The 120035-nt window shown below is 40.5% G+C and overlaps 1 protein-coding gene across 4 annotated transcripts; it reads left to right on the top strand.

Moving 5' to 3' along the window:
• Positions 1–29414: 29414 nt before the first annotated feature.
• ENAH (ENAH actin regulator) lies at positions 29415–119179 on the top strand. Of its 4 annotated transcripts, XM_063391121.1 has the most exons (15): positions 29415–29765; positions 73605–73770; positions 75184–75361; positions 86421–86505; positions 100537–100856; positions 102761–102871; positions 104655–104962; positions 105209–105345; positions 105729–105783; positions 106080–106128; positions 108232–108298; positions 110696–110758; positions 114084–114162; positions 115369–115426; positions 116162–119179. In XM_063391121.1, exons 1-15 carry the CDS (start codon positions 29761–29763, stop codon positions 116197–116199), a joined length of 1719 nt encoding a protein of 572 aa, XP_063247191.1. In that variant the 5' UTR covers positions 29415–29760; the 3' UTR covers positions 116200–119179. The 4 variants fall into 4 exon arrangements, with proteins under 4 accessions (XP_063247191.1, XP_063247193.1, XP_063247192.1 ...); XM_063391123.1 differs by lacking the exon at positions 102761–102871; XM_063391122.1 differs by lacking the exon at positions 110696–110758.
• The last annotated feature ends 856 nt before the right edge of the window (positions 119180–120035 follow it).

Here is a 120035-nt window from a genome sequence, read left to right as displayed (position 1 = left end):
TTTTGCTAGGTTGAGCCATACACAGTTAATTACATCAATGCCGGGTTTCTATTCTTTTGGACACAAGCATCTTACGGAGTGATTCAGACTTATATTGTCCTAACAGGAAAAAATATTGGTGACACTTTGTTGTTAAAAGACGGTTCATGGCAGTGAAAGCTGTATGTGGGCAGCAGGATTCCAGAGCCCTGTCCTGGTGCCTGTCACAGCTGAGTCACAGCTTCAGGCAGGGTGAAACCCGGATGCCTGTTACTGTCCTCGTTCCTTTTCCTCAGTGCCCCTGCTCCTGTGAAAGGAGCACACTCCAAACACGTCCCTGATTCAGGGCACACCGTGATCTGCACTTGCCAGACATTGGAGTGATGATCTTGCCCAAGGCAGCATTGTTTCCTAGTTTGCTTTAGCCATCAGGAAAGACAATGTCATTTAATGTAGTCTCATCTCACTTTGTTGGGAGTGTATGTATGTGGATGGCAGTAGCCATTACTCTGGCAGGAGAGTCGTGCCTGCCTATGGCCATGTTCTATCCTGAGCAGAAACTGCCCTTTCATTTTTGGATGCTGTTCTGACAGTGTTCTTGTTAAGCTGCTCAGTTTTGATAGCTGGAAAGATTCATCGCTTCCTGTTAAGTGGTCACTTCAGTTCCTTCAGCATAACAAGGTATTCAAATGAATGTGCTGTCATGCAGGAGACATATGTTAGAGAGCAGCCTCTCTGCTGTCACCACGCTGGCTGTTGAGATTTGAGAATGAAATAGCAGTCCTCGTGATGGCCTTCAGGGAAAAGAGGAGCACATCTGGTAGCCAGCTCATGAACCGGCATGTGGAGCACTCTGGAAGCAGACAGACACTCTTAGCATTAACTGCTCATAGATTTTGTATCACCATTACGTGAAGTTTCTGAGCCTGCTTAAGATGGGCTTAGATCATCTGCTGGCACACGCTGCAAGCACATTGATTTCTTACATTAATCTTTAAGCAGCAAAGCTTTTTATTTGATAGGCATGACTTAAGGCTGGTTTACCTGTGCTGTTCATGCTGCCGTGGCTGACGTAATTGAGGAGTACAAAGCACCAGAAGAGGCAAGAGAGATTAGATGCTTACAGTGATACCTTACCAAGTCCTCTGGAGCTGTGTAATTGCAGCTGGGATAGAAGGGCTTTCCGAATTTTTAACTTAAGTTTCCTTCTAATTCTGAACTACATGTCTGAGCCAGGACCAGATGGAAATTGCCTCCTCCTCAGTTCAGCCTACAGAAAGGGAGACAGAGCAGCTGAAATGCTAAGGCCTGAACTTTCCTGGCAGGTGAACCCTACTGACTTCTTGCTCAAGTGAGAGTAACAGGCTTCCCCTTCCCCCTGTGCTGTTGTGAGAGCAACAACCTGCAGCTGATGGGAAATAATAGCTTTCACTGTTTGCAAAGAATATTCATGCCTGTCCCTGAATCCACATAGCCTCATTTGAGTGGACTCTTGATTTAGCTGTGGCAGTACAAGAGCTGCTAGTCACAGCTACTTGTCATTGCCTTTTCCCAGGAATTAATGCCCTTTCAGGATGTGTTTGCAGAAATGCATGTGTAAGTACCCCTCAACCCACTTCAATCAAACTGGGCTAGCAAAAACCTCCTACTTAATCCATTTAAGTCTGGCCCAGGTTGACCGAGGTAGCTGAGGGGGTGTCCACACAAGCCTACTCTGCAGGCAGATCTCAAGAGGTGGTAATTTCCACAAGAAGTAGGACGGGCTGAGCAGGGGGAGTGGATCTGAATCAGCAGCTTCTCCCATCCCCTGGGCTGCAGGCAGACGAGGACTCCAGTGCATGGGCCTGCTGGGCAGCCTGGCTGGCACAGCTTGGGAAGCTGCCATGGAGCAGCTCTTTCCCCATAAACCCCTTCCCAGAGTTGCAGCAGGAGAAGAACTTTGTGCCAAGCAGCGGTGGCCAAGAATGCACAACAGAATAAAGACCCTGCAAGATCCTCAAGCTCCCCTGTTCAAGTCTTTGTCCTTGGTCGAGTGCTGGTGAGGGTAGAGGTCCAAATTATGGTCAAATTAGCATCAAAATGGATGCTTGACATTTGTGTTGCCAGTTCCTGGAACAACTGCGAGCACACACATTCCTTGGATGTCTGCAGTATGGCAGCTTCCTCTAAGAGGTGTCTGATCCATAGCTTGTGTAGTCCTTGGCTCACAGACCCACATAAAGCATACACAAGAGCTGGGATCAGTGCTGGGAAGGGCTTCCTTACTTCTAACGTAGTGCTGCAGTTAAGACCCTTGTCATGGAGGTTGCAAGGATTTACCTGTCCCTGTAGCTGGCTCAGGTCTGCAGAGAAATTTGAACCTCAAATCTCTTAAGGTTAGTGTTTTCATAAGATTTGGATTAGATTAAAACTATGAAAGAAGACCTAGGTGGTGTTTAGGAGGGGGGCAGGGAGAATATCTGCATAAATTCCACACCATGGCTGTAACTTTATGTTGAAGGGATAGCTCCTAACAAGATTTACAGTGTGCCCTAATGGGTGCATTGGTGCTGGGGTGTTTTTCTCTCTCCATTAGCAACTTTTACTGATCTCATTTTTTTTAATGAGGAGTAAGTCAAAGGTTGAAGTGATCTTCCTCCTTCAGGAATTACTGACAAAGTTCCCCTTTCTTTTAGATGAGGCAGAAGTTTAGAGGTCGCACAGATAACAGAAACACTTATGCAAGGGATGTGAAATGAGGAAGAAATACTCACTCCTCTCACTCTTTTAGGGCTTAGAGAAAGATGACAAGCCTTCAGGCAATTCCCAGCCTGCTACTGATCCTCCTGCTTTGTCTCCCTGTCTCTTACCCACTTCTGGCTGGGAGGGACAGGAACTGGGAATGGTAGCTGCATACTTTTGGATGAATCTCTGGCCAGATCTCTCTGTGTAAAAGATTCAGCCACTCTGTGTCCCCTTTGTGCAGCACAAAGAGATGAGGCAGGGCAGTGCAGTTGCTCATACATATTTCAAATATTTTCTTTTTTTTTTCCTTAGGGCTGTTTTCACTTCTAGTTTAAAACAGGGTAAAACTGGCTGCCCTAAAGCTAGCTCCTCTTCTATATAGTTTATTCTTATTGATTTAAAAACAAGAATCACGAGAAAGATTTGCCAGTGTAACACTTGCTATGCAACATTTACATGCAGCTGCTTTGAACTAAATTCCCAGCAGAAGTGAAAGGATTTTGAGTCTTCCAGATCTTAGCAGACTACTGTTTTTTTGCAGACAGAAATCTGTATCATATGTACTTCTCCAGAGATCCCTCCCAGCCAGCTAGGACTGTACTATCCTTCTCCTACCCCACTGAGACATATTACCAGCTTTTGGGAGTGGATCCTTCTGGACCTAGAAAGTTAATTAGCTTTGCTTGCAAATGTCTGCCACTGAAGTGACTGACTACCCTTTGGAGGGAAGGAAAACCCTAGTATCTAGAGTTGAAAACAGCAAAAGCTTGCAAATTTGTATATATTTGGTGCTTATTTCTCTTTGGGCAACACTCCTCTCCGTGTGTGGGGAAAATTTTTCAACTGTTCTATTTCAGTTCTGGAATTGGAGGTTGAATGATAAATCTAATCTTACCTAACAAGAATATGATCAGGAGTATTTGAACGTCATTTGCAAATCAAATGTTGGTAATTTCAGGTAAGATAGTCTTGCCCTACTTGCCTCCAGCCTGGCCAGTTTCACAGAAGCTGAGAATCTGTTGACTCTGATGGGTTTTTTTAGGCAGTGAAACCATGATCTAATCCAGGGCCAGAGTGGTAAACAAGTGGTTTGCTGTTTGGACATGTAGGGTAACTAACTCAATTAAGGGAATGCAGGTTGCCCTAAGGTGAGGTGACAATGCCTCCTGTGTCCACTCAGGAACCTCCTCACTCCTTGGTGGCAATGACAACTTCAGCAAGAGGATGCTTTTCTCCTTAGGAGCAGGATCAGTTTGATGTCCCATAAATCTTATTAGGTATTCTGTTCATTCTTCAGAGAAGTATCATGAGGGTTAATTATTTCTCTGCTCTGACTCAGAAAGTGATTTTGTGCCAGAGGATTCTGGCAGTAAGTATAATCCTAGTGATACCCTCAGTGAGGAAACCATTGTTAGCGATGTTGATGAGGAAGCGCTAATGGAAGCTGAACCAGAGCCTGATATAGAAACTGAGAGACCTAAGGCAAACAAAGGAAAGGGGTTGGAAACCTGGCTGTGTTCAGCCTTCCACAGCAGATCTGACAAAAAATAACTCATTGTCTTCTTTCCCCTTGCACCTCCCCATCCAAACTCAGGCTGCAGAATGGCTCTCCTGGGGCTGAGCTGTGCTTGAGGGAGGGAGGAGCTGTGCTGCTCAAGTCCTGGTGCCGACTGGCATTCCCTTGGGAAGATGTGCAGCAAGGAGCAGGTTTCGAACAGAGTGTCTCCTCTGTAAAACTGGGTTGCCAGATGGGGGCTGAGGGCCTCGCTCTGCCCAGGCTCCAGCAAGGCATTGCTCCAGAGCCAGTTGGCACCGTGAATTATAAATACATTGGCCATGTTACTCTGTTTAGGACCTGTGCTCTGGAGTTAGATGAATGCATGAATAAAACATATTTTCCGCACTGCTTTTCTCTCTCTCACTATTTTATAAACTCATGATAAAGACTGGGGATATTTACCTGCTTGTAACTGTGCTGAGGAGGGCAGAAGGGCTCCCTGCACCAGCACACAGACCTAAGCACAACTTAGTCCTTTAAAATTTTCCCTTGTCCCAGAGAGATTATTTTCCTCTCCCGGTCTCGTGTGGTTTCCAAGGCCCATAGAATGTTTAAACACATACAATGACATAGGATAGATAGCTATTTTCCATACATGGCCTTGTATGGTTGTTCAGCAGGAAGCATTCATTGCTTTAAGACAGTACTGAAAGGGGTTCTGTTCTGCTCTCCAAAAGAGAAGCAGGCAGGATTATCTTGGGCCACATCTTCCTTCTATTTGACAAATGGTGAAACCAGACATCTGAGTTGTTTCAGTCTGTGACCTTACCCTGTGCTTCCTGAGGGGTCTCCAATCTCTCAGCTTTCAGTTGTCCCTAGTTTATATGCAGGATTCTTCAGTCCCCCTGGCAATCTGCATTCTTTCTCGAGCTTTTTCCTGGTATCTTGGGCCCTTGGGAGATCACAGCCTTGCCTTGGTTTCCATGTGGCCACTCCAGTAATTCACTGCCTTAGTCTGGATCCCTCTGCTGAACAGGCTTAAAGGTGTTCTTGTTCTTCTCTGATGTTTCTTGATGCTATCCAACCTGTACAGTGTTTTTTCAACTTGCATCCTTCCTGGATGCCTCCAGAAGCGGTAAAGCAGGCTCCAACATTTCCTGACACTGCGGCCCCTTATAGCAACCAGCAGCTTACACATTTGTCATTCAGCTCACAATCTGCTTCACTGTTTCTGGCACCTTACAGTTGCTCTCTCATTCTCTAACATGCTATAGCCTTCTTCAGGCTCAGCAGCTGCTCCAAGAAGGTTCCCAAGGCTGGGGAGCTTTTTTCTGAAAGCATTTTCCAGATTCTCCCTTATGCTCTCTAGCAATGATTTTTTTTTCCTATTTCGTGATATGATGTGTTTTTCCTATTCATATTTCTAATTGATTCTTCATTTACCTTTATTTGGTCCCTGATGTCCAGCATCATGTGTTATTCACCATAAAATAGGGACAATCTGACTTTGTTATTTCAAACATCCTTGTAGCTCTACCCAGCAGTTGTAGCCATCCTAGATGTGATTGCATTCAGTAACATTCCCTCGTGTTAGCTGACTGTTTTTTGTGTCTCCAGCAATTCTCAGCCTTCTCTGGTTTTCCTCATCATCCTGAGGCTTGCATCTCACACCACTGTGAGGCCTTCTCAGACAGCTCTGCCACGATGATGTGTCCTCTGGTTTTCTGTATCACCCTGGGATGTTTCTTGACATACATATCTTATTCAGCTTCCCTTATATCCCACAGCACTGCACAGGCTTTTGCTACCTCCTCAGCAACTTTCATGGTACTCTGATGTCCCCTGGCTGTTATCTGGCTCTCTTTGATCTTTCCCAGCTGAATCGCAGCACTCTCTTAATATCCCTCGATATATCCTCTATGATCTTCACAGACACCTCTGGCTTGCTTATGGTTATTTCCACGTTCTTTTTTAAGTTTGACTCAAAACAGTTTTACTCATCTACAAACGTTTGCAATCATACAGCCAAAAAGGGCTTTCTGGTAAAGCAGTAGTTCAAGCGTTTGTTTTGTTTCTCTGTCAACATTTTCTTTAGGAGAATACTTAGCTGTCCTAATGTATTTTGGGAACAGGGGATTGTCACTGCATTTGCAGAAATGTACAGGAGCAGTCTGAGGCTCTTTTACTAAAGGACTAAAGTAAGGTGAGGATTTATACCATGGCGAGCTTGCCCTGTGTGTAAAGACCCTGCAGCGAATAAGACAGGCAGTGCTCTTGAAAATTTCATCCATAGCTTCCATCAAGAGAAGCAGAGCCCTTGCTTCTCTTAATAAAATCCATGTCACTGTTCAATGCAAATTTCAAACCTGGTAATATTAGCAATGTACTTGAAACATTTGGGTTCTGTGGAACATTAAACTGTTGCTATTCTTACATTAGACATCTTTACTCATAATGACTAACAAGAAAATCCTGAGTTGGACATGAGGAAGCAATTTTTACTTGTCTGCTTGCAGGTCTCAAAACCTGCTTGATGTTTAAAGTTTTCAAACAGAAAAAAGAAACAGATGCTGAAGTTTATGAAGCTGTAGAATTTGCTTTATTCTTGTATCACATCTTGAAAATAAACAAGCATGAAATAATATAGATTACATTGCTCATTAGCTATTTATGTTGCACCATCATCAATCATCTGGTATAATGTAAGACAACAGCATCCATTCTACATGGATACCAGTATAGAGTGAATATTTCTTTCTCCTTCATAAAAATTCCAGTGCTCAGGTATGTTTGTATACTTTCACTCTTTCCTTGTCCCCAGTGCTTTGATTGCAGTAAGAATCCTAAAATACGTTTGTTCCTGTTGTCTTGTGCAAACATGTCCTTCACCCAGTCCTGGTTTCCACTTACAAAAATTACAGAAAACCCATGTGATATAAATCATAAAGTAGTGCCTTACAGTTTTATTTAGTTTCTTAGTCAACCATGCTTTTAGTTATCCCCAGCACTAGATGCCATGTTTAACAGTGCAAGGGCTAAATGCTTATGTGCTTACTTTATTTCCTTTACTGCCCAAGTTCTAAAGCAGTCAGCGGCACTTTAAATATGGATTTATGACTACTCACGTACCCCTGAACTGCAGGGGAGGGAGGATAAAAATGTTACTGAGTACAGTGGAGTCAATTTCTTTTTGCATGAAAGGGCTGTTTAACAGAGGGGGAGGAAGGTGAACCTGATGCCAGCTATTTTTGCACTGGCCAAGTCTTGCCATCAAAACTGCACAGGGGTTGTGCTAACTTAACTCTGCAGCAGGGTCAGGTTAGACTTCCAGATGTACCTTCTACAGACCCCTGCTCCTTCCCTTCCCCTCTGTTCGCTTCTGGGACAAGTGCAGAAACCATCTCAGCAGGCTGGACATCGTCACGTGAAGGCTGTGATGGTTGGGACTGCTCTGGAAAACCTAATTCAGCAACTGAGCCAAGTTCAGTCATGGCCTCACTGGGTATAAATGGTATTTTTTAACATGAAAACTGAGCTGGACCTGGCAGTTTTTAAAACTTGTAGATTTTGGGGGAAATAAACATATATTGAATGTAGTCTATATTACTTTTGCATCTGGTGGATGTTTCTTTTATTGTTTTTCCTTAGTAGGAATTTCTGTGGTGTAAAGGATTTCCCTGTGCGTGCAGAGTGGGCATGAAGGGTCCTCTGGAGGTAATTTGATCCAATCTCCATTCCAAGTGAGGCCACGTAGATGAGGCTGTTCTCTGATGATTCTTCCCTGAGAGATGGCCCATGGTGAAAGTAAAACCTTCAAGTTTAGACTAGGAAAGCATTTCTTAAGGTTCTTGTGAGCACAGATTGACCTCTCCTGAATCATTTGTCTTCCCAAAATTTTTCTGAGTGCAGCAGTTCTGCCCAGACTAGGGAACAGCTTAAAATTCTGCTGATAGCAACAACTCAAATTCCTCCAAGGTGAGGGAGTGAGAATTGATCAAAGTTTACTTGTTTGATGTGTGAAGATCCTTTTCTTTGCCTTGGAAGAGCTGCACTGCAGTGAGCAGTTACATGAGCTTGCATAAGTACTTGCAGCCAGTTCTCATGCAGGAAAGGAGCAGTGTCTAGTAAGTAGATCAATTACAACTCTTTATCTTGTTTTTTATTATGTATCTCTTTTCCTTTCTGAAATTTGCCTGACTTCATGGTTCATGCTTCTTAGTTAAGAGGGAAAATATTTTTTCTCTCTTACATATTTTAGAATCCTGGTGATTCTATATGAATCCTTTTCCTTGAAAAGGATGCCCTGAACTGTCTTTGGCCTAGCACTGGATAAATAACAAAAAGAGAGAACTGCTGGATTGAACAGAGGCATTGCAAAATTAAGTTTCTTACTGCCTTTGCTTTGTATTTTTGTCTCCTGGTTGATGCAACAGCATTACCTCTAGCAGTACTTGTTCTCTCTTTAGCCTCTGTATTGATATTTCTCCCAATAAGTGAGGAATCTATTTTTGTGAGCATCTTGTGACAACCGGCTCAAGTGACATAAGCCACTGAACAGCTATTGAACAAATTCAGGCTAGATTCAGAATAGGAAATTAGAGGGTGAAGTCTCCACATCCAAATAGCAACAACAGATTCATCTGGACCAAATTTTTGTCCTTGAGCTTCTGCTTGGTGTGACAACTGCCCACTTAAAATAGCATTGAAATGAAAAAGAAAGGAAGCTGTGTCAGTACTTTCAGTCCTGCTGCGGAAGGTGTTGGTTTGCCCCTAATGCATAATGCACAGCCTCTCCAAAATACACATCCCATCAGTTCCCAAGATCTGCAATGTTATAAAGCAGCTTGGAAAAGAAATGGAAGAATAACTTCTCCAAAGGCAGCTAGAGAGGGAAGTCTGAGAGAACCCTGGATGTAATTACCTGAGCTGGAGCGCAGCCAGAATGCTGAGCTAAGGAACAGTAAAGTCCTGACTCTGCACAAGGGATCCAGACGAATTTAAAAGAAACTGCAATAACAGAAGTGGGATTTGAGCATCTGGGAAGACGTTTGAGAGAGTGAATGAATACAAACTAAGGCCTCTGGGGAGTCTGATAGGAAACAAAAGGAGCAAAATGAAATACAGTGTATAATGATAATATATGTGACGCTGACTGTCTTACACTCAGGGCTACCGGATAAAACTCTTTCTTCTGCATGATCTAAGAGATCTCACTCTCTGAGTTCATTTACCTCTCTATACTAGCCAGACTACGAGAACATGGATGGAAATGAGACACGGTTTTGTTCTTAAATTGTGATGAATAAGAACTGAGTCAGACCTGACAAATATGTTAAAATTTTAACCAAGTACCAGGTTAATTAGCCACCATTATCGGAAAGTTTGTGCAGGAAGAAGGATTTCTCTCTGTTGGGCTGCTTCCCAGCTAAGGAGACCTGGTCTCTGGCCAGAAGTATTTTACCTTTAATCCCCAATTTCTTAGAGGATAGTTATTCTAACACTTTCCCACTCTTTCTTGAAGGAATGTTATCATATAAACATTTCAATTTTCCTTCACTTTTTCCTCATTTATAAACTTTCCTCTTCTACAAAGTCTTCACAACTCCACAATGAGGAAACTAATATACCTGACAGAAGGATGATAAGGGTCTGCTATTAACTGCCTTTCATTTTAAGATCCTATTCTTGGGGTGGTTGTTTTTGTATTTGTTGGGAGCTCAAAGCATACCCAGGCAGCTACCATTGCTCAGACTATGCCCAAAGCTTTTTGGTCCTTCCAAACTGTTCTCATTCAGGCACTCCAAAGGGTTTATAATGTTTGTTAAGGAGATGTGGCTTAAAAAGGAATGCAAATGCAAAACTGGAGAGCTGATGGATGCGAGCAGGGAAGGTGGTCCAGAAGGCAACAGTAAAAAAGGAAAAAGAATAAAAATAAAAAAGGAAGGGCTGGAGGGAAGGTGGAACATGAGGAAATCCAAGTGGGGTGGTGTCTGGAATCTGAAACTGCATTCTTCCACTGGCAGGTTTTTTCTTACTTTCCCTAAGCTGTTCCCTTTTTCTCATTTCTTTTTACCCCTGGCTCATTTGTTTTATGCCAAGAGGCTTATTTGTCTTTCCTGGCTTATTTGTAGTGCATCTGGGTTTAGGCACTCTGATAAATCAGTTCCTCTGAAGACTGTGATCTAAAAATGAATGTTGAGTTGGATTTTGAGCTAATTTAAACTGATATACATCTGATGAAGGGAAGTTTAGCCATGTAAAATTCCACTGCTTGAGCAAATGCATAAACAATGAACATTATTCCCCTTCAGTGTGTCAGAAAAAGATACTGTCTGCTCCTTCCCAAAAGATTATTTTACATTTGAGACACGTACCTATAAATGTCAGTATTTTGCAGTTTTTAAAATCTAAGCGTGGAAATGTATTATGTTAAGACATTCCACATGCTTCGAGAGATTGTCTTCTACTGAGCACATTATTTTTGAGAAGAGCTAAACCTTTCATTAGTTTTATCTGCCTGAATGTATTGGCTTAATTGTGTGTTTTGTTTGCTCTATAATATCATGTGTGCTTACTGTGCTTCAGCTGACAAACATAAGCTGGGGTCAGAGTGCAAGCTCAGACAACAGTCTGCAATTTTCAGTACCCTGCAGGATTTGGGATTTCATTGGCAATTTTTGCTTTTATTTTATTATTAAACATGGAATGACAGCACCGGGGAACTGATTCATCTTAGTCACTGTACTTATATGACTGGCTTGGAGTTGAAAAAAATATATTTTAGTGTCAACTTTGCTTCTGATCTTAGGGAAAGCCCTGATGGGAATTAGTTAACTGCTGTGACTTTTAAAAAAGGCACATAATTAGAATTCAAATTTTAATCTTGCGGCCTTTGAAAGTGAAACAAAGTCAGTAACAGTCTAAAATCATGTCCCTTGCTACTTTTCCCTTCAGTCAGAGGAAGCCTGATTCCTGCTAAAGCCAAGAACATTACTCCATGTTGAGAGATGAGCTCTGGTGAATTTTGCTACAGCAGTTACAGAAATGGCTGTCTTGGCTTCCCAGCTGCTGCTTTGCTGGAGGTTATTGCCCCCCAGGCACCCTTGGGTGTAAAGAGTGTGTCACACCTCAGTTTCCTCATGGAAAGCCTGATTGTCTACTTACATTCACCTTGGCGGAATTCTTGACTGGATTTTGACTGGGTTTGCCCTGATGTCTCTGCAGGGGTAGGAGCAAAGGCTTCCTGCTGCATCAGGTGGAAACCTGCTTCAGAGGGACAGCTTAGCTGAGGGTGGCATCTCTTGGCTGTACCACAGTAGTGCTCATCTGGCAGAGTCAGCTCGTGGTGTGTGACAACTGTGTGTCAACAGCAATTAGACAAAAAAACAAAAACAAAAACAAAAACAAACAAACAAACAAAAAAACCCCAAAAAAACAAAAACAAAACAAAACAAACCCCAAAAAAACAACAAAAAAAAAGGATTAGGGACTTCAATAGCAAAATAAACAAAAATATACCTCCATGAAAATAAAAGAAAGACAAAATGCTTTAAGGTCCAAACAAGATACATGTGGTGAGTAAAATGACATCTTCCTTTTCCAGCAGATATTTTGTTGTCATATGCACGAGGGCCAAGTGGCACCACACCAGTGGTGCTTAGGCCTTTGGTTATCTCTGAAGATACGAAAATTACACTTGGAATGAAAGTGCAAGAACACTGTGGCCTCCACTGGATCTACCACCTGCCATCAGAGAAGAGAGCTACCAGCAACTTTCAACATTTGGAGTGGCATCCAGGCATGCCAGCCCTAACTAACTGTTCTTGCTCTGTAGACTTACTGGAGACATGTTTGGACATCTAATTTCCTAATTAATTATTCACCTAAGCCCTGACCAGAAGCAAAACACATTTGTCCAGCAAACTGCAATCACTCTGGGAACTGCTGAGCTCCTGCCTTTTGGTGTGCTGTTGAAAATCAAATTATATAGCTTGAGCAACAGAACTGTAATTAGGGTCAGTAGAAAACTGTGGGTAGGATAATATTGTGGGTTCTGCAATTTTTTGTCATGTTGCTCTGTAATATGCCAGAAACCAGTTTTATTACTCGACAGTGCATTAACACTGTCAGTGAAACATCCTCTGCTTCCTGATGTGGAACTGGCCCTTCTGTGAGCCTGTTGCCAAGGCTGGCCTCAATTTACAATAATTCACAACTGTGCTCCTCCTGGAGTTGATGGCAAAGCTCTTGTTTAACTCCTGTAGGAGCTGGACACGTCTAGGCAGGGAAAATAGGGATGGATAAGGAAGATGATAGAGCAGAGCTGAGGACACAAGAAAGCAGGCTGTGGTGTTTCATTATAATCTCCCCAGTTATCACTGGCTCTCATACTGATACCACCAGGAGGCTTTTCCATGGATTAAAATTACGTTGTAACTAAAAGTTAATCAGTTCTTATTTTCCTGTTCTCCATCACACTCAGAAAATCTCTGCTTTAGGCTACTAGAGCCCTCTGCTTCTGGGCTCTTAAGCTCCTCCTTATTCTCCTTGGATTTTCTTTTCCTAACTCCTCATCCTTCCTGCACATCTTTATTCCAGCTGTTTCCAGATCTTGCCTCTTGGAGGGCTCCATTCTCTCCACTTGCACCATTCCAACCCCTGAAATAACCAGCTGTGGGTAGGCTAAAGACTGACTGTGACGTGTCATTGCTGGCCCTCTCAGCCAGGAGAATACACCTCTTGAGATCATTCTTTCAGCATGTCAGCAAATTCAGGCAAACGTTACAAGACTGATATCATAATTGGAAGGCTGCCTAGGATCAGTTTTTATAGAAAAAAAATTTAAAAGAAGATGTTTTAACTCTTGACTATAGTGGTGGTCTGAAGACGTAATACAGGTTCAAATAATTATTAAGGTAATCCAGGATCCAGGCTCAAGCTTCATTCTTTGTGACAGGAGAGGGAAATAAAAATTAAGAAGAAAAAAAAAAGAGCTAATTGTGGAAAAGAAGCACAGAAACCGAAGAGGTGGAAAGGAAAATGCGATGAAGAAACATAGAATGCTTTCATTTTTTGTTGAAAAAGTGTGAAAAAAAAACCCAAACCCAAGAAGCGAGGATAAAATAAAAGGAGGAAGAGTAGGAAGAACAGCGAGATAAGCTGAGGGTTGGTTGGATTCTATTTGAGCACTGCAGTGAAAAGTTCCAGCTATGGAATTACAGTCCAGATTCTTTAGATTATGAAGTTGTCCATGAAGAGACTGGATCTCTGACTTAGGGACTACCACTACCCAAACACTTCCCAAGAATAAAAGGCTGAAGTAACCGTGGCGTACCAGGGGACTTGGAGGAACCTCTGCACGAGGTGTAAGAAATAGACTGGATAAAAATGGAAGTGCTCAGAGCAGATGAGCAATGGTTGAGCTCCAATTGTATTCCTGTACTTCCTGCTTTCTGCAGGCAGTGACATTACAAATTCCCTTCACACTACTTTATGTATGTGTGTATATATACACACAAACATATGCATATCGAAGAATCTCTTAGCTTTTTAAGGAAGGAAAGTGGATTTCCTTTCACATGTTACTGCATTCAGTTCCATTTGTTTTATTGGAAGGAATTCCAGATCCAGAGATTGAAGCAGAGGTTCACAGACAATTCTCACCATGCAGTAGTGTTTCATCCCTGTGCAGGCTGCAAGGAGAAAAGGCGTCCGCTCTTTTTAGTAGATCTTAGTAGGAAAAATAGAAAAACATGCAAGTCAGAAATTTTGGGTTCTATTCCAGATTCTGGCACACTGTCAGCTCTTAACACAACTCTGAAGTGTTGAGCTCCTAGTTACTGTTGCTTTTCCTTCTTACACTCTCAATTTAGCCCTTTAGCCTTACATCTCCTTGTCTCCATCCCTGTTTCTCAGTCTCCTTTCAGCTTCTGGTTTTAGTCCCCACCATTGCCATATTCCAGCTGCCAGGAGCTCCTTCTTCTAGTCCTCATCCTACACTCCCTTGCTTCCAAGTTCTGTGGTACTCCAGGTACCCCAAATATCTTGTCACAGGGCTCTCCCCCTGCATTTCCACCCTGCTCTCTGTCACAGCACACAAGTTTAATCCAGGCCTGCTCCTTCTTTACTGAATGACTGACAAGCAATTGTCAGAGGTTTGGTCAAACTGAGAGGCTTGTGAAAGGAGCAGCAAAAGTTGCCTCCTTGATACCAGCATTTGTGGTCTGTCCCTCCTTCAGGGTAAGGATTGGCTAGGATTACTACAGGAAAGGATGTGAATGTTTTTAAGGCAATACAGTATCCTTCATTTTTGGTTGGGTTACTTGGGCTAGAATTATCCCAAAGTATTGAGATGAGGTGAATGCCCAACAGTGTAACTTTCAGCTGTCATCATTAGTACTTGCTAATGTTGGAATACTGTAATTCAGGAAGCAAACAGTGAATTAAATGGGGAATGTAAAAATCTCAGCTACAGGAAGTCTTATCTTTATTATCCATAATGTCACAATCTCCTTTACAAAATAGCTACATCTGCTTTGAAAATTGCAACCGAAGACTTCAGTTCACATTAAACACATTTACAGGCTCTCAGACTTCCTAGGATGGGAAAATTATCACCATGAAGGCAGAAATGGAGACACAGAGGCATCTCAGGGTGGTTTCAGAGTGCCACAGGGGACAGGAGGGCGAAACAGATCCCACATTACCTTCAATTCCTTTGTATCCTAAATATCATAATTCTTTCCCCATGATGTCAATGGATGCAAGGAATTTACAGTGACTCAAGCATAATGAGTGCACTCCAGGTGTGCCAGGAAAGGCAGGAATCAGCGAGACGGTCTCGTGCTGTATGCCAGAGAGACACAAGCAGTTCTTTTCCCAAAGAAGTTCCTTATCTAGGAAGATGTTTGCTGTTGTATCAGTTACGCCAACATTTAATTCATGGCAGGGCTCAACCTACTCAATGACTTGCAGGATCATGGATTGAGAAATGATGTTAAAAATTAAAGCATGGAAGCTTTTTGCTGACTCCACCATGCCAGCTTATTTATCATTTAGCACATGACCACGGCTGTCACTGATTTACATATGAAACATGAGAGGTTTTTCTCCTCAGATCCTGATGTCCCAAGGCTATGCATGTGTACATAAACCACATGTAAAAGAGAGGAGCTCTGTTTTCCAAGTGTGAGAAGGAAATTGTTCTGCTGTGAGACATACGTCATCCCATTGCCTTTTTTCCCAAACATGGTAAAGAGCAATAAAGCTGTTTGTGGACTATAGTGTGACGTCGAGTAAGAACTCACAGTTTCCATTTTTTTATGCCTGTATGTATATAACAATGTCAGTGTGGGCATCCAAAGAATGAATGGTTATGAAATACTGCGCAGCAGCAATGTATAAAAGGTAAATGACACACAGCAAAGGAATCTCCCTTCAAATCACATAGCACATGAAACCATTTTGGTCTGTGACAACTACATCACTAGATTTTTTCCATGTTTATCCAAAGTAGCTTAGTAAGCATAACATGCATGCCATTCACGAAGTCTGTGCACCAAAATACAGAGTATGATGACCCCAAGCAATGTCTCCAGTGCTTGTAAGCCTGTCAGAAAGATGAACTGGCTGCTGCTGTCTCTGTAAAGTATCTATTTCAATTAATTTTTGTGAGAGAAGTGACAAAAATAGCTCTCATTCTACTACAGCTATTCAGCTGTTATTTTGGTGGAATTACACCTGTGTGAATTTCTTAGAGGTAGGAGTTGTGCACATGTTCTGTGAGCTAATGAGACTTCAGAAAAGGTTGTCAAGAATGGCACAAGACATATCTATTATTTTTGATCCAGAACGAACCCATTTATCTTTCCTCTTTGCTAAAAAGGGCAATTTCAGGGTTTTTCTGGTGACTGAAAGAAAAAAGTAATGCTAGATGCAGGCTTCCTTCTGTCCCATATGTCTTAAGTGTACAAAGCTTTTTTTAGAGAATAGCTTTCTTTCAGGGCAAACCAGTTCTTACTAAAAATAATTCTTATGAGATCAGATAAAATGAGAGGAATGTTGTTGGCAGATCCTGACGCCTTATTTACAAAAAAAAAAAAGAAAAAAAAGAAAAAAAAAGAAAAAAAAGAAAAAAAAGGGCTAAATCAGCCTAATCCAGGCCTGTAATACAAGGAGAGAGATGAAGAACCTTCCCTGTTCCCCAGGGCTGTGGTTGACAGCTCAAGAGCTATTTTGGTGGCCGTGGTCAGAAGATGCAAAGTGCCTGAACAATCGTGTCCATCAGTCTGTCTTAACCCCTAGGAATGGAGCCACAAATGGCCACATGCTGGGGCTTTGGAAAGGCACAAGGACAAGCTCCATGCCCAGCTGGAGACCTGCAAATACGGAGCACAACAGCAAGTCTCAGACTGGTCACACCTTCCTAGAAATGCATCTGTTTCTTGATGTTAAACATTCAGGTCTAGCTGTGACCTCGAAATAAGAGCTCGAATTACAGCAAGGACTGGCTACCTGGTGATTCTCCCTCCAGCAGGTATTGAGATCACACCCAGTATGAAAGTAAAACTTAGATGGCTTTTTGGAGTTAATGTGCTCTTGGCTTTGAACTTCACAGTTTTGTCTCCTCTTCCCTCATACCAACATCTTCTCTCAAGCCTTTAGTACTGAGCAGTGCCAGATCCCTGCTAATTTCTGGTATTGTGTATAATTTTCCATCTTTTTAGCCCATTTTTGAGGTAGACAGTAAGCCCCTGAGGCAGGGACTTGCGTCATCTATTAAAAAAAAAGGTTCAGTAATTATTTATGATTCGTTTGTTGCAGCATTTGTGTACATTATTTAATAACAGATATGGACCACAAGTGTTGAGCACACAAAAAGAGTCACATTGTCAGGCAGACTGAAAGTGATTTTGCAGACTTCACGTGTTGTCAAATACCTACATCAGTGGACAAATGTCCTGCACATCTAAATTCAAATCAAGCAAAGCAAACCAGTTGCCTTTTTGTTTCGTAAATATTTGTTCACACAAAGCATTGTGACTTGGTTATCCACAGTTACTTGAACTGCATCAGACAAGCTGACGTGGAACTGTTTGGCCTGGTTTTACATCCAACTATCTTTACTCTTTGTTTAAGAGCAAAATGGAAAGGTCTGAGATGGGTTGGGTCTTTTTCCTTCAAATAAAGCATTTCCTTATTAAGAATTCATTGGCTGAATGTGTTAAAAAAAGTGTCCCTCAAACAGGTTAATTTTATTTTTGAACTAGCAGAAGAATGCCAGGATCCAGTTGTTCATTTATAATTCAGTACTAAGCTAAAGAAACAAGAGCAGAAAATGCACAGTTGTAAATCACGCTTGCAGCCACAGAACAATATAATGCCGAGCAGCCATTTTAGGGTTTTGGTTGCTTTGTACCCTTTCCACATAATGAAGCCTGTTAAATGAATCCTTATGGGAATTGTTCCCAAGGTTTGTGTTTTGTACATGGAATTCCAAGAACAAGAGTTTCATTTTGTGAAGTAAATGGTCTGTATTCTGTAAAAATTAGTTCAAGGTACTCTTTTTTAGAAAGGCTTCTTGCTTTCTAGGTATAACAACATGTTTTATCCTTTTAATAAAATGTAAACCCGATGTCTCAAGAAAAAAAATCAGTGGAATTATTTCTGTCAGAGGGAATAAAGGTGGCAACTGCAAATCCTGGTGTATTTCACTCAGAAGAATTCCTAGATAGTCTATATCTAAATACATGGACTAGTTCCTCCCTTCTTCTTTATTATGCAAATCTCAGAAAGAAACAAACTGTTGCTGTTTCACTTCAGTCCTAAGTGAAGCCCTAACAGTGGATGGAGGCTCTACTCAGAAAATGTGTGTAATTCTAACCCTGTATTTTTCTTTCTTTTCTTTCTTAATGCTTTTTTCATGGAATTATCACACTCTCTCTTCCCAGAATTTGCTTGTGGATAGATGTATTATTTTTCTCAGTGAGAAATAATCCAGGTGTCCAATCAACCCAAAGGTTGTACATTCATTATTTCTATTTAAGTCAATTAGAGTAGTGCAGATGTCTCTTTTATTTGATGATTTGCTTCCAGAGAAAGACTGGAGAATTAATTAAAATATGCAATCTAATTGCAAGGAAAATCATAAGGCTTTGTTTCTAGGAAAAAAACTTGTGAGTACAGGGTATCTAAAGGTGTTTATTTATATCTAAGTAGAGAACATATCATCTCAAGGCACTCCACCAAAATTTGAGTCTGAGGTCAGTTTTCAGACTGCGAGTCTAATTTAGGTTCAGAATGGAGCTTAAGGTTCCCAACATCCAGAGACCTGGGTGGGGGCATATGGGGGGAAAACATGTGATTTTGGTTTCAGTTAATTTCACATTTATTTCTGTTTATGAGATCAGTTTTGTCTTTCTAAAAGTGTTTTCATTTTGGCAGACTCCTCAAATGAAAGGCTTATTTCGAGACGTTTCCTGTTGAGTAACTGCTGCTGCTGCTGAGAGGTAAAGGGAGACATACACAATGCTGAAGGGAACGTATGGTAGTGTCATGGCAATGACAGGCATGAAGCCAGGGGCTGCCATTATCTTTCCTTCCAACCCAGAGGAGCCAAACAGGCAGTGCAGAAGGAGAACACGCAATATAGCAATAGCACATCCATCGTCCAGCCTTTCGGGTGCTGCCAGCCAGGTGTGCTGAACATGGACCATGATTTGTGTTTCATGTGCTCATAGCTTCCAACCCTTCCCTTCTCTTGCACAAGGATTCCCAGTAAGCTTTGGAAATGGTCTATTTTTGATGAGCATGGGGATTCTTCACCATTAATTTCCACTGTGCTACAGACACCAGAAATCAGTAAAACAGAATTCTCTACAATACTCCCATTTGGACAAACCAATTGTAAAGTGAAATAGCAGCAAAGAATCTGTCTTTTGAAGTGAATATTCTGCAATCTTGACATTTTGATGAATTTTGGAAGATCACTATTTCCAACAAAGCATTCCTTTCTGTCTTTCCCTTACTAATGACCACCCTTTTGCAATTACTCCAGAGTTTCTATACCCTTCTGTCACAGCCATAATAATGAATTTAACATTAAACAAAAATTTTCTTTACATAATAACAGGAGAAGAGACAAGGAAGGTAAAATCCTGGACGCTTGAGACAATTTTTTTTAATTGCCTTGTGGATTAAGAGGATTGTCTCTGCTGTTACATTTAAGTCCCCTGAATACACTTGGACAAGCCTTTCTCTGGTACTATTCCTTTGTGCAGTTGCTGTAAGAATGCAGTAGCTGAGAGAAATCATTAAACAAGTGAGGTCAGCATCTCAGGACAGTCTGTCTGCAGAACTTTGTAGGTAAAACCTCGCCTATGGAAAATTCTCAGCTTTTGAGGAAATCCTGTTGTGAAGGATTTAGCAAAGGTACACACAGCAGGATATAGGAAGAGAAACACATTTTTGCTGCTTGAAAGCCCTCACAGAAATCAGTAAGATGTCCAAAACGTCTAAGAATTTGAGGGAGAAATGCTTATGAAGCTGAGCAATTTTGTGAATTGCAGCTGGCTTCACAGAATTCTTAGATGAGGAACAAAAAATGCAAGGCAGTCTCTTGTGTGCTTATTTAATGTAATTAATTAATGCATTTTGAACCACTTTTTTTGGTGCAAAGGGATCTTAATTATAGCATAAAATTCAGATGTAATTGATGTAAAAGATCTTCATGTAAATGAAAAGATGAGCTGCTGTGTTTGAAACTGAGGGGAAGAAGAAATGCCCTGTTGTAAGGTCACAGTTTATGTGGGTCGGAGTCTCAGCTGATTTGTGTTAAAGGTTAACTCACACAGAGAGAACATGCTCTGGTACTTGTGTAGCACAGGAACCAGCACTGCTGTCCTGGATGAGGCTGTAATGCAGTGATAATGAGGGTAACTCACTTATTTCTGTGACTGAAAAGATCCATTCCAAAAATTGCCTGAAAATGCTACAAATGAAGAGCTTTGTAGAGAAAGGTAATGGATTTAGCTGTGCTCAAGCAGACCTCCTGTGTCCAAGACCTTTCTGCAGCCTATACCAGGCTGTTCTTCCCAAAAAAGTCAACAGCTTTGGGCTTTCCTCAGTGATCTGAGTGTAAGTGGAGGCAAGAGCACCTCTTTCTTAGTTAACATATGAATGCAACCAGAATTTGTTTACTAGGCCAAAATTTCCTACATCTCTGTACACGTCACAGACCAGGATTCCAAAGCCATGCTTTTAGTCCCATTTTGTTCAGGTTTGAAGGCATCACTTCTTGTGGTGTGCTTTGACCTAACATGATCTGATTGATGCATGAAATCCCCCGGTAATTCCCTGGGCCAGTTCACCTTCTGAGCTTTGCCTAACTCCTCTCCCTTCCCAAGCAAAGCCTGCAGCAGCTTCCATCCTGCTCTGAGTTACCACAAGTGTGGTCAGCCCGAAAGGACCATTAGGCAGGAATCCATGAGGCAGGAATCCCTATGCTGTGGTGGGATAGGAGGCACATATCTGCTTTCAGCTCTTCTCTGGACACTCCATCTGTTCCAGATGACGGAAAACGTGAAGTTAATGATGGTTTTGGTCAAATGAATCTTGTAATGTGTCTGTTTTAAAACTCCTTTGGAGTTTTCATGATGAAGTTAAGAGATGGAAGGGCAATGCACAGCAGCTTTATTAGAATAAGTAACTGGCCTCCTTTGATTTTAAAGCCAAAATTAAACTGCAAAGCCCACCTCTACAATGGCAGACTGACTTTGGTATTATATTTTCTCGGGATTTGGTTTAGAATAATGGTCTGTGAAACATTATTATATGGTAATTCCTTTTAAAAAATACTTCCCTGCCTTTGTAGATCAGTGACTTGCTCTTTTCTCAGGAAAAATGCTTATGAATTCATAGAGGGTTTTATCAATTTTTTAGCATTATAACCTCACCACCTTCTTGCTAAAGCCCCATTTCTTTTCCTGCTCTTGTTCTCAGCCATTGCTCCAAAGGAGCACACAAGGATTGCCCTTGCTGCTGGGTTATAGGAGCAGGCTTGCAACCTTGCATAGATTCTCATTCAGTTGTGCATTTTTCACCTTATCCGTCACCTCCTGCAGGAAGAGATGGGTGTCTTATCTTCCTAGCATTTTTTATCTGAACATGTTTTTACCAATACATCAGCTCATATTTGTAGAATCACAGAATCCTAGGATGGTTTGGGTTGGAAGGGACCTTAAAGACCATCTAGTTCCAACCCCCTGCCTTAGGCAGGGACACCTTCCACTACAGCAGGTTGCTCAAAGGCCCACCTAAACTGACCTTGAACACTTCCAGGGATGGATGCCAAGATCCAGGTGCAGGACCTTACACTTGGCCTTGTTGAGCTTTGTAAGGTGCACGTGGGCCCAAGCCTCTCGAGGTCCCTGTGGTGTCCCTTCCCTGCAGCACGCTGACAGCACCACTCATCTCGTGTGCCAGCAAACGTGCTGAGGGTGCACTCCATCCACAGTCCCTGTCACTGATGGAGGTGTCAGACAGCATCAGTCCCCAAACTGACCCCTGAGGAGCACCAGTCATCGCTGGTTTCCACTGGGACATTGAACTGCTGACCACAACTCTTGGAAAGTGACCATCCAGCCAATTCTTTATCCACCAACTGCAAACTTCACCAGACTGCCACGATGTCTCACATATGATGGATAGTGGCTTAGCTGCTTCATCCACTGGTGCCCTCAGGATGCATCTCATCATGATGCCATGGATTTGTACCTTCACATTCCTTAGACGTTCTGGTACCTGTTCTTCCCTTACACTGTGTGGTTCCCCCATCACCACCTTTGCCTTCTGTGACTTGCTTGGTGTGGCTGGAGTCCCTGCTGGTGAAAATGGAGGCAAAAACATCGTTGAGACTTCACCCTTCTCCATGTCCCACCCAGGTAACCAGGTCTTCCATTCCCTTCTGGAGATGGCCCATATTTTCCTTGGTTTTTCTTTTATCAGCAGTGTATCTATAGAAGCTTTTTTGTTCTCATTGATGTCCCTGGCTGGGTTTAATTCCATCAGGGTTTTTGGCTTCCATAATCTGATCCCTGGCTACAATTTTGTCTATATTCCTCCCAGGCTACCTGTTCCTGCTTCCACCCTCCTTCCTTTTTCTGTTTTGTTTGTCCAGGAGTTTGTCCAGGAGCTCCTGGAGGGTTTTACTGATGTTTTTATGAATAGACCAGCCCTATCAGATGCTAATGGTTATGGCTGCTACCAGTTTAGGATGATTCTAAACCATGAACAGGTAAGCAATGGAAGGGTTTTATTTCTTTGCAGATGTGCCAATACCCTAGTACAGTTGTTTTAATAATAATAATAATTTAAAATATTGCAAAGCTGGCATTTCCCCTTTACCCACTGGTGTAGTCACAGCAGAATGAATGGATCATTGTTAGAAGAGTCATTTCCATGCACAAAGCAACCCCTATTCTCAATGAAAAATTTTGCTTATTGACAGAGAGCAGTTGATATTTTTGGGATAGTAGATGTCTGAAGAAGCCTGTGATAAAATTTACAGCTATTTAGAAGAGAAAAAACCCCAGAGAAGATAGAATTTATCTAGACACAGTAAGCCTAAGAGAAACAAGGAAAGTTTTACAAAGAAGCACTTCTGACAGTAAAATGTATTCCAGATAGTAGAAGGTTGTTTTTTGAAAACCCTGGGAAAAGCATGGTGGGGAATTTTTATTAGTCTTTTCCTACCTCTAGTTATTTACACTCTCCAGAAGATGAACCCTTTCTTATTAACCAGTCAGAAAGCCCAGTATTCAGCAAGGATTTGAATGTAGAGTCTCCAGCAGTACTTTTTAAGGGGTGGTATTCTTGGAAAGCAGTTTGTTGACCATAGTAGCTGAATTCCTGACTGCAGCACACCAGTCAGTGTCAAACACTCAGGATGAGTTGTTTAGAAATAAACTTGTGACAGAGGAAATAGGGTACGAGGTGGTTCTGTGCTGTGTGAGGGTGGAAGGAGCTGGAGAAAATCCATCACTGTTTATGTGGTTGTTTTTGTGACACATGGGAGCTGAACTAACAGAGGAAGTGGAGAATAAATAAATACTCAGCAGAGAGAGTGATTATGGTGAAGATACAGATCCCTAGTCCTAGAAGCATGACTTAGGGCCAGTTGCAAGGAATTCCTTCTCATTGATTTTATAGAGTACATCTACATTCTGAAATAGTTTCTAACTACTTATAGTAATAATAATGGCATGTGTTAGTGTTGTAATCTCTTAAGAGTTCATTTCTTCACATGTCTTTTTATAGAAACATTAATTCTTTTAGCCAAAAAAAATTTCTGATGTTCTTTCTAAAAGACTGAGGAAGAATATTTTTGCAACTGCTGCTTTGTATATTTCGGGTCTCATGCATGATTTATCACTTACTAAATTTGAAATCCAAATTATGGAACTGGCTATAGCTATTGCCAGAAAGCAGAATCTGCAGTGCTGGAAAAGGACAAAAAAGGTTATCATCTGACTAAGCTGCAACCTTTCTTGGAACAATATTTGTATTGTAGGTTACTAACAGCTTTGCAATCCACAGGTGCTCACTTACAATAGCAAAAGTGTTGTAATTCGTCTATAATCGGGCCATTATTTTTACTGCAAGTTATTCTGACTTTGCAGTCAATGGAAACTAACCAGCTATAGTAGAAATGTTGTCATTCATCTATAACTGGGACAGTACTTCCACTGTAAGTTATTCCAACTTTGTAGTGAATGAAACTTACCAGCAATAGTAAGTGTGTTGTCATTCATCTAAAACAGAAGGGAGGAGAAAGGAGAAAGATGGACAAAATAGAGAGCATGTTTGCAATGGACTCTGAGTAAAATAACCCCAGGGTAGTGCAAGGTAACATTAAGTTGGTGAAACTCAGTACAGGCTTCCAGCTGAAAGGCTACACCATTTCCTTTGGCATCTGCCTAATCTCAGACAGGATGAAGGGGTGCGTGCAGTGCAGTGAACGTGCTCTGGTGAAGTCAAACCTCTGCTGGGGTTGTGGAAGCTGCTTGCAGAGCCCAGTGCACTTTTAGGTAGAGTGCACTGGGCACCAGATAAGTAATAGCTGAGTATTTTAAAGCTGGCTTAGACATGGGAGACTGCAGTGCAGACATCCCATACATAGCTCTTCTAGGCAAGAGGCCTGCCCTTTTTTGTGCTACAAGAGCACTGTAGGCACTTAACTATTATTAATAATAACTAATTAATAATGGCCCAAATCCTTGGCTGTGATTGAGGACCTCAGAGAATAACTCATCTAGAGTTGTAAGAAAAGATGGCTCAAAACAATCTTAACCAAATCCTGGGCCAGCTTTGTGCCTGGACTTTGCTCCAGCAAAAGATAAAGCATCAGAGTACAATTTGTTCTAAGACATTAGCAAGGAAGAGAGAAGGACACAATGAATACATTTTATTGGTAATGCATAAGAAGAATGCAGAGTGGTGGCAAATAAGACTATTAGAGGATAAGAGTATAAAATCAGATGAAAAGAAGAGAAGAGATTGGTTAATTGCACTGGTCCTAAATCAACATTTCATCTCAGAAACCACAAAGCTCAGCAGCTGAGTGGAGGTGAATGAAAGACAAGGGTCAAAACAACAATCATAGTTTATCTGAGTGTCAGAAAAGCACTTTTACACTAAGTACACAACATATTGATTTATACTTGATAGACGGTACTTACACAAAAAGAGACTTCAACCCTCACTGAGTAGCCTGCAGCACAATACAAATTCTTTTCATGATAAACCTAGGCGGGAAAAAACAATCCCTTTTTATACAGGGAATTTTCATTTAAATATTTGAATCTACTGGGAACAGCCTGAAAGACACATACAATACTCCCGACTCACATCTACAGAGGCTTGTGGTTTGATGTACTGGTGCTATTGCCAGTGTGGGGGGCACTTTGAGGAACCTGGGTGGAAAGAAGCAGAGCGGAAAACTTCAGCTGCTGTTTTCATTCCTCTTTGGAGGTGCCTGGTGGAACATCTAGGAGTTGTTTACTTTACAACAAGGAGCAGAGTATGCTGGTAGGAAGACCAAGTTTCACCTTTAGGAGTCAAAGGACTGTGTTTGTTAGCAAAACATTTGCTTCCTTTGCTGATGATGTTGTTTTGCCTTTTTTACAACAGAATAAAAATATCATTCCTTTGAGAAAGACCTTTTCGGCTATTGCTGTTGTTATCTGCTGAGTCATGCCAATTATTGTTTATTTTAGCATTCCTAGGGAATTTTAGAGATAGTTTACTCCCCCCTCCCTAGAAGGCAGTTAGGAAAAACTGTGTAATTTCATAAATAAAGTAAAACTAAGGAGTTTTTAGTTGAAAGCATTTCCTTTAAAGGTCTGCTATGCAACACTTCAGCAGTCAGCTGACTCATGGCAACCTGAAATTGAAAATGACTTGGGGTTGAGGGAAAGCAAGAAGAGGACAGGAAGAATTATACTAGCCAGTATACTTTAACTATCTATATAATAGTTGGATCTTCATTTTGTTCAACTAACCATGACCTCACAGAGTTGGTTCAGACATCAGCTCTGTGTCTGGTCCAGAGCAAAAGATGTATTTATAAATTAGATTAACATAATCACTGATGAGAATAATATGTTCAATTACTTAATTCACTTCTGTTTTGATAATCTTCAATGCTACCAGAAGGACACTGTCAGAGCTATTTTCTTTTAGTCCACCATTTTTGGAAAGCCCTTCATTATCTGGAGAGAAAGCTCATGCTTTGTTGTTGCAACTCTCTCACTTGCTATTATATAGTAAATATAATTACAATTTGCTATTATATAGCAAATTGTGTTTTCTTTCTATACTAGTTCTATAGAAAATAATCCAAACAAGTGAAATAAAATATCTTTTTTTTTCGTAATCAAGACCCAAACTCTGGATGTGTTAAATGAAAGGAACAATAACCCTCAAAAAGCCAAAACCACCAGAAAAAAAACCACTTTCCCCTGCTCCAGAAACTTCTTTGACTGTATCCTGCATTCTGTTATTTAGTCATTGAAGAAGGCCAAAGTAGCCTTGCATATGAGCTGCTGTCCTGGGTCACTGACTTTTGTAACACATATGAAGATCTCAGCAACTTTTTCCTTTCTAAAGAAACAAATACTGGAAAGTGGGAGATTGTTTCAGAGAAGACAGGGGAAATCTCACTGTGAGATAAAGGATTACTCTGCTTTTTGAAGCTTTTGGATTCCCTGAATATCTCCAGGACATTGGAACATCATGCATCCTCCTCATGACCCTGTATCAAGGGTGATCCATACTGATGAGATGCGACGGGATCTGCTGGGTTTATTCAGGAGTAGCCTGCCAAGCCTGCTGCATTTGGCTGATACATTTGGAGCACATTCTCTTCTGTTTATGCCTGGGTGAGCCATTTCTGTAGCATTCAGAAAGCCTTCATTAGTCAGGTTCTTTGGAGAGGAAGCACACAACACTGCTCAACCTGAGCTGGCTTAGCTTTTGGAAGCATCTGAATTCCAACCCTTGGTTGCAGCTGAGCAGCAGAAAATGCAAGAGGGAAGAATGCAAAGTGGTTTTGGGGTATTTTGAGCTGCTTGGATCCAGAGGAAGAAGGGCATGAACACAATCCTTGGACTGATTAGAAGAACCATTACGTGTCTCTCCTCATAGATTGTCACGGGCCTCGGGTTATTAGTGTGACACCACCGGCTAGGAAGGCTTTCTTCCACGTTGGTTTTGTCATTGCCAGAAGAAGGGAAAGCAGTGGGAGAGGATGCAGAGGGCACTGACACCCATGATGTGCTGCTGGAGGATCCTATCAGCAAGAAACGTGACAGCAGGGTCACACCAAATGACTTGGACACAGACACACGGAGCTATTATAGCTTGGGAGTCCTCTGCAAGAGTGGGCAGATTTCTCAATGCATACTTCAGTACCATAAACATGTACACGACACTAACTCATTCTTCTGCTAGACTACTTTAATTTCTCGACAATAACCTCACTAAATTGACCTGGAAAGAAAGAGGCATTCAATGTTTATAATTTGATTTCTGCCCTATATAATTTTGGCTCTCCTCCTTCTCATGTAGCTGCTAATATGAGTTACTGCAGATTTAGTATTTTGTTACAGATTAATTCAATGGGATTTTTGACTAAGCTAGCGTCCAAAATGACTTTGCACTTGGTGACATCTGCGATGCCAGCATGCAAAATGATTCTTCTGGCATTTTTACAAATTCTATTGTACCACTGAGTAGGTCTTGAGAAATCCAGCTAGGACCATATCTGATTTGGCTAAGAACACCAAGTAATACAACACAAATAGCGATAATAGTTATTTTGCAGGAGTAACAGCTTCTGGCTATTTTCATTCCCTCTCAGGCAGACCTGGAGCCCAGGCATACTGTCTTTTATATACCTGTCACAGTCAGAATTCTCTTAGGTTTGACTAATAAGACCAGACAGTTGCATCAGGACAGTCACATTATGATCCTGATTTTTTCTGTTGTAGAACAACTGGTATCTTTGAACAAAATCCTCCTTGTTCCAACTGTCTCTGCCATTCCTTCTACTGATGTACCTGCTGAAGCCCATTAGACACACATCTTAGATGTACCTATATAGACACAGAGATACATCAGATACAGATTTTAAAATTTCTGCTTGGCTGCCTTCAAGAGACTTTTCACTGCCAGAATAGCTTTCTTTCCAAACCTTTTGTTCGGAGGATGTTCTGGTGATAGGAAGCCCAGATCTTAGAAAATTCATTATGCCTTAAGAACTGATGTCCACTGCCAGTCATTAGAGTCCTCAGCATTTGCTGAAAGCAATTAAGGTAATTTTATTTACCAGATCCAATTGTGTCCCTTTTTCAGACTGACTTTACATTATTGACAAAGGTACACAGTTTTTAAGATCACGCTGTTGCTTTTCTTCTGATTACTCATCTACATTCTGTGATTCACCTCTACTGCAACATTTTCATTGACATCATCCCTATGCCAGTAAAAACATGTTTTCTTACTAAACTATTCTTCATTAGCTTCTGTTTCAGAGCCTGTCCTTGTTCCTGAGTTAGTGTTTTCTAACAATTGGCCATTTTTTTTTCATTGATTAGTTCATCTCTTACTGTGTTCCTTAGACCATTGACAGTGAGTGACTCCTCCTCACTGATCAAGGAAGAGGTGGTGTCAAATAGCTGAGATTCATGGTAAAATCCCCTTAAATGTGTGCAACCTACATCAGAAATACATATATATTTTTAAAGTTCTTCACTTTTTATGTCTAAAAGTCTAGACACTTATAAAGGAGATGCTTACACATTTGTTTCTCATGCACATTTTTACTACTAGACCCTATAAAACACTAGTATTCATTAGGGAAAAATTAAATTGGAGGTGCAAAAGCACCAAGATGGCTTAACGGCGTTGGGAATTGCAGAGACACTTGCTCATCGCTTTTTTTAACCGAGACGAAAGACAACGGGGGTTCACTCGCCAGCTGACAGAAGGGAGCCGAACACGAGCTGGGTTAAAGTTACTTGTACGGTGTGCGGGGTCCGCTGCGGGTACCGAGAGCAGAACGTAAATCGGCACTTAGGGCAGGCGCGGAGCTGCCGAAAGATGCAGAAATAACATTCCCGTATTTCTGAAAAAGGCTTAGGCCACTGGCTTCTGGGGGCACGGAGGGGCCACTGCCCGCGGTGCTGTCGCCTGTCGGTACCTGCCGAGCTCGGGCAGGGGGCTCGGGGGCTGCGGCCCCGGGCGGGGATTCCCGGCCGGCCAGAGCCCGGCGCGGGCAGCGTGGGGCCGGGCGGGGAGGGGTCTGCGGATGGGTGGAATGCTCACACGCCGGGCGGCGCTGGGCTCCGCCGGCCGGCACGCGGCTCTCCGGGAACCCATCCCGCCCCTCCGCTCCGGGGCGACTCCCGAGGCCGCCGGGAAAGAAGCTGCCGCGGGCGGGCGGTTCTCCCGGGGAGGAGCCACGGCCTCACCTGCGGCCGCCCCGTCCCTCCTGTCCCTCCACCCCCGCCACCCCGCTCCGGAGCCGCCGAGCCCCAGCGAGCCGCCCGGGCACAGCGCGGCGGTGGGCGCGGCCTCCGCCGCCCGCCCCTTCCTCCCTCCCTCCCTCCTTCCTCCTCCTCCCCCCGCCCGCCGCTCCCGCGCCCCCCGCCCGCCGCCGCTCCCGCGGCCCCGCCGGTGTCTCCGGCCGCCCCCGCGCTGCCCCCGCCCGCTCCCGTCCTCCTCCTCCTCCTCCTTTCCCCCCGCCCTTCCCGCGCGGTGGTTCGCTCCTCCCCGCCCCTTTCCCCCACCTCTCGCGTCCCCTCCCACCCCCGGCTCCCCGCGGTGGTCTGGCCCGGCCCGGCGGCGGAGGGAGCGGCGGAGCGGGCGGCGCTGCCGGGCGGGGGTCTCGCTCTCCGGGTCTCGCTCTGCGGGGACGCGGCGAGCGGCGGAGCGGAGCGGGCCGGGGGAGACAGCGCAGCGAGCGAGGCAGCGGGAGCGGCTCCCCGACCGCGGGCAGCACCATGAGGTGAGCGGCCGGCTCCGGGGCGGGCGGCGGGCGCGGGGCGGGGGGCGATGCTCCGCGGCCCCCGGCTCGGGCGGCGCACGGCCGGGAACGGGAATGGGAGCCGGGGGGATCGGCCGGCGGCGGGGGAGGGGGCCGAGCCGAGGGGAGCCCCGCGGTGGGGGAAGGGCCCATTGTTAGTGGCGGCGGGGGAAGGGCGGCCCGCCGTCCCCGTCCCCCCGCGGCGGCGGCGAAGTTGCGGTCGGGGGGCGGCGGCGGGGCCCGGGCCGGGGCGGGGGCGGCCCCGCTCCGGCGCCTCCTCCGGGCCGGGCACGGCGTGAGCCCCGGGCGCCCGGCTCCTTTCTTTCTCTGCCGGTGGTGATTTTTCCCCCCCTTCCCCTCCGCCTTACCCGGCGCGTGTTGCATTGCAGCAGCAGCTGGGCTTTTCCCTCGGTAATCAATAAAGAGGCGCCGGGGGGGAAGGAGGGAGGGGGGATCCCCCTCTCGGCAGCCGGGAAAGTGTCGCGTTTGGAGGTTTGGGATGTAAACACAGAGGTGGCCGCGGCTGGGGGCGGCAGGGAGGGAGGTGGGTGCCTGCCGCCTTCCCGCCGGGAACTCCCGCTCCCCGCCGGCTCATTCATTTGAAGGCGATTTTCTGCCTTCCCGGCCCGTCCCCCCTTCCCCCCGCCATCCTCCCCCCAGCTCGCTTTTAGCGCCTGTTCTGTTTCCATAATCTCCTTTCTGGATTGGTGCAGGACCCGGTGAGAATTGCGGCTCGGTGGCCGAGCGCTGGTCTGGCTGCTCGGGGACGCCGTGCTCCCTGGAGGCCTGTCCCTCACTCAGACAGCTGGGGAAACGAGTTACTCATGCCTCCCTTTTTTGTTCGCCTGGAAGTTATTGTCTGCCTTACAGTTGGATATGAACCTTCTTTGTCTTAAAGACGCGACTGTAAGTCCTCAGGTCCTTTGGAGCAGAGGTCCGGCAAGATTTGCCTGATCAAAGTCGGCAAATTCCTCTGCCGCGTAAAACTGATGAGCCATTAGAATTCCCTGTAAATTACAGGAAAATCCTGAAAAAAATTTTTGTGCGATGAGGACTCTTTCAGGGTACCTTCAAATGGAAAAGGTAGCGTTGCGGTGGGAAGCATGGGAGCAATCTCCCTGCTGTTTTGTTTAGAATTGTGTTCCTGTATTTCCCTCTAGTTTTCTTTGTTAACTGCAGGTATTTATGTCCTACGTTATTTTAAGCTTTGTTTTGTCTTGTGATAATTTATTTTCAGTTATTCATGTTGCTCATATAGAAGTCGGATACCCTGCAAATGAAAAGTTACAGCTTGGAAAACCTACAGTTTGTATCCAGATCTTTTAAGCAGAGGTGTTCTTTTTAATTATCTTGACAGCCTTTAGCACAATGAGTGCTGCTAATCGAGCGAGACTTGGCATAAATACCTTGGGAAGCCCCGTGTAAGTTTGAGTTTCGTGCTGGCCAGAAGTGCTTGGATTGTGCGGGTGATGCTGAGAGAAGTGAGCTATAGCAGCAAGAGTGCTCACTGCTCACTGGTGTAACTGTGTGTGTGCTAGGACCGGTGCCAGCTTGGAGAGAGCACAAGTATTTCTCTTAACCAGCACAACAGGAAAGTGTCTAGGCTGAACCTACCCTTAGGTTGCTTATTTAGGTGTTTGATTAGTTGACTTGCAGCAGTGAGTAAATGTGGGTAAATGAATATATTACTGGCCCTGAAGCTTTCTACCCGCTCGTGCCTGCAGAGCATCAAGCCGGTAAGGGGGAGATGCAGTTGTGATTTGGAGGGTTGCTCTGATGAGTGGTCATGGGGTGTTGCAAGGGAAACTGACTCCAGAATGCTTGGTTCCAGCCCTCTGGAAAAAAAAGACTCAAGCTGTACCCATTAAACTGCACAGGCTAAAAAAATGATGTGGTTAAAGAAGTATTTTCTCTCTATAGAGGCACTCTTAAATTCACTCAGTTTCGTTTAATTGGTCCGACTCCAATACAATGGCAAGCTTTCACTGCACGCTCTCTCTTTGGACTTGTTTAGACTATGGTTGATGGTATATTTCTGAGACATGTTTAAACAATATCTTCATGCTGTATTTTGTTCAGGCAATGACTTTTAATGTACATTTGCTGGTCAAGGCAAGGTCTGATGGGTGAGGAGTGACAGGGTAGATGGGACAAGCAACCAGCGTTTCATATATAGCTCTGTTTGCAGGTGCTGTGAAATCTTAACAGTTTTTACTAAAAATATACTTTTGGCACAATACTGGTGGTCTTATGGAATGAGTAAACTGCATTCTGTCTTTGCTGTTGGGCAGGTAAGTATGCAGCTGGTGCTCCAAAGAATAAAAGAATAGAGGAACTGGGACAGGGAGGGGGAAAGCACCCTCACTTTCTTGCCTGTGCTTTGGCTGTTCTTCTACCATCATGAACCCGAACTAATTCTGATGATTTTGTGTTAAGATCTTGCATTTTGTCTAGGTGATTAGCTGGTCAATTACCAAAAAGCAAACTGGTTTTCCTTCAGTCAGATAATACTAAACATCGTTGTGAAGAGCATCTTTGAATGTTAAAATAATCAGCAGTTGTGTAAGACACAAACACCGACACGACACAAGAATTAATTCTTGCAGAAGTCTGCTTTGTATTCAAATTGAAATGATATGCTATTTGAATAACATCTGTTAGGGGTTTTAGGTTGCAGAGGAACTCTGAATATTAAATATCCCAGTTAAATGCTCTAGCCTGAGTATGAAGTTACTTGGTTCAGGAGCCAGCTGAATAGGGCTGTGTGTATCTGTGTCTCCTGCCCTAGGTAAACAGCTGATCCCCACGAACACCTGTTGTTCTCTTTGTACTCTGGTTAGCTGACAAAAGTGCTGCCCAAATACAGTTTCCTGAATGCACTTACATTATGATAGGTATCCAGGATTGGGCATATTCAGAGAGGTTTCCATTCACCAGCTGACTGGAACGTGGTGGGGGAAGAGGTGAAGATGTAGGTAACAGCAGAGTTTGGTGCCCCTGTTCTAGTAGTAGCATGATTTCCCATCGTATTTGTACAAGAAGAACGTGTGTGAACAGACTTTTATTGTAGCATATGTTGAAGTCTGTATTACGGGAGCTGGTAAACACAACTCTGCTGCTAGAGCTGGGATTCTGCATTGAAGGTTAACTGAATTACCTTTTTTTTTTTTTCCCCTTTTGGTATCAGGCTCATTTTGAGTGTTAAATCCAATAAAAATAAATGAGCTTTACGAGATACCGACTTTTTAAAAATCAAACTGTACAGCCTTCTCTTGGGATTACTACATCCATTTCTTTTGTGTGGGAAAGAATTGTTTTTCATTAGTGTGCTGGTCAGAAAGTGGGCTGCTTAGTCGGATTTCATTACCCAAGTTCCCAAGAACTGGGAAAGAAACAGTATTTTTAAGAAATTTCAAATTTGAGTATTTCCAAAACCCAGTATAATAACTTGGATTTATGATGGGTTACTACACATATCATATATATGTGAATTTAATTCCATGTTTAGATAAGGCAAACAGCTAAATTATTATAGATTTTGCCTTTTCTGAAAAGTCATGTCGTATTCTTGCTTGTGTATTCGCTCGTATTCAATCTAAAAGGGTCGCTAAATTTGTGGTCTCTAAGCCACACCAATATTTCTATGTGCTTACAATTAGCAGCTTTTCTGTTCAAATATGTTGCTACAGAATGCACTTCACGTTATTATTTAAAAGTCAGCATATTTTATGCCTGGGTTGGTAAGCCTTCATTATCTTTTAAGTGTTGTGCTAAGAAAACTAGTACCATACTCACTGTTTACTGAGTGAAAGCCCACAGCTGAAGTAACAAAACATGTACCTTCATTAGGACTAGGAATTCTTGAAGGAACCCACACGTGTTTCCTGGGGCTTCCAGGAAAGTGGAAAGTGTTATTAGTGACAATAGTAGAGTTCAGTCTGCTGCAATAACTGCAGTTATTTAAGGTGGTGAATAGCACAGCAGCAAGGCCATCAGTTTGATGGTGACATTATTGTTGGATACATAAGGTAACTATTTGGAATTGTGCCTTTCATTTTTTATACTTGCCTGAATGGTGTATTTGAAATAAGAAGCTTAATTTAGTTGAGAAATATTTGACAAAATGTTGGAAGTGCAAGCAGGCAGTTAAATTAGACTGGATATGCATAACTGCAAGCAATACAGTTCCTAAAATTGCTTGTATCTCAAGAGAAAAATTGGTGGTGTGGGCAGATTTTTTTTTTCAGGTGGATCCAAGAATTCAGGTTACTTTCCTTGTTCTTAAGTAAACTAACAGATGGACTGAGTCATCTGTCTGATAGAAGCGTGGTCTTTAGCTTGCACTTTATTTGTGACAGTTGCAAGTAATTTTTGGACGGGCTGTTTCTGCCCACTTGATATGCAATTTGACAGCTGTTTTGCCCCCAAGGCCTCTGGATAGTTTAGTGAATTACTTTGATAGTAAAACTATAAATCTTAAAAAAATTGCCGTGTGAATGGAGAGTGCAGGGATGAGAATACAGTTTTTTTAGACAAAGCTATTTATGACCCTCTTAGCGATTATGCTGTCAGCCTCTAAAAATTAGAAACAGTCTGGGAGTGTGTATAATTCAGGAATGCTCTCTGGAAGGGCATGTACAAGTTTTTTCTTGACTCTGATTCAGGGTTTCATGTTTTCTGTTGGAGGTCAGAAAACAAGAACAAGTTAGTTGGCATCCTGCTTCAGGCCACTATAGCCTAAAAGCCTTTTTTCTCCACTTCCATAAAAAGCAGAAACATTTTTCTCCCAGCACCTGTTTCAGTGGATGCTTTGCCCTAAGTGACGTCTCTCGGCGCTGCCTCAGGCATGTGATTGGAAAGACTTTGTAATGAGGGCTGCTTCTTGCCATGCCAGGGCAGCTCATGTGGAACTATTATAGAAGTGGGTTATTGAACCACTGGATAGAGTCATTTGCTTTCATTACTAGAGAGAGCAAATGTATTTTGTGAAACAGGTATTATTCCCTTCTTTGCTTTGACCTTTCATCTAGAATTGCTTTTGACAGTTCATGCCTGCTTCCACTCAGCAGTGGAGAAATACATGTGCCAGCTCTTTAAACATGCAGGCATGTTTAGGTTTTAAGAGTGCTGTAGTGGTGAGAGAGAGCAGAAGATATGTGCTTTTTGTGTTCAATTAAAAAAAAAAAAGACTTCTAGTAGTAGCTTGAATTAAATGTAGCAGAGACTGAAGTCACATCAGCTTTGCTGACCTATCAGCTGTGATATTTGTTGGTGCCTACCTCACCCTTCCATCCCACCTTGCCCTGCCAGTCCTTGGAAATTCAATACAACTACTTTGTGTTCTTGGCCTGTTAGAATGTCCCTTGGGATTAATGTGGGAGTGAAGCTGCTTTTGTATCTGCCTGTATTTAAACCTGCCAGGTGAGGAGCTGCTGTGTGTCCCTGCTGTGCCTCTCCTGCCCTGACTTCTCATGGGTTCTCACAGACCTGGAAAAGAACATGGTTTGTATGGAGCTTTTTTGGTTGAATAATAGACAGAAACTTTTTCCCCTTTTAGAAATAGCTGCACCACCTTATTTTAACTTTCAAATTTTCTAGCATGAGAAATGAAAACTCTAAGTTTCTAATATCCAAGTAATTGAGTCTGATTTGAACATACCCCGTACCAATACTGGTTGTAGAGGAAAATGTTGAATTTTACTTCAAATACTCCTAATAAATTGTTCTCCTAATTGCTAAACCTCTCCCCTGCTCTCATGTATTACAAGTCTCCTTCAGTGTAGCTGTTTCATGACTAATGTTAAAAATGTTCCAGAAGAGAATGTGAATGTTGTGCTTACCAGCCTCTGATGGTGTTATGTGGTGGTGTGTGCTGCTCCTAATGTTATGGTTCTGTAGGCACTTATGGGAGGCTTATGGAACTGCTGCTGGGGAGGTGATGTGACATCCTTCTGGGTCTCCTGTCCAAATGCTGGTGACAGCCTGGTGGAGAGAACGGGACTGTTCAGTGGGATGTGAGATGATGTGTCAATCCGCTTGGGATTAGTCTTTCCAGTTGAACTGCTTGTAATAAGCGCGTGTTTTGGGAATCAATGCACAAGTTAATGTGAGGAATTGAAGTACGACTCTTGTCTCTGTGGGTAATCTTTAGGCAAGGCTCATTAAAAGAAAACACCCTCAATATCCAGGCAAAATAAAAAATCTACTCTTAGTTTCACATATTGAAAATTCTCCAGGCAAAGCTGTTTTATGTAAAAGAAGAATAGTAAAAATGCTTTCAGTTTAGTCCAGAATTGGTCTGCTTCTTTGTGAAGTGTGTGGGTTGGTGTTGTGGGTTTTTTCTTTTTCTTTTTTGTTTTTTAAAATTATGGTAAAGAAAGGTGCTGACACCAGGTGAAGTATGGGAGAAAGAGGTGGAAAGTGATTGCACTCCAGAGGGTGATACAAAAATGCTACTTTACTGGATTGGTGTGCTGCCAGAAATAGCTCTAAACTTCTCATTTGCAGCAGAAATGCAATTGGAAGGGTTTTGTTTGAAATTGTTCTTCATTGTCTTTTCTTCACAAATTTGAAATTCCTGTTTCCTGAACTGGATTACAAAGCAATCTATACTTACTGCAAACTCCATACAGAAGGTGAGGTGAGGTTGCTGTTTGCTCTAGTGTATTTGCCACCTAGTTCAAAACAGAAGAGCTTAAAAAACCTGGAGTTAAAGAGCAAGAGTAATCATTGGTATAGCTAAATCCTGTATTATGCATTAGTTGCAGTTTTATAGCAACCAAAGAAATATTTAAACTTTCTTTTTAGAGGAAATCAATTTCTATGTATGTCCTTAAAGCAATTTCTTAAAATGTAGTTTAATGCCTAAATTTTTTTTAGGCCACTGACTGCTGTCAGTTTGTTGCAGGTGAAATACAGTGAAAATAGCTTTTGACTGAAATGCTTTGAAGGGCATGTAGTTAAGGTAGTATTTTATTGTGGTCCCATCTGGCTCCTGGTGAACACTTCTCTATTTCAGTTGCATAAACCAGTATGTCTTCATATGTGCTCATGTCTGCTAGAAGTTTATATTTTGTGGAGATTTCCAGTGAAGTTGCATTTTTTCCTATTATATGGGATTAAAAATGGAAGTACTAAATGGAAAGATGATTTAAGATTCTGTTGTAGTTCATGTTATTTCCAACAAAACTTTCAGTGCTGCTGCATTAGTGGTATTTTTACTGGCATTGGTGGAAAGAGGAGGTTGGTAGTTTTAGGTTCTATTCAGCTTTCTGGTTGGCTTTGCGAATGTGACTTAAACATATGCTCTGAGTAAATCTGGGCATTGAACCTGGTAGTATTGCTGCCTAAAATCACTAGTTCTTCAAATAACTTATGTTGAATATGTGGCTTTTTTGAGGTTCCAAGCTTCCAGCTCCAGGCGAGCAAGAATTTTCCTTTTCTAGCTAGTCTATGTCATTCATGTCAGTAATGCATTACAATGAACACTATATACTGCTACTCATTTTGAAAACTTGTTTTCTCCCTGTATCTTCCTGTTCTATAAAAATCTCATTGCCCTTTGCTTTCTTTTAAAAGCTTGGAGTCTTCTATAAACAGTGCACAGTGATCTGTACACCTTTTATTTTATCTCCTGTGTTGAACTCTTGTTGATATTTGAGGAAAGTGTATGATCCTTTTGGCAAGCCTTAGTCCATTAAACAATGCTGACTCTTCTTTAGAGTACCCAGCCTAAGTTTAATAAAACAGATTTGTTTCAAAAAATACTTGTTGGATTTGTATTTAAAACTGTACACAGTGAAGCTTTCCTAGAAAACTTGTACTGTATTCTTGAATGCATTTGCAAAGCCCATTTTTATAAATCTGCAATTGGCTACTGTGGATGATGGTAAATGGAGTTTACAGCTTCAGGATAAACATAGTTACTTATTGTCTGAAATAGATGCTGTGGCCAGACTGACAAAACAGTGAAACCTAATCCAAATGAGCTTAATTTTGGCAGAGATAATGAATCAAAATAGTGAATGACAGCACTAGGCAAATTATCAGTATTGAGGTTTTGCATTTGTGTATGAGCATGCTACTTGAGAACAGGTATGGTTTGGTTTTGGTTACGTGCTACTCTAGCAGAAATACTGATTTATTATTTTTAAATTATGTTTAGAGGTACCTTTTTCTTAGTTCAGAATACTTGTGCTTTGAGAGGAATCTCTGAATCTAGTCAGAGATTATATTATATTTTAATTTATTGTTATACACTGATCTACTTAGTTGAATCATATTAGTGTGAGTAGAACAGGAGGATGGTGCAGGAAGATGTATGTATATGAAATATATTTGGAACACAGGACTGCTTTCCTAGTCAGATATGAAGCATCTGGGCTGAAGCTGAGTCTGGAGACAGTAGATCTGTCTCTGGTCTCCAGTAGTCAGAGCTTTTTTCCCTTGCTTAGAGCCTGCTGTTTGAGGGCTGAGGGAAGACGTGGAAGACCTTTCCACTTCAGTGTTGTTCTGACCAAGAGAAGGCTGAGGAGAGAGGTCCATTTTGGAAAACTTGCAGGGAACCTGTGTCTGGTCATGAGTGGGAGGATGAGGAGATGAATGATTAGAGCACTTGAGTAGTAAGTGTTTGAACTTAAGCACAAGCTGAATCCAGTAGTTCAGCTGCTTCTTTAGTGTTAGGTGTCTTGGAGAGTAATCGAGAATGAGGTTTTGTACCATTTCCTTGGGAATGGTTTCCTTGGGTTTTTAGCTACTGAGTGGAAAGGCAGTAGTGGCTTTTGGATGAAAATTTTTACCTTGAGATTGAGGAAGAAGACCAAAGCAGTAAAGAAATATAAGAACTCAGTCAAATAGATTTTGCATCTTAAAGATCTCATGCTGCAATCTGAAGGATTGCGGTGGGACCATTGTTCTGGTTTCCACAGTGTAGTGTGATGAGAGCAGCCGCCTTTAGTTTGGTGATCAGCTGTGTTAACTGCATTATATATGAATTATCCTCACAATGATTACTGCTGCACTTTACATCTGACCTTGCATCTGAGTTGTGAGGTGAAGAAATCCGGACTGCTGCACTCAGAGGCTTGATTTTGTATTCTGGCAGTATCTTTGAGTAGTCTGTTCATAAAGTTTGGAGGAATAGGGTGGCTTCAGGCTTCTTCTTTGGCATACTGTAAAGGTGACTTTGAAACCAAAGGATATTCCTTTTGTTTTGTGTGCCTTTCTTAGTCACTGACAGAGCAGGGTATGTTCCTGTAATTGTCACTGTTTCCAACAATAGCTAAATCCACAAATGGATGGCAGTAAGACAAACACAAAGGTTGCCTTGCAGGTTGTGAATGCTGTTGCTGTAGCTGTGTTGCTCTAAGCTGATAAACATGACAAAGGTTTTATAAGGAGAGGCAATACCTTTTATTAGATCACCTGCTGCAGTGGTGGGGAGCAGGACACGGGCAATTTCACAAATCCAAGGGCTGAGTTCCTCAGAAAGTTGCTCAATTCTTTGGAGACACCATGTGGAGATTTTGTACTGTGTGGATTGTTGCAGATACAGGTAAATGTTACTGTGTGGTTTTTTTTTTTCTTGGAAGCTCATGGTTTTAATGTCTGACCTCATAGGAATATTTGGTGTAATTCTTATTTCAGAGATAAGTCAATTGGGTGCTTGAAAACAGGTTAGCAACTATAGGACATATTTAAATTGCTATTTGTTTTTGTATTACTCTACAAAGATGATGTCTGATGTCTGCATAAAGGAAGTGATGATTGCATTGCAAAGAGCAATGTCAGGAAGTAAACCTGTGAAAATACTTTTCAAATGTTGCTCTTTCCATGTAGAGCATGAAGATATATTTTCCTTTGAAGCATCTGACTACTGGAAATCACTGGGGGAAATGGATGCTTGGAGCGTCCCTTTTAAAGAGCCCATCTCTTATTTTTGTGAAGACATAGTCTTGGTTACTAATGTGACTTTTGTATAGTAAATCTGCAAGATGCAGATAGAAGTGGATTGCATTGCAAGGGTTGCATCTTTAGACATGACTAATGCTTAATAATACTTAATAGCAGGATTTTATTTTTTGCCTGTTGAAATCCCCAGTTACCACAGGATAGAGGAGTGCACTGTTAAGCCAATTCTGAGTACACTGGATATCTTGCCTTGAATTTCCATGCCTTCTTTTCTTAGGGAAGATGCAAAGCAAGCAGCCTCTCCTCTTGCAGTGCTCCCTGCCCCAAAAGTAAAAAGAAAACCTTGATATGAAGACTGTTCATATAACAATGAGGAATGCTTGCAGGTTTGGTGATCTGTGTAGTACCAGTCTCAGCATTCAACAGATTTGGAATCCATATATTTGAAATCTCACAATTTTTCCTCCTGCACTGAACTTACCTCCCAGTCCTTGAGTATGTCTGTGCTTGGGGTGGGTGTAGGGAGTAGACTCACCCCAAAGCCCACTCCTCGGGAATTTTGGTTGTAACTCTCAGTGAGATTACCCTGGTCTTGTCTGGGAATGGGGAGAGTGTTTAAGAAAGATCTAGCAAAGAAACAAACACCTGACAGAAGATTCTCTCCAAACTGCTGGAATATATTTTTATATAACTTACCATATATCAATATATCAATTTCCCAACCACCTGAGTGATTGTAATTTTCTTGTTCTTTTGGGAACATGGGGAAATCTTACACAACTCATACTGTTGTACAAAAAACTTTCCCATGAAGAGGCACAGAGTTTAGATGTACATACATTGTTATGAAATCTGAAGATAAGCCGGTTTTAAATTCAAAGTAGTTTGGGTAGGTGCTCAGTTTTAATGTTTTGTAAGACAAAACCAATCCCCCAAACAAAGCAAAGCAAAAAACATTTAGAAATAAAGCCATAGGATTTTCTTTCAGAATTTGAGCGCCTTAATTCTTTTTACACAGTATGAGAGAAATGTAAAATGATGAAAGTGTTTCATGCTTAAGAATGGAAGTTCTGTGCATCTGAGAACTTTTTCTTGATCATTACTATAGAATTAAGATCTTGCTGGCCATTCTGCACTGCAGCAGGGAATCTTCTCTTGGCAGCACCGTACTCTCCAGCCACTTGAATGCACAGAATCATTTAAATGTGGAACAGAGTAAGTGCTGGAGATAGCATCTTTGGTGGACTGGTGACAAAGGTAATGTTTATGCTGTAGATGTGCTGTTTCTCAGGAAGACTGGGGTTAATTGTAGCTTGGCAAGTAAAAAAAAAAAAAAGTTCCATATTGTTTTTCTGCAGTAGATTCCTGTTGCTATGCAACAAACAGAATGTCACTTAGTACAGGATATATTAAATTGGTATTCCCGGCACATCTCTCTGCCCGTTCATTTTATACTTTAGCAGGAGGGTATGGTTTGGCTTCCTGTAGCACTGGAGTATGAAGTATGTATTTGAGCTGCTATTCTGGGGCTCGCTGGAGCCGCGGTGACGTCAGTGCACTCGCAGAGCCTCTCTTTGTTTTCGGATGGATGGGACACCTGTGCAGCACAATCAGCCTTCCAAGCAGGCAAAAAGGGGTGGTGGTGATCTTCCCCGAGGTGGGATGGCATTGCCAAGCAACATGTTAACACTTCAAGAGGGAGAAATTCGGTACATGGGAAAAATATTAGGCTGGGGATTGTGAAAACCTATGTACGTGATGCAGAGAAAGTTAACGCAGATGGCTCTATTGGAATCTTTAAAGCAAAATATCTGGCTAATTTTTAATTATTAGATTTAACTGTAATGTTTGAATATGTTCATACCTCCTGTGCCTACCTCCCCATTCCCCCCAGTGCTAAACCCGACCAGTCTGAGCATCTAAATTCTGTACATTTGCTCTCAGTGGATTCTGGAATAAATGTTTAGAGCTTGTTTGGGAAAATTACCCTCTGTGGCTCTGGAACCAGTAATTAAGTAATGGACAAATGACAACATCTGGTAAGGCATTATTTTGTAATCTAGTTAGTCTTCTGTAGTGAAAAACAAGGCAAAAGTAATATTTGAAATCTAGAAGGAGGTTAATTTGATCTTTGCTTCAAAGTCTGTCAAGCAATATAGATGTCTGAAACTGGAAGGCTGAGGATTTGTAATACTGCTGTGGTTTTGTAACATATGCATTGTGTCTCAGGTGGCATGATGTTTATGCTGTGTAATAATCCATTTTATTATAGTCTGTTTTCAGAATTTTTGTGTGGGTTTTGAAAGACAATTCACAAAATTTAAACTGAAATTAAGGTAGATACTTAAATTAGCAGGTCTAATACTGACACTTTCTTGCTCTTAGAACTAACGTCTCTTTAAATCTGAAGCAGATTTAAAAATAGCTTTTTTCTTAAAAAAATACTATAGTAAATGTACTTATATGTGGCTTATTAATAAAGCAGAAACCAAAATAGAGAGTTGAAGTAAAGCTAGGAAAAGATTCAAAACACCTCTCAGTACTGGTCTCTTGCTTGTTTTGCCAAGGGGGTGTCTCTAATCTATAAAGCATCATTGAGCAAGCAGCCTTTAGTAACACAAATGCCTTTCTCGTAGTCTGATGCTTAATTCAGACCTCAGTGCCAGGGAGTTGTGTGCCTGTTCTCAGGCAGGCCCAATGAAAAACCTTTGCATACACAAAGAAAACTTGATACAACCTAAAAAATTCCTGCTGCATTTGGTGAGATCAAACCTGAGCTCTGTCGCAGAAATGATTTAAATACATGGACAGGGATGCTTGGGGACTTTTTGCTTTCTGTTTTGGGAAGAGGGATCTCTGCTTCTGTTGCACAACAGTTTGGTGAGGATGAGAACACTGCTTGTGACGTTCAGTGCTATGATGGCTTGTTTCAGTTCTATCTTTTGGCACAGGAAACAGTAGGAATTTGTAAAAATGTCTCTGCTTCTTGAGAAGGGAGGGAGAATGTAATTTAATTGTGAAGATAACATTTTCATCTTTAATGAAGTGAACTTACTTTAGTGTGTAGATGGAGAAGATCTAAAATCTACCCAGGAAATTGGGAAATTTGAGGTATAAATTTAAAGTAGTGTGCTGGTAGACTGCTTAGATAAATCTTAAAGGAACTCAGAGTAGAAAGTGGATGGAAACACTAGTAGTTGCACAAAGAGTATTTAAAAGTTAAGTTCAGGTGCTGTGCTGCTATAAATATGGCTGTGACAAAACAGTCAGCTTTTCATATCCGTCATCTTTCCCCCTAAATTGAAATTAAGTTGGGGCAAATCTCAGAATTGTTACCAGTGGTCCGAAGTTCTGTTTGGCTGTTGAAAAGAAATCTATTCAATCTTTGTGTATATGTGAGCAGTGACACTACCCTGCTAGTTCTTGGTTATTAGTTAATATCTGTATGCATACACCAGATGCAGAATTATCACAAAAAGGATGTTGGAGCATGTGAATGATTTTATGCTATTTTTTCCTCCCCTGCAATAGTGCCTGGGTTCTGGTTTGCAGATAGAAATAGATGGTGGTTTGAAGCCTGCTTTTTTTTTTGGCTTGTTTAGTTTCTTTCTCCATTACATTGGTTGGAAAGTCTCTAATGAATGAGGTAGGGAGCTGCTTGAAGATAAGATTATTTCATGGACTCAGCTCAGTGTTTTCTGCAAGCACTGACTGCTTCTTATTTTTCAAAGAATTCCTGTCCTTTCGTGCTGGTTGAGAGTTGTCAGGGGTGTTCATTAGCTGTGTCCTGGCCTGTTTTCTTACTGACTAACTTAAGACTGTGGGCATGATCTGTCAAAACATTAAATTATTCAGCATCTGCCTTAGTCCCTCAAAGCAGAGAGAGTCTTAGATGGCCACTGAAGACAAAGGCCTCTAGATCATCTTGGATTAAATGAGCAACATCAGAAGACTGGGTGCACCAGTTGTTGTGCTTCAGCTCTCCCATGGAGGAGACAACTTCCCGTCTGTTTCTCCTTTAATTTCCAACTTTTGCTAATTTCTTAAAAAGAAGCTGTGCTCAAGTTTGAAGCTCTCAAATGCTATATTTTATGACACTGTGCTTAAACTGTGAATAGCTTCTGAATTTGGTATTCAGAACAAGTTTTGATTAATGTGCAAAAAACGTCACTACACATTGAATAATGAAGAAACCTACTTGCTGTTCGTTTACTCCTCAGTTCATCTATCCAAAGTCAGAGGCAGTCTGAGAAAAAAGGTGGGAGGGGTGAGAGGAGTAAGTATGTAACTAAGACTTTTTAATGGTTTTACAACTGCAAGTCACTCCTTCCTTCATATATAAGCAACCAGGACTTTGAGGTGTTCTTCACTCATGTACTTTTTTTTTTAACTTTGATTTTTTTTTTAACCAGAATACAGTGTGATTTTTCGTGTTTTTTAAAAATTGAAATAATAGCCAAACATAGTGTGTCATGATATTTGAAGGAGTCACAAATTTGGAACAGCTAGATTGTCAGCTGCATGTGCTCCCTAAAATCACTGTACTTCGTGGTAGTTCTTGTCCTGTGAATAGAGCGTGCACATGAAGGAAGCTGAAACTGTGAATGTAACAAGGTGTGCTTGCCGGGGAGGAACCCAAACTCCAGGGACCTGTGGTCTCCTTGTACTGTGCTTAATCAGAACTGCTAGCTTCAGCCAAGCTAACATCCATCAATAGATATCCATCAGCTTTTAAGACAGGACTGGAACACTTTGTTCCTTGTCCTAATGTTTTGTGTGGGTTAGACCTGGTGGCTTTCTCTGAAGGTGCTTTGGATTGGACTAAGTTGATCACTCACTCCTTTACCATACAACTGAAAGGTGGGCAGTGCTCACCTGACTGGGACAGTCCAGTTCAGTGACTCCTTTTAGATGATTGGAAGTGCACCTGTCCACAGTAAATGATGAGATGGTTCACTTTTGTGAGTTTTGAGTACATGGCAGATGTAGGCCTGGTTATTAAGGAAGAAGGTGTTGTGGTACCCTCTGAGCAGCAAAGAACAGCTTTTCAAAATAATTGTGCATGTTCTCTGCCTAAATCTTTGGATGCTCCAGAGAAAAATGATGCCAGAGGCCCTCTGGGCAGACAGATTTTTCCTGCAGGCTCTGGTCTGCATGTTGCAGTTTAGGCACCTCAGTTTAAATGTATCTTTAATCTGAGATGGTATCACCTCTATTGGGAAACTTCTTCCCATTCTGAATTATCCTTGGAGGGTTTGTCTCACTACATTATTTAAATCTTCCTTCTGTATATTATGGCTTCCATACTCACTAACCATGGACAGTACAGATCAGCTTATTCTCTCTGAAGCTACCTCTGGTGTGTGTGAGGCTTTGTATTTCTCCCGAGTTGGAAATAAATATTTTCAAGATTTAGCCCATGAATTTCATTATTTCTCATTGTGGTCTGTTTTTAAGACCTCCTGCCAGTTGTTACTCTCCACTTGGTCCTCATCATTTGGAAGCTAAGGCCGATTGTTGTCCAGTCTGTCATGTACTGATTTGCATCTGTTCAGTGGAACGTGTCTAAATGTAGACCTGAACTTGTTTTTTCTGTCACTCTTCCAGGATGCCAATATTAGGCAGAATTCTTACCCTGTTTGCATCTTCTTCTGGACTCCTGTCCTCTCTGACAGCAAGAATACTCTTCCATTTCTTTGTGGTTCTGCTGCAGCACAGGCATTGCAAAGCTGCACTTGATATATTTTCTCTGAGTGTAGCATCTGGTGTCTGAATAAGGTTTTCAGATCTCCTTTCTGCTCTCCTTACAGTAGTTTTGCCCTGTAAATGCTGTCAACAACAAAGTAATTCAACAGCATCTGCCCTCTGTGGTAATTAGTGTAGGACTCCAGAAGAACTGGAGGAGATTACACTTATTTGATATCATTAGTTCTTAAGTGGCATTAAAGATGCATGTGTTATCTTTTAGCACTGTTTTTACTAATAGTCTGTGCTGGTGATTTTCTTATGATTGAAGTTAAACATAGGTTCTTTATAGACATTACATCCTGCTTCATTCCCCTTTCAAAACCTCACATCTGCTCTGGATGTAACACTGGGCCATGGCTCCTGCAAACCTGGTTGACATCCCTCCATGGGCTGAGGCTCTGAACACCAGCTGAAATACAGTAGTTTCATGGAAAATGTTGCTGAGTTTCTCAGCTTGGAATTGTGTTGGTTCAGTGCATGCCAAGCAACTGCAGTCTCCTGAAAACTGAGGCTTGTAGCTACGACATTCAGGGTTTTCTCGTGGGGAAAAGGTACATAGTAAATGCAGATACAAAATATACTAAAAAAGTCATCAGTCATGGTTGAAGCTTGCAAATTTTTGCACGGTTGAGAAAATGAGCTTTGTAAAAAGCAGTGTGGAGCAATCTGTTGCCGGTATCACTGATAGTACTGCAGAGAAAAGTCTGAAGCATAAAGAATGGGAATGGTGTGAGCTCCCCTGGAAATGCTCAGGGATCGCTTTGCAAAGGATTGCCCTCTTGGGATCCAAGCAGGGTGGACCAGATTATGGCATAAGATGTTGGGCTACAACCTGCTGATGATAGCCTGGGAGAGGGGAGGAGGTTGGTTTTGCAGGAATAACCCTCTTTTTACCGTAAACTCTTCTTGCTGTAGTTACACAACTGCCCTGTGCTTTAAATTTCATTCCCTCACCGTGGTACCAGTGTGTTGCAGGCACCTGATTAAAATCCTTTCAGTCTGGCCCAGGCTGTTGTTAGCTGCAGTGGATTGTAGCAGAGCTCTGTACTGAATCTTAAATTTGCTCTGACTTTCAGCAGAAATTCCATGTTTTCAGCAGAATGAGGTATATTGTCATAACAGGAATCTGTATAGTTTAGAAACCTTTATGGAAGTCTAATGCATTAGAGGATGTTTTGTGATTTATAGTATGTTCTTCTACAGTTTGTAAGTCTAATCAGTTTTTAAAACAAAATGTTTTACTTGAAACTAAATCTCTGCTTGAAGAAGCTTTGTACTATGAGATATTTTTGCTGAGTAGTAATTAGCAGTACTCCTGGCTTCTGCACCTAGCAAAAATATTACCTGAAGAGACTGGTGGTTTGTCTCCTTTGTACATGCTTATTTGTGTTTCATAATTGTCTGAAAGTGTTGGAAATACTGCTAGACTGTGTTATCAAATACTAATTTTCTGTGTAGCTACTTGGTACACTTAGGGGATAAGCTTTTAAACTGGTAATCATGGATTATTTACTTCTATTTGAAACTATTTGAATTTTTATTACAAAGTGACAGTATGATCACTTATGTCTGCAAACCAGCTTGAAAACGTAAGAACCTTTGCATTTTGCTTTCCTTTTGTGTTGCAACAAGCTACTATGTGTAGTTATGGTCTTTTCATGGAATTCTTTTCATCTCCTGTACGCTGCTGAGTATCTTTAGGCTTAAGTGAGTAACTTCATGCTGATTGTCTTCCAATGGGATGTCAGGCTTAAAACGCTTCATAGACAGTACATAGTAACAGATCAAAAGAGGAATGGCAGTGGGGAGAGTGCCCAAGCTTATCCACCAAATTCCATGTACAGAGAGAGCTTAACTTACTGTTCTAAGTAAATCCAGAGGTGTGGGGTAAGTGGCCATTTTTCCTATCAGGAGCATCACGTACCTTTCAAAAAAGAGCGCTGCCTTTTGCTCCCAGCTCCCACATCTTTAATGGGGCCAGCAAAGGCACAAGTGAAATCCTGAAAGAGATACTTGCATTTTAAACTCTCTCAGTGGTATTCTTAACAGAACAAATGTTCATTTGGCAGTGAGTGTTTTTCTGTCAGCTTTCTGCCAAGGAAGCTTTCCAGGTGATTATTGTAGGATTACAGATACCTGTTGATGGGATGATCAGGAGAACATCCACAAGGCCATCTCTATAGCCCAGCAGTCATGCTACCAAAAAATGTAATAGGGTGAAGAGGGCTTAATTGCTAGTGTTTTTTTACAAGCTTGTATAATGCATATAGCCATCTTCCTTGTTTTCTGTGTTTTTACCTATGATTTAGCTCAAGGTTTTGGAATCTAATTATGCATGGCCAAAGTAGATGTTGTTATGAAGGCTTACCTGATCAGTGCTTTGTCTGAGCTTCACTAAGTGCTGATGAGTGATGTCTAGCACTTGCTAAAATTGTGTTTCATTGCAAGCTTTGTAGAATTAGAGGCAGAATTTTTGTCTGAAACTGTTATCTGCTTTTTTGCCGTTCTTTTCCTAAAGTTTTTGAAGTAAATGGAACGATTTTTCTAATGTTAATTAAAACAATTTAAAAAACATTTTATTCCTCTAGAGATCTCTAAATTTTTTTTTCAGTGATTGAGACTAATTAGACAAACTGCAGCTGAAATATCAATCCTAAATTTAGTTTGCATTTTAAAAAATCTTTTATATGCCTTGTTTGCAAAACAGGTTACTGTCTAAAAATGAGACTTTTTGTTTCCTGGCTTAAGAATGTCTTGCTCTATGGTTTAGGCAAGGCTTGGTCAGCTCAAACCACTTTAGAATCTACTTGCTTGTCTTTAGGGATAATAGCATAAAAAGCATTTTAAAAAGTGGCTGCAGGGTACAGAAGGCCCAAGACTTCCCCCAGCATTTCCACAGTTTGGGGAGAACTTCAGTGACAGCCTGTGTACTCCGTGTGACCATGGCAAAAAATGCTGGGATTATTTGCAGCTCTATTTGATCCGTGGAATGCACTGCATCTATTGTTAGCTCTCCAGCTGAAGCAAGAGCTGGAGTTGTTTTTCTCTTTTGACATTGCAGCAGGTCTGGCCAGACACTGCTGTATCAGTCTTGAGCAGTTAAAGGTGATAGGATTGGCAAACCTCCCATCCTTTTAGTAGCTGTGGGGAAGCTGAGATGTGGGAGATCATAACTTATGTAGTTGGGATTGCTTTAAAATCCTTCAGAGGACTGCAGGCAGTGTCTCCCTGCAAGCCTGTAAAGTTCACTGTGTTCAGCTTTCCTGTTGGGTTTAGTGTCTCTTGGAAGTCTAAGCGCTTTTCCTGGATAATTCCTTACCACAGAGATTAAACACAGTGTGTGATAGTAATGAGGGCAACATTGTCACATCTCGCCTGTAAACACGCCAGCCTCGCCAGCACACGCACACGTGCTCCTGTGCTGCTGAGATCATCATCTCTTTTTCTTTTATTTTCTCTTCAGCATGAAATTTGGATATTGAACTCCTCACAGTTTCTTCACAGAGCTCACAGATCTGTTAGTTGTCTCAAGTTCAGTCTTATTCTGCATTGTACTTTCTGAATTCCTTACATCTGATAGCCTGCTCTCAGAGGGGCATGGAGCAGTGCTTTTCTGGTGTTACCTGATAACCAGAGAACAGGGCTTGTAGGGACTGGATTTGGGTTGATTGGTTTGTTATGAAATATTGGATAAAAATATGTCAAGAGTAGTGTAGCAGTAGATTACTTATGAAATAATGCAAATAGGTTTGAAAACTTACGTCTAAAATTAATGTCAGATTAAAAAAAAAGCTTGCCAGCTTTTCCTAGTGGTGATCCCTGGGCAGAGTTGCTGTTTATTTAAACTGGGACTTCCTTCTGACTACTTAAAACAATAGAAAATGACTTTTTATCTAAAAGACTTTGCTTCCTATCTTAGATTTAACTGCCTTGATAACAAAATAAAGAAAACAGGATGTGTAATTTAAACAAGACAGATACCAGGGTTCTGTGATTCCCTGCCTATGGAAGGAGTTAGATTTTGTGGGAACTACAGAGATTTTAATATTAGAGTAGCATTAGAATTGGAGAAGTGCCCTGCTGGGGCAGACCACTGATCATTGTCCTGGAGAGTAGCAATAGGAGAGGCTGCTTGGAAGAAATTGCCAGCAGCCCCATAGGGATCTCTTTTCCTCTGCCTCTGCCAGAACCCTCGGATCCATTGTCTGTTTTGAGGTGTTTTGGAACATGCCTATAGATTCCTTTTATTTTTTTTTTTTAAGAACCAGTTACCCATGAATTCCTCTAATTCCTTTGTAGCTTGCTGATCTTATCTCTCTCCATAACTTCCTGTAGTAACAAAGTCCAGAAATTCACAATCTTTGTATGTAACTTTTTAACCTTTAGGGTGGTAGGGATTTATTTCCATGAAGTCAAATCAGAAGTTCAGATTTGCAACTGCTTCCCTTTGCCCTGTCACTGTGAGTTCTTCTGTTAAGAAGCCTGGTTTATGGTATGCAGTGCAGTACAGTGAATATATTTCTTTGCAAGTAAAATAAAAAGGAGGAGCAATCATGTTGCATGTGCTACCTAAGACCAAAAGGGCATTGTTAATTTTCCTTGGTGTGGATTAAGTGGATGTGCAGATAAAGGAGTTTAGAGTATCCAAACAGTACCTTTGAATTTATTCCATTTAGCAAATAAAGGTCTGCATTAGTAAGGGAAGATCTTTCTAAACATTTTGACAATTTTTTGACAGGTTACTTTGGTGATTGCTCTAGCAGTCTGTAACATTTTTATGGCACCATTTCTATAAAAGTGTTCTTTGTGTGTCTAGCACAGAGGCAGTGCATGTTGCGTAATTTCTATGGCTGGAGGGAAGAGCCTGAAACTTGCTCAGCTCCTGTGTGTGATTTACCCTGTGCAAGAACAGGGCTCTCCTGCAGCTATTCCTTGCAGCTCTTGGGTCAGGTCACTGTCCTGCTGCTGTACCTGGTTCATTACTCCGATTACAGGTCAGTTTTGTTTGTTTTTCTTTTCCCTTCTGCCCTCCTTTTCTTTAGCTATCCCTAGGTAGCTGTGTTTAGAGCAAAGCACAGAAAACAGAATAGAAATCCTGTGACACAGAGGAATATTAAACTTGCAAGCTTAGAAGCTGTAATGCAGGAATGTGAGTACTAAGTCCTTAAAATTAAAATTCACGGAGCCCTTGTATGGCAGGAGAAAAGTCAGTAGATTTTTATGGTGTAGTAGTGCCGGTTGGCTCTTGAACCTGCCTTCCCTTTATCTCCTTGGTATGAGAGTTGTAAAACTGAAGCGTGGTGACCTCAGAAGGGAGTTATATATAGCACTCTATATACTGTGACTTTGATAGAAGTGTTTTGCTTGACACTTGAGTTTTTCAGTGTAAAAGATAATATTGACTGAAAAGAACCCCAGCATCTATGATGTGGTTAAAGTCTAGTGAAATGCTTGAATTTATTCCTCTTTTGAGTTGTGTGCTGGCCATTGCATTCTTACTGCTTATGTTTGTGGTTTGGCATAGTCTGTGCATCCTTATATGTATCAAATGTTAGGATTACTCCTAACATTTTCTCAAAGCATTTCTGGATGTTTTAAGTCTTAATCTGGCACTAATGAAGGTTTTGGACTTGATTTCTCTCATATCCTTGGTTGTCATAAACAGGAGTAGGAGTAATTCTTCAGTGACAAAAGGTGGAAATTTTTTGGGCTTTGGATATTGAAGAGGTTAACAATCTAATGTTGAAGTACAGGCAAGAAACTGATGAGTTCTGATTTGTTCTGGAGAATCTGAAATGCTGTTTGAAACCTTCACAGGTACACTCAGAAGGTACAGTTAGTTACAGCAGAATTCTGAATTTTTTTTTGCCTGTTAGATGCTGGCTGTAAAGAGAGAATGTAGCTGTGTATAAGCAAATGTGGTTGTGTTCTCGTTAATACAAAATTCAATTGTGTTTCCATGTCAGGACCAAAAGCTGTCTTTATTTACGATTGTAAAGCTCCCATTGAAAGGAGTGGAGGTTATGTAATTTAAATTTAGGCCAAATTAGGTTCTTTCAGATTGTAGAATGGAACAGTGAATGATGCAGGAAAGGCCTTACTTGTCCTGTCTCTTAGAATTACAGAGGGGTAACACCTATTGAGGATACTTGCTGACAACAGTGAGATGCCTTTACAAATAACTTGAACTGAGCTCCCATTTTAAGGTGGATAGCTCTTTTAATACAGAAAACCTCTGCCTTGTGTTTCCTTGAAAATTAGTTGTGAACTTAATTCATTACCTCTCTGATCCAGTTAAGAGGCCCAACTTTGTATTTAGCTGTTTTGTTTCTCTGCAGTACTGTTGTTGATGGCTAGCTGCAAAAATCAGTGTACTTAGGTGTTTTAAACATAACTTATTTTCACATGCCTTTTTTTTTCCCTTTTTTTTTTTTTTTCTTTTTTTTTTTTTCTTTTTTTTTCTTTTTTTTTTTCTCTCCTGGGAAGTGGAACTCTGACTGAAAAGGTGTTCACTGTTTGTTTGGGGCCTTTTAATAAATGAACATTTTTTCTGCTAATTGCTTTTATAAGTGAATAATAACCTAGATTAAAATCCAAAAATACTGCAATAAATTTGGATTCCTACTCAAATTGTAGTGACAGCAAATTGATAATGAAATGCTGTCTAGAGGCACTTGCTATTATAACTGAATCACTTGGTTTAAGTTTTATCACTGGAGTACCCAGGACTGAATATTGATGAAGGGTAGACACGATTCTGGCTGTCGTTGCAGCATAAATTTTGCAAAGAACAGCATTTTTGTCTGTTGGGATTCTACTCCATGTACAGCAAAGGAACCGAAAAGTGTTAAGCAAGAAGAAAGATTTTTTTCCAATGAAAATCGAAATGGTGGCATGGGATTGTTAATTAAATGTAAGCATAGAGATTTTATGTGAGTTAAATCTAGGCTGCATCAAGTAAATTAAATTTAGACTACAATATTTAATACTACTAACGATGTATTCATTCAATGCTATAGCTTTCTCTTCAGAGGAAGGCCTGGTGGGTTGCAGTTTTCCTTTGTAAGCATGCAGCAGGCTTGTTATCAGCTGGAGAAGGATCTGGAGGGAGCTTTCTGTCCCAGTGCTGTGCCACACCCTGGTGCTCACCTGGCTGCCAGGAGAGGCCCCGGCAGGTTCTGCAGTAAGCCACAGCCTCAGCAGGCACCACCTGGAGTGTGGGGCAGTGGGAGAAGTCAGTGCTTTGCCCTCTGGTCCTGAAGACCAGAAACCAAATGAAGTCTCTTAACGTGTAGGACTTGATGGAAAGCTCTTTTAAACAGCCTCAGAATCAGGCATGTGGGGTTTGTAGCGTGGTTTTTGTTTCTTCCTAAAGTTATATTGTTTTCAAGTCTGGAGACCGTTTTAGAATCATAACTTAAGTTATGATACCAGAAGGTATTTGAAGTACTTCTAAAAGTTTGGGGAATGACTACTTTATTTAAATTACATTACAGCAATGGTCATGCAGACTCAGACAATGAATTCACTGATTCAAGCCAACAATTGGTATGTGAAAAACAGGGACCTGTTGTCTTTGGGATTGCACTTTGAGTCAAATGGCATGCACAGAGCAGGAATTTGTGTAGTCATTCTGCAAACAGACCTTGTGTACTGTCTGACAGGTTTTTTTTAAATTCAGTTTGTTAAAAATATAACCTCTCCATATATGCTGAAGTCAAAACTTTCAAAAATACAAATTTGCTGATATGTGCAAGTTTTAGCTCTGAGTTTCCATTAGCCAGTATTTCTAAAAATGTCACTTCATATATGAAAGGGGAGCATGGATAACACCAACCTAATTCTAGCAGAGAGAACATTTGTGCAAACTTTCCTATACAATTTTCTTCTCTGTTTTTTTGCAGACAGATTCAGACCAATCTGTTACAAAAAACCAGAAGAGAATGGTCAACATCTCTTCTTTATCCTTTATACATATTTATGCCCCTGGCAGGAAAGACCATTCACAGGGGCTGGACCTTTGGAGAGCACAACCTGATTTCAGAACCAACACCAAATACCACAAGCCCAGAATTCTCAAGCTCTTTTTAAAGGAAGAATGATTTAATAGTTTTTCGGCCTTCAGTGGTCAGTTGTTTGAATCTAATTATCAGAGTTGTCCCAAGGTGTTAGAATTTATCCAGACACTAGAATTACACAGGGCAGCTGATACCAGGTTTCTCAGGGACATTGGTAAGATTGACGGCTTGGGCATTTGTTGTCACTTAATGCTCTAGCAGAAGCAGGAGCAGCTGGAGGATAAACCTCTGAAGTGGTTGATAACTGAAGTTAAATTAGGCTTAAATGTGGACTGCAGCATCTGAGAAGCTGATGCATGTCTGGAGGTGGTGAGCAGACACAAACAAATTGCCACAGCTGGTATTACCAGGCATGGGCAGATGTTTGTGGTGCCTGACATCCTTGGGTTTCTGGAACAACTGTGGTGCCACAGAATGTTTTCACAGCTTGGGTCAGGTCCGAATGGACCACACTGGGTCATCTGGTCCAACCCCCTGCTCAAGCAGGGTCATCCCAGAGCACACATGGCACAGGATTGTGTCCAGATGGTTCTTGTATGTCCCCAGTCAGGGACACTTCACAACCTCTCTGGACAACCTGTTCCAGTGCTCAGTCACTGCACAGGAAGAGTTTGTCCTCGTATTCAGGTGGAATTTCCTGTGCATCAGTTTCTGCTCATTCCCTCTTGTCCTATTGCCTGGCATCACTGAGAAGAGCCTGGATCTTTCCTCTTGGCACCTTCAGATGGTGACACAAATTGATGAGGTCCCCTCTGCATTGTCTCTTCTCAAGGCTGAAGAGGCCCAGCTCCCTCAGCCTTTCCTCAGAAGGGAGATGCTCCAGACAGCAAAGTTGCCAGGGTACAGTACTTGAAGAGGAACTGTACATGCTCAGGAGTCTTTAAAAACCATCTGTCATCTAGAATTCTTAAAAGAAGCAGATAAACATCCAGACTGTTTGACCAAAACTTTTGCATATTCTTATCAGCTGGAACAAATGCCATTTGAGTAACCACAGTGGAATGAGTTTCAGCAGGCACTTTAATAATTGAAACCACTGAAACTTACATAGACTAATATTAAAACCAAAATTATCATTTTACTATATTAAAAACTGTTGGGAACTGCAACCAGGAGTCTGTTTCTAGACTGTTTGGGGATTAATTTAGTTCCATTTAGGGTTTCATTGGTTTCATTTTGTTTCATTTTAAGGAAAGTTATTGCTAAAGGCTAATGGGTTCCAGAAATGGTAAAAAAAGATAACACTTGATGTTGATTATTCAACCTTACTTTTCACAGTCCCTCATCATTTATGAGGACCAGGTTTCTGGTTCTCAGAATAATTAATGCCTTCTATGATGGTAAAGGAAGAAATTCTGGTTTGTTTCTTCCCCCTTGCCCAAAAAGTTCTCTCTGCATGTGCTGCCATGTGTAATATTTGAAACTTGGAATACTTGTCTCCTATACCTTGTCTGAAATACTTAGGAAAAATGCTGCTTTTTGAGCTTGAAAACAGACAATTTAATGTCTCTGCCAGTATATGGGAAACACTGAGTCAGAATCATTATTAATGCAATTACTGCCCTCTTTTTTTGGTGGGAAGGGGTTGGTTGTTCCTTTGTCAGCAACCTGAAAGTCTTTGGTGTATCTTGTGGAAGTCACATGTAAGAAGGCAGAACATTCTGCTCTAACCAGGAAGAGCTTGTTCTGTAATCTGTTATCCTGGGACTCTGAATTAATCAGATGCCTGCTCATAATTTACCAGGATCATTTCTAGACAGTTGAGGGACTGTTTATCCTGGGCAGATAAGTCAAAATACAAATCACTTGGAGAAGTGTGAGAAAAAACAGTAAGAACACTGCTGAGCTGTGTCGCATTTATGTTGATGAGTTATTCTGAATTCAGGGAAGACTCCTCATTTCCTAAACTATCATAAGTGAGTATTTAGGTCCTCGCTCTGTTGATTTCCTACGTGTAACTTTGTCTCTTGAGTGTTAAAGGAAGTTGGGACTCTGTAGGCATCGGGGTTTTTTTACTGCCACAGACATTGAGAGGCTCAAATGACACAGCATGGTGCTTCGGGCCACCAGCTGGTGCCGTAATTGCAAATTAGTTGAGCTGTAGCTTCAGATCCTAATAAAGTTATGCATGCTCCTTGGGTGTTTCTCAGACAGGGGAGTGGAGCCATGGGCTGCAACATCTGAGCCAGATTGATTTGGCTGATTGATTCTTACTCTGTACCTTCTGAGACAGCCTCCTGCTGCTTTGGGGCCATAAAACCAGCACCTAAGTGCTGCAATACATTGTGTAACTCTGCTGCTGGATCTTGACCTTGCTCTGCGTGGAGCCAGTGCTGGTCTCTCCTGTGACAGGGCTCACCCATGACGGATACCTGTGGAATTGCATCACTGCCTGGGGGGTTTCATGTGCTGGGGGTCTGTCCCTCCTGGCAGCCGTGTCACAAAGGGCTGCTGGCACCTTCTGCCTGCAAGTGTGCTCTGCTGGCTGTGAGGTCAAGGGCTGCCTGTGCACAGGGATGCTCCAAAAATAGCAGCTTGAGAAGAAAGAATCCAGTAAACTTGTTTTGACATGGATAACTTTTTTCAGAATCTTCCGTGAGATTTCACAGTATTTCCACATAGTCTGTTCTAGTATTTCACTGCTGTTACTCTTAGAGGAATTTTCCTGTTATTCTTGTTTATGGAGGATGGTTTTAGTACATCCTCAGGTTTTTTTTCTCGGTATGGAATGGTTTGCTCTTTTATTTTGTAACCTTGTAACTCCAATGTCTTTTTTTGATGCACTCCTGCCTTGCCAAGTGTTTTCCTAATTTGTATGTCTGCTGTACAAATTGAAGTTACTTTTTCCGTATGCTTTAGGTTTTACATTATATGGATAGATGTCAGTACCTTATACTTAGCATGCAGTGCTTCCCCCCTGCCCTAAATAAGTTGGCTAATGATGAAAGGCAGTGCCTGTCACTTCTGTGTGATCTTTTGTCCTTCCTGGTAGGAAGGTGGTACTTTGCCTGTAGCCTTGTATGTGCCCACATTACCTGAGCCAGATTATTACAAACAGTTCCCAAATGACCACTAGTAGTTACAGCTTTCCCCCCCACCCCACATACACTGTTTCATGACAAGTTACTCGTCAATGGATTTGTCACAGAAAAGGTTATAAAGTGGTAAATCTTACCTTCCACGGGTAACTGGGAATCTTAGTTTTCATGAGCATGGTTTTCACGCTTGGCAGAGGATTTGCCTCTCAACAGGAAGGCCCTGCTCTTGGCAGTAACAGTACTACTTGGGCTGTTTTGGCCAAGCCGTTGTTAATATCATTAGATCTTGCAGTGTGAATGCTGGTTACTTAATGAAGGTGAAGAAACTGTTTTACACATCTGTACTTTGTGTAATTATTTATCTTTTTTTAAAAAATTGTATAAAGGTCTTCCCTATGGCTTACACTGCTCTATAAAGGACATGCATGTTTTTTCATGAAGCTTTTCCATAAACTGAATGTCTTTACGTGATGCAACAGTACTTTTAGGTGTTTCAGGGTGCTGTTTTACCCCTTTGAAGGCTTTTCTGATCTTTAGCTGTTGAGGTGAAGGAAACAGAGGTGTTCATGGTGGGTCCCACTGTATGCTGTGTTTTGTGAGGAATCGTGACTAATATTTGTTCCGTTCCCAGACTTTCCAATATGCTTTGAATGCTCCCTTATAATGTGTTGGCTTCTTTGCTGGCCATTGTTAGGCAGGAAGAGGTAAAACTGCATGCTGGTGCTTGTAATTGTATTTTTTCATTGGAATATTTTCTTTAAAATGCTTGTGCTTTTGTGTTGGCTTTGGGTTATTTTTTTGAGAAGTCTGGCTCCTGTGGACATCTGTGTGTGTCCACTTAATTTAGCAGATATTAGCTGTGAAAAAACACTGCCTGATGTCCCAGCTGGTGGAGGGAGATGTGTTGCCATAGCTGGATTTAAATAACCTCTGTCCTGCTTTGAGTGCAAATGCTGCTGTAGGTCTGACACAGAACCATAAGGGAAACAGCTACTGACATCCAAACTACTGCTTCTAACAAGGCCTGGGTTTGATTAGACTGCCTAGGTTGCTGGCAGCCTTAGATGCCTGGAATAAAAGTTTCTAAACCAAACCAGAACTTTGGCTAATTCAGAGCATTGTGCTGGTGGGGTAGCTAACCAGTTTGCTGGGGCTTCTTTTCTTCTTTTCTCCTTTGGCCTGGAACAGCCTCTCTGCAGCTTTCTGCTTTGTTCACTCATTGCTGGCAAAAGGAACCTCGAGTCCCCCTGCTTGGTTTGCTTCCTATTTGTCTCAGTTTTGTAAAAAGCCCCGAAGCGCTTCTGAAGCAACTTGCATGAGGATGCAGAAGCAGAAGAACTCCTACATGGAGTAGCATGTGCTTCTAATAGTTTATGGTTACATTATCCTGGCTGGCATGCTGGTAGATGGATTCAGAAGTAGTGTGCAGTCTGACAAAATATGATTAGTCTGCACTTACTGGTACACGTAGTGTCTGGGAAACCCTGATGTAAGTCTTGAAAGGCTTTATCTCAACAGTCTTGCTTGATAGCCTTTGGGAGCTTTTTTCCAAAACAAGTGACTCACAGCCCTTAGGTCCTTCGTGGAGGCAGTGAATGCTGTTCTTTGTGCATGGGAGGAGAGAGAGCAGCAGTTTACCTTTTTGCTTTTAAAGATAAACTCTATAAACAAAACAACCCCCACAACTAATATGCTGATGTAGGGGAGGAAAAAGGTCACAATGGAAAAAAAGTTGAAAGTATGTAATTTTTTGCAGCCTGTGTTAAGGTTGTTAGTGTTTTCTAGAACATTACCTGTTCGTTTTGTGCGTGGAGATGTGTAAACTAAGTTCTGTTGACTTTGTGTCACATTACATTAACCAAATTTTATCGTTACATTTCATCGCCTGCTTTTTAAGAAATGAATTTGGACAATTGGATATGCAGAAGTAGAAACTGGATTGGACTGTATCAGGGACCAGCTAATTGAACTGTGGTTTTAACATATGACCACATATGGCATAAAGCTGGTAATAAAACTCCTCTTTTCCCTCTGTCTCCCGCCAAAATACCTATTTAGGGTTGGTAGCGCACTCTGTTTGCTTACCTCAGGTTAGCAGCTGATCACATAATATATTCTGGAATATGAATGCATAGCTAGTCTGAAAATGCTGTTTGGTGTTAATCTCCTTGTCTTGTGTATCACTTGCCTAAAACAGGGCTTTTATAAGGCAGGTAACAACTGAAGAGAACTAATTCTTGTTAAGTGTGTAGCTGGTGTTATCAAACTGATGTGTGTGCTACAGCATGGAAATATTCTTGAGTTCAAAAATAAAAAACCACCCATCAACACACCAGAAAAACCCAAAACAAACAAAACCAAACCAGAAAAACCCCACCCAAACTGCCTCAAAGGTCCTTGTTTGCAAGCAGACCTAAAGGGTCTGGTTAGAGAGCAGGAATCCCAGAGCTTCTGTGAAGAGGAAGATGCAGAACACTCCCTGTGCGGTTTAAAGATTAAACCTCCGAGTGTAGCTGTTCAAAGAGTGTCGTGACACTGGAAAAACCCAGCCTAGTAGTAAGGGCTGTAAATAGCACTCCAATGTTCTCTGACACGAAGCTCAAGTTATCTTAGCACTGAAATGAGTACGAGAGACGGTAACACCGTAAAACGCTGGTTAAAACGAGGCGAGGTGGCCAGGAGGAGGTGGTTTGTCAAATGGAGCTGTAGCTGGAGAGGGAAGATAATACAATGGCTGGAGTGTTGATCTAGAGCAGTGAAAGGCACGTTCCCTTTGGAGCCCGGCAACGGCCATCTTGGACAATGGGAGAGGCCCTGGGATGCCAGCTGGATTGTGCTGCCTTTATGCGTTAAAATAGCGTTTTCCGATAATTGCTGCTGGATTAGCTGAACTCGTGAAAATCCCTGGTCAGATAAAGCTTTCTGGCACTTGCAGCTAGCACAAACCTAAACAATGGATATGCTGATAAGGAGTCTTAATTTTCTAGTGTGAGCAAAATTGTTCTTCAGCTCACCTTTGCGTTGTAGTTTCTCCTCTAAATCACTTATTAGTGCAAATAATCAATGAATATATAACCTTGCTCTTAAATACTCTTTCCCCAGTTGGAGTTTGCAAGTGTTTTTTTCATTTGGAATGTATAGTGGTTACTATAGGCCTCTACCTTTTTATTCCTCTGATGTATTTTTAATACCTAAAACCACAGAATAAAAGCCTTAACTGGCTAGAGCTGCTGTTCTGTTTGGGCTGTTTGTATTCTTACTTTCTAGATTGAATTTCTAATTTCAGTTTAATGAGAATTACTTCCTTATCTGTAATGATTCACTGAATAAACTTGGGTAAGAAAGGATAAGCAGTAAAATTAAGTACAAAGTAATAGTATTTTCAGTTTAAATACTGGGCTCTCAGAGTGAGATAAGGTGTAGTCACTTATGCTCCTTGAAAAGGAGGAAATAGAACAGCTGACATCCAATTCTAACTAATATTAGAAGAAAGTGTCTAAACATATCTTCGAGTTTTGATAGTAATGTAATAAATGTACACTTGCTAGATCAGGGGTTTTTTGGATCTAATTGTTATTTTGAAAACTTTATTTTCCTGTTTTTCTAGTAAAGGAAGCCAGTAACTACTTTTGTCCTTGCCCTAAAGGAAAAAAAAATATTTTTATCAGAACTTTAAGGGACTTCCCGACCTGGTAATACCATTGGGTATAAAGGACTTGGACAGTGGAATTTTTTGTAAAATAATGCATTGTGTGTACAACATAATAGATGAAAATATAAAGGTCTGTAGACTTTTTTTCTTCTGAGTGGTGTTTTAATCAAATTTTGGCTATTTGGAATCAAGTGTTGTGCCCAAGTACAGATAGAAATTACCATGCAGAGGTTTTGGATTTGTTGAATAATTATTTGTATTTGTTCATGCAGATATACTTCAAAGTGTGATTTGTCATGTCTGGGAAAGTTTAAAATGAAAAGACCTTTGGGAAATACAATGTCCTTTTGGTATCACTGATAGATGTGATGCAATTTGTTCTAAAACTTGGGGGTAGAGGTAGGTGTTTTTAATGAAACAGAACATGGATATATCCCTGTTACTGTAGATCCTACTGTTTAACAGATTAGCATATTGTCCTGTTTCCAGCTGGGACACACATTTAAGATTAAAGCAAATGTGAAAGAGTGTTGCCTTTCGAGTCTTAAAATCGAGGTTTTGTCTCTAAACATGAGCATTTGCAAAGCGAAGAGAACAACTGGAGAGACAGCTGAACTGCTTAGGAATTGGGAGCAGGAAAGCAAGGCAAACACAGTTTCTCACTGTTTAACTTGGTAACTGTTTTTCTGGTGTGAAGGCAGATCTCAGTGACAACATTTGAGAAGCTAACAAGCAAAGCATCCTAAAATGGGGGAAACAAAGTATTGCAGTCTGAAGCAATAATTACTTTGCCAAGAGGTTTGAAATGCTAGAAGAGCTGCTTTCTAGAAGAAAAAACAGTTTGTAATTCATGATAAAGAGGTTGATCAATATAGTAACTTTATGACCTTGCATAATAACGTATTCATTTCTTCCTTGTGGGTGTTGTCTGCTCTGGAATGAGGCTTTCTTTTTTTTCACTGTGTAACCATTTTGGTAGAATTTTGATACAGACCTATTTCAGAGAGGCAAGATATGTTGAGAAATAGTTTTTGGATTTACACATTGAAATGACAGTGCAAATGCCCACTTGTGCTGGCTGCTCTGTGTGGGTAAAACCCCTCCAAACAAGTGTTTCAAGCATGCATCTGTGTTGATACACTTCTGTTCAAGGGCTGTGTGCTTACTGCCACTGCACTCTAGCTGCTTAATTTTTATTGCAAGAGATGCTTGAAATAGCTGACATTGTGGGAAAATCAAACAGCTTCTCAGTGTTTCATGGTGCATCTAGATCATCCAATTTTCTAGGACAGAATGTTAGATGTAATGAATGCACAAATGTTAATGTTAATTATTAACTAGATTGAATTAGTTACTGCAGTCGTCTGTTGGTGTTCAAAGTTAAAAGTGGGTCACTGAGTCTCAAAATACTTTTGCAATGAATTCTAACATTGATTTTCCTGTTTCTTCTTGTGCTGTTCTTTGCCTGATAGTCTGAAGAGGAAGAGTAGAGCCCTTCAAGTCTTTTGCTTGTACAAGTAACAGTGTACAAATAACCTGTCCCTTCTGTTAGAATTACAGTAGCACATACATGACAGGACAGATTATTTTTAATCTTTCTGTCTGCTCCAGAAAAAGAATTTAATTTACAAATAAATGTATAAATAGTGGTAGAACTTTTAGATTATATTACCTTTACCACCTTGTTATTACAAAGTCATTACCTGATGAAATCAAAATTCAGACTTTGGGAAATGCAGAATTTTTTATTGTTAACTGTGAAATAGCACTGTATGAAGGATATTCAGAGGAAAAGCTGATCACAGGTTTGAATGATTATAGGTTAATTTAAGCTGCATTTAATAGAAGAGTGTATGCAATTGAGATTGTACCTAAGGAACTAGATTTTAATGACAAGCCTTAGTACCTTGAGGGAAGTGCATTAGTAAGCATTGCTGGAAAAACGGAGAAATTCGAGGGGTAGTGTATGAGTTGGAATCGGGAATTTCTTCAAGTTAGAGGTAAAAATCTCAACTGACTTGCAGTCAGATTTGGAAGAAGAGCTGCTGAAGTAGCTGTGTGAGAGCCACTTCAGGAAGGATATTAGTAATATATAGGAGGAGTGAAAATATAGTAGTTTAAAAAATTATATTGAGAGATAAAATGATGTGGGAAAGAAATCGGAGTTATTCAAAATAAGACTGACTTAGCCTTGCCAAAAGTAATTTGTATCAAGGAAGAAGAAAGTGCAAGAAAAATGTGCTGTTCTGTGGGTAAATGCAGTAGTTTGGCATGAAAATTGAATTCATGTTTCAGTATAGGTGATAACTTTGCATTCAATAGCAAATGTAAATAACCCATAACTGAAGTGAAAGCAGAATGCTTCCAGATTGTGTCATCTTGATGATGGTAACCTCTCCTTGATTTGTGAAATTTGTATGTGGAAACCTGTGCTCAAAGAGGAGAGCAGAGCTCTGCTGTAGAGAGGCATTTAAGTGGAAATTTAGTATTCCTTTGTTTTTCACATTCTCATAAATGTCTCTACTGAATGCACAACATAAGAATGCTCATTAGATTTTCCTGTACAAGGAAGCAGTTGTAACTGGGGTAATTTTTACACATCAGTGTTTGCTTACTACACCGTGACAAGTCTTGAGTTGCTTAAGAATTCATTTGTTTCCAGCTTGAATAAGGCCCAGAACTTTGCCTTATCCTGGTGCCCTCGGAAATGAGGACAGAATTGTCAAGAGCTCTGTTTATATTTGAAGTATTTTGTAGTACAGACTTGTTAAGAGATGTCAGAAATTCATGAATCAGTCTTGTGTTTTGTTGGGAGGAGAGTGTGAAAGAAATAAGGCTTATTGCTTATTATTAAACATTAAGACATTTATTTGGTAGTGCACATCAGTGATATAAATACCATGTTGTTTATTTAAACCTCTTACTTTTAGACTTTGAATATTAGAACTACCAGCAGTCTTTAAAATCTTCATTTAAAGGCTACAGAAGGAGAGGCTGCTTGAAACTTCAAGTGTGAAATGCATGTTGTTATTTTTGGGAAGAGCATTCCAATAAAATGAGGTGCTAAGGCAGAAATTGTCATAAATAAGATACTTATATATCTGCAATTCAGTGGGGTGTTCTCAAAGAATTTTATTTCTTCTAGAGCCACGCACTGTCTTAGTCAAGGTGGGAGTTCTTGGGGTTCATCTGCTCCCATCACCTTGGCTGGGTTGAATTTGGAAGTCTCAGAGGATGGAGATTCCACAGCTCCCTCTGGGCAGCCTCTCCCAGTATTTCACTGATTTCTTGGTGCAACTTTTCCTTGCCTGGTTAAAAGCTCCTTTTCTTTTGAAAAAGCACTTTTTGATTATCTCTTACCTTTCGGTAGTGCCCTTCTGAGAAGATTGTGACTCTTGTTCCCTGTAATTCCCTGTTGAGTAGTTGAGAGTGGCCATTATGTTCCTGCCTTAGCTGCAGACTGAACAAGCACAGCTGTGAAGCCACTCCTGGTGCATCTTTTCCTCTAGCTCCGTTAATGGTTTTCTCTTTGATTCGCTCCAATTTGTCAAAGTCTTTCTTTCCACTGGGGAGCCCAAAACTGGGCACAATGTGCCAGATGCAGTCTGAATAGAGGGAAATAATCACTTTCTAAATCGTTGAGGTTGTTGTGTCCCAGGTGCAAGTTTTGGCCCTTGCCTCCAGATTTCTTGAGGTTTCTGTCATCTGACTTCTCCAGCCTGCTGAGAAACCTTTGAGAAGCAGCTCTGCTGTCCAGCATACCAGTCTACCCCAATTTACAGAAATGCATCCGCAGACTTGCTCAAGTTTCATTACATCCCATTTTCCTGGTGATCAGCAAGTGCATTAAACAGCATCATATTGACCCCCTGAGACATGCACCAGTAGCAGCTTACCAGCTGGATGTCAGAGTGCTCCCTGCAACCCTCTGAGCCTCTGGCTCCCCAAACCTTGGTTCTTGTTCTGCTGGAGGATGGTCATGACATTTTTTTCAGGCTGTCAGGAACTTACCTTGATCACCCCATAAAGCTGTTAGAGTGGCCTCAAGGTGTCACCACACGGTGCCTTCACCTGTGTTGTGTGCATGCTGTTTGGTTTGATGGACTCTCTGTCCAGTTCATCCAACTGGAGTCCCTAACTTTATTTCCCTCTAATGCAGTACTCATGCAGACCTGGAAACTCTGGGAACAAAGCTTGGTTTTGAGACCAAGGCAATTATATGTAGCCTTTTCTTGTGCTTTGCTGCTCACATTTTCATTGCTCACATAATCATTGCTCACATGATTAATCCATAAAACCACAGAAGACTTGGGTTAGAAGGGACCCTAAAGGTCACCCAGTTCCAACTCCTGTGCCATGGGCAGGGACACTTTCTACTTGACCAGGTTGCTCAGAGCCCCATCCAACCTGGCCTGGTTATCATTCCTGTCAATGTCAACCTGGTGTTTAAAAACAAATGTTAATTTAACAAAATATGGTGGTGTGTGGTTTTTTCATTTTGGGGTTTTTTTTTAGATGAAATTAAGATTTAGAAAGACAATTCCTTCTTGTAATGAATCTTTCTTGTAATGAACAATGAATTGCATATTCATATGTTAACACTGGGGCTAGAATGTGTCACTCAAAGGTTAGCCACCTTCCCTTTCACCCATCTCTCTACATCAGAGGCTGCCCTTGTGTTAAATAGGTAATGTAAAAACACTGCTCTCTTGCTGTTCCTGGAGGAGCTGGGCACTGGTTATCTGAAAGTAAAATGAGTTACATGATCTGTGGTGCTGGTAACGTAACGAAGGATTCTGTTGCGGCACGTTCGGGAACTCGGATTGCCTGGGGAATCTGGGCTCGGAAAGCTGTGATTTGTACCATGTGTCAAAAGCTTAGGAAATAACAGAAGAAGGTCACTTTTTGTTACAAATATGTATAGAACATAGGAAATGTATGTGTGTTAAGTGGTTTTTCACAGGAAGTCATCAGCTGTCAGTCTTGGAGATGTTGTTTTTCATGCCTGCTTAAAAAGGCTTTCCACAGTATGTTGGGCTCAGATTCATGGAATTGCAGCAAAGAAAGCAACAAGCCCTTGAAAAATAGACTATTTGTAAGAAAGAACTAATATGTCTGGCTAGCTTTTGGTCCTGGCCTTTTAAGACCTTCAGGTTAAAAGCTTTGAACTTTTCAATCTGTAATGATTGTTCCTATTGGGTGAAAGATACTGATTTTATGGTTGATAGCTTTGTTCAATTACAGGGTGCCCTGGTGCTTCCAGATTGGTTCATTCCCAGATTTTGCTGTAGAGATTTTTTTCCATTAGCTTTGACAACAAAGACAAACCAAGAAATTGATTTTTGATAAAAATCTGTCTTGAGGTAGGTGAAAGATCATGGTAGGAATCTTCTTTTGCTCTTTTACTGTTGAGTAAAATCAGTACCCAGACAGAATTGGCCTTTACTGTGGCCAAAACTTTGGCTTGTGATGCTACTGTACTGAATCTGCTTTGAGGAAATGGAATCTGCTTCAATTACTGCACGGATTCTGCACAGCCTTTTAGTGTAAGCAAAGTAGTAAATGCCCTGAAGAAATATGTTTGAAGAATCAGTGGAAAAATGGATTTGATTATAACAATGAAATATTTTCAGGAAAAAATCAGGATAAATTACCAAAGATGCCATGTCTAAGGGAACACCCCTGTATAAGAGGATAAAAGAAAACAAGAATATGGATGAGTGCAGGGAGCAAGCATAAACTGAATTATCTTATTTCATGGTTCTGTGGAGTCTAAATGCAGGACTTCATTCTACCAGTATAAAAATAATGGCTAGAAAGATTTCCCCTGTCAGTGTAAATGTGTTATAATGAAATCGTTGGCCTCTGCATAGTCCTGATTTTTTTTCAAAACATCTGTTGGAAACATTTATTGAAAAAAAAAAATCTTCATGATTCTCTGTGGGATAAAAATATCTAGAAAATAGTGGAAGAAAGTGGGAAAATGTTGCACTTGTCACTTGCAGGCCGTTTTATTGTGAATCTTACCTCCAAGCTAAACTAATGAAGGCTTCTAATAAAGTATTTCCATGAAGTTATCACTAAGTTTGCATACAAGGCAAAGACCAAATCTCTGTATAAAATCCTAGAATGTTCATGTTCTTCTCTGTCTCGAGCTTGAAATGATGGATGATGAAAGTTCAGAATTCTATACTTTTTAAAGGAGCAGGACAGCAAGTGATCGTTCCTTCTGTCTGCTGAAGGAGTTGCTAAAAAACACCTCTACTTTTGTGTATGAAAGGATTTTAGTGTCTGTTTCTCTTTAAAAAATGGTATCTGGTTCTGGATAATTACACAGTCTATTTAAATTGAGAGTTGAGAAGTGAAGTATCTTAATGTCACCTTCAGTTGGACTTCAGAGAGTATTTGTGAATTTAAGGGTAGATAAAATTAGTCACACATGTATATTTTATTAATACTACATGACATTATTGGATATACCATTTGCCACTGTTAATACAACTAGTTTCATGCTATTCAATATCCATGTTTTTCAGTCTGCTGTTCTCAATTCCTATTAATACTTCTGGGTTTTTTAAGGTTTGTCTCTGTAGTGTCAGTGTTTATTGGTTTGACTTGTATTCTCTCCTAGATGTTCCTGATTTCCTTTGACAGAATTGGTGAATTTTTATGTGAACCAGCATATAACCAACCTAGAGACGATATTGAATTGCCAACACAAAATTGCTTTGTCCATTGCCTGAAATATGAAATATGGCATGTGAAATGTTTGGGTAAAGAAAATTTCTTCGGGTTTTAAATTGAGAATTCTGTGTGAAAAGTAGGCTTTCACTTGACATCAACCTGCTTTTCTAAATAATATTTCTCTTTCTGCCTGAGTGTCCTGGTATGATTTCTTTCAGCTATTTGATATTCACCTGCTGCTATGGAACAAGCTACAAATGCAAAATCATCAAGAAACAGATTTATTGCAACATGAGAAATTTATGAGAATTTTCTGGCTCCAAGAGCAGACTTCTCCTAAATTAATGTTAAATGCTTTTATACACAAGATGAAAACCAATTTTCTTTCAGTACAAGGTGCTCTCTGAGCAAAGAAAGTTTGTCCCCAGCAAACTGTGTACCAACTAAAACTCTGGAGTGTTGCAGAATCCTCTGCCAAAAGCAAAGCACCTTTCCTTTGCCAACTATTAATCCCAGTGCTTTGGTTTCCCCTGCTTCTCAGCAGTACTAGTTTTACTTCTAGTTGGGACTTTCCCATGCAGGATTTTCTGCTGGTTTCTGATGTTGCAGCTAATCTGTATTCTGAGTAATTCATGAAAAGAAAAAGTGGGAGAGATGAATGAATCTGTTATCAGAGACGGAAAAGTGGGAGAGATGAATGAATCTCTCAGTTATCAATCAAAAGTTTTCTAGGCACAGGCAAGTACAGGAGAGCTGTTAGTGAAGCAATCTGGGATTTCTCCCTCGGCATTCACCTCCTGTTTTAACAGCCACTCTTGTTTGAGTTGGATCTTCTGGAAGGAATCAACAAGGACTCTTGCCCAGTGGGGGGGTTATAGTGTATGAAGAAGAATCCACAGGGAAACAGGTCAGATTAATCAGCTTCTCTTAACTGAATCTTATTTTTAAACCTAAATAGCAGTAAATTCTGTACTGGCTGAAGTGTTGGAGTGGGCAAGCTGCATCATATGAAGTTGGATGCAAGTGGCACAGCACAGCTTAATTCCTTCTGCTGTACCAGACATGTGATGTTCCCTTGCCAGCAGCATGTTTAACTGGCTTTTAGTCATGCAGGGAAAGTTGAGATTCTTACTTTGCATCTGAGGATGTGTTAGAGAAACTTAACTTATTGAACTAATGAACTGTTGAACTAATTGAGCAGAGTCCTAATGATTTATATTTTTCGATGATGTCCTCTTGATGGTGTGGATGTCTTGCTGACAGGAGGAGGTGGTAATTGTTACACTCAGCCTCCTCTGAGATGTCCTTCTGGCTGAAGTGCTAAAGTTCAAGAAATGAATAAAATTAAAGCAGCTGATTATGAGTTAAAACCTAAAGTAACCCAAAGTTCATCCTGTCTCCTCACTTACATCATCCCCGTCAACAAATCCAAGCTCCTTCTCCTACTCCCAAAAATAAATATTAAGCTATGTAATTGAGTTCAGTCTGGAGCATATTTGAGGGCATAGGAAACATTTCTGTGTTAACTTCAAGATGCTATAAAGTATCTTAACTGTTAAGCCAGATTACCAATTTAGAATACACAGCAACTTTGTCTACAGTGTCTGCTTTAATTAATAGAAAGTAGTGGTACAGTATCTGTGGGATTTTGTTTTGGTTTTGGTTGATTCAAATGTTTTCAGAGCAAAACAGAGAACACGTAATTTCACTGTGATGTGCCAGTTGGGGTTCAGGAACAAGCAGGAAAAATTACCTTGCAAGACACCACCACTAAGATATAGAACTTCATATCTGGACCAGCATTTAGCCGCTTTTCAAAAATGTGTGTTTTTAAGATATTAGAATTGGAAATGTTTGGTGTTTCTTTCCAGCTTTGTGCCACATGGTTTGAAAATCCTAAACAGGCGTTTGATGAATCAGTGTCTCTTTCCATTCCTTCTGTCCCGCAAAGACTGCACATTTTAAGAACATGTTGTTATGTCTCTGTAAATTGAGAACACAGCAGGAAAAAAAAGAAAAGCCTGAATCACCAGAAGCAGTGGTAATAGGATATAATTTTTCAAACCCCTCATTGTTACATTACTGACAAAAATACCAGAGGTTGAGCATCAGAGCAATCACAGCTTTTCCTTGCTTTTGTTAGTATATTTTAATGATCTTTTCTGTGGCTGCAATTGTGCTGTGTTTCATACGAGTTTGATCCTTGAAGTATGTTTATCCTTTTTAGTTCTTGAGAGAGGAAAACCAAGCATCCACTTCTTGTGGAGAGGAAAAAAAAATAAGGCTTAGGTCAGCAGACTGGATTGGTGTCACTGTGCATTGAGCTTAAGAACTTGGGATATGAAAGAATGAACACATTCCATCTGGGCAAAAGAATGATGTCTGCTAGGGTTCAGTTTGCTATGGTTTTTGAGCTTTTTGTATGATCTCATCACTGGAGGAGGAAAGTATATTCTCCCATAAGAATAATCTTATACTTATGATTCATTACTACTGTGGTTTTTTGTGTGAGCCTTTTGAGTGCCAGACCTCCCCCCACTCTTCCACCCCAAATAAAAACCAGCCACCCTGTCGTTGGCTTTATATGGTATTGCTGTAGGTGGACTCAACCAGAATAATGGCTGGCTTTAACAATCAGAGCCTTGCATCTTTGTCTGGAGAATAACTCCTCCTAACATATATTTATCCAGCTATTTGTCAAGCTTTACATTTTGGGAAGAGAGCTTTGTACACTTTGTCTCCTAAGGTTTGGTAAGCACTTTTTTGCATGAATGTTCCCTCATATGACTTATCTGTTTTCTGCAAATAATTTCATATACTAAGTTTAGTAAATTTACTTGGGAACATAGGATTTCTCAGTTTTTCTTTGTTCCTATTTCACTGTAGTTCCCCCAACGCACTGCCCTAATAATTCAGCAATCAGTTCTTGGAGCAGCTGTGCATTTTGGCAGCAGCATGTGAAGCTGGAGATGCTCAATCTCCCACATCCCCTAATCAACTCACATATTGAAAAGGTGCAGGCTAATCCAAGTCTAATGGTTTCTGGAACCATTACACCCCACCAGGAAGAGGAAAATTTGTAAATAGGCAAGTAAACCCAGTAGGATGCTTTTGAAGGCCTAATGACATGACAAAGAGATGGAGACCCTGCTTCTTTTCTCTTGCAACATGACTGGAGACAACTTGTTTGTTTGCCACCAGTGTAAGGTAATATGAAAAAAACCAGCATTTGTGATCAGACCAGAGGGATTCTGGTGCAGTGAATGAAGGAAGTCATCCTAGCACAGGTCATGCAAGGGACACGTGTCACAGCAAACCCTGGGGACTGTGAAGAGCTCATGTGTAAATACTGAGATGGGTGAAAACCTGTTCCCAAATAAAGGACAGGGAAGTGTCATAGGCATGAAAAGCAAGAAATACAATAAATGACACCATTCTGACTCATTTGGCTCTTGTTCTTTTGCACTGAAGTTTAAGTTCATATATATATATATATATATTTGTAGAATACAAAAGACTGGTTCTAGTTACAGTGTATATGTTAAAGTCAGAATTTTCCTAGAAAAAGGTGGATCTTCAGAGAGAAACCTAAACCTTATTTTTCATTAGACCTGTCAAAGATAGTCATGAGTGTGGATTTTTGATTTGGTGCAACCCTTTGAAGTTAATGGATTTCTACTATGTATTTTCTTTTTGGGGGGGTTGATACTTAAATACTTTATGATGCCTAATTATAATGTCCAATATACTATATTCAGATGCTAAACTATCAAATGGCCATTGAAGAGCACAACTATAGAGTCTTTTCACTAAAGCTCGTGCCTCCATGCTTTTCTTCAAAATGAAGTGTAATCACTTTAGAGAACTTATTACTAAGACAGAGTAAAATTGAATGAATCTCCCCTTCACCTACTATTGAACCCTGAAAATAGCCCAGCATCCTGTGATGGTTAAATTTCTTTCTCATAGGGATCTTTTCTGCCTTTCTTTCATTTTTCCATCTTACTCTTGCAATCTGATAAACAAGTTGCTGTGTGTTGGGAACTGTTGGCAGGAGGGGAGTATGTCACCTTCAAATTGATACCTGGATATGAAAATTACACACCTGGAACACTGAAATTTTAGTTATAGTATTTATATGAAATGAAGGCAGAAGGTTTATTGTGTAGTGATTGAAAAGGTCAGCTGGAAATTGTGTTTGTCATTTTCAAAAGTTTGTGAATCATCTCATATTTTTATATGAATAATTCCCTGTTATGAAAATGGTTTTATTTTAAATGGAGCATAAAGTACTTGAGATCTAGACTTGGTTAATACTTCCAGTTATAAGACATGGCCTGAGAAGTGGAACTAAAAATACTTTAGCAGTTTTTAAAGAAAAGCTAGAAATTCAATTCAAGGTCATCTTATTTGCACTTGTGAAGACTGCCACTTGAATACCAAACAGTTCTAAAATGAATAGGTTTTTCTTCTTCTTTATTTTTTTGGTATGTTAAATAAAATCATGTAAAAAGTTTTATAAACTTAGGCTGAATAAGAGCACCTGAAATTTGATGGTCTGTCCTATTAAGTCTCCTGCTCACTGTACCATTACTCAGTCACTCTCTGGTTCTACCTTTGTTATAATTGGAACATACTAGCTTAGAGTCATGATCTCAATTTTTAATAGAAACTTTTTTTTTTTTTTTTTTTAATCTGTCTGGCACATGACTGAGTAGAAGTTACTTTTTGGCAAGAACTTGGTGGACCACATGGCTCTGCTTCCAAATCAGTATCTAGGTCCTGTCGCCTATGGTTTATCGTGCTTGCAATTGATCCAAATTGAAACATAGCAAAAATTTATTATGGGTTCAGAAGTTTTCCAAGTTTACTGTCAGGCATTTTAGAAAAACCACTGGTGTTTGTCATGTACTTTGTGAACAGTACAGAATGTTTCTAGGTTTGAACTTTAGGATGTGTGCCAAAATATCTAAAAATAAAGAAATCCAGTAGGTTCTTGCACTGTCCGCTTCTCAAGTGAGGGAACTGTATTTCACTGTGACATATATTTAATGGGACTGTGAAATGCCTCAAAGTTTATTTTCCTTGCATTTAATCTTTCTTCCTGGTTCAGATTTGGTCCTTCCAGTCTAAACTATAAACTATGCTTAGAAAAGAAGCACTTTAGTTATGTATATTATGACTTTATTATCCCTAAACTGAACTAGAAAAAGGGTGGTCTAATTAGAGGTTGTAATCCCGTTCTGATCTAGTTGTTGAATAGGTGATGGGATTAGAACACGTGAATTTTTAAAATTAAGAAACTATTTCCTCATTTGATCATGAATCTCCCACGTGCATGAGACATGATCTCAGTATTGTCTTCTCCATGAGCCTTGAAAAGCATCCCAGTGTTGAGCACTTTCCTGATTGTTAGAGTGCCATGGAAAGCGTGATAGAAATTGATTCTGTTTTCTCAAATATGTCGGTCTTGAAAGTTAACAAAACAGCTGGATGCACTTCAGAATTTTCTTCTGTTGGGACATGTGAATAAGATACTGGGAAATTCGGCATAGTCTTTGGGGAAAAAAAAAAACCCAACAAACACACACACACACCCCTTCCTGAACCAACCAACCAGTACAAACCACAAAAAACCCCAAGACAAGATGGGTAGGGGTGCCATCCTTTCCCTCTTTCATCAAATGTGAAGAAATACTCCTTTGCTTTCCTGTGAAGGATGCATGTCTCTTCAGCCTTCTCAGTTTCCCAAATAGCAGGCACATTCCTTGCAAGCCAGGCATCATGTGCTTTCTATAATGTTGGATGTGCTGGACTGGTATGTTCAGAGAATCTGACTTACTGATAAGAAATCATTCCTTTCTATTTTTATTTCCTGTCTGCATCTGGCCATCTCCCACAAAGACAACCTGCATGGTATCACCCTTTCCTCTCCTAATAAATAGTCTGTTTCTGGATTGGTCTGATTTCATGTGTTATAATGATGACATTCGTGTTATGCTCCTTTTTAACTTCAGGCTGTAGCTCAGCTTCCAGATGACTGGTATAATCAGGATTAGCTGCTGATAGCAATCTTCTGATGAATTTGCACTTTTGGCGATCAGTAGAACCTTTTCTCAGGGAGAAAATGTTACATCTGGGTGTCAACTGTTGTAAAATGTGTCAAAACTAAAAAGCGTTTCATTTATGAGCTGGTGAAATTTTTGTGCTGGTCTTGATTCTGTGTGTTTGTTTTGTTCTCTGTACATTAAAAGGTGCAAGGGCTCTCCAATTCTCATCTCTTGTAGAAGTAATTTCCACTGAGAAGTGTAGATTGTATGAAGCTAGTGCAACTCCTGGTTTTTTGCTCTTTGGTCTTTGTAGAAAGCTTTGTATATGGTTATGGCATTTAATTGAAGTTCATGCTAGTGGTGAGGAAAAAGGAGGGGGAAAAAGCCTGTAAGGGGGAAAAAGTGCAAAAAGAAGTGAATACCTTCTTGGTCTCTTTTGTTAGTTGTTAGGCCTGTCTGTGTGGACCACAGCTTTTCAGAATGAACACATGTCAGCAAAATGTCAGAGTCCTGGTGGTTTTGTATTCAGGAAGGTGGGAAGTTTCAGCAAGTTGCAAGGAGTATTGCTTTAACATTTTGAATTAAAAAAAATAAGTTAACCAGAAAAGATGATGCTTTGCCACAAGTAATTTTATTTTCTCCTCCACTTTGTATCTTACCAGTGAACAGAGTATCTGCCAAGCACGAGCTGCTGTCATGGTCTACGATGATGCCAATAAGAAGTGGGTACCAGCTGGTGGATCGACCGGATTCAGCAGAGTTCACATATACCATCACACAGGCAACAACACATTCAGAGTAGTGGGCAGGAAGATCCAGGATCATCAGGTGAGGAAACCTCTGAAAATTGAGAATATTAGGTCTTCAGCAAAATTATGGAACCAATAAAAAAATCATATTTTTTCACTGAAGTAGCAGAACTTTTATTGCTTTTTCCCTGTGAACTAAGCACTTTGCATATCCCAAGGCAATAGTCCTTTTGCCATTCCTTCCTACAGATATCTATTTATAAAGGCTAGTGGTGTACACAGAAGTCATCTGGTTCTTTTTAAGGCAAAGTGGCAACCTGAAAGCTTTTCTCCCCCACTCTACCCTGTGAGCTGCAGCCTGTGTAGACACCAGAAGTTCTTTTAGCTTTTCCTATCTCACAAAAACTTGGATGCATGATGTCTCATTTCCCCAGATCATTTTGTTCAAAAAACCTTCTGATATTTGGTAATGCTGATCATCTACCACTTTAAGAAATTGTGAGAAGGGAGTAACAGGGATTACATTTTAATTTCCTTGATGAAGTTACTGGATCATGATTAAATGGCAAATTAGCAGTCTGTCTGTAAATGTGCTCTGCCATATGATACTCGGGATGGGGTTAAAAACTTGATCTTTTGTTTGAGGACAGCTTCTTATATTTGCTTCCCTCCCTCCCAGCATTTCATAGAATTCTTTTGGTGTGTTCTTGGTCATTTACCACACACCTGAAGCCTAGACTGGTAATCTCCTGTGTGATTTGTTATTAAACACTTACTCCAAGTAATAAATGGCCTCTGTGCATTCATGTGAGAGCAAACCCCCTCTGAGAGGGTTTTTTCCCTCCTATTATTCAGCAGAAAAAGGTGAGAGGATATAGTTATCCAAGTGCAGTGGGATCCTCTTAGTGGATGGCTTGTAGTAAATGGTTGCCCTAATAGCTCGAATTTATCATCCTTTGTGTGAGCCATAACAATCTTGCAAAATGATACCCTGTGATCCATGGTAAAATCCAGTAAACTGCTGCTGAAAGCCCTGCAAGCCAAGGGGTGCAACAGCCACAGGGAGAAGGTGATAACTTGGTTAAAAAAGAAACCTTACAATACCCAGTGAAATTCATGGGAAAAAGAGTTTCTGAATTTCAGATGCATATTTCACATCAAGGAATCTGCTGCTGGAAGTCAGAGCTGTTGATGTTGCTACATTGCTGTTAGGAAACATCTCTGCATCTTTTGAAGTGAGAACATTTAAGCTACAAAAGTTGATACAAAATATCTCATTAGTCCCCTTGTGTATTTCCATCACTGATTACAGACAGTGTTGGAATTAAAATGGAAATGGTTATGTGCTTTCAGCATTGTGTTTCACAGATTGGGGGTCGTGAATTAAACCATGTGGCGGAGGAATAAAATCTACACAAAGCTGAAACTTCTGATGGAACAGCAATTTTAAACATAAGTTTTTTGTTTGTTTGTTTTTTTTTAACGATTATAGGTGGTAATAAATTGTGCCATTCCAAAAGGGCTGAAGTACAATCAGGCTACACAGACCTTCCACCAGTGGCGTGATGCTAGGCAGGTGTACGGTCTGAACTTTGGCAGCAAAGAAGATGCCAATGTCTTCGCAAGTGCCATGATGCATGCCTTAGAAGTATTAAATTCACAGGAAGCTGGTAAGAGTCTCTTCGTTACTTTTGTCCCCTAAGATTGTTCAAATACAGAAAAATTCAAATGGTTATGCATAAAAGTCTATAAGTCTTGTTTCTAATCATGCTTAAGCCTCTAGGTGTTTTAATTATTAGGGTGTTTTGTCTAAGTAATTACTGCTTCTTAACAGTGCTTCTCAACTCGACTGACATCCCAGTAATTGTAATTCCTAGCAAGTAAATCAATTTTCATGTTTATATATAAGATACAGAAACTGCTGGCTTTGTCTTTTTTTAAGGAAGCAAAACAAAAAAGCCTGCCCAAGAAGCATGTACCTTGTAATGAGGACACTTTTCAGGATTTCTAGAGACATCCAGGTTCCTATTGTGCATTGGTATTTTTGCTTCTCACTGATTACGGGTTTATTATAAAAATGTGATTTTTTTTTTCCTTCAAACTTTGGAATTCAGGTAGTCTTCTCTGGCAGTTCTGACCATACAGCTCAGACCTTGAATCCAGGGTTAGCATTCACATCAGCACATGTGATTTAGACATCAGGTTGATAGTTTCCTTTGTTTGAAGACCAGGGTGACATAGGCTTTAAAAGAGTGGTGGAAAAATTCCTGGCTTCCAGTCTTCTGCTGATATCTGTAACATATTCTAGGTAGGCTCTACAGCAAATTGATCAGTATAACACTGTGACACACACAGAGGGAGTTTCTTTTAAAGGACTAAGAGTCTTTTGTGTTCTTGTAACCAAATAGAATTCTTTTGTCCTCATTAAACTTTAAAGATTGCCCGTGTAACAAGAGATAGTACTTGTGTGCCAGTTTTCTTTCTCTTGTGCAGAAGAGAGGCTGTAGATAACTATACTAGGGCTGTCTCAACTACAGCAAAAAAAAGGTGGTTTTATCAAGTTAGTTTTTATTCTGGTAGTCCCTTCAAGACTTACCTTTTGAAACTAAGGTGTCTAGATGGTGGATGATACAATCTGCAGTGCTTACATTGTTACACAACATTGGAGGCCAAAATAGAAAAGGTAGCTAGAGTTGGGAGGTTTCTCTTTGCCTGCTAAAATAACCCAGTTGAGATTCCTAGTTTCCTACCTCTCAGCTGGGTGTTTTCTCTTCAAAATCCCTCGGTTCTGCTTTCCCTAAGGGTTACTCAGCTGTAAACTTTTCAGGTATTTTGACTGTTTATCAGCTGTCTCCCAACCAACATTTGGGAACATGTGAAGTGTTGCTTTGTACTCTTGATGAAGAGGCCCTATTGATAGTAATTACCACAGCTTTGAGGGGTTTAAGTTCTTTCCCATTACCTGTACTCAAAGAATTTGTTATGTGTTTCAGTGTGTATATATGCATATATAGGTATCTTCATAATTCAGCTTAACTCCTCATAACACTAAATCTGAGCTGCTAGAGAGGCTGAAATGACACGGGTAGATATGACATTGCTATTTTTAGTTAGACAGTGTGTCCTTTTTGCATTTTGTGGCTTGTAATTTGTCTAATGACTTGTTCTCTTGCTACTTTGTGCAAAGTGTTTGTGGGTTGCAGCACTGTTATATTGTTCAGTAGCAACTTTATTAAACAGAGATGCCACTTGAGTTTGTAAAGACTTGGATAAAACTAAAATTTTGTGACTGTAAAATTTCATGACTGTGTATGACTCATCACAGCCTGGTTGCTGACTACAGTGCTGTTGTCCTCGGGTTTGTTCTCAACAATTTTGAGATGGACACGAATTAAGCTTTGTAACTATGTTTGAAAGTGATTTGGTGTAACCTTTTAAGTTTTTTCTGAATTACACAGTAGTCACATTGTTTCTCCTTCTTGTGCATTTGATTTGCTAGCAGCAGGCACAAGTCAAAATGCATTAATTAGCTGCATCACAAGCTAATGGTGAGCACAGGAGATAATTGTTCTTCCCTGGCTCCTGTCAGCCAAGGGCTGTGGTGGTTTAAGATTAGCTGTCACCTGTGTCACAGACAGACATAGGTGCTCTAGTTTCCATCAAGATGAAATAAACCCAAACCTTAGCATTTATCAGCATTGTTTCAGCAGATGAGCAGTTTTGCACTGCTGCTTTTAAAAGAATTCCTAATAAGGCACACGGAATTGCACTCGCAGCCTCATATGACTTCCAGACAATTTTCAAAGATAAATGTTCATCATGTTTCTGTGTTAGAGTACTGTCAACAAGTGTTCCTAAGTTTTATCAGCTGGGAAGTTTGTCAATGTATGATCTAGATATTACTTAATTTTTCTTACGTGTATCAGTGTAAGAAATAAAAAAGGATCAAGTGTCTTTCTGAACATGCTGCCTCAATAATGGAAATAGATTGATAAATGCCTTGCAGTTTAGAAACAAACAAATTGTGCTCCTTGCTCAAAGTTCAGTGAATTTTGTTTCTCTGTAGTTGGTATAATTTCTTAAAGTGCAGCTAGAAATGAATCCTTGGTGTTAGGGTTTTTTTCCCCCCAGCATCTGTGAAGTAGATGAATATTTACTTAGACAGGTCACTGGCTCTGAGGCTCTAATATTAGCTCTTTTAGGAGATGGATTGCAACTGCCTCCCTTTTATGAACAAATTACTCTTTCTGAAAAGGTGTTGGGAGGGTATGTGTCATAAAATAAACTTACACTGATATGTGATGATCAATACTTTATGTATGGTTAGTTTTGTTTCTTCTGATGTATCTGCTTGGCTTTTAAGAATTTCTAACACATGCAGTCCTTGTTGGTATTTTGATGATACTGCTTCAAAAATCTGTACTTGAAGATGACAAGTTGTCTCTATTAGTTTAAAAAAATTGCAGTGTTTCCTAGTGTATCCAAAATGGCATGTAGAACCTCCAACTCAAATAAAATAAAGAAATCCTACATAGATAGCTTCCCATTTATTCTAGAATTACATCCAATTAAAATGAGATTCTTGCAGTGTCCTTATTTTCTGCTGTGCTTTCTCATTTTGGCAATTTCTTTTATTAGCTTGCTTATTTTATGTTGTATTTTATTCATAAAAGGAAAGCAGTTCTAATGTTAGCTGAGCATACTATTCAGAAATTCATAAGGCTGTAGATGAATTTTACATTTTAAGCAAGGGTTCACAGAAATCTAAACGACTTCTGAGGGATATTAAAGATTAAGTTGTGTATATCCCTTTGGTTTGCAAGTCAGCTGTTGGGTATGGCTCTCTCACTCTTTTTAAAATAAAATTAAATCATGGTCTGCTTCTCTTGCATACATTTGAAAAATGTCATTGATCTTTTAGTTGGCATCCTCAGCTGTTCTGCTGGCTGCTGGCAAAATTGGAGGTTGTTTAAATTAGGATCTCCCTCTAGTGGATCTGCTGGAGCCGAGGCACCGCTGAGCTCACAGGGATGGGCTTTTTGTCCTTCTGATGAGTTCAAAATGCAGAGTGAAAATCTCTGAAGCTAAGAGTAAAGGCTTTACTGCAAGTGGCAGCTTTCTGCTGAAAAACAGTGCAGGTTTGTCTCAAAGGACTCAGAAGCAATGGCTGCCTTGTCAGTGAAACTGCTGCAAATGCTCTGCAGATTTAGGATTTTATCCTCCCCCTGAGTTACAGGACTGATCAAATGAATGTCCTAACTTCTCAAATGGTTGAACTCTGTTCATTTAAATAAATGTCAAAGTGTTTTAGCTCCATTCTGGTTTGAATGATTGCATTAGCGAGCCCTATTTTCCTGCTGGCTAGTTGGGCAGATTGTAGGCAACCTGCAAACCCAGAAGAGAGGGACAATACAGGACTGCATTTTGTCCTGTAATTTTAAAGAATTAAATACTGCTGATTCCTGCCCCACACTCTTTCAGAAATGCATTAAAAGTGAACCTAGGCTTTTTTCTGGTGCTCATTTGGGAAAATTTTGAAAGACTTACTATTTGTTACATTAACTAACTGTTTGATGTGGTCAAAAGTGACACCTTCATCAAATGACAAGTGTGTGTCATCAAGTTTAAGAGGTCAGATGAAGAGGATTTCTGGCTCTAAGGCTGTGTGCAGTGTGTTCACATATTCAGTAATTGGTCTTGTCTGGAGATGTCGGCTTGCTGCAAAGGTTTTGCATTGCATTACAAAGAAAATTTTCATATCTGCATTAAGTAGGGCTCATTGTTGCAATCAAAGTGGCTCTGGAATGAGAGAGAAGCTTCAATGAAGGGAAATTAGACGGCTGAGAATTCTGTGATGTGTGACACAATGGATTATTTCTTTGAAGGAATAAGGTCACGTAAGGGAAGCTTGTGTTGGGAGGAACAAAGGAGTATCATACTCAGTTTTGCTGCAAAAAGCACCTTCTAGTTCAGCTGGAATCGGTGTTGCTTTGTGTGGCATCTGTCTTCAACCTTAGGAAAGCCTTGCTAAGAGAATAGGAAGCTAAGTGTGAGGTTTATAGATGTGGAATTTGCATCTGAAGTCCTCGGAGTTGTTTGTTGCAGAAGATGAAAGCAGCGAAAGAACTGAAGGAAGGATGTCACAACAGTAAATAAGTCTATTTTAATTCTTTCTAATGGAATTATGTAGATGTAAGATTTGAGATGCTTTTTGTACTAATCTGTAGCAGTTATATATTCGTTCTTGAGAAGATTTTTGAATGTTCTGGATATAAAGGCAGGGTCAGGAAGGGCTTCAGTGAATCTGTTCTAGTATTGCCTTAGATCACAGTTTAATTCATAGGAAAATGGGGAGGAAGAAGAACAAACAGAGGGGGTTTTTGTTTTCAAGGTCTTGTTATTTTGTTCACCTGACCTTGGAGGGGAAAAAGCCCCTGTAGTTCTAGTTTTTTGAATTTCTCTTGAATTAGTAACTTGGAATTAAGTTGTCCAGTTATTAAATAAACCTTTATTCGCAACTGTGTTTTGGTGTGCAGTCCTTTCTCTTCCAGCTGAGACAGGTAATTAAATCCTTGCTGATAGGGGAATGCACTCAAATCATGGACTGAATAATTTAATATCTTCTGGAAATGCAAACTGAAACAAAAATTGGAGTTTCCTAATTGGAATATATTGAGAGACTACAGAAGACTGAAATAAGAAAAGTAAATGTGGAGCTTGTGGGGGGGAATCTCAGATGCTTTTCTTTGTGCTGTTTTGTTTCATGTCATGCTAAAACTTGTTTTGAGAGAAGAAAAATTCTACAGCAGTGAAGTAATTACACTGTACCTGTACTCTTAGCAAGCCTCTGGATGTCAGCACTCCCTGTCAGAACAGGAGTAACATGATGGTATTTTTATTACTGTATTGTCAAAAGTTGGATAATATCTCTGGTCTTGCTAGCAAGAATTTTCCCTTCCATTTAAATGTGGTTATTGATTAATTTTTTTTTTTTTTAGGTCATTGCTAGGTGTTTATAATAGCTAATACTGATTAGGTAATCCTAATCTAAGTGCCAACATGTTGACCCTATGGGAAGTTCTCTGTTTATTGGACAGAGTACTTCCTCTTCATTGTAATTGCACATAAGATTATTGAAAGCATCATCAGTGTTAGAGTGTTTGGAAGTGAAGGGAGGGTTGCTACGTTTTCAGAGTTATTCAAACTTTTAAGGGTTGCCCACATGGTGTTTCTAAGTTGGTGGGTTTTTTGGTGTTTTTTTTTTGGTCCTTCAGAATTAGGGATGTATCATGTGAAAGCATTAGATTTTAGGTGAACAACCTGAAGAATTTAATTAAAATATGCTAGCTAGTCTAAATTGCATGGCAAGTAGAAATAGAGGTACATTAATCTATGGATAAAGTTTTGTTTAATAAACATAGAGGAATGTCAGCATATTTTACTGTTAAAGGTTTATAGTGTTGTTTTTAAAAATATTTTCAGTAGAAGTTGTAGATAGATTAAATCTGCCTTTTGGGAGCAGGGTGTTTTCATAAAAGTCATGAAGGTAGTTGTGAAATATACCTTGGTTAGGCTCATTCATGTAGTATTATACACCAATAGTCCTCACCTATAACATTGCTATTTCAATAAATTTTGACACAGCTGAGGGTGGAGGGGGAGCTATAAATACCCCCCAGTCGATGGGATTGATGTTTTTAACTTCCCTACTTGCTCCTTTAAGTTTGTGGTGATGTAGTTCCATTAAGCAGCCGTAGTTGCCTGCTGGTGAAGCTCTGTGTCCCCGAGCATGAGGGGATGGCAGGGGGAAACTGGAACTGCTGAGGTCCCCCAGCACAGCCTGGCTCCCAGGCTATCAGTGCCTGCTTTCCAAGGCACTGCTGGCACTGATAGGGGCTTCTGCTGGCACTGATAGGAGGCTTACCTCTACTTAAATTCATGTATGTTTTAATGAATAGTTTTGTTATTCTTGTTGCCTTTTATTACCTTGATCAAGTTAAAAGAGCTTGTGGATTGAAGCGGAAAGCGTTTAGTTTCAAATTTGGAGTGATGAGTGAATTAACTCAGCTGAAGGTAACTGTGAGTGAGGAAGTAGGTGTTTGAAGGGAAGGGGAGTCTTGCCTGGAAGGTTATTCACCCAAACAGAGTACTAGAGAAAATTTTGTCACTAGTTAATGCCCTCGTTTTTGGCCATCATAGTCTTGCATATAGACCCATAACACTCGTCCAGGGCTTGAGGAGTGACGTGGTTTTGGTTCTGCTGGGGGCAGAAAAGGTTAGCAAATCAACCCAGACTTTGTTCTGGCATGGCCTAGAGCAGGACAGGCTCTGAATGGGAGAAGGAGCTGGAAACACATGAAAGGGAGATGCTTCACCATAGTTGTTGTTCTTATTGCTTCCTGCACAGATCTCTGAAAAGCCTGCTTTCCATTCATTCAGAAAACCTTTAACCATTTACTAAAACACTTTTTTTTTTTAGTAAGTTCTCATATACCCTAACAAAAATACATCTTTTTGGCTGTAGCTTTGAACTCTCGCCCAGGATGTGAGCTTTGCTTAGTAGGAGTATTCAAACTGTCCTTAAAGAAAATATTTTCCAAAGACTGTAATTAGCCAGTTCACTTATGTTTATATCATATAGATGTATAAATAAATTTGCCATCCACTTGCAGTCTTTGAAAAGACTTCTAAAACACAAGTCATACTTTACATACAGATATCAGACTGTATAATTGGAACACTGCTTCGTTTTGGCACTGACATACTGAGAAGTGAAAGAGTGGAAATTCTTTGTTACTGAGTTGTTTATATAAACTGTTTCTCTGGGGAGAAAATGGAGATCTTGACTTCAAACTAAAATTCTTACATGTGATAGTTGACCAGCTTTACTAGATTTATTCAGAAATTAGGGCTTGTCTTTTACTGCTGTACTCTGAAATGCAGTAATCACAGGTGTGAGGTTTTCTGTGTGTTTTGCCTCCTTGAATTAGGGCATGTGGGGTTCTGAGGAAGATTTCACATGATCTGACTGCCACTGGTCCCCTGCAAACCCCATTTCATCCATCCTTGTGTTACCAGCTCACAAATAAGCCTGTCCAGCCAAATGCAAGCACACACTGTAGCTCAGTGTATAACTTTGCAGGGTATTTGTTGTGCCAATCCTGAACAGCTGATGCTTGGGGATTTTCAGGGCAATAGGAATGTGATATTTTCAGTATCTGCCAGTGTCAACACTGATAGCATACAATGCAGCTGGCATTAAGAGAAGTGGGGTAGGGTGTGGTGTGACACTGCAAAACAGGCAAGGTGACTGAGAGTGAAGCACAGAGGAACAAAAGGCACTGAGGGAGGACAAACCATGTATTTCCCCAGCTTGCCAGTTATGCTTTCATTTCAGTTGTGCAGTTGAAATTGGTTTGGCGTTTAAATAGAGATACAAGGTAACCAGTCAATTAGGGATGAAAAATTCAGGAGTTTGATAAACTCTAACTCTGATTGTGGTTTAGAAGTTAATTTTGGGGATGCTTGGTTTGGTTCAAGCAGTCCCCAGTAGTCTGATGTCGATGTTCTGATGTCTGATGTTGATGCCACCATAATTGTCTGTGTGACTGCATGAAGAACCAGGTCTGGCTGTCATCTAGCTGATGGAAATATTCAATGCAGGCTTTTTTCCCTGGGATTTTTAATGTGTTAGATTTCCAGTCCATCTGTCACCATGCAGTTGCCTGAACTGTTGTAGAGGAAGGGTGATGCAAAGGTGAGAATAAGCTAAAAAACAGAAAGCACTGAAGCTGGAATGGCTGCTGAACAAATTAGTATGAAATTATATCCTCTGTCTGTCAGAATGTGCTGCAGAGTGCACCATCTGTGCTTTTTTAGAAAAAGAGAGATGTTAGGTTTTCTTTAAAACTCAGAATGAATAGACCATTCAGCCCCATCTCTCATTTGGCTTGTATTGGCTTCTGAAGATAAAGCGATTCTGTAGGAGGATCAGAGTTCTTTTCCAGGCAGTATCTGAGTATTTCTCGTGGGGGTTGTTGTTTCTGAAGTATCTTGAAGTGTTCAAAAGCCTGAGAGAGGTTTTTATTAGCTAGTTCCTTTTTATTTATTTTATTGTCCTGCTACCCAGGCAGTTGTATTTTAGCAATGAAGCGGTAGTCTTGGCTTGCTGTAATAAACCCTCTAGGATAAAAGATACTTTTCTATCTGGCATGTACCTTTAACTTTCTAATGTTCATTAGCAGGGTGGCTGCAGAGGGAAATTTCATGAGAAAACAGGACAGATGACTTGGGAGCTGAACTTTCCTCTCTTGAAAGCCTTTGGTATACTCAGATTGCTTCCTTGTGACTAAAATGTGTAAGAACTGGAACCACCAGGTTAACTGTGACTTTGTTCTGTCTCCTGTGTGCATAGCTGTGAAAGAAGCCCATCACTGGAGTAGGCTGGCCAAGTTAAAGCTGACTTGGCTTGCTCATGTTTGTCTTGTGCAGAGTTGATGGATAACGTGGTTTTCTGAAGGACAGTGCTCTGGAAGAAGGTTAGAGGCTACAGGAACAGGATTTCTCATAGCTAGGCATGTTGGAATAGCCAGTGCACATGAAGCTTGGTGTTTGCTTTCTGGAGGCGTTGGCTGAAGGAGGACTAAGGCAGAAAGGTTGGAGGGTGATGACCTGCATCCAGCTACTGCAGCATGATAATACCTTCTTCAAAAATACCTGTTAAATACTCCTAAAGATTAAATTGGTGGAAGTTTGAGCTTTTCATTTCTACTGCATTTCCAGTACAAAATAGTTCTGGTTGGTATATGGACACTTTTTTTTTGTACTTTGCTGTTAATTTTTAGGTCATTCATTCTGAGGAGTAGGACAGGAATTCCATCACACTTCTGATGCTCCCAGTGTTGCTTGCAGTTGCAGCTCAAGCTGTGAGCCCTGACACACTCCAGGCGTTGTGCTGGGCACGGCAAGCGGCAGTGGTGGTGTTCATTGCACCTTTAACTGCGGCTGCATGGTGTCTGCTTCTGAAAGCCCATGAAAGGCCTGGCAGGCAGCAGATAGCCCGGCTGCCTGGGGGCTGCAGTCACGGCTCCGTGGGCATTGAAGCTTTCCACCTGTCACTCCGGGGAGAGGAGAGGAGGATGTGAGTCTTACAGGAGGTTTAAAGTGGAAAAGTTTTCCAGATGAGCCATGTGGCAGATGTTTCTACTTAATTTAATTATTAATTTAGCGTTGCAATAAAATGTTTTGCATTTAAAATACCACAGGTTTTATGCCTCTTGATGTCTCTTGGTGATACTTGAAGCAAAAATAGTGCATCCCAAGCAATATGAAGGCATATTAGCTATAAGGGCCTAATGCTTGCTGAAACAATAACTAAGGAAGACACCACCTCTGTAGTCCACTGCCTGCTTTTATCCTCCACAGTTAAGTTCCATTACTTTTTCTAATTGTAGGGTACTTAGATAGTGTGCACTTCAATCATTTTCATGATTAAAGATCGCAGTGGACACAATATTGTGGCATTCTGAGGAAATGAACCTTTTTGTAGGGCTTTTAAACTTGTTTGCTGTGTCTCAAGCAAATTGCGTGGCCTTAATGCATCAGTGTATCACATGTGGTCTTTTTATGGATTTGGGTGACTTTCACAAGTTTAGATAGGAAAAAATTTTGCATTTTGATATTTGAGATGGGGAAGATCTCATTACAACTCTGTAACTCTAACTAGTTTGGTGGCATATCAGTGAGAAATTACTGCTCTGTTCTTTGACATTTTCAAAACTTGATGTTTTCATTGATTTTATTTCTTGTTTCTTATAAGTTCCATAATCTTGAGCATAGCTGTAGTCTAAATGATCTGGATTACTGCCTGACAGCAGCAATGCATTCATGGTCTAGTCTATTCCACTTTACACTTTGTCATTCTTCACTTCTTTTTACACAGTTTTGTGCTGTAAATACATTTGTGAATAAAATGATAAAGCTTTTTTTGTTTCTAGAATACATATCTCACGTAGACAATTACTTGAAAGTTGCGTGGTTCAGAATTTCCCATCAGTAGAGGCTGAAGGTGATTTTGCATGACCTTCCCTTTTGCATCTCTTATGCTTAGCAGAATTCACAGTTTGCACATTTGTTATATGCCCCATTCCTTTAGATACAATACTTACCTGGCAAAAAAGGTCTTTGAGCCAAGTTGATGACCTGAAATCTGAGCAAATTTTGGTGTGACCTGTAGAAACATGCTTTATTTTCCTTCTCTCAATGTGGTGATACGGTTCTGATGGTTTTTCTCCTGTTCTTTTGTTTTTTCTTTTTTCTGTTTTCATCCCCTTTTCCAGTGTTCTATTTAGGTGAGTGTTTTAATTTTTTCAGCCTCTCCTGCTCCTCTAAGAGTACTTGTTTATTGTTTTAAGAAAAATTCAGACTTGGAGTGCTTTTCAAAGCTTTTGTCGAATTCCATCATATAGAAAGTTTGGTTTGCATTTCTGTGAGGCCTTTCCATCCATCTGAAATAAATTCATTCTGCAGATTTGTGAGGTAACATTGTACATGCGTGAGGTTGCAGTTTTTATTTGCTGCATTGTGTTGTTGAGCTTGTTTGGCTTAAAAAGCAGAAGTGGGCAGTTCTTAAAATGTTGTGTGATGGCTGGCCTTTTTCCTTGATTTTGTGCTTTTTTTGTGCATGGTAAGAATTCAAACCATTAATTAATGATCTGTCTTTGCTCTTAGGTCCTACATTGCCTCGACAGAATTCACAGCTTCCCTCTCAAGTACAAAATGGTCCATCACAAGAAGAAATGGAAATCCAGAGAAGGTATGGTATTAAAAGTGAACAGCTGTTCAGTTCAAGGAAGTGATAACTCCTAATGAGGAGAAAATTAATGTCAAGGACTTCGAATGGCTCCTCCTGCATGAGGGCAGCATTTGTATGTGCACAGTTTTCATTAGTGCCACTCTGTAAAAACTTTGTTGCTGGATCCCCTGTTCGTGCTCTCCTCCCATTCAAACAATGCCTTTGGAATTGGCGTGCCAGGAAAGAGTTGAAGATCAGAGAGGAAGCCTTGGGAGATTTCACTGTTGTCATTTTAAGCCAGGCTAATTAATTTTCCAGTGACTGTTCTGTGATCAGTTTTTGACACTGAAAAAAGCAGCAAGCGAGGAAGGAAGTTTTAGAAGCAGAGAACTGAGTCATCGTGAATGACAGGGGTTTTGTCCTGAATGTGGATGTACTAGATCAGGACATTCTATTGGAAATCTTGTTTGCCTTTACACTGTATTCTTTAGCAAAAAAACTTTTCTGCTTTTAGTGTATAAATTGATGGAGCCTTTAGCAGTTTGATTTTCAACTGTAGCAGTGCTGGTTATATCTGTGCTGCCCTCAGTGACTGGTCTGTGTTCCCCTGAGCAGTTGGTGCTTCCTCCAAGCTAAGCTATTCCATTCCATTTCTATCCCTGTGGGATATTTTTTCAGACCTGTAGTATTTCGAACATACAGGGGTTTTTTTCCCATTCCTTTTAATAATCATTAAGTATTGATGAAGTGCCCAGTTTCTACAAACTCTGTGGTTGCCATATTCCCACTTTTCTTCATGGCAATACGGGGTGGTGCTGTAGGGTGTCTGGGTTATGGGTGTATGACATGGCAAAGTCTTGTAGGACCGTGCTGTCACTCTGGGCTCACTGAAAACAGTAAGACCTTGGTTTGTCCCAAGCACACTGCCTGTGGTGCAATCCTGGATTGTTTTACCATCAAAATACTCCCAGGAGATTAGCTGTTCCCTTCCTGAAGGAATGCTGGGAACGATTCAGGTCATATGCAGGACAGATACAGGAACAGGAGCCTTGAATAAATGGGAGGTGGTCCAGACTGACAGTGGAAATGCACATAATAGCTTTTTGTGGCAACTGGAAGAATGTTTAAACATGTTGGGTCTGATTAGCACTCAAGTTTTTTTCTATTCTGCTATTCAGCATTTAGTTTGTTTATGAAAAGGTGAGCAGAACCAGGTTGCTAATTTAGGAATAATTCATTTGATAAACAAGCTATATATGTTGAACAAAGGGTTGACATAAAAATTGGTCATACTTGTCTGTCTCTTTTCTTCTGTGTGTTCTTAAATCTGAGCAGGAATCACTTTATCTGAAAGTTACCTTGTTTGAAAACAAATAGCAAGAAGCTCATTACAAAATTGTCTGTTTGATGTGTTTATGTGCGAGTTTGCTGTCATGATAAAAGTCTTTTATGTCACTTCTTTTGACAGACTTTTAAAAAGCCTTTTTTCTTTTGATATATTTTTCTATCCCACATTAGTGGCTTTTAGTATTTTTATTTTCTGTCTGTTCCTTTAGAAGGCTGCATTATCCTGAAATTTATAATGCTGAAATACTTTTGAGAGAAGCATTGTAGATTGGTATGTCCTCAGAAAAAAGTGCTGCCCTATATTAAGAGCTCTGAAAGTCTCTTGAAATTTTTGGTATGTGAAGGACATCCTATCCGATGGCATTCTTATGGCTTGGCTTTTTTGATCAGTATGCTCTGCTTGTTTCCATTTAATGCAATGCCCTCTTTGAAGTCTGGTTCTGGATTTGTTCTGTTTTTCCCTGAAACAAGGATGGAGCACTGGAATGAGTGTCTGCTCATGCTGCTAGACAGATTGTCCGTGGAAAGACTATTGCTGTTGCATCATTAAGCTTAAGAAGAACATGTAATTTTGTTAAAACATTTCACAAATGCTTCTTCAGTCTCATTACTCCTGTAACTGCATGGTTATAATAAAGTTCAATTAACTCTAAGCTAGAACTTCTCTTCTGCAGTAACTGTCTTGCAGCTTTCAGACTGTAAGAACAAGAGTTACTACTATAATGTAGAGAGTAGTAAATAGTTGGGAAGAAAAGGTTTAAGTATATATTACTTTTAACAGATCTACAAGTAACATTTCCAATCTCAGTAAAGGGTAAAGGCAGTGTGGGCAGACTTGAATCCTGTGGGGAGCAGTAAGACTACAGGGAATGCAAGAAATGGGAATAAATGTTACTGCGTGGGAAGGAACATGGGGTTTGTGATGGATCAGGAGAAAGGCTTTGCCAAGTCTGTGGCTTGGGAATTTGTGTCTGTTGGGTGGGGGTTTTCCTTCAAGTGTGCCTTGGTAATAGTTGTCTTTGAGTTCTGCTCTCATATCCCTCCTCTTAGGTGTGCCTGGATTTAGTAGTATGTAACTGACTCCCATGATAAGTGCAGGAAGATGTTTTTTAAATTATTCTAAGCTGGAAAAAATAATCTGATTGCACGAAAATTAAAGTTGAAAAAGGGACCATGTGGAGGTCTAGTCCAACCCTCTGCTCAGAGAAGGACTTATTTCAAAGTTAAATTATGTGGCTTGGAGCCTCAGGGTTTTCCTAGGCAGAAATAGAAACATTTCTTCAGAAATATTTTGCCAAAGGACTGACCAGTGAAGAGTGGCATAATAAAGAGAGCTCTTCAACGGATCTGATGTTTTCCTTTGCTTTCATAACCAGTGTTCGGGAATCTTGGGAAAATTGGGAAGTGAAGAGTGAAATTAGTTCATCGCCAGCAGAAGTATATTATTTTGGTTCAGAGATTTTCCTCTATTTTAGAAAGGATTTAGATGCCCTTACATTTTGAGTAAAAGGGCAAAAGTACTAATACTACTTTGTTTATTTTTCTGCAGAGCTTTGCACTTGAATATTTGTATTGCTTACTGTGTGGTGATACAGTTTCTAAGGCTGCTGGGACCAGATGTGCCATCTGAAACACTGAGGTTTTTATGGGGCCAAGATTACACATAAGGTGTAATGAAGTAATTTTTCCTGGTGAATTGATAACTTTGTCTTTTAAGAAACCTTAACACATGGTGGATGCTTTCCTTCTCAGGGAGTACTTGAAGCTAGCTGTAATTTTCCTTAATTTGCACTCACTTAAGTATAGTAATAGCAAGCTTTAAAGCACTTCAGCTTCCATTTCTGATCCTCAAAACTGAAGGGATATTTTGTTCTGTGGGTTGTTTTTTCATTTTGTCAGATTAGGGGCCAGGCAGTGTTTATAAATTCCACTGATTGATAATGAGCCAGCTTCAGTTGACACACGTATTTGTTAATAACTTCAGACTTACCTAATGCCAAAGACCATTTTAAAATACAAGATTAGTTCATGGCATGCCTGTGTGTGCTACTCGTGCATGTAAATTTACCTTCTCTCCCAGCCCTGGTAAATACGTTGTCAGGAATATGAGTCACTGCATTGGTATCTAATATGACACTTGGGAATTTAATGAGTTAATGTTTATAAATAACTTCAAAATGGTCACAGCTTCATAAATAAAGAGACCAGGAGCTCCAGGAACAGAGGAACTGTACAGATAGTAAGGAATGATGAGGGTGTACAAGCCCCCTTCTGTCCTTCAGGGACGTCATGGACCAAAACTTGACCGAATTCTTTCGTAAGTACTAAAAAACATGACAAGTTTGCAAAACGCAACAGCAGAATATTAGGGCGGATTGTAATCATTAAATACTTTATTTACTTATAGGTTTAGTTTGGTTTGTGATGACAGTGTTAAAGAAAACGCAGGGTGTGCTTGTGCTAGAATTTAGTATTGATATGGGGTGGTTTTCATGGCATCCTGTGAAAGGATTCTCAGTTTTAGTGCAAGTTGAGAGACTGTCAAATCTAGCAGTTTCTGATTTACTGAAAGACTTCAAGGCAAGATTTTTATTTTACAGATAAAACCATTTTTTCTGAAATTTTCTAATCTTATTTAACTACATTAAAATATTTCCTCCCCTGTTGATTAGTAATTACTACATACTCTTGAGCTGTTTTGAAAATATACATAGGAATGCTAAGAGAAAAAAAACTTGTATCCTGCAATTCAGTATCAAGGTAGCTATTGTAGTTTAAAGGAATGAAAGTTTGCCCATGGCTGTGTGTCCCTGGTAGCCTTGTTTCTACTGATTTTCCACAGCCTGTGACTTTTCCCTAGTTAATGGCCAGATGTACAGCTTCCAGTTTTTCTTCCCTTCTGAAATCGTGCCATTTATCCAGCAGCTTCTTTCAAGGAAGTAGGATTTCTTTAAAAGGCAGATGGATTGATTAAGTTATAACTGAGCACACAGCTCTAATCTGAGATACACATGAATATGATGGAGTTGTTGGCTTTTTGGTTTAGGGTTTGAGAGGTCAGTGGAATCCACTCATATGATTTTATTGTTTGTAGCTGTGCACAGACATGGTTTAAATGGAATCATGCAATCAAAAGGGGTGGAGGGGGTTTTTTTAATTTCTTTTTTCTTTTTTTAACCTTATTCTCTTTCCATTTGTAGTAAAGTTTTCAGAGACTTAACCTGGCTTTATGGATAGGTGTAATGGGTGCTATGGATGCTGTGTGGTTACAGCATAATTATGGATGCTGGTAACATTGATCTATTCAGAAGACTGAGAAGACCACACTTCCCTTAAGCAGTAGTCTGATGACATCAATAGAATTGCTTTGAAATCTTTCAGTTGTGTGGGGATTTCTTCTGTTTAGTGCAGAACATGAAATTGGAGTTAGAAGTTGTTCTACATTTTTCCAGATTTTTGGTTATTGTGGTTCCCTTTGATGAAATTGTATTCCAGTTGTAGTCACCTGAATACACTACTCCTAGGGAGTCACCAATGAAAGTAGGTTTTTCAACTGCTGAAATTCTTCTTTTTTCTAAAATTCCATCAGTACAGGTGTCTTTCTGTGATCTGGCTTCTGACAGGGAAGTTCATGTTCTGTTAGTCTGAGATATTATATTGAAAAGATGGAGATGAGGAAAATTAGGCTTAATGAGGTTTGATGCAAGAGCATTAATAGATCCCTTGGTCTATTAGAATCCCTCTATCTAGTACAGTTGAGGTTTCTAGTTGTCTCTTCTTGCCTTTATCGTGGTTGCTGGCTACTAATTTTTGCTTGACTGATAAAACCTAGTTCTTATTACTTCCAGCTAATGCATTTTTAGCTTATAACATAAAAGCTTCTTCTTAAACCTTAAATCCCTTTTGATCAAGGAAATGAAAGCCTGTTAATTTGACTTTAGTAACAGGTAAAACATAGGACAGTAAACTGGACCCAGACATATTTTCTTTGGAAAAGCGGAAAGGCTGTTCCTGGGCTTTGGTAAAGCATTTGACAGATACGAAGATGGAATTTCCTAGTTAATGTGGAAGAGAGGAGGATTGCTGTGGAAATGTGAGGAGCACAAAAACAGGCATCAGTGCACCAATGGGCTCTGTAACAATTGAATTTGTTTTGGTGTTTTGCTGAACAAAGCACGTCCTTGTTCCTGATGTGAGTTGAGATATGTGGGAATGAAAGAGAACAGGAAGAGTTGGATGATATTGCAGATTTTGATGACCAGAATAGAATGAGATTTTGTAGTAGGTGTCCTGTTTTTAAAGAGGAAAACCACCAACTTGTAGACCACATTAGTTTACAGGGAAAATCAAATGGACATTGGCAGTCTTACAGGCAATGGTGACTGATCAAGAGAAAGCTGCCTGAGCTTTGGAAATAGCTGTAAGAACCTGGATTTGTGCAGTGTTTCAAAATCATGATACATGTAGTCAATCACATGCCTTTATCATTTTGCATTCTGTAAAGTGTTTGATACAAATTAAAAAAAAAAACCAAAAACAAACAAACAAACAAACCCCATAATTTGAAACATTCTTACCTCTCACTGCTGCTTAAAGAACCAAAGGTCCACAGCACTGTTCAGAGTGGCAGGAATTACCAGTTCCAGAGCATGTTCATAAGCTCACTTCACAAACCTCTGGCCTTTAACAGTCAGACTGGGCAGACCTTCTGAGTCCCTGGTTCTTGCTCATTGGACCAACCTAAGTCTTGTCTGGGTTTCTCTGACACCGTGTGCGTTATGCTCAGGTAGAAGCTGTCCTGACTGTCAAGCACTTGACAGGAAATAAAGCTGACTTGATAAGAGTTTCAGAGCAGGAGTTTAGTTTAGATAATGTGAAGTTTATGCAGCTGAGATTGCTTAGGAAGATGCAAAGGAGGTTAAATATTGATCACTTCTGCTGAGCTTATGTTATTGGTGCATCCTTGTACTTTTTATTTATGAAGATTTTCAGTCTCTGTGGAGGCTGCCTGTGTTTGATGTCAATACAGATTGCAAATTTCCAAGACGTGGACGTATTTTCTCTTTGTACATGAATTATAAAATTGGAGGGGTGGTGTGTGTTCATTCCATGGTACATAATGGGTAGGCACTGAGATATGTATTCAGTAGGTTTGCGTGACCATACAGGAGAGTGAGCTCTGTGGTAAATGCTGAATTTTGGAGTGGTGAATAAATATTTAATATTAAAGATGGAAGAGCAAGTTTAATGCTGATACTGCATTTTGATCACTCAAATAAGTTCCTGCAAATTTGAAGGGCCATAACAGACACACTTCCCTGAACTTGTGCAGAAGATGATCAGAGGATTAAACTATTAAAAATCAAGCTAGGAGCTATGTTCAAAATAACGTGTCAAAGCACTTTTTTTTTTCTTAATAGTTTCAACAGGGATAAAGTAGGTTGGCCATGTCTGTATCTACTTCTGTTGATGTCCAGAGAGCACATGCAGTTCCTGGTGATCACAAGGTGACTGCTCTTGTGTAGAGGACAACGTGCTTCAGATGGAGCTGAGGTCAGCCTGCATCTGGTGCTGGAGCCTGTGGCTCAGGCAGACATTGTGTAGCCTGTCTGCAGCCAGCTGCTCTGCTTGTTGCAGTGACTCAGTGGTGGGAGGAGGAGAACCATCATGTGAGATGTATTCTAGTAAGTAGTGACTGTTGGATTAGATAATGCTATCTGTGCCCACATGCTGGGGCTAACAGCCTTTGAGAATAAAACTCCAAACATTGCTGTCTTGTTTGTTGCTCCGCAGTTGGAGGCAGGGTTGGAGGAGCTCGGCGCAGTCCTGAAAGCCGGGCACGCTGAGACTCCAAGAGGAACAACTCAGTTGGTTTGGATTGATGAGCCCAGCTTTAATTGTAGCTGATGAGATCCGTTTACTTTTAGAGCTTTAGCATAGCAGAGTTAGTCCTAGATTTCTTGGGTTTGAAACTTAAAAAACCCCAAGTGAAGCACAGATAGATGCATACGCTGTTGAGTACTTTCTTAGAACCACATTTGGTTTCTTATGCTTAATGGTAACTTTCAGAACAAGTGCAGAATATTACTGCAATATTTGAAGCCAGCAATAGTCTGGCAACCTTCAGGCTGCCTTCTGGGTGTCATCCCTGTGTCTCTCTTCTGCCACATCTTGTCGTTTTAGAAAAAATAACAGCTCAAGCAAGAAACTATTTTTCAAAAGAAGTGAGGAAACACCATGTGGGACACAGAAAATCTCCCCTCGATTCTGTTTTTTAAGTCCATGTTGTTTTTTAATGACTCAGGTGATGGTTTTTGGTGTCTTCCTTCAATACACATTAGTGATAATTTTTTCTCCCCCATTTGCCTTGTTTTTGTATCTTTAAGCAGGCAAAACAGGGATAGTATTCGTATTGATCTTTCTGAGTGATTTGATGCCCTGCTTTGGCACACAGTTTTTCTGTCAATAAAGAATGAAATATGAAATTGGTGTGTTCATAAATGACAACTAACAGCTGTCAAATATTGTGTATTATCTGCTTGCAGCTGACTTCTTCATTCAATGCAGCAATTACTTCAGTCAGGTCTGTTCCTCAAGATACTTTGTTTTCTGCGGGCTTTGTCTTGGATCTTTGTTTTCTACAGTGAGTTTTAAAATTAAATACTTCAAACAAGTTTCTGTTCATCTTGGAATGTCTGTCAGCTCAGCGCCTGCTGAATTTGGATGTGGTACAAAGATGCTTTTGTACTGTTCATGGAAATACCTCTGTTTTTAATGTATCTGGCTTTGTAACAAGAAGCCTTCCAGGTTCGTGGCTGAACTCTGTTATTCAGGTTGATATATGGGCTGCTCAGTGCAGTTTCCTATCATCTTTTTAGGAAAAAATGTAATGGCTTGATCTCACAGCCAAGAGCAAAGCAAGCTAGTGTTAGAACGTTGAAGATTTATGTGAATGTACAGCACAACTTCCACTTGAGGAAGCAAGGTGACCTGCCAGAGCAGGCAGCTCTTTGCTTTTGCAAACTGTTTCAGCTCTGGATGCATTACTCATAGGTTTTTTCTCTTGCTATCCTTGTGACAGAAGCTCTGAGTTTTGATCTAATGGGAGTTTCTTCATGTTTCAAGGCATCCTTGCTCTGGTGGAAGGAGTCTTTCCACAAATACAGTAATTCTGTTGCAGGTGACAAAGATGCGAAGGCTTAGATATTAGAAGTGTCCCAGAAAAGAACAGTTTCCCTCTGGCTATTACATCTGCTCTGAAACAGAATGTTGTTTTACCAGTAAACACTGAAGTTTCTTAATCTATTTGAGATCTTTGTCTTCTCTTCAACTTGTATGGTAATGGCCATATTTTAAGAGAATTAACTGAGGACTCCATTCTTTTGATTGACTATGTTGAGGTCTTCAGCAAAAGGATCAGAGCATCTTACAGGTCATTCACCTTCAGGAACAGAAGTTTAAAAACCCACCAGTTCCCTTCCCCCCTCCCCATACTGATCAAAAAATAATGGATAGCCTTCATTTGAGATAGCTTCCTACTTACCCATCACACACACTGGGTTCTGAATGGTGTTCCTTGCTAAATGGAAAGTGATCTCAGTGTGCATGTGGTGTTGGCTCATTTCATATAATAACAGGAGCTGGGACAGCAGGACTTCTTAATTGTTATTCCTTCTTTTATGATCAAGAGCAAGCCAGGAAGGCTTTGTGTGTACCTGGGTAAGTAAATTAACTGCAATTCTGTTTTGCAGTTGTCGTGTAGGAGAAATTCTAAACACTTTCACCATCACAGAATGTGAGGGAATTTTTTTCAGCAGGGGTGCAACAGTGTGTGCTTAATTGTGCTCGTTGCATTTTTTTTTCTCCATGTGTTATTTCAAGAATGTAGTCATGCTCCTGCTGCTTGGCTGCCCAAAGAACTGCAGGATTAATGCTCATATTAAGTCACGAGTTAGTATTGTAAATATGATTCTTTCTTTATCCTCAGACGATATATCCCAGTATCTCCTTAACTGGACAAAAGTATAAGGGCAAGAGGGAAAATAATTTTAAAAGCTGATGCAGTATTAAAGTAAGCTAATTTAAAAACAGCACCACAAAAAAAACCAAAAACAAGAGCCTCCCCCAAAACACTCCAAAGTGAAGTTTCCCAAATACGTTTTACACGAAGCTAATTAAAATCCACAAAGAAAGTGTCATGAATAGTCCCTGTGATAAAGAGAGCAGCTATTCTGAGGTTCTGAAGTTGACTCTGAATCTAAACATGAGTAACAGTACCTTGTGTGTGACTGACATTTACAGTTTTACATCAGGCTCAGCTATTTAGTGTAAATTAGCTCTTAGATTTAATAAGTCACACTTCTAATAGTTAAAATAATCACATTGTCTTTGCATAATGAGCATTTCACTGTGAGACAGGTTTCTAGAGCATTTTGAGTGCCTTTTTAGCTTTCTCAAAAGTTGTCCTGGTGGCCAGATGTGCTTTCTAAGACTGAAGGATTTTCAGGCATTGCTTTCCCAGGGTTCTTGAACTACCAGTCTTGACATTCAGATGTACTTTAATTGATGTGTGATGACTCTCCTTAATCTACTCATGCTTTTGTCTAATATAATTTTGAGCTCTGACAAAATTTTAAAATGAAATTATGCTATCTAATGCTAGCTAAACAAAACCAGAGGGATTTAATGCAGGGGTTTTTTAATAATCAAATGTGATTTTAATCTTTTTTTAGCTACAACTGTAACACTTGCTAAGATCTAGTGTGTAGTTTATGGAACTCTTCCTTGCTTATTAAGTTGTGTTAAAGCAATTTGATTGCATTACTGGCATACTGATTGTCTGACCTGTGCACCTTTTGGTTCGCTATTCAAAAGGTTTATTAAAATTGTTTAAATGACAGTAGAAATGTAGTGAGTTGTGAGGTGTGGGGTTTTTTGTTGTTGTTTGCTTCTTGGTTTTGGCTTCTTTTTGTTCTTTGTTGACAAAGGGATACTTCAGTGACATATAATGAGAAATTATTCTCAACAATGGTGTATTTAATCTCATATGTGTGAGATATGCTTGCAAGGTATTTTGCTGCCCTCTCTTGGTAGAGCATTTGTATTGTAAGCAAAGTGCTTAACTTTGTTCTGGGCAAAAAATTCTGTTTTTTTTTTTTTGTCTATTTTCTGAAGAAATGGAAAATGGGGATTCTCTTACCAAAAAAAAAAAAAAAAAAGAAAGTTAAATACTGCATCACTCAATATTTACTAAATAACGAGTACTTTGTTATTCAGGTCCTTTGTGAGCAAAAGTGGTTATCTCACTATCTTTCATCTAGATCTTTCTTAACCAATATAATTTGATAGAGTTCATTGCCAACTGAAATCATTTTTGCTTCAGACTAAGTTTAAACTCTTAGATGCATTTTGTTATGACACAAACGCTTCTGGGCCTGGCCGAACACCTGGAATCCATCCCTCTGCTGCTTTCCCATCCTCTTGCTTCAGCAGCTTCTTGTGCATCATGCATTTGCTGTTTTCTAAATGATTTCCCATGGTGGTTGTTGGGTTTTTTTCCTGCTCTTTCTTTGAATCACTCTGGCAAGGAGTTCCATAGCTCATCTGCCTGATGTGCAGAGGTGCTCTTTTCTTTTGAGCTTTGCTCTCATTAGCTGCATTGCATCTTTCCTCCCAGCTCTTGTGACGGGGTGTCCTCATCACTCAAGATTTCCTAGAGCTCCAGTTGTCCTTACCAGAATACAGAATTCCAGCTTTGGAAATTATTTTTAAATGGAAGGTGTTGGGTATGTTTGATCTCAATGTTGCTACTCTTTGAATCTTTTTGGTTCTGCTGTTCTCCCTGTTTTGAGGTGGGAGCAGGGATGCAGGGATTGTGAGGCAGGATAGGATGGTGCTATTTCTGTACTGCTCTGTAATCCTTTCTTGATGTCTAGCATCTGGTTTTGAACAGGGCACATCAATGAATGGATGTTGTTGTAGAACTGCCCGTTGTAACCCTAATATCTCACTCCTGAGTCCATAGGCAACTCAAAGTCCAGCACTTTGTAAATTAATTTAGCAGATCATTACCTCTCTCTGCCCTGCTTCGCTTCAGTTGAGTTTTATTTGCCAGTTTTATTCCCAAGTTAGTTGGAATTAGAAGATCCATCAGTAATTCTTCATAATCAGCCATCATCCTTGCTACCCTAAATAACTAAATATTATTAAGGAGCTTTATGATGATCACCTTGCTGTTTCTTTTCCAGGTTGCTTATGGAAATATGAAATGGCAGAGCTCTTGATATGGCTTATTGCAAAACAGCCTTGGCAATGCTGCCCTTGTGTGAGGCGTGACCTATATTGAGCTTCTGTTTCTGTAAAGAAATGAAGAACTTAAGCAAAAGAAATTTTCTGGCAGTTGCTTGATGTTTTGTTAAACCCAGGGAATTGATACCTTCCAGTATTATAAACTAAATATAATGTGAAATGTTTATGATCCCAAATGCTATATCTACATTTTAGGTTTAGGATGAACAGAGTGTACATTTCTAGGTAGAATATGCTCATTTCTGGCAAACGAATGCAAAAGAATGATGAAAATAAACAAAGCTGCTTTGGAGTCTGTCAGTGTTGTCTTCTGTTCTGAATAGCCTTTTAGATACAAACATGTGCATCCACCTTGCCTTTACAAAAAGAAAAAAAAAAGAAAAAAAAAAAAGAATTTTACCATGACCAAGCTGAAGGTAGCCTTGATGGAAACCCTGTTTTCCTTTAATAATAAGTTTTATCTGAGGGGAAAAAAAGAGCACATAGTCAAATTAGTCTTGTACAGAACAAGCAAAAATGTAATGTCAAAAATATTTTTAATACCTCTTGGAGCTTAAATTTATGTGGTTTCTATTATATTGTCTTAACATTTATAGAAATCCTGTGCTGGTTCCAAATATGTATGGGTCAATCAACAGACTTTTTAGTGGGCTTCAGAGGCTAAAAATCAGTCGTTTAACAAGCTGAGCTGCAGCTCTGGTTTCATGTGACTGCTCTTACAGCTTTCTTATATGGCTGAGGGAAGAAATGGTAAAGGAGCAGAACTGATTTTTTTTCCTGATGAGTAATGAGTTAAGTAGTGAAAAAAATCCTTTTGTTGTGCATAACTGGAACTTATTTCGTTATAGAAATTATGAAATTTCAATATTTATAATTTTTTTGTTTGTTTGTAAAGGAAAAACATTGGTCTGAAAATCAAAGGGACTTCAATAACAATAGTTCATGGGCTGGATTTTGCAGTTATGCTGGCATTTTCTGGGCATGAAAAGGAGTGAAATAGCTGAAGTCTCCTTCCTTTTCAGAATCCAGTCCTTGTGACTCTACATATACAGCATAGTATTGCCAATGACTGTCCAAATTAAATTGCCCAGTGGCATAGTATAGAAAACACACATCTGGTAGCTTGAGATGTCAAAATTCAGGTCTCCTCTCTGTAGTTAAGAGCTGTCTGTGCTTTATGTTTGTTGAGAAGCTGTCGCAGTTTGTCTGAAACATGGCAGAAAAAATGGCTCTGTACTTTATAGACAAGATTTTCTTTCTAATTGTTAAGAGGTTGTTTTTTTTTGAATCAAAGAATTCAAGAATTCAAATAAAGAACAACAACTAGCAACATTTTCAGTGTTGTGTACTGACAGCAACATACTGGCCACAGCTGGGAGGAAGATGTGCCTAATTTTTGTTTTAGCAGTGACTTATCCCCAAGAGATGAAAAAGCTTTGAAAATCAAAGTGCTGTATTTTAACCAACTAGGAAGATATATTTTAAAAAAGGCCCTAAAAACCCTAAAGAAAATATAAAACCAGTTGAGAAGAAAGGATCAGAAAGGTGGTGGGGTAGCTTTTCCCACTGTTTTTTTTCAGGAAAGTCCTTTCAGCCAAGCCAGTGGCATTGGCAGAGAATTTTGCAAGGTTTCTTCGTACCCTTAGGATATTTCCACTGCCTGGCTTATACTCGTTTTCCTCCTCTCCATGTCTTCCCCCTCTCTGCTTTGCTTTGCAAAGACTCCCATGAGCTGGAAATGCTGCCAGCTCCCTGCAGTGTTTCCTTGGCTGCTGCACCCTGGATTTTTTTTTACCCTGTCCAGTTTTCCTGTGCCTTCAGGAAAAAGTGTTCTCGTTTGTTGCCAGTTCAGCTGTGTGTGTTACTATGCAAGTGGGGATGGACATGTGTGCATTTTAATGCTGCTGTAAAATTTGGATAAATTCTACCTGACTAGTTAGTCCAAAACCCATCATTTATTAGGGCGTGGGTTTTTTTAATGAGTATCTGTGTTACTGCGATTTCACTGTACTTCTGTTCACTGCTTTGAGTATAAAATACCATACAAAGAACAAATGTAACTCCATATCCCAAACTGAGAAGATTGTATCAGTTAGTAAATTAGCAGCATCAGCTTTCTATTCTTACCTGTTGAAGGCTGTCTCTCAGAATGTTCTATTAGTTAAGAGGAAATCGGATATGTGATTCTTTTTTACTGTAAACATAATAAAACTATTATCCAGCTCAGAAAAATGGCATGTTAGCATTAAGACTTCCACGTAGGTACAAATGCTGTGCTTTTGTTCTCACTATTGCCAAGATTGTTGATCAGTTTATCTCCTTGTCCTTTTAACAGTTGCTTGATATTTTTGGTTTTCGCTTTGCAGCTCAGTCTCTTTCCTTTTCTCACGATTGTAGACAGTTGCAAGAGCAACAGAGGCAGAAGGAGCTGGAACGGGAGAGGCTGGATCGTGAACGAATGGAACGGGAGAGGCTGGAGAGAGAGAGGCTAGAAAGGGAAAGACTGGAAAGAGAGCGCCTAGAGCAGGAGCAACTGGAGAGAGAGCGGCAAGAGCGGGAACGGCAAGAGCGCCTAGAAAGGGAGAGACAAGAGAAGGAGAGGCAGGACCGGGAGAGACTCGAGCGGCTTGAACGGGAGAGGCAAGAAAGAGAACGGCAAGAACAGTTGGAAAGGGAACAGTTGGAATGGGAAAGAGAGAGAAGAATTTCAAATGCTGGTAAGAATTTCAAAACCCGAGCGTGTTCTATCACCAGACTGCTCTCTATGTGTTTGGGTGATGGAGTGTGAGAGAACCAGCAAATGGCAGTGAGTACAGCTGTGTAGCAACAGTCAGTATTTCAGGCTTTGTTTTGCTGGAATTCCTTCCCTTTTTTTTATGGCAAGAAGTCCAAGAGCTTTGACTTTCCTGTCATAATTTTCCATTACTTCTGAAATAAATTTTTTGCACTATTTGCTCACTCCGTTGCCACACTCTCTGATTGCGTGGAAGAACTTGAATCATTTTGGGCACCTCCAACATTGGTTAGAGTGTGATGAGTTAAACTTTCTAAATACCTTATCATTGTTTGCTCTATTCAACAAATGTATTGTCATTACGTAAGCTGGATAAAAACCCCTAAAAGGTGTCAGGTTGAGTGTGTTAACACAGAAGGTATGTTCCTATATAAGGCAAAGTAATAGTGTGAGAAACGCTTTTCAGTCTGAAGTCTTGCTTAATCTATCATTGTAGTAACATTTCAGTGAAATGTGTGTCTTATGTACTTGTAGATAAGATAATGCACTGCCTGTGGAAATGTATCCAGTGATAACTGAAAGCTTTCTCATTTTGGTAATATAATGGAGCATTAGTCAAGTGCTTGGTTGTTCTTCAGTCTCAAACTCAATTTACATAAGTCAGCTCATGGTGAAAGTCGAGGAATACTGTGTAAGTCATTTTAGAGCAGAGGATTTTATTGGTAGTTTTACTCACAGTACTTTCAATATTTGCTATGGAACTTTTTCTGGGGAATAGAGAGATGACACTTGCTGCCTATGATAAGAGTTTTATTAGTGGAGTTGAAACAAATGTTAAGATCACTACATTTGCTTGCAGTATGCAACCAAACAAGAAGATAAAAGCTGGTAAAAGACTGATAGCTCAACCCTGTATCCAATCCATCTCACAGATGGAATTTGAGAAAATTTTCTCTAGAATGTAGTTGTAAATTCAAATGTTGGCACAAAAAGAGTTGGTAAAATTTAAGAGCAGCTGTTGATAATATGTAAAACTTCCCTAACAGTATTTTCACTTGTGCCTAATCCTCTGGTACTAACTGTAGTCTACATTTTTACATTTTGTTTGAATGCTGGTTTTGTTGCTTCATTAGCTCCCTTTTTCTCTTTCTCCTTTTTTTATCCTGCCTTTGCTGCTGCTTTCCATCTTCTGTCCAGCTCCATCTTTCGACAACTCCCCGTATAGCACTCCACTTCCTGAATACTCCAGTTGCCAGCCTCCTTCAGCACCTCCTCCATCATATGCAAAAGCAGTCTCAGCACCAATGGCAGAGGCCACACCGGAGTACGCTGTAGTGACTTCTGCGCCACCGACTTCCACTCCCCCTACACCGCCTCTAAGGCACTCTGCATCGCGTTTTGCTACATCCTTAGGCTCAGCTTTCCACCCCGTTCTCCCCCATTACGCTACGGTTCCTCGTCCGCTGAACAAAAGTTCTCGGCCCCCTTCTCCCGTCACTGCCGCGGCGACTTTGCCTCCCAGCAACAAACCCGCGGCCTGGTCCGCGCCCAGTTTCGCCCCCCTGCCCCCGTCTCCTCCGGTCATGATAAGCAGCCCACCAGGCAAAGCCACTGGCCCGAGACCTGTCCTCCCAGTGTCGGCCTCCAATCCGGTGACCCAAATGTCCACGTCTCCCACGGCTCCTAACGGGCTTCCTGAAAACCTGGCTTATCCGGTTCCTTCACCTTCTACCTCAGGTCCAACGCCGCCTCCGCCACCTCCTCCCCCCCCGCTGCCTTCCTTTCCGCCTCTGTCACTCTCTGGACCTCAAGCTTCTCCTTCTCCCAACTCCCCGAATGCCTCGACTCCCTCATCCAAGCCTAGTGTTCTCCCTTCTCCCTCTGCAGCTACCCCTGCCTCTGTTGAGAACTCTCTAAACTCTGTGCTGGGAGACTCCTCTGCTTCTGAGCCAGTCTTGCAGGCAGCCTCTCAGCCGGTTGAACCTCCGACCCAGCAGGGTAAGGCTTTCTGTTATTGCTACTAATGCGCTAAGCAGGGCGGTGCCCGTGCGTGTCAGAGCCCCCTCCTGCCCCAGGAATTAACACGGTGCTTCCAAAGCTGCAGCGATCCTAATGCCACAGCCAAGCACCCTTTGGAAAACTGGGGTAAGGGAAATGGAAGAGCTCCGTGCCTAGGAGCCGATGTTCTGTGGCCTGTCATGAGTAAAATTCTAATTTCGTAAGAGCTCACCTGTTGAGAACAGCCTTTGTCAAATTCTTCCTTGGTAAACCCTGTGCTGTTGGTTTATTTGGAAAGTGGTGTTACCAGGCAGGATCATTAGTTTCCTAATGGCAGCCAACATAGAAGAGCTTATGTGTGGCTTTGGACATGTAAATGAGCTTCAGTGAGGAATAATTCAAATTCAGGAAGTAGTGTGTGACGCCTACAGCATTTCTTTCTGGCCAGTGGTTGTATTTTGATACGTGGCGGTGTGCACATACATGTATATGTGTGCATTTAGATAGAGACAGGTCTTTCTGCAGTATCTTACCAGTGTAGTGAAGACAACTTTGGACAAAAAGTGTGATTAAGCAGATGACAGCCTTAATGAGCGCTCCACCAGTATGATAGAAATGTGTTTTACATGGTAACACATGTTTTTGTTAACCTGAATCCTGCTTTTATATTGCTTTAACAGATTTAGGCTGATTTAATAGATGTAGGTCTTTGTACAGAGCTCTGCAGTAGCTCTGAGGGTTTGGGCAGAGGGGCTCCTGGGGGATGAGCAGCCTGTACGAGCCGTGCAGAATGGAGCCTGTTTATACCTCCTGTCTGAAATGAAGGTCTGAGCTGCTTCGGGATGGAGTGGAAATAGAGTGAATGGCCTCACTTCTAGTATGGAATAAAAGTGTGTACTTGGACAGTGAGTGATGCCAACGGGGTTTAACAGGCTTTTAAATTTCTGATTAGCAGAGTAGGAAACCAGGAAGACTCATATGTGAAATTCCTGCCTTTAGAGATTAAGGTAGTTGTGCAGCATTTTTCCTGCCTTATGGCACTTTGGGTGAGACAGAGGTAGGATCTGTGGAGGTGTGGAGCTGTTGTCTAAGTCAAAATTTCTTGAACGCTTCCAATAATAATAATAATAGTGATCATCAGAATATTCTTTTTTCAAAGTACACTTTGTATTTGGCTAACAATGTGAATTTAAAGGAGTAAAAGAATGATAGATAAAAAATAGAAGAGCTTCTTCCCATCAGCTTGAAATATGTCAGTCTTCTAACTCACTAATTAGTGTTTGTATTAAATGATAAAAGTTGATTGCTGGAATTATTTTAAAGGAAAGATTTACATACAGCTCAGAAATTAGCATTGGCACTCGAACAATTCAGGGGTTCAGATGTTTGGGTGATGCATTAGTGCTTGTCAGAACAATGAGATACTGTTCAGCACCATGTGAGCACACCCTGTTGTTCCTCTTGCTACGATGCTCATGCCTGACTTGACTCTCTGTCTGTTTCCTGGTGTAAAGTCGTTCTTGGTTGCAGCACAGAACCTGACTGGAGGGGTTTCTTGTAAATATCTCTGGAGCTGTCTGATCTCTCACAGCATACTGTGTAACATTTTTAGTACATTGAATAAGAGTGCTTCTCTCCTGCTGAAATTCAGTGTTTTCTTGCCCAGTATCTTACTACTTTTAATGTCTCATACACTGAGCAAAAGAACCACCATTTCAATGGAAGTAAGACCTTTGTTTTCTAAATCCTTAATGCCTTCTGTTTGTTTTCTCTCTGACACTAGGTGCTGTCCAAGGACCACCTGCACCTCCTCCTCCACCTCCCCTGCCCCCTGGCCCAGCTCAGTCTTCAGTAGCAGCCCCACCTCCTCCTGGCCCTCCACCAGCTCCTCCACTCCCACCTTCGGGGCCTCCTCCGCCGCCACCGCCGCCTCCTCCGCTGCCCAGCCAAGTTCCTCCCGTTCCCCTGCCCCCACCTGCTCCCCCGCTCCCAGCCTCCGGCTTTTCAGCGGGATTCGTGTCCGAGGATAATCGCCCTCTAACTGGACTGGCAGCTGCACTTGCTGGAGCCAAACTTAGGAAAGTCTCACGGGTAAATATAACTCTGGTTTCTCTTTCCGATTCCTGTCCCTGCTTCTAACCTTTGTTCAAGGTTAATTGCAGTACCAAGACATTTGGGGTAGGCTGAATTCATTAAGAAAAAAGCATCGCAGGATGTGCTGCCAGCCCATCCCGTTCTTTACCCAGTTGTGTCTTTCTTGCACGTGAACTTCGCTGGTTTCATGGAGTCAGCTCTCATTCTGTTGGCACATCTGCTGTCCTCTTGTGCACTCTGCAGGGTGAAGACTCCTCCAGTTCGAGTGGAGGAGGAGGAGGCTCTGCTTCATCCAAAACAGACGGTGGCCGTGGAAATGGACCCCTTCCCTTGGGAGGCAGTGGGTTGATGGAAGAAATGAGCGCCCTGCTGGCCAGGAGGTGAGGAGCTGTTCCTGCCCTGCTCCAGCTGCTTAGTTATCACACAGGTGGGATTTGGGGTGCCTGCTTGCAGCTGGCTGAGGATCAGATAGACAGCAGCTCGTGGTTGCTTTGGGAAGCATGATCGTGTTTCATGAATAGCCATTTTTATTTGAGTGTAATCCAGTACTTCTGTGTGAGCCTTTGTGCAGCAGTAGGGGCAGGCATACAGACTTCAAATTGCACAGTTGCTTTGGCAGGAGGGCTTTGCCTTTGAAGGTGTTTTGGAAGTACTTCTTAAAACACTAATTTTCAAGAGGCTGCATAAGTCTTTAATTGCAGTAAACAACCTTCTTCCATCTTAAAGCCATGATGAGCTTGGTAACTTCTGTCTCTGCTTACAGGAGAAGAATTGCTGAAAAGGGATCAACAGAACCAGAGCAGAAAGAAGATAAAACTGTGAGTTGAGAAGTTTTATCAAATTCACATTACTTAATACAAGGATTATCAGAGAGATTCTAGTGGTGTACAAGGTTATTTGTACTTTACTGTATAAATATACACACATATAACCACTATATTGTGAAGTGCTTGCTCATTTTCTATATGTAGTTGAGCAGAACCATTTCAAATATATATAAAACATGAAGTATTTAAACAGTTGAGATTGACTCTTGTGAATCTACCAGATTACAAAGATTTTTTTCTTCCCTCCTTGATCTTTCCCTATTCTCTCTCTTCTCCTTTTTAATCAGGAAGAATCAGAGTCTTCATCTTCTAAGGTTTCTTCAACAAGCACACCTGGTGAGTAGCTCAGGTTTGTGAACTCTGAGACTCTGTAATGCTGAAATGCTAAAATCTAGTGACAAATCTCAGTCAGCTCTGCTGAATTTTGGAGCCTGCCTCTTCTCCCATGATTACAGCCCGGGGTTCTGCTGTAGAATGGGTCCTGGTTCAGAAGATGATGGATAAAAATAACATAAGTGAATAAAGAATGTAAGTGCAGAGTGTTGAAATTCCTTGCCCATGATCCCTCTGCTGCAGAGGCAGTGTTTGGAGCTGCATAGCCAACACCTCTGCTGCAGTCAGTAAGGAAAACTCACACATTCTGCAGTTGGCCAAGAGGTATTGTCAGCATGCAGAGGTATTCAGAGTGTAAATTATTGTCTCTCAAGAGACACTCAAGACTTTCTTTTGCTGTTCTTCAGCAGTGCCTTGTTGTACCCTCAGTTTCCCTGGCCACCTCTCAGTACATACCTGCAAAAGAGGGGAGCTGTGCCATGTAACCCTGCAGTCTGTCATCCCAAAAAGCAGTGGAAGCAGAAGGGAAGTAACTGGATAATTCATATACCAGCATTCAGTCTGTTCCAGCTTCCTCTGCTGATTGCTTGCCCATGTGCACACTTCTCCTCTAGATAATTCAACCACTTGATGATGTGCAGGCCTTAATATTGAAAACTACTGCTGTAGTGTGAACAAAACCCAGGTGACACCTGGCTGGGGAATAAAAGGAGTGCTAGGAGTTCTGTGTCCAGATGGAAATAAGTGGCAAAGTTAGTATTGAGATACAGGCACTCATCTGGAGAAGCCAGACTGAAAGGAAATGAAGGACATCACACAAATCAAGTTTTTCACACACCCCCTTTTTTTTCTCTTAAGAGAGTCTGCTTCATTCTGTTAAACACATTCTGTTAAATACATTCTGTTAAGCAGAAAAGGCATTAGCCTTAGGAAAATGATTGCTTTTGGAACACTTCTCATAGTATAGGCCCAAAAAGAAGGAAATTAAAACCAGTGGAAGTGGTTCCTTTAATTGATGGTGATAAGAAGCCTCATCAAACCTGTTAAAAATGTCAAATGCATTCAGAATTTGACCATTCCCTTCCAGCTGAGAAATTTTCATCATATCTTCCTGTGAGATGCTCTGGTAATGCTGAGCCTCCTCACTGGAATAGGTCTTAAAAGTGTTTCAAGAGGAATGCTTGGCATCCTTGAGCAAACTGCAGCCATAGCAGAAGTTTCTCAATTTTGTAGATACTGCTAAAATCTTGCTAAAGTAACTCCTGTGGCAGGCCAAGTCCTGAAGACTGGTGTATAAAATTAATTTTAAGACTTATTACTGGCATAAGTAGCCTGTACTTAGCTGGGTTACAGACTATGCTGACAGACTTCTGCCATTTAGATATTCTCAGTATCCAGCTGCACCCCAGGGAATTTTCTGGTCAATGTGAGACTCTGAAAGGGCCTTTCTGCCTCTCTGCTTGCCCAGCTTAGCAGAGCTAAGCAATATGAAAGAAAGGGAGACCAAAGAAACTCCAAATCTGAAATGAAGACTGATAAGATCAGTGGCACACTGAGTCCTGAGTAAGTAATGATAGCAAGTAATAACAAAGCACACTACAGAGAGGCTGTTTTAACTTGTGCAGGTTGTAAGGAATGAACCTTCTTCTTTCTTGTTGCTGAAAGATACTCGAGTTGTGTCAGGTTGTATCTGCTGGCATGTCACTGAAACTGGCACTGAATTAATTTTATATTATTAACAGTTTAGGAAAACTCCTTTAGTTTCAAAACCTCTTCCTCAAGTATTTGAAGCTGACTGGTTACAGAATTCCATGTTTCACAACTGAAGCAATCCAATATATAAAGTATAGGCAGGCCTTCTCCCAGCTGGATTAAGAATCAAATGGCTTTTACAGTGTCTGGGAGACCAGTGAGACTTTCAGATACTCTCGCTTGATGCATTCACAGGTGAATCCAACAGGAGATAGGTTAATATGAAACAGCTAAAGCAATGTGGTAAAAACACCAAGCAGCTGACTTGAGTTGCCAGATGCTTGAAGTTTCCTCACATAAATTACACAGTGAATAGAAAAAAATAGTTTTTAATCTCCTCACTCTGCTTTCCAGAACTAACAAGAAAACCTTGGGAAAGGACAAATACAGTGAATGGAAGCAAGTCACCTGTTATTTCCAGGTACTCCCCTTTGTCTTTTCCTTACATTTGTTCTTATTGAGCATCCTGCTAAAGATACTGGACTAGAACAGTAAAGGTCACCTTATATTGTTAAAAGCAAAATACGTGGGTTTAAAATTGCTGCTGTGAAACTGCTTTTAGTTGTTTTAAGTATGAATGAAGAGTTGCTTTTGGAGGACGCTAATAAGTGAAATTTTTGACAGTAAAATCAAAAGTAGTACCCAGAAGAGTTTCTTTAACAATTGCTGGTGTATAACCTAAATTAATAAGGTGCATATTTGCCTACAGCAATGTTTCATTCTTTATTTTGAAGTCTGAAATTTCCTGCAAGGTGAAACCAAATTCAGTTCATATATTCAGTAGTAAATCTAGACAACAGGTGTTCTTTCTATTTTTCTGCTATTCATAGAATGCCTGCGTGGATATTTTGGCCATCTTGGTAAGATTTGATTCTGTGACAACTTTCAGCAGCTCTACCAATCTAAGAAAGTCCATCCTAAAGAAGTGTAGAAATATTTTACATCCTTCAGTGCATCAACAAGATTTTGGTAACTTGTCAGCTAGAACTCTGTGGAAGGCAGGGGGTGTTTTGGTAGGTGTTTTCAGTAAGTGAAATGGCTACTTTAGCAATTTTTTGGAGGTATATTTAATTGTTTTTTACTTTAAGCAGAAGGTTCATTTAGAATTCCTGTGTATTGTGTACACAGAGGTTAAAGGGTCTTGGCCCCTGATAATCTTGAGAAAGGTACCAGAATTTCTTGAGAGAAAACAAAAGAACATGTTCAACTTGGGAATGTTTTGTTTGAAATTACTTGAATTCTCCTTAAAATTTGCTTGTTGGAAACAACTACAGAAGATTGGGCGATCAGAGAATAAAAAACAATTGTTCTCTGTGTGGCCTCACTTGTAGCTGAGATTGCCCTTGAGGTCTTCAGTTCTAAAATCGAACACTAAACACTCTCAGTGTCTTTGTCTGTCTGTTAGAATAAATCCAGGAGTTTGAGGTGTCTGCAGCCTTGGTTCTGGTTGCTTGCCTTGTTTTTTGTCAAGAAGCAGGTGCCATTTATGGTGATGTTCTCTCTGCCACTGTCAGTGTAACAAAATCCTGCATCCCCTTGGGCCTGGACTTTCCCCTGCCCTCCTCCCCCTCACCCCCCAGCAGGTCTGACCTGCTTTAACCAAGGTCCCTTGTGCTGATACCTTGATCTGCTTCAAAATGTGGCACTGAGGGGGACCTTGTCACAGAAATAATTGGTGTAAGGAGTCCTAAAGAGCGTTTTAGAGTTCATATTTTGTAAGACCATTGCTAACCCAGCCCTTTGGCTGTAGATACTTTGCTCAAACTGCTTATCCAGAGGGTAAAGGGATTAATAAGTAGGACAACTCTTTGGGGGAGTCTGGGATGTTCTGAAGTCTTGATTCTACCTGCTCCTACAGCAGTAGGTTTTTGTAAACTGTTTCATGCATCCAGTTTCACTGATCTGTTTCCAGCTGGTGAAATTCAGAGGTTGCTGAGGTCTGTCTAAAAATGTTTTCTGACCTAGAGGAATAAAGAGGATTTTTGAGATTTCTCTTGGATGCATTGGGGCACTCTCTCCATCAAGCTTTTGTCTTCATTCATCCAGTGGAAAATGCGGATAGAATTTAACTTAATGTGAGCTTCCCTGGTATATACTCTAACAGTACTTCCAAAATAAGAATTCTCTGTTTATTTAAAATCAATATTCTTTTCCAGTGCTGTCATAACCTGCTGGAAGGTGCCATAGCACATACTTTAGACCTGCTGATACAATTTTCTAGTCAGTGTTGATGGCTTGCTCTGCCAGGATGAGGAAAATTTCATGGAAAGAGATGTTAGAAGAAGTCTCTCTTTGAATATCCTCGTATTTTTCTTTATTCTCTACATCTGCCAAGTCTCTCTCAGCGAGCAGCTTGTTAAACTAGCTTTGTTTGAGTGAGTTAGGCAAGGGGAGCTGCTGTCTGAAACACTAACACTGTGTTTGTCAGAAGGGGATTTCTTTCACCAGGCAGGGCTGGAGAGCCTGCTCCTGACCTCTGCAGGGAGGATGTGAGCCACTTACAGGGATTAAGCAAAGCACACTTAGGTAGCTGGCAAGTCAGCAAAATTCTCTTCTGAGCTTCCACAGAGGTGGATGATGCAGTTGTTGTTATTCAGAATGAATAAGTATTTAAGAAGAAGTGTTAGTATCCTCTCTAAAATCAGGCCTTTTCTTTTCGTAGCAAACAGAAAAGACTTAAGCTGTGGGCTTTTAGTATTTCCCAAAACATGCAAGTAGAACTCTTGAACCTACTGAAACCCCTTGTGTTTAAGGTGCTAAAATTGAACAAAATAAGACCTATTATAGCTTTTAAAGGTAGTGTTTCTCCCCCTAATAGACGGGAATCTCCATGGAAAAATCTGCTTGCTTCTGAAAACAGGTTCTATGATTCATTAAACAGGTATCATCCTGTTGGGATTTGAGACTTCCTAATAACCCCTTTGACCAGTTCAGGGTTGGGCTTTTTCTACATGGGTTGGTAATCACCACATGCACCACCAGATTCCTCCCCCACATTTTGTTTGTCCAGCTGAACCCACTTTTGGACTGGTTAGAAGCAGATGGTGCCAAAGGCAAATTGAGATGCCTTAAGAACCAGGTATGAATGTATATAAAATACTGGTTTTCTGGCAGGCTCCACCTGCAGAGCTACAAATTCCTGTTGAATATGCCAGGATCTAGTGGACCATTTGCAATGTTTTAAGAAGCAGGTTTTCAAAACTGTAAGTTTAGATACAGAGGAACAGGAATTAATTTTCTAGGTGTGTTTTCACGCCTGCTTTTTGATTAAAGACTTTTTAAACATAAATTAATGTTTCTATTTGGAACATATTCACAAGTTAATTAACATCATGTATATTTTTTGCTGGAAATCAAAGTTTTACTCTCTAGTGGTAAGAAACTACTGACATTGAAACCCTTCAGGTTTTGAGAGCTTTCCAGAGGTAAATGTGTTACAGAGCCCCTCAGAATTACTGAGTCAAATTCCAGCTTTGTTTTTCATGAAGGCTTTCTTTGTGGTGATTACTTAATCTTTTTGTATGAAAAGTTCCCCTCTTAGCTACTTATCTCGGGTGGTGTATTCTGCATGTTGGCATGAATAAAATCATTCCTTTGCATGCTTGATTGAAGGTGTGTCAGGGACTGTCAGGGTTCCCTCGCTGTCCTGTTACGCAATGCTATGAAGAACCACACGGGAGAGCTCTTTAGCCACGTTGGGATCGAATGGCTGGGAAGATTTTATTCACTAAATTTCAATAGTTACTGTTTTCCTAAAGGACAACTGCATTCAGGCTGAAAAAGGAAAATAAATAGCATAATCTGGGGAGGAACACAGCTAGATTTTCCTGAGATTAGAAATTATCTATTTTGCTAGTTATGGTATTTCAGTATTTGAATTAAGAATGTCTTGCATTTTGGAAAGCAAAAAGGGAACAAAGACATTGTCGAGACTGAGGGGCAGGGTTCATAATGAAGCTTTTCCTCTGGAGCTTTTTAACAGATAGCAGCAGTAGATAGTTATGGTGGGTAAAACTGACTTTTTGTTCTAAAGACATAAAGAAAAAGAAACAGTCAGTTTGCAGAGCTTTCCTTTGAAGTCATCTTATTAATACATTAAATGCATAAGTAATTTTAAAAAAATTAAAGTGTACTCTTTGTTGGGTTTTTCCATTAGGGCAGGCACTAGATGTCTGTCACCAATTGCCAAGAGCTGCATTTCAGAGGATTTTTTCCAATCGTATTGGATAAATGCTGTCATGCCATAGTGTATGGGAACAGAACTATAGTCAATGGAAATTATCAGAAATTATATATCAACTGTCTGAAAAACTCAGCTGTTCTGCCTGGAGTAAGTCAGGGCTCACAATTTCAAGTGTAAACTTCAAGTAACTCTTTAAATATGAGATATCTGATGAAACAGAATTTGCCAAAGATCTCAGCTGATGGATGTTTTTGAGCAAGGAGTTCTTCCATACTGAACTAAGCACTGTAACATGTAAAGAGTTTTGTAAAAGATCCTAAACTGTGGTTTGCCTTCATAGCATTAGTGCACACAGTAGGTTCTCTGGTGGTTGCAAAGTGAATTCTATTTTCCAGCTTCTTTCACTATCAAGTTATTCAATATTTCATCTTCTGTCTTACTGGGTGGATTGTATGTTTAATTTTGGTGTGTTTCAAGCAATAGTAATTAGCAATTTCTCTCTGGGAATCTAAACTGTGTGGACTTAAGTCTTTACAGCTGTGACAACTGAGGTTTGTGATCCCAAGGGAAGAACAAGTATCAAATCAACATTTGATGTATGCATCCTTTTCTGTTGGGAGTCACATTTTGAGTGTTGTTCTTCAGTTAGCAAGTCAGAAAACAGTCCTTCAGGTTGTAAAAGTCAACAAGACAATCTAGTGTGAGGTTCATTCAGCTCTTACTGAACAAAACCAGTGTAATAGGATAATTTCCTTATGGATAAACTCCTGTCTTGTCAGGGAAAATGCATGAAAGCTCAATTTTTTTTTTTTTTGGTTCCTGTCCACCTTCATTGCAGTAAATCAGTCTGCACCCTCATGTAACAAATGCAGAAAAATGCAGTGCTAAATGAATTCCTCCTATGTAGGAATTTTGAAGGGACACACTGAGTGTAGGCCAGGGCAATAAAATAGAATCCAGCTTAGTGTACTTTATACTCTGCCCTCCTTAAAGCTAGCATAATGTGATAATTCTAAACATCAGGAAAACCTCTTGTGATGAATTGTCAGGAATTTTATCTACAGCTTCTTTTTGGCTTGAAGTTTGATAGGTAAGGGAGGGAGAATGCTAGCCAAGGTGTAAAATGTATTTAAGAACAGCAGAACATTGCTCCCTCTTTGGAGAACCCTTTTGGTGTTCCATGTCTGTGAACATCCAGGCTCTGTCTCTGCTCATAGCTCTAGTAAGTCCATGAGTCTGAATTACCCCTTGAATGAAAGAGGGCATCAGGAAAGAGCAGTGGAAAGGCAGGAAACCCCCTTCTTTTGGAATCTGTGTTTAAAATGCAAGGTGATCTAGGTAAGCAAGTTTTTGATGTCTAAACCAGAGTATTTCATAAGCAAACACCAAACATGACATAGTCCAGAACATTAGAAATTCCTCTCGAGTATCACTTGATAAATCTTGCTGCTGTTACAGTATTTGCTTTCAGTAGCTTTAGAAAGCAACTGATGGAGTAACTGAGGTTGCAGAGGAGTTGGATAACATTGCTTGGGTCTGTCAACTGTTGAAAATCCCCCAGGCTGGTTGCTCAGCATTCATACAGTCAGCATCACCATGCAGTCATTAGTTAGTGGGAGTGCTTCCTTGGGAGAGCCTCTTTTGAATGAGCAAGCAGTTAAAAAAGGAAAGTACTTGACATTTGAAGGCATTCAGCTTTTCATGCCCATTATGAAGAAATCAGAAACCACTGACAGTGAAATCTGTCTGCTGCTTTGAAAGTTCTTGTTTTGAACTAATAACTCTTATGATAATTAATATTTCCAGTGTGTGGAAAATATTCTTGGGTGTTGCTTTCTATTCTCTGTGGTATTTTGGGTCTGCTTGGTTTTTCCCAGCCTCCCACTCACAACTTTTTTTTTGCATTCTGATTTTTTACTATGTTTTTGTTAGACAAATGTCAGCAATTTTGATGGGGGAGTCCTATGTACCCTGTAATAATGAGCAACCAGTAACTCATGGATTTTGTGTTTTTGTGCTGCAGACCAAAATCTACACCAACGGGACAGCCCAGTGCCAATGGAGTACAGTCAGAAGGTCTAGACTATGACAGATTGAAGCAGGTATGTGTGTAATGCTTCAAAAAAGATTGCTGTGTAAGTTGGATATGAGGACTTGCAGCTGTCCAGTACCTACTGTTAACTGTTTTGTTAGCCAGTTCCAAAGTTAATGATTTAGTAATTACTGGTCTTTATTTTTGTCCCAGCATGTTTCAGTATGCTTAGGAGCTGGAGCTGTAGGATGGTGGCTTAGACAGCCCCGGTAGTTTCTCACAAAATTCCTGCTTTGTTGACATTGTGGATGGAACTGGGAAATCAGTTTGCCTGGAAAACCTTTCCTTCTCTTCTCTGTACCCAAACAAGCCAAGAAGCCCTTGGGGCAGCCCTAGCAGAGCAAGTATCACCATGTTTTAGGATCAGTGTGAGCACCCGTGGTCACAGGTTTGGCGGTGGAAGAGCATCCAGGGGTGCTGTCTGTTGTGTAGCTCTCCAGTTCAGGAGCAAAGGAATCCTGTGGGAATTGTGGAGTTGGAGGTGAAGGATCTCCAAGTGGTGTTAGGATCAATGGGTCCAACCCCAGGTGGGGAGGGAGATTCTGGTGCAGGCTGCAGCTCGGTGGGTAATTCTAGAGCCGCTTTTACTTTGGCAGCAACTTTCAGTTGCTTCTAGACCATGTCCCCACATAGTGGCTGACTTTAGGTTGGGTTGTGGATCGGTTCTGGATTGGGTCCTGCCTCAACAGGTGGGTCTAGAGTGGCTTCTGGCCTGGTGAGTGGTTCTGGAGGAGCTGAGAGGAAAGGACAGAAAAAACAGCAAGCAGGGTCAGCCCTTCACTCTGTTACCTTCATTCCATCACATTCCATGGGAACTGGGACCTTGATACCTTGATTACCTTTTTTGGTTTTTTGTGTTTTTTCCCCTTGGAATACTTTCTTGGCTTGTGGAGTTAAGTGAGCTCCTTTGCATTCCACATCACATTTCACCTGTAGCAAAGCTTTCTCATTCTTATCCCTTCTCCTCTCATAAATTCTACAGGAATCAATTTGTGGCACTTCTAGGGACTGTTTTTTCTGCATTGTACCTGCACTAATAACATTCTAGGGATGCCTTAGGTTTTGAGGATTAACTTGGAAGCTGAGGGGTGGGTTATGCTTCTCAGAAGGGTTAAGGATTAATGGGAAGGAATTCTGCATTTCTCTCCACAGAAATTTACAAGTAGCAAAACTGATCTGTTTGCTAATCTGTTATTTATGCTCTGCCACATTTTAGGACATTTTAGACGAAATGAGGAAGGAGTTAACGAAATTAAAGGAAGAACTCATTGATGGTAAGTATTGCTCTGTTCACTGCTGCTGCTCAGTTTTAGAGTAGCTGCAGGTGCTTTAAAATGTAAATAAAATGTATTGGTAGCCTGAGAGCGATTTATTGGTAAAAGTAGCTTTGTTCTTCATCTGGTGGCAAACCACTGGTGCCAGACCTGTTCCAATTGCTGTGCTTCAGTGATTTGTCTCCTGGGGGTTTTGTTCTAGTAGAGCATTGACACCAGTGTGTCTTTTAAGGGTGGCTGAAGTGATGCTGTATTTGAGTGATTTGAAGTTATCCTTAGTATCACATGGTGCTAGGTGGGTTATTTTTAAATCATCCAGAGCTGCTGAGGTAATACGTATTTCAAAACTGGTAATGTTCAGAGGAGAACTGTGCTCCCAGCTCAGTTTTCATTTTTATTTTTACAGAAGCTATTTTCCTATGTAGTCTTCTGTATTTAAAGAAAACTTGTTAAGAAAGCATAACCTTAAAGATCCACCTGTCAGGAATTAAATAAAACTCTGTGTATGATTTACTATTTTGGTGGAGGTGGGAACTAAAAATTAAGTTTTTAACATAAATTTTACAGGAAGAAAGAAGGTAGTGCCTGGTTGGTAATGCCACTTGTCTGAAGCCACTCGGGGCTGCCTTAGGTGTAGGTTGTTCCTGTTGTGAGAGCAGGGTGAGCCTGCTTTGAGTTGTGTGTTCAGCTTCCTGCCCTGACTCTGATTTGCTGACTCTGTCTCTCTCTCTGCAGCTATCAGGCAGGAGCTCAGCAAGTCCAACACTGCATAGAGAGACTCGTACTAAGCCGATGTGACTCTTTAACTTGATATAAAACTGACTACGTTTTGTGAGCTGTTAGAAGAAAACGGAGACAGACAGACAGACACTCGGAAGGAGGGAGAAACAACCTATTCTGAAAAGCTTCAGACACATCACTCTGGTGATAATGCTATTCCCCTCCTAGTTTGCAGCTTTTTTCTGACCTTTACAGCAGGGTGGAAAAGACTCCTAAAGTTACTGTAATGATTATGCAGAAATTCCTACATCTATCAGACAAGATCACAGTGCTTTGAAGTCTACTCATGTCAAGGTAAAATTGCACATGTTTCAGAATTTGTTGTTAAGACAAAAAAACAGGGAAAAGCTTGGGAAGGCTTTTCAGAGAGGTTTTCTTTGTTAATGAAGGAGTTAGCAAGTTATACTGTTGTACTTCAAATGTATCTCAGGTTTGTCTTCCTATCATATCTGATATTTCCATGAGTAATTAAAGAGATCAGATGTGTAGAGGTTCAGTTCACAAGACAAGGAAAAATTAGAGACACGTGCTTTTAAAGGGCAATATTTGTAAGTAAGGATGACCTAGACGGTGATGACATATCAAGATTTTGGAATTTTATGATAGGAAGCCTCTCTAGTTAGCCTTCATGCAATTTTCTAGGAAAATGAAAAAAAAAAAAAAGCAAATACAGTCCAGAGTTTAAAGATGTAGATGCCTTCCTACATTGTTACGATGCTTTACCAAATCTAAGACTTCGACATAAAGCGAATCAGCAGTCAAATGTAAATCATTAGTATGTTGTAGATTTACAGTAGATTTTGGGGCTTTTTTTAGATTTATGCATGTGGACATTTTGTAATGTAACACAACACAGCCAGCTTTTTAATTAAAAGAAAAATTGCATGTCACAGAGTAGCCTTTTCATTTGTAAGGCTTAATTTATGCCCAGAAAGATGTGGGAAGAGGGAGGGGGAAGGTGACACATTTTTATTACTTTCTACACTTTTTCTTCATCTTACATGCATGTGTAATAATGAGGAAAACATGACTTTTATCAGTAACCATGTTAATGGAACCAGGTACTTGATCCTTTTGTATCTTTTTTCAGTTTTCTATTTGAAATTCAGTAATAACTTCCAGTAATGGTTCTGAAACTCCCACATGAACCAAACTCGTTTCTCGGTGAGAGAAAAAACGTTGCAGGCATCTGACTTGCTGGGGATGCCCCTGTGTAAGTGCGTTGTCCTTCACCTTTTCACCGTGACCCTCCACTTCACTCTTTTCTGACACTCCTTTATTTTGGTTGTTTAATGAAACAGAACAGCAGAAATTACCTGAGAACGATCAGGTCACACGAAATGGCCCCTTCTCCTCCTAATTTATCTGCCACCCTCTTTTCCAAAAAAACTCAAAACCAACAAAAAACCCGCACGGCTCCACACGACACAAACCCTGAAAAAACCAGCGATGATATGGTTTTGCTCAACAATTTGAGAATCATTTTAGGGAAGGTGATAACCTCTCTCTTTCCCAGGGTTTTCAATTTTATGAGTGTAAATTTTTACATTTTCTTATTTTGGTTTTTTTAATGTGGTAAAGTTCAGTGGAATAGAAATTCTGCAAATTGGCTCTGTAGTGCTTTGGACAAAGAATATGGATCAAAATCTTCCCTTTTCCTTTGCACTGTCCAATTTTCTAAGCTGTGTTTGCTTTGGGATCCGTTCAGATCCAGAAGAAAAGTTTACTTACAACTTGTGGAGCGGTTTGCTTACAAGTACAGGCAGCTCCATTCGTGGCACAGATGCTTTCAATAACAGACTGTCTAGAGCGCTGAACACCAAAGCAAAACAGCACTTAACAGCTTCAGAAAGGCTTCAGTAGGAAATTTTTCTCCCATTCAAACATTGCCTGATCTTATAGGTTCAGATTCTAAGGGAAGACAACAGTGGAAATATTGCCTAACTCCATTTATTAACTTTTTTTTTAAAAAAGAGGAGAAACAACATCACTTTTGTGCATGCATTTGTTGAAGGTATTAACAGGAAAAAATCCATAGCAAGCTTGTCAAGTACTGTTTTTCTCAAAACAAGAGGAGGCATTTTCATCTTTGTTGATGTAGCTTTTTGTTTTACACAGACTCTTTGAGTAAGGATGTTTACCCTTGTCAGAAATCACGTTTGATTCGTTTCTAGGAGGGTTCAGGAGTTACATAGTGGAATAGCATGGATGGCTATAAGTGGTCCAAAATTAAAGGCTGAACTTCTAGATTGTGCAAGGAACTGGCTTATGCACTAAACGTTTTGTGCCTTGGTCTACAATTAACATGATTTCTGTTTAAAAGAAAAAGGAACAGTTGTTGTCTTTTTGTGCTGCTTCTACATACATACTTTCTGTAATCCCAGCCTGCAGAACTGGTTCTTTCCAGAAAATCGGATTGAATTAAAGATTACTGTAGACATTTCCTGACCTACTGACAGTTGCACCATTTCCAGAGATTTCAGTATTGAAAATGAACTGCAGAAGCTACGATTATTTTGCTTACTGGTGACTAAGTTCTTTAAAAACCATATTGTGGTGGTTCTGTGCTTTTGTACATCGGATGTCTTAAGCTGAGGGCAGTTTAAGGGATCCTTCCTTTTGCCAGGAGGGCGTTGCTTTCCTCAACACTGTGATCTGACCTGTGATAAACCTGCACTAGAGACAAGTGGCTACCGAGTCAACCGCAAACCAACTGAATGTAAAACCCTTAGTGCTGGTGCTGAAATCTCTTCAGACAGTCATAATGATTTCCAGTTCGTTGTTTTAAAGTTATCAAGTGTCAATCAAAGACTGAAGCTGTTCACTAATGAATGTTGACTTTTCATGCATTTAGGTTTACCTTCTTTTTAGTTTCTCAGTTCATTCTCTGCTATTTTTATCATATTGTGTCATTTTAAATTTCTTACATGCTAACGTTTTGTTTGAGCGAATGAAATAAAATTGCAATATATACACGTTGCCACCATTTATTTCTGGAACCTTGTAGAAGACTCTCTGAGATTTACTACTCAATGTCCCCAAATTTTTAATGACTGTGATCATTCCTTACTCCTTGATTCCACCTCTCCTTTCTGTTTCTCCATCAGAAGATCCAGTAGAGAACAGTGAAGACTTAACCTTATAAAGAATGTAACTGCAGGGACTGTGTACATTCATGAATGGTAACTGCTGTACATAAATTAAAATTCATTTCAAATGTATAATGTGATTTACACATGGTGTATACACACTTTGGTCTCCGTATCCACAGAGAACATGGGAGGGAGAAGGAAAGACTGGGGAGGAAATAATTGCAGTCAGTCTGACTTCTTCCCTTGCTGCTTTTATGTTCATGACTTATTTTCAATACTGTAATAAAGCAAACCTACCATGGCAGATCATTAGAGGTTTGTGTGCACTGAGGACAGTTTTGCTCCATTTATCTTACAGCAGAACACTGAGCAGAGCTGCTCAGATGCTCTTGACTTGACATCCTGAAGTTGTACTTCACTGCTGCTGTTGTTTGGCAAACGTTGGTCCCAATGCCAAGTTTGGCACTACCCTTAATGACTTATAAAGGTTTGGGATTTTTTAAATAAAACTATCACTAGATTCTAAAATGGTCTGCTGTTCTTGGGGCAGTGTTTAGGCACCAGGTGTAAACATTCCTGATTTAAATGACCTAACAGTGTTACCAATTCAGTCCATCGGTGTCAGGAGATGGGTGGTAGCTGCTTTTTAATGTTGTGTATTAAAGGGTAGGGAGAGGGTCTGTGGTTGATCAAAGTGGGGATTGTCATGGGCTCTTCTGAAAATGTCTAATTGGGCT

This window comes from Prinia subflava, chromosome 2, assembly GCF_021018805.1.
Source record: "Prinia subflava isolate CZ2003 ecotype Zambia chromosome 2, Cam_Psub_1.2, whole genome shotgun sequence".
Classification (NCBI taxonomy): Eukaryota; Metazoa; Chordata; class Aves; order Passeriformes; family Cisticolidae; genus Prinia; species Prinia subflava.
Note: the sequence above shows the minus strand (reverse complement) of the source record. Positions and strands in the feature narration are given on the sequence as shown.

What these genes read in the sequence shown, in the direction of transcription:
- ENAH (XM_063391121.1), top strand. An exon ending in ATTAAATTCACAGGAAGCTG is followed by an intron (nt 75,362 to 86,420) that starts GTAAGAGTCTCT and finishes CTTTGCTCTTAG; the next exon opens with GTCCTACATTGCCTCGACAG. An exon ending in GAGAAGAATTTCAAATGCTG is followed by an intron (nt 100,857 to 102,760) that starts GTAAGAATTTCA and finishes CTCCCTCTGCAG; the next exon opens with CTACCCCTGCCTCTGTTGAG.